Raw genomic sequence first — 131082 nt, 5'->3', positions numbered from 1 at the left:
CTAACGAAATTTATGAAGTGTTCATAACATTCATTCAGAATCAAGTAGCGCAGGCGAGTGGAGGTTAATCATCAAGTGTTAGGGTTCATTATTTTTAGTCAAAAACGTTTAATAAATTAAAATCAAATTTCTATACTGGGGCGCCTCTTCTCTCGAAAAGAAGTATACTTATGGCCTTTGTTAGTCTTGTATGTTTTTTTTTTAATTCTAGTTCATTTATATGTTTCGGAGTTTAGGGTGACGTCCATTTTCACTTAACCAGTACACATTTTTGTTAAAAGGCCAGCTGAAGCCCGCCTCCGGGTGCGGGATTTTCTCGCTGTGTTGAAGCCCCATTGGTGGCCTTGGACTGTTTTCTGCTCTTTGGTCGGGTTGTTGTCTCTTTAACACATTGCCCATTTCCATTCTCAATTTAAAATTATAGAATTCGGAAAAAGAGGAAAATCATTATGAGTACATTTCGAAAATGGCATGATATGTTAGCATAGAAAGCAAGTGTGTTAAGAGGTTTAATGAAAATAAATAAGATGTATCCGTCAAATGTAGCATAGACATATATATAGTACTTTATCTTACCTCCTATACATTTCTAGGAATATGATTGGTTAAAAGCAACCGCGTGGAGACCGTGTATATTCCATATTGGGTTAGTAGTCGGGGCTTGTTCAATACACGGTTAGTAGTGGTGCATGTTACGTCCCTTTATAAAAACAACACGGTGTGGGGGAAAATCTTATAGGTTTCAACAGACGAAGAAATTGATGATGAATGATTGAAATAAATTCATAAAACACATTTAAAGCTAACAAACTAGAAAAAAAAAGGAATCGTAATTTCCTGTCGATATTCGCATCTTCATTATATGTCCAATATGTCCTTATTATCTACAAAGTTTCATGAAATTCTGCTGAGTGGTTTCAGAGAAGTTGAGATGACAAACTGTTGCAGTAGTATATTTTATAGGCCAAATTTCGAAGTGTTAGATGCATGATTTTTTTAATTAGTTGTTATTGGCTTTGTACTAGCTGTCAGTAACTGCGAGTACTCTCAGATCTGTACTTAGTGTCTTTTTGTTGTTTGGATATACATGTACCCGTCTACGTCCACTCTGTGTTTTTGTTAGATATATTTCTATTTGTATCCATCTGATGAGTTAAGCCTTTTTCAACTGATTTTTAACCGGATTTTCGAAAGAAAAATCGGTTATTGATTTGGGGATGTACGGCGGGTGGGCGGGCAGGCGGCTGCTGAACAGTGTCCGTTCATTAACATGAAAACGCTTTGATGAAATTGTTTTTCAAATTTAGATATGTTGTTTCCTGTGACTAAATGGAGGTCAAGTTCAATTTTCACGATTTTAGTGTTGTTGAGTTATAGCCCTTTCCCAAGAATTCATTTTTTGATGAAATTCTTATTAATTAATCCATTCTGTTCAAAGGAAATAACTCATTTTTTAAAAGATTTTTAAAAGACATTGTATGAATGATAAAAGACATTTTGGATTTTTTTTTTCTTTTCTTTGGTAAATTGTTTAAAGAATTTTGTGGTAGGCTTGTTTGTTATTCTGTATAAACTAATTTTTTGAAAGCTATATATATAATTTTTTTTGATGAAGTGAACTCCTTTAATTAGATAATAATCTATTTTCATTAGAGGATATATTTCATTACATTACATTGTGTAGATAAAGTTGTTGACATTGATAGATAAGTTGCAGATCTATATTAGTTTGTGACAAATGAAAGAAAAAATATTTGGAACTATTAATCATATTTGATTATAATTTGAAAATAGATATACATTGTGTAACATCATATCTAATTTAAGAAAATAGTACTACTATAGGGGGTTCTTGGACCCCCAAAAAAAATTTAAGACCCCCAAGTTATATCATCTTACATAATCTCAAATGACATAATATGACATAATATGACATAAAATGATATAATATAGGGGTCATAAAGAGAAGATGGGGGTCATAAATAAATTATATGAATTAAAACCTCATAATATGTAAAACTTAATGTCATAAGATGGGGGTCATAACAAACTTAATTGAATATGACCCCCAAATTATATTATTATATCTTTATAACACCTGAATTACATAAGATGGTGGTCATACATAAATTAAATATATATCTATTAAATACCTTTAAGAAACCACACACCATGAACTGAAAAAACTTATAATTATCAATCAACATTATAAACATTTATCATACAAAGTTTCCATACATTATCTGATGGGCTTTGAAAGAAAAATGTGAACCTATAGATGTGGGTGTTTTTTGTTACAATATCTAAACTGACAATTGTATAAAATATCACCAACTAGCATAACAGAATGATTAACCTCTCAACAAAACAAATGAAAAATACAATAGTATCAACAACAACAAAAAATAACAAGGATATGTAATGAAATTAATATATACTTTATTCTCATTAAACACATGTTATTAATTTTAAAAAAGATCCAATTAAAATATCCTAGTTTATTCTGTATAATATTATAGTACACATGATATAAAGATGAGACAAATCACCATTCAAGTCACAAAATAAAATTTATACACTTTAAAGTTTAGATAGTTCCTTTATGATCCTAATCCATTTCTTACCCTACGGTAACACAGACGTTCAGTATAAGCGAGAATTTTTACAACTTTATTAAGCAAAACACTAAACTATATGGTATTTGTTAAACATTTAAGAACCATTCCTTTCCTTATACCATGACCAAAATTATATATATTTATTCAAGTTTCATATGTTTTTTATGTACATTTTGATTTACCCAAAAAGTTATTTAAGTGTGTTATTTCATTAATCAATTAAAGTTCCCTATGAAACTGAAATTGGCACCTCCATTTTTTAATCCTTAAACCCCTGAGTGACATGACCATCCAATAACCCCAAATGATTTTTACTTGTCAAAGTTTAAATCTTCTATCATAAAAGGTTTCATCATTATTACACAATTAATGTATTCTAAATTACTAGACCTTAGAAATCTATTCATTTCTATTACCAAAACAAAAAGTTGACCAATCCCTAGATTACTGGAGCATAACCATCAATATCTATTGACAAAATTTTATTTTAAAAGACTATGTACCTAAATATGATATTGTTAATGTTAACTGTTTTAAACTTATTAAAAGAATAAAAACATGTTTAGTACTCTCCGTACATAGTTGGACTGTTACTTTACCCCTTTTCAATGCAATTTGATAAAACCGATGTTAAACTTCCAGTTTTTATAACAATAGGTTAAACTAATACATTTTATTCATAATAGTATCATACAGAAATCCAAACATAATTTTATACATTGATGATATAATATGACAATAATTTTAGTAGTTTTTTAGTTAGATTTTTTTTTTAGTTTAGATATTGTTGAGTTTTAGAAATGTTATGTTTATAAGCATATTGTTTTGATGTAATGCATGGATTTTTTCTGTCATCTTTTATACTGATTTGAGATATGGTTAAAGTTAAATAAAATCACTTTGTACCAACATATATCATAAAAATGATAACTGTTTTTCCATTTCCTTAATGTTAAACTATCTCATTGTAAAACAATTTATAATATCAATGTTAAACTTTCCCCTTTTATTACAAATTATCATTTTAATCTTAAATTTCTTCCTTACAGAAATGTAACCAAAAACTTATCCTTTGCCTATATACTAGGACAAATTCTTTGAATTTATGACTAGTTTTAGAGTAGACTTTTTTTCTAACTTTGTTATAGATAGTATAATTATATTGTTTTGATTTAAAGCAAGGATTTTTTATTTTAAGGTCATCTCTTATACTGACTTGAGTTATTATTAAAGTTAACATATCTCACATTATCACAACATATATCATAAAAATGTTCACTGTTTTCAATTTCTTTAATGTTATACTATCTCATTGTAAATCAATTTATAATACCAATGTTAAAAGGGCATTTGCTGTCAAATCCGTGTTCACCGAATTGACTCAAATTCTCATATTTGATTTATAACATACTAAAACTTTATCCAAATTACAATAAGTCTGAAATAAACAATTAACAATGCATGGACTCGATAAAATGTATCAGCATTTCATATCGATTTATGTTTATTTTTAAAGTTTAGATATTGTTGAGTTTTAGATATGTTATGTTTATAGGCATATTGTTTTGATATAATGCATGGATTTTTTTTTGTCATCTTTTATACTGATTTGAGATATGGTTAAAGTTAAATAAAATCACTTTGTACCAACATATATCATAAAAATGATAACTGTTTTTCCATTTCCTTAATGTTAAACTATCTCATTGTAAAGCAATTTATAATATCAATATTAAACTTTCCCCTTTTATAGCAATTTATCATTTTAATGTTAAATTTCTTTCTTACAGAAATGTAATCAAAAGCTTATCCTTTGCCTATATTTTAGGACAAATTCTTTGAATTTTTTACTAATTTGAGAGTAGACTTTTTTCTTTCTTTGTTATAAATAGTATAATTATATTGTTTTGATTTAAAGCAAAGATTTTTTATTTTAAGGTCATCTTTTATACTGACTTGAGTTATTATTAAAGTTAAAATATCTCACATTATCACAACATATATCATAAAAATGTTCACTGTTTTCAATTTCTTTAATGTTATACTATCTCATTGTAAATCAATTTATAATACCAATGTTAAAAGGGCATTTGCTGTCAAATCCATGTTCACCGAATTGACTCAAATTCTCATATTTGATTTATAAAATACTAAAACCTTATCCAAATTACAATAAGTCTGAAATAAACAATTAGCAATGCATGGACTCGATAAAATGTATCAGCATTTCATATCGATTTATGTTTTTTTAAGTATAAATATTGTTGAGGTTAAGAAATGTTATGTCAATAAGCATATTGTTTTGATGTAATGCATGGATTTTTTATGTCATCTTTTATACAGATTTGAGATATGGTTAAAGTTAAATAACATCACTTTGTACCAAAATATATCATAAAGATGAAAACTGTTTTTCCATTTCCTTAATTTTAAACTATCTCATTGTAAATCAATTTACAATACCATTGTTAAATCCCCCCTTTTATAACAATTTATCATTTTAATGTTAAATACGTCCTAACAGAAATGTAACCAAAAGCTTAATCTTTGCCTATACACTAAGACAAATTCTTTGGGTTTTTGACTAGTTTTAGAGTATATTTTTCTCTAACTTTGTTATAAATAGTATAATTATATTGTTTTGATTTAAAGCAAAGATGTGTTATTTTTAGGTCATCTTTTATACTAACTTGAGTTATTATTCAAGTTAAAATATCTCACTTTTTAATAACATATATCATAAAAATGTTCACTGTTTTCAATTTCTTTAATGTTATTATCTCATTGTAAAGCATTTTGTAATACCAATGTTAAAAGGACATTTGCTGTCAAATCCATGTCCACCGAATTGACTCAAATTCTCATATTTGATAAATAACATACTAAAGCTTATATCCAAATTACAATAAGTCTGAAATAAACAATGAACAATGTATGCACTCGATAAAATGTATCAGCATTTCGTGTGTATTTTAGTCTAGACGCCAACTAATTAACCATCGAGATGACCTCAGAAGGCTGTCGATGGTCATATAATCCGAAATAAGCATAAACATGAATATAAATAGATAGCAACCTCGTGCATTTGGACTTTTCTAGGTCTGTTTGATTTCATGTTTTAGGTTAAACAAAATAAGTAATCGTCGTTTTTACCTGTAAAAGAATGATTTTTTTTATTGATTGAATCATTCAACGAAATGGTTCACTTTAGTTTCACTTTTAATGTTGACATTCTTTTCCTTTTAATGGCTGAACACGACTAATATACGCGTACCCAATCTCTAGTTAATGAGTTATATTGAAGTTTACATGAATATGGATTCAATGAGATCGAATTATTCACTTCTTGCTTATTTTGACAAAATTGAACTAAACTGGCTGCTAAAAGCCAAATGTTATTTCACTATTTCACTTTCACTAAGGATAAGGAAAAAAATATACTTTAATTGTTTTTATATCCCATAGCTAATGCTCCTTTAAACTATCTCCTTTTATAATGATTTGTCATATTAATGTTAAATTTCCTCCTTACAAAAATGTAAAACTGATACGATAGGACAAATTAGTTATTTTACTAATTTAAGAGTAGATTTTTCCATACTTTGTTAAAGACATGAGTTTAGATATAACTAAGTTTAAAAGTGGGGCAAAAGATACCAGAGGGACATTCAAACTCATTTATCGAAAATAAACAGACAAAGCCATGGCTAAAAAAGAAAAAGACCAACAGATAAACAATAGTACACAAAACACAACATAGAAAACTACAGACTGAGCAACATGAACCTCACCAAAAACTGAGGGTGATCTCAGAAATCTTATGAAATATTATATTTACGTTTGTATTGATTTCCTAATACATAAACACCATGCTTAATGTTAAATAAGAGAATAACTACATTTGCCAATGAATTGTCTTCCTAGTCATTGTTAACCCTAATGATTTGGTGCTTTTTATATATTGAAATATATATGTATATATATTTAGTCATGTTATGTTTGTAAATTTGGAAACAACTCTGTAAACATGGAAAATACTGAAGATTTTTGATGATAGGTAAACAGTGTAACTCTATAAGTTTTGGTTTTCTAGGAACAAATATAACAAGACTTGAATTTTGTTATATGGTTTATTGAATGTAAACATGATAGAAAATTTTTTTATAAATTTTTACTGTTGTTTTTATTTATCAAAGAAAACACTCATTTTCTATATAAAAAATGTAATTGTTTAATAAAAGATAAACATGTGTAAGGTTTCTTACAACTACTCTTTTTGTATTATTTAGATTTTTTTTTTTTATGATAAATGTACATTTTTATTAAAAGCTACAGTTGCAGTACCCACAATTTCAGATACAGTGCCCAAAACTACTGCTACAGTGTCTAAAATAACTGCAAGGCCTCTGCCAACAATTACAGCTACAGTGCTAACTATAGAAACCAGTTCAACCATTAAAGTTATAACGGACATTTCATCCATATTATTATCTACCAAATATCCAAAAAAAAAAGAGAAGAATTTCAGAACTAACTATGTTAATACTACTAGTTCATTTTCATTTATTCAAAATGAAAGTACTGAATCTATGATAAATGGTACCATCACATTTTTCTGAATACTATTACTTATGATAAAAAACTAACATATATCATACTCACTGTTTTTATTTGTGTTATAATATTATTATTTCATATTTTTAAAATATATTTTGTAATAAAACAAAAGTTTTAAAAATTACAAATGAATGAAAATTCATATGAAAAAATAACATATATAAGAAAACCACTACAAATTTATAGATTGTTTTCATTTATGGTATAAAGGATTGTGGATATGGGCAAACATTGTCACCTTTTTGTCATAACTGCTTTTGTTAGATTCCATTACCTACTGCAAAGAAACCATCAATACCTACCAATTCATACTATTTTAGAAAGTCCAGAATTATATTCTCTTAATGATATACACACAACACACTCCTCATTAACCTTATTATCATCGCAACCATCCTATTCAAGAAATCCAGATACTCCAGATTCATCTGAACTACCAAATATCCAAAATCCATCTTATCATCATCATCATCCCTTTGACCATCTGCACTGTATTTTGAAAGGTGGTCTTATTCAATTCATACAGGACCAGGAGTGCAAACCCGGTTGAAAAGCCATCTTCTCCTGTCGCAAATAGAACACGAAAGAAAAAAAAAGAAAAATATCATTTTGAAGAGATGATTGATTAAGAATTGTGTTTCATACAAATTTCATTGAGTTTCAATAAATATAACAAAAAGGTTCAGAACTAGATGCACGTGTCAAACTCATTTATATATACATGTACTTGTTTTGCTGTTTGACCAATTTTCTGTAACAAAACACATATGAAAAATAGGTAGTATAAAGCTATTAAAAATCATAATAATTGCTTTAAAACTAACAATAAACATTTATGAAAAATACAAAAAAACCCACCATTTTACATGTTATGTAACTCGTAGTGTTTCAGTCATAAAAGTAAAATGTTCAATACAGCATTACAATAAAATGATTGTGAAAATTTTCATTTAATACTTTGCAAACTAATTTTTAATTCGTTTAGATTTAGACATATGTAGTTTGTTTTGTTTTTTTACATTTTTTTATGTAGATTGACTTATGTCTTAATTTCTTAATACTTATGTGTATGTGTGTGTGTGTGTTGTTTTAATTTTTTATATACTGTTATTGGAAAATTCAGAAACAAACAAAAAAGCCAATGACTTTTTAGTAGCTAAGATTTAGACAGATATATTTTCTATTTTTTATTTTGCATTCCTTATGTGGATTAACATATGGTTTGATTTCGTAATACTCATCTGTATGTATGTGTGTTTTGTTACCTTTTTTTTTGTTTCTTAAAACTAACAATAAACATTTATAAAAAGTAAAAAAAAACCACCAACCATCTTACATGTTGTGTAATAGAAGATTTTAAATCACAAAAGTAAAATGTTCGATACAGCATTACAAGGTTTGAGTCAATATTGATGTCATCCTCGATTTGGTTGCCTTTCCAAATGATATTTGATGAAAGTGTTTATTATGGAGTGGGGTATCAGTATCTTATAAACACCCTCTGTAGTTTAGTAGTTTAGATATAATTTAGTGTAGTTATTTTGTTATGCTTCAAGTTAAATTTCTGAATATTATTTTTTTATTTGTTTTGAAATTGGTAATACTACAAATATGTATGCTAATAAAATGATTGTCAACATTTTCATTTAATACATGCAAACTAATTTTTCAGTAGTTTAGATTTAGACAGATGTTTTTTTTTTTTTATTTTTTTTTTTTATAAAGATTGACTTATGTCTTAATTTCTTAATACTTATGTGTATGTATGTGTTGTTTTAATTTTTTTTTATACTGTTATTGGTAAATGCAGAAACAAAAAAAAGAGCTAATGATGTTTTAGTAGTTAAGATTTAGACAGATCTATTTTCTTTTGTATCAATCCTTATGTAGATTAACATATGGTTTGATTTTTAATACTCATGTGTATGTGTGTTTGTTTTTTTCCCCTTTGTTTTGTCTGAAAACTAACAATAAACATATATAAAAAATACAAAAAAACACCTAACATTTTACATGTTATGTCACAAGAATTTTTCAATAATAAAAGTAAAATGTTCAATACAGCATTATAAGGTTTGAGTCAGTATTGATGTCCCCCTGTATAGTTCCTCGATTTGGTTGCCTTTCCAAAGAATATTCGATGAAAGTGTTTATCATGGAGTGGGGTATCAGTGTCTTAAAAACACCCTCTAGTGTTTAGTAGTTTAGATATAATTTAGTATAGATTTTTTGTTATGCTTAATGTCGATATTCTGAATATTAATTTGTTGTTTGTTTTGATATTGAAAATACTACAAATATATGTGCCAATACAATGATTGTGATATATTAGAAGTTTTTATTTTCATTTAATACATGCAAACTAATTTTTTAGCAGTTTAGATTTAGACAGATGTATATTTTTGTTTCATTTTTTATGTAGATTGACTTATGGTTTAATTTCTTAATACTTATATGTATGTGTGTGTATGTATTGTTTTATTTATTTTTTATACTGTTATTGTTAAATCCAGAAACAAAATAAGTGCCAATGATTTTTTAGTAGTTGAGATTTAGACAGATGTATTCGTTTTTTAATTCTTATATAGATTAACTTATGGTTTGATTTCTTAATTCTCATGCGTATGTGTGTGTGTGTTTTTTTTTTTTTCTCCTTGTACGGTTATTGTTAAACTTTTGTGGAACAAAATGAGTGCCAATGATATATATCTATGTATGCAATACTGGTAATTTCATACTTGTTTTATACATGTTATTATTGATAAGAAAATCTTGATAATGTCTCATTTAATTGAGAAAATGTCTTAAAAATATGTCATATATGCATTTAATGTTTGCAAATTAATATCACACAATTCACATATCATTTTTAATCTTGAAGTATTAAGGTATTGTTATATAATTTGTTATTATTGTTAAATACCCTTTCTATGTGTATTATGAACTGCTATAGCAAATAGTAACAATGTTAACTCAGAAGGATCACATATATGTATCAAAAAAGAAAGAAAGAAAAACATGATTAGGAAGAACCAAATACTTTATTTTATAATTAATAGTTCTAAAAAAAAACAAAGAAAAAAAGCATCGTTTTTGTGTGTGTGTGTGTGCACATATTCAATGTTTTAAAGTTTTATAAAGCAGAGTTATTGTTTATATATTTTTAATATTAAAGTTATCAAAAAAGAACTACTTCGTTTTATACTAATTTGATACATATTGCTTTTATTAAAAAAAATCTCTATTTGATATGTTTAAAAAAAAAAAAAAACAAAAAAACAAAGACTTGCGTACCAATGTTGAAAGTCTCTAAAGAACTATCTCATATTCAATTTTAATAAAAAAAAAAAAAAAAAAAAATACAAGCTAATATGTTTAAAAAATAAATTTATAAATCTATTTTTTTTTTTTTTTTCACATATGAAAATAAGCAGATTTATTCTTACATATATGTTTTTGTTCTTTTTTTGTTTTTTGTTTGTTTTTTTTGCTGTTTAAAAAAATACTGTAAATACGTTTTTATGATTGATGCATATTTGAATAAATGTTGAGTAAAACATATTTGATTATTTATGTTATTTCATTGAACAATCCAAATTGCAAATTGAGGTCCTATTTCTATGTGCTCTGTCAATAGAATTGGAAGGAGGTTGAGCTTTCTTTTCTTATATATTCATTGATACCTTGATTTAATTTGTTGTTTGGGTTACTTAAGTTTATTGAGATTTACGCCAGAGTCATATCACAGGAACTATTGAACAGGTACATAAATGTATTTAGGGTAATAAAACAGGCAAACGAAAATTAATGTATAAGGAAATTTTGAGTTCTAATAAACCCAATGTTCATGTATTCTTTAAACTACTGGACTACATATCTTGGAGGTACTACAGATTTCATCTGCGATTGGGAAAATTGAAAAATCACCTTAAGAGAAAGCTTTGCAAATTGTGTCATCATTTGACAGAGGAAAATATACACAATCCGCTTAATGCAATGCACGGCACCAGGGGAGACCATCAGATACTATGTTTTTACAAGGTTGTTAAAATAAAATTCGATGGTCTCCCCTGTTGACGTGCATTCATGGCAATTCTTTTTTATGTATCCCTGAATTTAACATTAAATATGGTCTCTCTTGTAAGGCTTCTCTTGCACGACATGAAGACCATACCATGATTTTACAAGGTGGGTTAAAAAAAAATTAATAAAAAAAAAAGAAATTTATATGGTCTCTCTTGCAAGGCTTCTCTTGCACGACATGAAGACTATACCATGATTTTACAAGGTGGGTGAAAAAAAAATTAATAAAAAAAAAATTTTAAATTGATAAAAAAAGAAAAAAATTACCAATTTTTTTTCAAATTTTAAATTTTTTTAAATTTAAAATTTTTTTTTTTATCAATTTAAATTTTTTTTTTATTAATTTTTTTTTCACCCACCTTGTAAAATCATGGTATAGTCTTCATGTCGTGCAAGAGAAGCCTTGCAAGAGAGACCATATAAATTTCTTTTTTTTTTTATTAATTTTTTTTTTACCCACCTTGTAAAATCATGGTATGGTCTTCATGTCGTGCAAGAGAAGCCTTACAAGAGAGACCATATTTAATGTTAAATTCAGGGATACATAAAAAAGAATTGCCATGAATGCACGTCAACAGGGGAGACCATCGAATTTTATTTTAACAACCTTGTAAAAACATAGTATCTGATGGTCTCCCCTGGTGCCGTGCATTGCATTAAGCGGATTGTGTATATTTTCCTCTGTCAAATGATGACACAATTTGCAAAGCTTTCTCTTAAGGTGATTTTTCAATTTTCCCAATCGCAGATGAAATCTGTAGTACCTCCAAGATATGTAGTCCAGTAGTTTAAAGAATACATGAACATTGGGTTTATTAGAACTCAAAATTTCCTTATACATTAATTTTCGTTTGCCTGTTTTATTACCCTAAATACATTTATGTACCTGTTCAATAGTTCCTGTGATATGACTCTGGCGTAAATCTCAATAAACTTAAGTAACCCAAACAACAAATTAAATCAAGGTATCAATGAATATATAAGAAAAGAAAGCTCAACCTCCTTCCAATTCTATTGACAGAGCACATAGAAATAGGACCTCAATTTGCAATTTGGATTGTTCAATGAAATAACATAAATAATCAAATATGTTTTACTCAACATTTATTCAAATATGCATCAATCATAAAAACGTATTTACAGTATTTTTTTAAACAGCAAAAAAAACAAACAAAAAACAAAAAAAGAACAAAAACATATATGTAAGAATAAATCTGCTTATTTTCATATGTGAAAAAAAAAAAAAAAATAGATTTATAAATTTATTTTTTAAACATATTAGCTTGTATTTTTTTTTTTTTTTTTTTTTATTAAAATTGAATATGAGATAGTTCTTTAGAGACTTTCAACATTGGTACGCAAGTCTTTGTTTTTTTGTTTTTTTTTTTTTTTAAACATATCAAATAGAGATTTTTTTTAATAAAAGCAATATGTATCAAATTAGTATAAAACGAAGTAGTTCTTTTTTGATAACTTTAATATTAAAAATATATAAACAATAACTCTGCTTTATAAAACTTTAAAACATTGAATATGTGCACACACACACACACAAAAACGATGCTTTTTTTCTTTGTTTTTTTTTAGAACTATTAATTATAAAATAAAGTATTTGGTTCTTCCTAATCATGTTTTTCTTTCTTTCTTTTTTGATACATATATGTGATCCTTCTGAGTTAACATTGTTACTATTTGCTATAGCAGTTCATAATACACATAGAAAGGGTATTTAACAATAATAACAAATTATATAACAATACCTTAATACTTCAAGATTAAAAATGATATGTGAATTGTGTGATATTAATTTGCAAACATTAAATGCATATATGACATATTTTTAAGACATTTTCTCAATTAAATGAGACATTATCAAGATTTTCTTATCAATAATAACATGTATAAAACAAGTATGAAATTACCAGTATTGCATACATAGATATATATCATTGGCACTCATTTTGTTCCACAAAAGTTTAACAATAACCGTACAAGGAGAAAAAAAAAAAAACACACACACACATACGCATGAGAATTAAGAAATCAAACCATAAGTTAATCTATATAAGAATTAAAAAACGAATACATCTGTCTAAATCTCAACTACTAAAAAATCATTGGCACTTATTTTGTTTCTGGATTTAACAATAACAGTATAAAAAATAAATAAAACAATACATACACACACATACATATAAGTATTAAGAAATTAAACCATAAGTCAATCTACATAAAAAATGAAACAAAAATATACATCTGTCTAAATCTAAACTGCTAAAAAATTAGTTTGCATGTATTAAATGAAAATAAAAACTTCTAATATATCACAATCATTGTATTGGCACATATATTTGTAGTATTTTCAATATCAAAACAAACAACAAATTAATATTCAGAATATCGACATTAAGCATAACAAAAAATCTATACTAAATTATATCTAAACTACTAAACACTAGAGGGTGTTTTTAAGACACTGATACCCCACTCCATGATAAACACTTTCATCGAATATTCTTTGGAAAGGCAACCAAATCGAGGAACTATACAGGGGGACATCAATACTGACTCAAACCTTATAATGCTGTATTGAACATTTTACTTTTATTATTGAAAAATTCTTGTGACATAACATGTAAAATGTTAGGTGTTTTTTTGTATTTTTTATATATGTTTATTGTTAGTTTTCAGACAAAACAAAGGGGAAAAAAACAAACACACATACACATGAGTATTAAAAATCAAACCATATGTTAATCTACATAAGGATTGATACAAAAGAAAATAGATCTGTCTAAATCTTAACTACTAAAACATCATTAGCTCTTTTTTTTGTTTCTGCATTTACCAATAACAGTATAAAAAAAAATTAAAACAACACATACATACACATAAGTATTAAGAAATTAAGACATAAGTCAATCTTTATAAAAAAAAAAAATAAAAAAAAAAAAACATCTGTCTAAATCTAAACTACTGAAAAATTAGTTTGCATGTATTAAATGAAAATGTTGACAATCATTTTATTAGCATACATATTTGTAGTATTACCAATTTCAAAACAAATAAAAAAATAATATTCAGAAATTTAACTTGAAGCATAACAAAATAACTACACTAAATTATATCTAAACTACTAAACTACAGAGGGTGTTTATAAGATACTGATACCCCACTCCATAATAAACACTTTCATCAAATATCATTTGGAAAGGCAACCAAATCGAGGATGACATCAATATTGACTCAAACCTTGTAATGCTGTATCGAACATTTTACTTTTGTGATTTAAAATCTTCTATTACACAACATGTAAGATGGTTGGTGGTTTTTTTTTACTTTTTATAAATGTTTATTGTTAGTTTTAAGAAACAAAAAAAAAGGTAACAAAACACACATACATACAGATGAGTATTACGAAATCAAACCATATGTTAATCCACATAAGGAATGCAAAATAAAAAATAGAAAATATATCTGTCTAAATCTTAGCTACTAAAAAGTCATTGGCTTTTTTGTTTGTTTCTGAATTTTCCAATAACAGTATATAAAAAATTAAAACAACACACACACACACATACACATAAGTATTAAGAAATTAAGACATAAGTCAATCTACATAAAAAAATGTAAAAAAACAAAACAAACTACATATGTCTAAATCTAAACGAATTAAAAATTAGTTTGCAAAGTATTAAATGAAAATTTTCACAATCATTTTATTGTAATGCTGTATTGAACATTTTACTTTTATGACTGAAACACTACGAGTTACATAACATGTAAAATGGTGGGTTTTTTTGTATTTTTCATAAATGTTTATTGTTAGTTTTAAAGCAATTATTATGATTTTTAATAGCTTTATACTACCTATTTTTCATATGTGTTTTGTTACAGAAAATTGGTCAAACAGCAAAACAAGTACATGTATATATAAATGAGTTTGACACGTGCATCTAGTTCTGAACCTTTTTGTTATATTTATTGAAACTCAATGAAATTTGTATGAAACACAATTCTTAATCAATCATCTCTTCAAAATGATATTTTTCTTTTTTTTTCTTTCGTGTTCTATTTGCGACAGGAGAAGATGGCTTTTCAACCGGGTTTGCACTCCTGGTCCTGTATGAATTGAATAAGACCACCTTTCAAAATACAGTGCAGATGGTCAAAGGGATGATGATGATGATAAGATGGATTTTGGATATTTGGTAGTTCAGATGAATCTGGAGTATCTGGATTTCTTGAATAGGATGGTTGCGATGATAATAAGGTTAATGAGGAGTGTGTTGTGTGTATATCATTAAGAGAATATAATTCTGGACTTTCTAAAATAGTATGAATTGGTAGGTATTGATGGTTTCTTTGCAGTAGGTAATGGAATCTAACAAAAGCAGTTATGACAAAAAGGTGACAATGTTTGCCCATATCCACAATCCTTTATACCATAAATGAAAACAATCTATAAATTTGTAGTGGTTTTCTTATATATGTTATTTTTTCATATGAATTTTCATTCATTTGTAATTTTTAAAACTTTTGTTTTATTACAAAATATATTTTAAAAATATGAAATAATAATATTATAACACAAATAAAAACAGTGAGTATGATATATGTTAGTTTTTTATCATAAGTAATAGTATTCAGAAAAATGTGATGGTACCATTTATCATAGATTCAGTACTTTCATTTTGAATAAATGAAAATGAACTAGTAGTATTAACATAGTTAGTTCTGAAATTCTTCTCTTTTTTTTTTGGATATTTGGTAGATAATAATATGGATGAAATGTCCGTTATAACTTTAATGGTTGAACTGGTTTCTATAGTTAGCACTGTAGCTGTAATTGTTGGCAGAGGCCTTGCAGTTATTTTAGACACTGTAGCAGTAGTTTTGGGCACTGTATCTGAAATTGTGGGTACTGCAACTGTAGCTTTTAATAAAAATGTACATTTATCATAAAAAAAAATAATCTAAATAATACAAAAAGAGTAGTTGTAAGAAACCTTACACATGTTTATCTTTTATTAAACAATTACATTTTTTATATAGAAAATGAGTGTTTTCTTTGATAAATAAAAACAACAGTAAAAATTTATAAAAAAATTTTCTATCATGTTTACATTCAATAAACCATATAACAAAATTCAAGTCTTGTTATATTTGTTCCTAGAAAACCAAAACTTATAGAGTTACACTGTTTACCTATCATCAAAAATCTTCAGTATTTTCCATGTTTACAGAGTTGTTTCCAAATTTACAAACATAACATGACTAAATATATATACATGTATATTTCAATATATAAAAAGCACCAAATCATTAGGGTTAACAATGACTAGGAAGACAATTCATTGGCAAATGTAGTTATTCTCTTATTTAACATTAAGCATGGTGTTTATGTATTAGGAAATCAATACAAACGTAAATATAATATTTCATAAGATTTCTGAGATCACCCTCAGTTTTTGGTGAGGTTCATGTTGCTCAGTCTGTAGTTTTCTATGTTGTGTTTTGTGTACTATTGTTTATCTGTTGGTCTTTTTCTTTTTTAGCCATGGCTTTGTCTGTTTATTTTCGATAAATGAGTTTGAATGTCCCTCTGGTATCTTTTGCCCCACTTTTAAACTTAGTTATATCTAAACTCATGTCTTTAACAAAGTATGGAAAAATCTACTCTTAAATTAGTAAAATAACTAATTTGTCCTATCGTATCAGTTTTACATTTTTGTAAGGAGGAAATTTAACATTAATATGACAAATCATTATAAAAGGAGATAGTTTAAAGGAGCATTAGCTATGGGATATAAAAACAATTAAAGTATATTTTTTTCCTTATCCTTAGTGAAAGTGAAATAGTGAAATAACATTTGGCTTTTAGCAGCCAGTTTAGTTCAATTTTGTCAAAATAAGCAAGAAGTGAATAATTCGATCTCATTGAATCCATATTCATGTAAACTTCAATATAACTCATTAACTAGAGATTGGGTACGCGTATATTAGTCGTGTTCAGCCATTAAAAGGAAAAGAATGTCAACATTAAAAGTGAAACTAAAGTGAACCATTTCGTTGAATGATTCAATCAATAAAAAAAATCATTCTTTTACAGGTAAAAACGACGATTACTTATTTTGTTTAACCTAAAACATGAAATCAAACAGACCTAGAAAAGTCCAAATGCACGAGGTTGCTATCTATTTATATTCATGTTTATGCTTATTTCGGATTATATGACCATCGACAGCCTTCTGAGGTCATCTCGATGGTTAATTAGTTGGCGTCTAGACTAAAATACACACGAAATGCTGATACATTTTATCGAGTGCATACATTGTTCATTGTTTATTTCAGACTTATTGTAATTTGGATATAAGCTTTAGTATGTTATTTATCAAATATGAGAATTTGAGTCAATTCGGTGGACATGGATTTGACAGCAAATGTCCTTTTAACATTGGTATTACAAAATGCTTTACAATGAGATAATAACATTAAAGAAATTGAAAACAGTGAACATTTTTATGATATATGTTATTAAAAAGTGAGATATTTTAACTTGAATAATAACTCAAGTTAGTATAAAAGATGACCTAAAAATAACACATCTTTGCTTTAAATCAAAACAATATAATTATACTATTTATAACAAAGTTAGAGAAAAATATACTCTAAAACTAGTCAAAAACCCAAAGAATTTGTCTTAGTATATAGGCAAAGATTAAGCTTTTGGTTACATTTCTGTTAGGACGTATTTAACATTAAAATGATAAATTGTTATAAAAGGGGGGATTTAACAATGGTATTGTAAATTGATTTACAATGAGATAGTTTAAAATTAAGGAAATGGAAAAACAGTTTTCATCTTTATGATATATTTTGGTACAAAGTGATGTTATTTAACTTTAACCATATCTCAAATCTGTATAAAAGATGACATAAAAAATCCATGCATTACATCAAAACAATATGCTTATTGACATAACATTTCTTAACCTCAACAATATTTATACTTAAAAAAACATAAATCGATATGAAATGCTGATACATTTTATCGAGTCCATGCATTGCTAATTGTTTATTTCAGACTTATTGTAATTTGGATAAGGTTTTAGTATTTTATAAATCAAATATGAGAATTTGAGTCAATTCGGTGAACATGGATTTGACAGCAAATGCCCTTTTAACATTGGTATTATAAATTGATTTACAATGAGATAGTATAACATTAAAGAAATTGAAAACAGTGAACATTTTTATGATATATGTTGTGATAATGTGAGATATTTTAACTTTAATAATAACTCAAGTCAGTATAAAAGATGACCTTAAAATAAAAAATCTTTGCTTTAAATCAAAACAATATAATTATACTATTTATAACAAAGAAAGAAAAAAGTCTACTCTCAAATTAGTAAAAAATTCAAAGAATTTGTCCTAAAATATAGGCAAAGGATAAGCTTTTGATTACATTTCTGTAAGAAAGAAATTTAACATTAAAATGATAAATTGCTATAAAAGGGGAAAGTTTAATATTGATATTATAAATTGCTTTACAATGAGATAGTTTAACATTAAGGAAATGGAAAAACAGTTATCATTTTTATGATATATGTTGGTACAAAGTGATTTTATTTAACTTTAACCATATCTCAAATCAGTATAAAAGATGACAAAAAAAAATCCATGCATTATATCAAAACAATATGCCTATAAACATAACATATCTAAAACTCAACAATATCTAAACTTTAAAAATAAACATAAATCGATATGAAATGCTGATACATTTTATCGAGTCCATGCATTGTTAATTGTTTATTTCAGACTTATTGTAATTTGGATAAAGTTTTAGTATGTTATAAATCAAATATGAGAATTTGAGTCAATTCGGTGAACACGGATTTGACAGCAAATGCCCTTTTAACATTGGTATTATAAATTGATTTACAATGAGATAGTATAACATTAAAGAAATTGAAAACAGTGAACATTTTTATGATATATGTTGTGATAATGTGAGATATGTTAACTTTAATAATAACTCAAGTCAGTATAAGAGATGACCTTAAAATAAAAAATCCTTGCTTTAAATCAAAACAATATAATTATACTATCTATAACAAAGTTAGAAAAAAAGTCTACTCTAAAACTAGTCATAAATTCAAAGAATTTGTCCTAGTATATAGGCAAAGGATAAGTTTTTGGTTACATTTCTGTAAGGAAGAAATTTAAGATTAAAATGATAATTTGTAATAAAAGGGGAAAGTTTAACATTGATATTATAAATTGTTTTACAATGAGATAGTTTAACATTAAGGAAATGGAAAAACAGTTATCATTTTTATGATATATGTTGGTACAAAGTGATTTTATTTAACTTTAACCATATCTCAAATCAGTATAAAAGATGACAGAAAAAATCCATGCATTACATCAAAACAATATGCTTATAAACATAACATTTCTAAATCTCAACAATATCTAAACTAAAAAAAAAATCTAACTAAAAAACTACTAAAATTATTGTCATATTATATCATCAATGTATAAAATTATGTTTGGATTTCTGTATGATACTATTATGAATAAAATGTATTAGTTTAACCTATTGTTATAAAAACTGGAAGTTTAACATCGGTTTTATCAAATTGCATTGAAAAGGGGTAAAGTAACAGTCCAACTATGTACGGAGAGTACTAAACATGTTTTTATTCTTTTAATAAGTTTAAAACAGTTAACATTAACAATATCATATTTAGGTACATAGTCTTTTAAAATAAAATTTTGTCAATAGATATTGATGGTTATGCTCCAGTAATCTAGGGATTGGTCAACTTTTTGTTTTGGTAATAGAAATGAATAGATTTCTAAGGTCTAGTAATTTAGAATACATTAATTGTGTAATAATGATGAAACCTTTTATGATAGAAGATTTAAACTTTGACAAGTAAAAATCATTTGGGGTTATTGGATGGTCATGTCACTCAGGGGTTTAAGGATTAAAAAATGGAGGTGCCAATTTCAGTTTCATAGGGAACTTTAATTGATTAATGAAATAACACACTTAAATAACTTTTTGGGTAAATCAAAATGTACATAAAAAACATATGAAACTTGAATAAATATATATAATTTTGGTCATGGTATAAGGAAAGGAATGGTTCTTAAATGTTTAACAAATACCATATAGTTTAGTGTTTTGCTTAATAAAGTTGTAAAAATTCTCGCTTATACTGAACGTCTGTGTTACCGTAGGGTAAGAAATGGATTAGGATCATAAAGGAACTATCTAAACTTTAAAGTGTATAAATTTTATTTTGTGACTTGAATGGTGATTTGTCTCATCTTTATATCATGTGTACTATAATATTATACAGAATAAACTAGGATATTTTAATTGGATCTTTTTTAAAATTAATAACATGTGTTTAATGAGAATAAAGTATATATTAATTTCATTACATATCCTTGTTATTTTTTGTTGTTGTTGATACTATTGTATTTTTCATTTGTTTTGTTGAGAGGTTAATCATTCTGTTATGCTAGTTGGTGATATTTTATACAATTGTCAGTTTAGATATTGTAACAAAAAACACCCACATCTATAGGTTCACATTTTTCTTTCAAAGCCCATCAGATAATGTATGGAAACTTTGTATGATAAATGTTTATAATGTTGATTGATAATTATAAGTTTTTTCAGTTCATGGTGTGTGGTTTCTTAAAGGTATTTAATAGATATATATTTAATTTATGTATGACCACCATCTTATGTAATTCAGGTGTTATAAAGATATAATAATATAATTTGGGGGTCATATTCAATTAAGTTTGTTATGACCCCCATCTTATGACATTAAGTTTTACATATTATGAGGTTTTAATTCATATAATTTATTTATGACCCCCATCTTCTCTTTATGACCCCTATATTATATCATTTTATGTCATATTATGTCATATTATGTCATTTGAGATTATGTAAGATGATATAACTTGGGGGTCTTAAATTTTTTTTGGGGGTCCAAGAACCCCCTATAGTAGTAATAGTAGTTAAATCATATCTAATTTTAGAGAACTATGTGTTTAGATAAGATAAGATAAGATATTTTATTTCCAATTTTGGGGCCCAAAGGGCAAAAACATTACAACATCAATAATTTTTCATAATACAATACAAACAATGAGATAAAAAAAAAAAAAAGAAGTTAAACGAGAACTATTTAAGTTCTTAAACAATACGTAGATAAAGAATCTATAGTATGTTTTTTTTTTAATACTAATGCATTTTATTGCAAGTGTGGTTGATATAGATAACAAACAAGCAGCCCAAAAAGAAAAAAAGAAAAATAGATATCCATATATGTATAGTACACAAAAAGTTGGATCAATTAAACATATAATAATTAGCCAAAAAGAAAGTAGAAATTAAGCATGTCCATGACTCATCCTGTGTCAGCAGCAAATAGGAAAGCATTATGGTTTCCTAAAGGCAGCTGACACCAGGGGGCGATACCTTATGGGCCATAGGCATGTAAAATGTGTTTAAATGTCTCTTTCCTACCTGTATCAAAAGCAAACAAGGAAGCATCATAGGTAACTTGAATGCAGTTGATACCAGGGGACGATGCCTCAAGGATATAAGAGAACATTTGAATAAATAATATATCTTAACAATTATTATTTTTTTTAATCGGCTAGTATGTTTGTGATATTCAGATGAATATAATTTTCTATGTCCAATCAAATGTATATTCACACATAGATTTCCTTTAACTAATCTTCACTAAGGAAGATGTTTGTATATAAAATTACATATTATTTTAAGTAACTCAACATTTTCTACACTAAATAACCAGATAATTTTGCTTTGACTGCTCATATGATTAAAATAAGAATTATATTTTGCAATACTAGCTAACATACAATTTCTACCATGATCCTCAAATTTGAAAATGAGCCTCATCTTCGACAGTATTGGAAGAACATTTATTACATATTCTGTTAATTCGGGGAATACCCTGATATCTACCTAATTCTATTTGTAATCTATGAGAAGATACACGTAATTTAGTAAAACTTCTTCTAAGTTCAAAATTCTTGATCAATGTTAGATATTTTTCAAAACCAAAATTTGTTTTATATAAAAGGTAGGTTTTCAGTTTACTGTCTGAAAATTTATCTATTTGTTTTTTCCAACAGCTAATAAACAATATTGATAGCTTGGTTTGTATATATTTCTTAAATTTGTATAAGGATTCACAAAATGGAGCATTTATGGCATTTGTATAGTCAATACCAAGTATTTTAAAAATAACATTTATTGAACCATACCATGATGTTATATTCTTGTGATGTAGTGTCTTTGATTGTGTATATGCCTCTTTTAATAGAGGAAAATTATTACCTAAATTTTCTAATCTATACCAGTACAATAACATTCCTTTTATAATATTAAAATATATTGGAAATCTTCCAAGTTCAGATAACACTGCAGCATTTGTTGTTTTCTTGTGTACCCCAAGTATAAATTTACAAAATTTTATATGAAGTTTCTCACAGGGTAAACCTGAATATAATTTTTCAAAAGATATATCTTCCTTCTTACATTTAGAGGAAAGAGAATTAAACATCCCCCATATTTCGCTACCATATAATAAAATAGGTTTTACAGTGTGGTCAAAAACATGAATACTTGTTTTTACATCAGGATTAAGTGATAAAAGATCTTTCCTTAATTTGAATAAGCTTTCAGGGATTTTTTGTATAGTTCATTTTGAGCATAACTGAATGATCCAGATGAGCTTAAATATAAACCTAGGTATTTGTATTTTGAAACACATTCCAGATTTATATTCTGAAATGTGAATATCTGTTTTACATGTCTGCCTGCCTTGTTGAAAATCAACACCTTTGTCTTATTAGTATTCACATTGAGACACCAATCTTTGCAAAATTTATCAAGCATTCCCAGCTTTTCTCGTAGTCCTTCAGCTGATGTAGATAATAAAACAATATCATCCGCATACATTAAACAATGTAGATCTTTGTCATTGACATTAACTGGGTCTCTACTATCTGACAAATATCTGGGCAAATCATTTATGAATATCTTGAATAAATCAGGACTGAGGTTGTCACCTTGTTTGACTCCAATATCTAATGGGAAAAAATCACTTACTTGATTTTGAATTCTGACACATGATTTGCTAATTTCATACATACTTTTAATAATGTTATAAAAATAAGACCCAACCCCAATATCTAGTAATTTAATCTTGATCCCTGTATGTATAACAGTATCAAAAGCCTTCTGAAAATCAACAAAACAGACAAACAGTCTACCTTCTTTTGAATTACAGTATTTGTTAATAAGACAGTTTAAAATAAACATATGATCTGCAGTTCTGGCTTTCCTTATGAATCCAATTTGACTATCATGTATAATATTATGTTCCTGAAGAAATTTGTCCAGTCTTAGACTGAATATTCTATTAAAAAGCTTTCCAATTGCACTTGTTATTGTTATTCCTCTATAATTGTTAGGGTCACTTGTATCGTTGCTTTTAAAAATTGGTGTAATATAACCTTCAGCCCAAGATGTTGGGTATATACCTGAAGACAGACAAGTATTAAACATCTGTTGAAAGCTTTTTAAAAGGAAAGTCTGTCCATTCTTTATCATATTATTACTAATGTTATCCAAGCCTGATGATTTATTGCATTTTAAGTGTGAAATGGCTTTGGATATTTCAGACTCAGTGATAACGGAGTCCAACTCGTTGAAACATTTTGAGTTTTCTAACTGTTTCAATTTTTCACATAGCTCTGTATATCTACTTTGAAATTCACCTTTCAGTTGTGACAACTTTTGGAAATGTGATATCAAAGTTGATGGTTGTACTCCACATTTTTTTTGTTTTTCATTTTTTTCCTGTAGTTCATTAATTAAGTTCCAATACAGTTTTGGATTCTCTTCGTGCAAGGAGTCCAGCTGACTAATCAATGATTGTTTGTATTGTTTGTATTAATATTTCCTTAGTTTGGAGTATTCACGATTCAGTTTATAAAAGTGATTTTTGATAATTGGATCATATGGAAATCTTGAATAAATTTTTCCATAATTAAGCAAGTTAGTTCGAGCTTGTTGTAAACTTGCGTCAAACCACTTTTTGTTTTTTTGTTTGTTTGTGTGTTTTTTTAAAGGTCGTTTAAGTGATAGATTTGCTGCTGATAAAAAGATGTTTGAAAGTTTTGATGATGCTTCATCTACTGATGTCTGAGTAAATTGAATTGTGCTGTTGTTGAATTCTAGTATGTAGTTTTGTAGTTTATCTGAAGAAAGTGTTTCTTGAAATTTTATTGCTGAACAGTCAGTCCAGATATAATAAGGTGTCATATTTTTCAACTGGATTGGAATATCATTTTCTCCAGGAACACAATATTTTGCAGATAATTCCCACTCAAGTTTACAATGACAATCAGATAATGTGGGAATAAATCTGGATACTTTAAAATACAGTACATTTTCAAGAATTTCTTCCGACACAGCAACATAATCAACCACACTTGCACCACTGGGGGTATAGCAAGTAAAATTACCAAATGTATCACCAAAAACTCTGCCATTTAAAATTCTTATTTGTTTACTAATGCAAAAATCCAAAACTTCTTTGCCTCTTTGATCAATTTTTTGGTCTCGACTTTTTCTTGTCATAATGTTTTTGTCAGTAGGATATGTATAAAAAATTGGAGTAAATTTTGAATCATCGTTTACTATAAAGTCATTTTCAGAGCCTATTCTGGCATTAAAATCTCCACATAACAAAATTTCACCCATTTTCTTATACTGAAAGATATCTTTTTCTATGCATTCAAAAACATCAGAAGAGAGTTCTTGGGTATATTTAGACGTAACAGGGGGGTTGTACAGTACACAAATAAATAGGTCACTTTTAAATCCAAAAAAGGATTTTTCTAATTTAATCCATTGATAATCTGGATTACTGTTAATCAATATTTTGACATGAGGTTTAACGTGACTTTTCTGTAGAATTGCTATACCCCCAAAATGACGGTTATTATTTGATAATTTTCTACATATTGGATGATAATGAAATTTACCAATATTGTGTATTTGGGAATTATATCCCACATGAGTTTCGACTAAAAAAACAATGTCGTAATTCTCTATATGTTTCAGAAAAAGGGGATCCTCTGCTTTATTCATGCCCTTTGAAAATAAGCCACCTATATTCCAATAACCAAATTTTACAGATGATTGGTTTGATTTTGGCATTTTGGTGGATACAATTAAAACATTGTTTATAATTTATTCAGTTTGAGTTATTTCCGTTTGAACAGAAAATTATATGGATAAAATTAAACTGTGTTTCATTTCAACATAAATTAAATATATATAGGGTTCTTTCAAATGCTGAATCTAAACCTGTATTTAAATATTAGATTTTTGGGCCAAGTTTTCAAGTTGGTCCAAATCAGGGTCCAAATTTAAACTTTGTTTGATTCAACAAAAAATTAATTTATCGGGTTCTTCGAAATGCTGAATCTAACCATGTATTTAGAGATTTTGGATTGTGGTCTCCTTTATCAAATTGGTCCACATTGAGGTCCAAAGGGTCCTAGATTAAACTTTTGTTTGATTTCATCAAAAATTGAATTCTTGAGGTTCTTTGATATGCTGATTCTAACAATGTACTTAGATTTTGGATATTGGACCATAATAGGTAAATGTCCGATTTCAAATTATTCAGTTCTTTGACCACATTCATTTTGTGTCACAAACCTATGCTGTGTTAAATATTCAATCACAATCCAAATTCAGAGCTGTTTTAAGCTTAAATGTAGTGTCCATACTTGCTCAACTGTTCAGGGTTCGACCTCTGCAGGAAATCCGGTTTGCTGTCACACTGACAGCCTCTTGTTATAGTTTGTTCTTATGTTGTACTGTTACTTCACTGTCCCAGGTTAGGGGAGGGCGTGCCTGTCAGTCTCAAGTCAGGAGCCTGTAATTCAGTGGTTGTCGTTTGTTGCTGTGTTACATCTCGATGCCCGCTAACATCTCGAGCGTATTCGAAAAAGGAGACAAACACGCACCAGAAAATTACAGATCGGTATCACTAACATCTGTTCCGTGTAAAATACTAGAACACATCATCTGTAAGCACATGCTAAACCACCTAGACAAACACAGGGTAATAACATCACTAAACAATGGATTCAGATCCGGGTACTCGTGTGAAATACAGCTACTATAGTCACACTGCACAACTTCATGAAATCACACGATGCTGGTAACCAATTTGATGTTGCTTTCCTGAACATTTCGAAAGCATTTGACACCGTGCCACTCAACAAATTATTACACAAACTAGATGAATATGGTGTGAGAGGGCCACTGAATAAATGGCTTGAAATGTTTCTCACTCAGAGAAAGATGAAAGTTGTCATTGATGGAGAGGAATCTGAAGAAGCTACAGTGGACTCAGGAGTTCCACAAGGAACCTTACTCGGACCACTTCTCTTCCTCTGTCATATCAATTTAACGACCTACCATATATGCATTAAAACGATCAACCGTTAGGCTTTTTGCTGATGATTGTCTGCTATACAGAAACATAAAAACAAGATCTGGTTAGCCTAGAAAAATGGGCCAAAGACTGGGGTATGCGCTTTAACGCAAAGAAATGTTACATTCTGAGCATTAAGAACAAAAGCCAGAAATTCTACACCCTCGATGGACACATACTCCAACAAGATCAACACAATCCATACCTGGGGCAACAGATATCAGAAGACCTAAAATGGACCACCCACATTTCAAATGTAGCCAAGAAAGCAAATTCAACACTTGGCTTTCTAAGACGCGACCTACAATTCTGCCCAAAAGACTGCAAGAAAACAGCCTACATCTCATTAGTAAGATCTACAATGGAATATGTGGCAATTGTATGGGACCCATATACAACAAACAACATCAACCAACTAGAAAGGATCCAGCGTAGAGCAGCGCGTTTCAAACATCACAGGGGATTACAAATCTAAAGAAGAAGGATCGGTCACCAAAACGCTTACCGTACTGGAACTAGCAAACCTGCAGTCCAGAAGAACAAGCCAAAGACTGGTATTTCTGAACAAAGTGGTTGAGGGTTTGGTCCAAGTGTAAATGCTCTATTGTTCCGACGTTGGAAAGTTCCGGGCGGAAAGAACTAACTAGCCGAAAAGTTCCGGAGGAACGTATTAACTAGTTACTTTGTTCCTAATCTGGTTTAAAAGTTCCACCGGAACAAAGTGACTAGTTGAAAAGTTCCAACGGAACATATCAACTAGTTAGAAAGTTCCTTTTTGCCAAATTAGTCAAAACCGGAACTAACAAACTAGCCCAAAAGTTCCAACGGAACTTATCAACCAGTCACAAAGTTCCATTTGGAGAATTGATGCAAAGTAAATGCGCAACATATTATTTTTGAACCTTTTCATAGGGGAACAAAGATACTAGCCACAAAAGTCAAACGGAACTTATCAACTAGTCACAAAGTTCCTCTTTGATGAAAACGTTGTTGATGATGATGATGATGATGACGACGACGACGACGATAACGACGATGAGGATGATGAGGATGATGATAATGACGATAAGGATGATGTTGAGGATGATGATGATCATGTGGATGCACATGACGAAGATGAGGAAGAGAGTGTATTCAAAACTCAGGACACGTTTCAATTCCAAGAAGATGATGAAAGTCAAACAGATATAGAATTGAACGAAGTTGCGCAACCTGGTCCATCTAGACCAAAAAGAAAAAAGAAATGTTAGAAAGAACAGCATGTATGAATATTTCTAAAAATGATTTGACTTGTTTACTAGTGTTGAATCTGATATTAAATATGATATTTCCATTGCATTTATTCAATATCTTTAATACAATGAGTTATTAAAGCAAAGTGGACACACGTTCACTTTTCAGTAACACATTTTAGTTTTCATTTGATATACATAACTATGAAGTACATATTGTCCAACTAATTGTTTGTTACGGTGGAACTTTCCAACTAGTTGGTTTATACCGAGTGTAGTGAAAAGTTATTATGATATGCTGGAAAAAAATGACTAGCTGATTTGTTCCGGAACGATGTAACTAGTTGTTCTGTTCCGCCAGAACTATTCAACTAGCTACATTGTTCCGGAACTTTTCAACTAGCTACTTTTTTCCGGAACTTTTCAACTGCACTCGGAATAAAACAACTAGTTGGAAAGTTCCATCGGAACGAAATAACTAGTTGAAAAGTTCCGCCGGAACAAAGTAACTGCCGGAACATAGTGGCTGTTACACAAGCTATCAAACCTGACGATTTTTTGGTAAAAAGCAAAACCAAAAGGATTGTCAAGCCGAAACGCTTTGTAGACTTTGAAAGCACTAATATAGTAAACAACTCGGCCAAGAACAACTCAAAGGAAATTGATACAATAAATTGCAAAACCGAGCAATTTAAGAACTTATTCTTCGTTAAGACTGTGATTCATTGGAACCAACTGGAAGAAGATATAGTGTGCGCCAAGTCAGTCGAGAGCTTCAAAACAGCTCCCCAACACCGTCAATAGGTGCTCTCTCTCCCGTTGAGGTAAAGCCAGAGTTTTTACCTTCGACGTAACGATACAGATACAGATACAGATACATATTTTTTTTGTTCATTATTTTGTGCATAAATTAGGCCGTTAGTTTTCTCGTTTGAATTGTTTTACATTTGTCATTTCGGGGCCTTTTATAGCTGACTATGCGGTATGGGCTTTGCTCATTGTTGAAGGCCTTACGGTGACCTACAGTTGTTAATTTCTGTGTCATTCTGGTCTCACAATCATACAACATCTTCTTTTTTTATCAGTAATAACTCCTTGAAAAAAAAATGAATTATAATTTCCTGTCGAAATCATGGCACATCTACATAGCATGTCCTTAATCATTATCTACAAAGTTTCATGAACTTCTGTTGTGTGGTTTCAGAGGAGTTGCGATGACAAGAACAGGACTGACGGAATGACAGACGGACGGACGGGTCAAAAACATTATACCCTACACAACTTTCTTGCATGGGTATTATAATGGACAAAATGTTTTTATCTTCATTTCCCATTAACCAAATGAAAAGATATCTATTATCAAGTTTTGAAATATTTTTATTTTTACTAAATAATTTGCTTAAAAAGGGATTTCTAACATTAACCAAATCTTTACATGTTAAAAGAAAATGCATCTTAATTTCTATTTCCTCATTACAGACTGCGAGCTTGTATATTCTATTTTCAAGTTTAATATTAAAGTAACGATCTTTTTCTATTTCAAGTTTGTTACCACAAATTCTAAATTTTGTTAAAACACATCTTTTAAGATATGGTAATTTCAATAAGTATGGCACAAAAATAAAGTTTGGTTTGAATAATCGATAAGTACTAAGTTTATTTCTATGTCTTATTTTGTATTTTATCATTAAATAACTCTTTCTTCCATATGTTACAATATTGTGGATATACTTTATTTTCACCATATTTCAGTTAATGTTTGTTTTAGATGAGAGTACTTGATACTCTTGTAAATCCTCGTGTAAATCAAACAATTTCAGGATGGAATATAACTATTCCAAGAATCCTTCTCACCCAAAGTTTTGATAATGTGGGGTAATGTTATATCAGGGACTTTCTATTAAATTATGCGCAATCAATTATTTAATAAATAATATATATAGATATATATATATATATCAATAAGTCTTTTTATATTTTTTGATCGAAATATTTATTCAACATTTCTTCCATAACCTACAACTCATATCATGATATATTAATGAGAGAGAGCGAGAGAGAGGTTTTCTATTCATGCATTTAATAGTGGGTAATGCTGTTTTATAAATGGTCCCAAACATTCTGAACATTTTTTAAAAATGTGATTCGGGTAGCCAGAGACATATATACACATGTGTATATATGTCTCTGGGGTAGCCAAGATGGGTGATGTATTTAGGTTCACCATTTGGGTAGACAACTCTTACGACACATGTGTGGAAAGGTCAAGGTTACTCTTGGACGGACCAAATTTTGACTTTAGTAACCTTCAGCTGTTCAATCAAAACAGCAAAATGTCATCAAAAGAAACAATTCCTACTGGAGTGAAGTTTATATTTGGAGGTGGAGGAGGGTAAGTTTTTATCTTGAAGGTAATTATACAAACGATACATTATATTTCAGATCTGATCACGTTTCAAGTGCCGGATCACCGATACGACTCGTTACTGACAGGATATCCTTTGGATGCCCTATGTGGAAGAACCCCAAATGCCCTCCTCTCCCCTCCCTCAATCCCCTTTTCCCATGTAGAATCTCTAAAATTAGTTTTCATTTAACTTTTTTTAAATTGTTTTTTTTTTACTTGGAAAGAAACGTTGAAGAATAACAGATTTTGTTCACTATTAGATGGTTCATTTGACATCCATTCTAGTTGAGGACCAGTTACTGTTACCATGAATTTCAGTGACGGATCCAGGGGGTCCAGACGTTTGAACCCCCATGTCATGAAGTCATGTTTGCGAAAGTTCTTAATGTGTGTTTTTGATTTGTCAAATTATCAAATCACCTTTTTCGATAGTTCTCATCGCATGTTGATTGGTCCAAATAATGAGTCACATCTGTGTTTTTTTTCTCAATTTTATAGGACCAGTAAATTTCTGGAAGAACAAGTTAATTTAGAAAGGAGTTGACCCACTTGGCCAGTTAAAATAAAAACTTATTTCTATCCCTGAACAGTATAAAACAGATTTATTTATTTAAGAATCAATTTCTATGATCCCCTTAAATGCAATGTTACTTGTTGAATTCAGGTGACACTAATTCTATAAGTTCAGATTGAGTGAATGTCTGAGGAATCAGAATTGATGGACGGAACGACGATAAAGTTGGTTCATTTGGCAAACATCCTTCCCTTTTTGCCTCAAACTACCAAAATATGACAGTGAGTGATTTTCAAATCAATAGGAAATTTCAAAAATTTAGAAACTAGATTCATACATGTTAGTGACGGTAACTGGTCCTCTTACCCATAAATTTTCAGGCAAAAATCAGCTCACTAGTAACACACTGTTTATAAGAGGAATTAAAGTTCAAGTATATGGTTCTTCCCTGTGTACAATGTACATGTAGTTTTAGTAACCATTTTCATGTTAAAAGAATAGTTCCAAAAAGGATTTCCTGTTAAAAAGTTATTTGAGAAAAACCATGAATTTCATATGCTAACTGGTACTGTACCAGTACAGCATCCTAACAAAAAAAATTATGAAACCAAAACACATGTCAACTCCAACATGTCCAATGCAAAAAAAACAGAATAGACCATTTATACCATTAAGGATCCTTAATGTTAACTGTCAGTCCATAAGGAATATACAAGACCAAATCAATTACCTCATACGGTCATAGATAGTACTAAACCAGATAGAATGATTATGACAAAAACTTGGTTAGAATCATCAATTACAAACAGCCAAATATTCCCACTAGATAAAAACATCGACCACAAGGATAGGAGAACAATAAAACTGATGGTGGAGTCCTCATAGCCTTAAACATCCAGTTTCTAAGCCCTGAATTACCAGAACTGGACACAAACTGCAAAATAATTTGGGCACAAATCCTTCAAAAAGGATCTCTACATATTCTTATACTATAATCCTAAAACATCTGACAAAGATATAGCCTACATGTATCTGAATTTGAAACATCTGACAATAGAGCTTCACTGAATAATGCATGCTAACTTATTCATGTTATAAGGGGCGACTTCAACCTACCAGGATGGAACTGATCAAACAAAACAGTCAAGGAACACAACATGCTGAATAACTCACAAACATTCTTGATGACAATTGATTAAAACAATTCGTCTAAGAGCCAACCAGAAATAAAAGAACAATAGACCTACTATCACCAACTGTCAGAGTATTATTATACATGTACATTCATACAGTTTTATGGCATTACTTACATATATATAAAAACAATATTTTCCAGGATGGCAGCCACATTGTTTGTACAACCATTAGATTTAGTGAAAAACAGAATGCAGTTAAGTGGTAAGTTTCAAACACAAATACTTCAAGTGTTCATTAATGTGAAAATAAGCAGCCTATATTTAGTATATACCAATGCAACTACATCTTGTACATTGTACTCCATTTTATCAGACAGAAATAAAATTGACCATGGAAACAAAAAGAAGTGTAAAATTTTAAGAACTGACTCCCCATGTTCATGCCATTTCTTAAATGATTAATTATTAGGACTCTTTCAAACTCAACGTGTTTAAATATATAGGATTTGATCAGAATAAAAAGGTTTCATAAAGTTTGTCGACTTTCATAAAAATGTAGGGCATTTTACTCTTTTTTTTAACTAAATCATAAGCAGAGTTCACGAAAAGTGGTGGTCCGAATGATTTGACCACCAAAATTTTGCAACATTGTGCAAAGGACCGACACAATTTTGGTATTTTGCAATAGAAATAATTGTGAGGACCAGCAGATTTTCTTCAAGGACTACCAGGAGAAAATAGGTTTCACAAACTCTGCATAAGTCCTGGCCTTGAATGGACATAATCAGAAAAATTTTCAAACCCTAAAATGTTTTTCACCAGTATGACTGAATATTAATTAATATTGTTATTATCATGATTAAAAAGTGTTCAAATTTATTAATTTATTGATTTTTTAATGTTTATTTGTATAATGTGTCTGTTTATTTATAAGGAAGCTAGGCATCAAATTCATGATCCTCACTCCTCAATCATCATTCTCTAAACAGATGAGCGTCTAAGCTGCCTCAAGAGTCTATAAGCATGATAAGCTGAGCTGATTCTAGAAGTCATGGTTTTTTAAAAAAAATGAAATCAGTAATCTGTACCTGAATTTCCTCCAGCTATTCCGTTTTGACCAGAGGACTTAAATGATATGTAAAGGTTTTGAAAAGGTTGATGTTGACTCCTCTAAGTTCTGTGGACTCCACATGACTTAAATTAAGAGGAGGAGTCTCAGAGAGTATGTTCAAACTTCAATACATATATGGAACAAAAAAAACCCTGAAATGTTGCATATAAAATTTAATTGTATTGTTCATTTTGTATAATAAGAAGGCATATTGTTTTTGCCATCCATTTGAGAATAATTTTTTTTACCACTGCATTGAGTGGGATATAATATTGACTCAAATTGAGATGATGAAATTATGAAAAAAATAAATGGGTGGTCTTGAATATTTATATCACTTGTCCATGTTGGCACACCTCACTCCTTTTCAATTTGAAAATTTTACTGTTTGAGATATTGAGTCAAGACATATCTTATCCCATTCTCGGTGGTGGTAGAATTTCTGTACGAGTCCACTTTATTTTTAAAGCTTGTTTAACGGTTAGAAAAATCACATACTATGATAGTTAAAGACTTACATTTATGATTTGCAGGTGAAATGGGTAAAACTAAACAATACAAAAACACTGGAGATGCACTTATAACTATATTGAGACAGGAAGGTGTGAGAGGAATATATACAGGGTAATTAACAGTCAATTTATTTTTTTTTCTTTATGATAAAATTATTAGCAGACCAAGGAATTGAAAATACATGTAATTATGTTTTGGTAGGATTTCTTGAAAGGAAGGAGGAGAATTATCGCCCTTTAACTACGGTCTAGTGGTGAATAGCTCTGACGAAAAAATCATAAAAAGTATCTAGTTATAGAAGAGTAAGTTATCAGAACAATGTCTAACAACCAAAACATGATACCAGAACAGCAAAATGAAAACAACAAGCAAGATTCAGATGGTAAACAATCAGAAATTGACAAGTCTCAGTCCGTTGGTAGTGACAATACTTCGGCGCCATCTTTTTCCAATGTTGTCAAACATCATAGTGTAAATTATCAGGCCTACAGCGATCCTGAACCAAAGCTAAAAGGAGTAAAACCTATCTTTATAAAAGAATCAGACTTCTTTGGCAACAAAACTCCGCCTAAAGAACTTTGGATAACACACGTAGAAATATACAAAGCACTTGAACATAAGATAAAACCACAGTTTGTAAGAGGCATTCAAAGAATAAAACAAATGTGGAGAATCTACCTAGACAGTGAGGTAGACAGAATGCTGTTGCTTACAGAAGGCATCACATTAAGAAACAAGTCGGTACCTCTGCATTCCCAGAACCCATATTACCAAAAAGATGATTACATAACAACAACAGTACGGGTAAAAAACATCCCACTATCAGCAGATGATGGTCAAATTGACAGAGAATTAAGAAAAAGAAACATAGAGGTTTTCACTATAAACAGAGAAAGACTCAGGGTTGATAACTTGGTAACCAACTGCTGGACAGGAGACAGAATAGTCATATGCAAAAAATTTGACAAACCACTCCCAAGGTTTCTTACAATAGGTCAATACACAGCAAGAATATATCACTTTGGTCAAATGAAAGATAGACATGTTCTTGTGCAACAAATGTCAAATGAAAGGTCATAATATAAAAAACTGTCCAAATAAATGGAAATGCAGACTATGCAATGAATATGGTCATAAGATGTTTGACTGCCCAACCTTTTTGGCAAAGAAGATGGGAAAAAATTCTGAAACAGAAAGAGATGAGCAACAAGAAACAACAACAGCTAATGCTGATGAAAATACAAATACCGAAGAAAGCCAACAAATTCAAGCTCTTACAGAAAATAAAAAAAGAGATGATACTGATGAACAACCTGAACTAACAGATGGAGATGACGAAGACAATCTGACACATTCAATGTCATTGAACAAAGAAATAACAGCAGCAGATGCAAAAAAAGAAAAAAAGAAGGCAAAAAAGTCTGCAAAAAAAGAAGGAAACAAAACTTCAAGTGATTCTTCTAAACAACAGACATCAAAACAGACAGAAACAAAAAGAGATTCTTCATCTGCACAATCTGACATTTCAAAATTTTTAACCCCAAACAGTAAAACGAATGCTGCCAAAGAAAGAACCCCACCTACTCCCAATCAACCAGATGGGAAAAGACAATCAGTCCATCTATAAATTATAGAAACATTTTATGTATAACAAAAAAAACAAAAAAAACAAAAAAAAAATATGTATGTTTATATGTCTTGTCTCTCTTTGTATTTATGTCTGTGTGTATTTAGTATTTATAGAAAGATAATTGAATGGAATAAAGATTCCAAAACAAATGTAACAAGAGTAAATATAAAAAAAAAAAAAAAAAAAGAAACGTGAAATTTTGCACATATTGCATTATACCATATATTTTCATGTATATGATACTATTAACAGAAGTATATTTGATAATACCAAAAACAAAAATTGTCAGAGATAAAAACACTTATATTAGAAAATTTAACCAGTCTTTTTTCTATTTAAAACCCTTTAGGTTTACAACTTTAATCTATAGTAGATGTACTCAACAAGATCAAAACAAAAGTAAAGATTTACTCACCTTAATAACTATTCTTAGTACATCTTCACAGCATAAATCCGATAAAGTAACTGAAAATAGAGAAAAGGAAAATATTATGCAAAAAGCAAATAAACAAGCTAAAAATGTTATGAAAAACAAAATATCAAAAACAAAGATCCGTTTCATCAGATTTCGAAATATTTGAAAATATAACCACATTACTAGCTGAGAAAATTAGAGACAGTATATTAGTTTTCCTCAGTCAAAACCATACATTTGTTTTAATTTGCACAAAGCAAAGAAATGTGTCAATTTGTAATTTTATTAATAGTTCTATGTATATGTTGTGTGATTTGTATTTCAGGTATGCAGTAATTGCTATGAACATATATTATATGTTTCAAAATTATCATCTCAATATTGGACAAATTCATTCGTGAAACAGACTATAACAATATTGTTGCAATCCAATTACACAAAAGAAAATTGATAAACGTAATCATTTTCACAGGTAACTCCCACGCTATAAAACGACGATTAAATGTAGGTGAAATAAAATGTACTTTAAAAACGCGACCCAACATAAAGTACACTTACTAATTAAAATAAACATAAAAATCAACTTTAAGTTACTTATTTTTTTTAATTGAAACATGTTAAATAACCTGCACATTTGTACAGCTAATGTTAAAGGACTTCGAGATAAACAAAAGAGATCGAGATTTTACCAATGGATAAAAAATCAGAAATGTAAAATATCTTTTATTCAAGAAACTCACTTCAATACATCTCTAGAAAACGTTCTAACTATCGAATCAGATCATTCTCTTTATTATAGCCATGGGACGACATCAAGCAAAGGGGTAGCTATATTGATTAATAAAAAAGTAGACTATAAATTAATAGATGAGCATAAAGATTTAGAAGGTCGAATAATCATGATAAATATCGAATTTGAAAATATAATTTATTCTCTTATAAACATATATGCCCCAAATATAGAATCTGAACGAAATAGCTTTTACAAAAAATTAAATGACTTTATAAACAAAAACGCAATAGGTACAATAATTTTAGGAGGAGACATGAATGATGCCCTTAAAAATGTAGATAGGAAAAGTTCAAATACTCGTAAAAAAGTTAGTAAACCAGTCAATAGCCTAAAAAATTTAATAAAATCAAATGACTTAATAGATATATGGAGACACGTTAACCCCCAAAAGATCCAATATACATGGAGACGTAAAAATCCAGTCCAGTCTAGTCGAATTGACATGTTCCTAGTCAAAAAAGATTTCATGTTAAACGTTAAGTCGTGTGATATTAGGCCTATTCTTATTAAAAGCACTGACCACCAAGCAGTTTCCATACAATTACAATCTGTCTCAACTGAAACTAGAGGCCCGGGTTACTGGAAAATTAATAACGGTATCCTCGACGAGCAAGATTATGAATGCAATATAAGTAAAATAATACAAAAACATAGTAATAAGATAGAAAAAAATGAAATAGATCCAAGACTTCTGTGGGACTCCTTCAAATTGGAAATAAAGGAATATAGTATTAAGTATAGTAAATTTAAAGCAAAAAATAGGAAAAATGTAACACGTAATTTAGAATCACAACTAAAAATATTATATGAGAAATCAAATAATGAGGAAAATGATTTTATAAAAGAAAAAATATCCACATTAGAAAAAGAGCTAGAAAACCAATATGAATACAAAGCTAAAGGAGCTCAAATAAGATCAAAACAAGAGTGGGCAGAAAAAGGAGAAAAAAATAACGCGTATTTCCTAGGTCTTGAAAAATCTAAACAAACGAAAAAGACAATACTTAAACTGAGAAACAATAATGGGGAAATAGTAACAGATCAAGATAAAATATTAAAGCTTGAAAGGGATTTTTATGCTAATTTATACGACACTAAACAAAAACCGGATATAGATGTTCAAAAATACATTACTGAAACAAAACGCAATTATAAATTATCAGAAGAAGAAAGTAAATCTTGTGACGGATACGTAACGCTAGAAGAATTAACTATTGCAGTCAATAATCTAAAATTAAATAAAAGTCCAGGAATGGACGGGATAAGCATTAACTTTTATAAAAAATTTTGGGGACTTCTTGGACCTCTACTTGTAAAAATTTTTAACTTTAGCTTTGAAAATATACAACTGCCATTTACGCAAAGACAAAGTTTACTGAATCTAATTTATAAAAAAAATGATCCGTTGGAACTCACAAACTACAGACCAATATCATTATTAAATAGTGATTATAAAATACTCTCCTACACTTTAGCTTTAAGAATAAAAAAAATCCTAAATCTAATCATTAATGCTGATCAAACAGGATACATCAAGAACAGATTCATAGGTTTTAATCTACGCCAAATACAAGATGTAATAGATTACGCAGATAAGTTCAATATAGAAGGTGCTATTTTATTCATAGATTTTTCGAAAGCTTTCGACACATTAGAATGGAATTTTATGTATCATACTTTAGAATATTTTGGTTTTAATAAACCCTTCATAAATTGGATAAGAACCTTGTATACAAATATAAATAGCTCTATATTCAATAACGGGTGGATATCTGCCCCTTTTGGACCCCTTAGAGGTATCCGGCAGGGATGCCCGTGCTCTTCTCTACTTTTTGTAATGTCAGTAGAAATAATGGCCAACCAACTAAGGCAAAACAAAAATATAAGAGGCATAGAATTAAAAATTGATAGTAAAACACATAGCTTGAAAATCACGCAAGTTGCTGATGACACAACTCTATTCCTCAAATCGAAAGAAGAAATCCGAACAGCATTAAATGTAATCGAAATTTTTGGAACTTTTTCCGGACTACAACTAAATAAAAATAAAACAGAAGGAATCTGGATTGGTAAACTAAAACATTGTAGAGATAAAGTAGATGAAATTAGATTCACGGATAAACCCGTAAAAGTGTTAGGAATATATTTCGGCATTAATAAAAAAGATTGTGAAAAATTGAATTGGGATACTAGATATGAAAAGAGTCGAAATCTAATTACATCGTGGAAAAAAAGAAACTTAACAATTTTAGGTAAAATTCTAATAGTTAAAACCCTCATTATACCACAATTTACTTTTTTAGCGAACGTTACAGTTTTAAGTAACTCAAATATACTTGAACTAGAAAGAGAAATCTTTAGTTTTATATGGGATGGTAAAAAAGATAAAATCAAAAGATATACATTGGTAGCAGATTACAACCAGGGAGGGCTAAATATGATCGACATAAAAAGCTACTTCTCCTCTCTTAAGATAAGATGGGTCTCTAGGTTGCTACAGGCAAAACAAGAAAATTGGACATTGATCCCAAAGCTATTTTTAAACAAATTAGGGGAAAATTACCTTATTTTTAGAATGAACTTAAATAACCAAACCTTAAAAAAACTAGATATAACTAAGGATATTCCAGATTTTTACTTAGATATAATAAAAAGTTGGATTTTAATTCATGAAACGAAAAACACAGAACTGAAAAACTTTGTCGAGATAAGAAAGCAAGTTATCTGGGGTAATAAATTTATCAAATTTCAAAACAAGCCGCTTATTATGCATAATTGGATACACAGTGATTTCATTTATCTTAATGATATTATTGACGACAATGGAAAAATTGCCCACGAAAAAATATTTAAAAAACTGCAAAACACTAAAAATTGGATTTCAGAAATTTCGATAGTCAAAAAAGCAATACCAACCTCATGGCTAAAAGTTTTAGCCAAGAAAGAATCCATCAAATCAAATGTAAATTTTAACAGATTATTTATCAATATAAACAAAGAAAACATTGAATATGAAAATTTAAGCAACAAAAAGGTATATCAATACCTCGTTCGACAAAAAATTTCCCCAAACATCGGCATAAATAAATGGAAAAAAGAACTAGAAATCAATTACAATTTTACCAAATATACGTTTAAATTTATACACCAAAATTTAAAACTGAATAAACTAAAAATGTTTAGATGGAAATTGATAAGCTGCATTCTCCCAAATGGAGAAAATCTCTACAAATGGAAAATCGAATCTAGCCCTATTGTCAACTTTGTCAACTTAAAGACACGTATCATCACTTTTTTATTGAATGTAAATTTCTAAAAGAATTTTGGGAAATTATAAATAAAATTTTATCTCAAATGAACTTTAATAAAAAAATCAACTTAAAAGATATAGTAATAGGCTACAAAATAACAGATAGCGAGTATATCGGATTCAATATAATTCTGACAATTATAGGATTTGCAATCTACAAATCGTACTATGTATCAAACCAAAGAAATAAATCTACTAATGTATTCATTCTCTTTAAATCTGAATTTGACGAATACTTTAGATCATACAATCTAGACAAAGAATACAATGCAGTCCGGGTGTTTCAAAATTTAATCTAAAGAACAGAAATTTGTTTTTTTCAACAAAAAAAACAAAACATTTTTATGATATTCTTAAGCAGACAGATATCTTAACTATATAAATAAATAAATTACTCACCTAATGAGTTTGAAATCCAAGGATAAAGATATAAAATCGGCAAATTCCACAATAAACATCCATTAAAAAGCATGCTCTCACCTTTAAACAAGGTAAAACATCCGATCAAGAAAATCGATATTCCACACATTTAAACCATGCAATTGATAAACGAGATGACAGTAGATAATTTATTTCGGATTAGTGTATCATATTATTATTGAACATTGTATTTAATTGTAAAAAAACAGTAGATAATTAATTTCGGATTAGTATGTCATATTATTATTGAACATTGTATTTAATTGTACTATTACTAATATAAAATATAAGAAAATACTACTTATCTATAAGAAACCCTGTTCTTATAGATATTAACAATATCGGGGTACCTTACTGTTAAAGCTGTAGCGGTAAGGTCATTGTTAACAGCTTTAGTGCAATAAAACTTTATTCAAGTGTTAAAAAAAAAAAAAAAAAAAAAAGGATTTCTTGAAAGGAGAATAGAATTGTTGGTGATGGTATGGATTGGTATTTATCCGATGAAAAACATGGTCATCAGACTCAATTTTTATACTGATTGGTCAATTTTGATATCTTTTTGAAAGAAGGCCAAATATGTAAAAATTTTGGGATTTAAAGAAAAGGAGCAATCTGAAGCTATGATTGTCCGATGTAATCTTGTTTTGAAAGAGGGGGCAAATTAATGCCAGACAAACAATTCAGGTTTCTTGGAGCCTCTAGTTATAAGGAACAAATGTAGCCTCTGGTTATAAGGAACAAATGTAAGGTTTTATTTAACGGATGCCATAATGAGTTGGTTGACCGTAATTGAATATCCATTTCACAGATGACAACAGATATGTTCCAATTGTCATAACTACAATCCTGTCCCCATTTCCCCGAAGGTGACCTACCGAATAAGACTTATCACCGGGTTTCGACTAGCATGAGAAACACGGTGGGTGCCACATGTGGAGCAGGATCTGCTTACCCTTTCGGAGCACCTGAGATCACCCCCAGTTTTTGGTGGGGTTCATATTGCTCAGTCTTTGGTTTTCTATGATGTGTGTTTTGTACTGTTGATTGTCTGTTTGTCTTTTTCTTTTTTAGCCATGGCGTTGTCAGTTTATTTTCAACTTTATGAGTTTGAATGTCCCTTTGGTATCCTTCGCCTCTCTTTTGATTTAAAATATGTGTTTTTAGTCCCCTACCGACGAAGTCGAAGAAGACTTTAGGTTTGCACTCTGTCTGTCTGTCTGTCTGGCTGTCTGTCAGTCTGGCAAATCAGTTTTCCACACTTTTTTTCTTCGTGCTTGAGGATATTGATTTGATATTTGGTGTATTGTTTAATCATGACAAGTTACAGATCAAGTTTGAATTTTGTTTTGGTCTGACGATTTTGATTAGAGTTATGGTGCTTGAACTTAGAAAATTCACTCAAATAATCAGTTTTCCACACTTTTTTTATCATGCTTGAAGATATTGATTTAATGATTGGTATATAGTTTTATCATGACAAGTTACAGATCAATTTCGAATTTTGTTCCGGTCTAACCCGAATAATCCAGTCGTTATATTACGATCACTACGATCACTCCATTCCTCGAGAAAAGTAGTGGATAGAGGGCGCTGAATTATTCGAGTTAGTTCCGGTCTAATGATTTTGTGCAGAGTTATGGTCCTTGGACTTAGAAAATTCACTCAAATAATCAGTTTTCCTCATTTTTTTTTGTCATGCTTGAAGATATTGATTTGATGATTGGTATATAGTTTTATCATGACAAGTTACAGATCAAGTTCGAATTGTGTTCCATCCTGATGATTTTGTGCAGAGCTATGGTCCTTGGACTTAGAAAAAGTTCACTCAAATGATCAAGTTAGCATTTTGTTCCAGTACAATAAATGTTTAACTGGTAGGGGACTACAGTATGTATTGCCAGGCAATACTCACAACATGCTTGTTGTTTTTCATTTGGTAAATTTTAAAAGATTCAATTTATGATTTAAATAAATTACAGTGATAATTTTGATAATTTTCATCACTATAAGCATGGTAAGTGGATTATGTTTAATCTTAATTTACATATTCTGAAAAGAAGAAATAGAGGTAGATTGAATCCCTGAAATATGTGTCATTCAGTAATAAAAATGTTTCAGAAATTTTATGTCAATCACAGCTTTTTGGAAAAAAAATGTTCATAATAAAATAAGCATACTGTGTACTCTGAATTAATGTTTTGATTTAAAGATATGTGTTTTGTAATTAAATTTCAAGTTTTAGCCCAAAAAAATGAGATTTAATCATTTTTGTATCATACTTAGCAAAAGTTGCCAAATATGGCTACATGTATATTTTAGAGTTTTTTTTGGTCTTAACTTTTAAAACCGGTAAAGGTATCTACATGTTCCCTTTTCTTTGTTTTAATGAGCTCTATAAGATGAATGCATTTATTTTGTGTTAGAGGTTTGTTGAAAAAATCATGTGTCATACCTACTAGGACTACAGCTTATCATTATTTGAATGTTTCAGTCTTTCAGCTGGACTGTTAAGACAGGCAACATACACAACTACACGACTGGGTGTCTACATGAATATATTTGATTATGTATCAAAGTCAAGGTAAGTCCCCATTATAATTTGAATTAACATTTATGCTATGTATGAGAGAATATGAATGCTATTTATGAAAAATGATGGTTAAAGAGAATTGATGGAGAATCAGCAAAAGATAACCATAGCAGACATCTAAATGTTGAGCATCTTAAATGGTTGAATGTCCAAAACAGATAAACAAACTATATGAGAATACCTACAAAGAAGGGAGATAATCTTATACCTGTCTATAATGGAAGAGACTTAATGTTAACCTCAAGGTGTCTTTTGGTCATTTTTCCTACCAAAGGTCAGTGATTCTCTCCATGCACTCCAACTTTCTCCACCAATAAAAACTGACCGCCATGAAATAGCATAATAGTGCTGAAAGTGGCGTTTAACAAAAATCAATCAATCATCTTTTGGTTATTGTGGTTCTGGATGGCTCTCTCATTACATCAAACCCTCATCTCCTTTTACTAGCTCACATAGCCCCATGGCAATGTAAGCTATTGCCATCACTTGGCGTCCATTTTAAACTTTTAAAAAATCTTCTTCTCTGAATCTACCAATTTCAACCAAACCCTTAGGTTATCTAGTTCAAATTTTTTTTTTTCATGGTCTCATTCGGCCTAGCCACAATCAGATGTACATTTTGTGTTTCACATGAAGTCAAAAATGAAGATCACATCAGGCAAAAACCCTTTTGATATTTTGGTACAGAAATGGTTTAGATTATGAAAAATGGCCGTCATAAGGCTAACACTTGAAGCATTTATATAATAACATGCAGTTTTGGGAAGAAATATTTTATATTTTTATTAAATAAATGGTGTTTTAAAACTGTCTAATTTTCTTTAATGGTTACCTTCATTCAAGACATGGTCACCAGTTTCATATTTTTGGCCAATGACAAAGACAACAAAATATGTTTAGAATTATTGAATATCAAACATTTTAACTGAAAAGAAAATGACAAGAACATGTTTAACTCACAATTATTTCAAACAACAGTAGCTTTCTTTGTTCATTACTCTGATCTGATCAAACTATTTCTAAAATAATCTATTAATAACAAAACTTCAAAAAAAAACCTTTCTTTTGGTGTATAGAACATTAAAATAACTTGATGCATATTCTTACAATAAACAATCAAAGTTAGCAATACAATTTATATGTTTTGTCTACGGACAAGACATTTTATTGATATTTAATTAAATGCATCATTAAAACTTAATTTTGACATAGTTGAATATGTTCTCTTGACAAAATAACATACATTTTATTATGTTTATCTATCAAATGATGCTGAACCTCGAGGAAATTGGAAACAAATACATTGTGATAATGTCTATGGACAAGACATTTTATTGATATTTAATTAAATGCATTAAAAAGATAATTGTTAAAATTAAGATTAAGTTACCCATTTAAGTTTAAGCTGTGTTTTTTAATTTTTGGAAAATATAAAAATGTACCCATGATTCTTTACATATCTCAAAATTTTATTGATTAAGCAAAAATGAAGACACATACTTTCAACTGAAATCCATAAGTCTGACTGTTTAACAATTAAACTTTTATAAAAACTAAATTTTGACAAAGTTGAATGTGTTCTCTTGAAAAAAATAACATACATATTATCTATCAAATGAGGATGAACTCAAGGAAATTGGAAACAAATAGATTGTGGTAATGTCTACGGACAAGACAATTTCAGTTGAATAAACAATCTGTTAGATATAATTGTGATTATATTTATGTTGAAAATACTGAGTTTTAATGTGTTCAAAGAACTTTCATCACCTATAAATTAGATTTAAGTTCCAAAGTAGACAAATAATTGAATTTAATACTTGTTATGTACAAGTGTCTTGTCCGTAGACACTTCCTCATCTGCTGATAATCCTAAAATGCAAAAGATAAAGTCAGAGAGAGAGAAATACTATTTCTTCATTTGATTAAGTTTATCTTTTAAGTTATGAAGCAACTGGAATAAAAATATTGAAGTAAAATAAGGTATGCTTTTGATGACTGACAATTTGCCACTTTTTAAAATCCACTCCTGTAAAGTAATTTTACAAAAAATGAGAACAGTTAAATAACCATTAATTAATCAAAAATAATATATTTTTAAGTTTAAACAACACATAAGAACAATTTAGATCCATAAAGCCAAGCAATATTGATATAAAGTCATGTCTACGGACAAGACATTCTGACATTTTTTTCAAATTCTTCCTCTACTAAAAGATGGTAGAAATTAATGTTTGTAGTGTTTTCATATCTACAAAAGGGTAGGAACTTAGCAATGCAACATTTATGTTATTACACTTCCAGTTTACTAGGAGATGCATGTCTACGGACAAGACATTTTTTCACTTTATTTGGATATCCATTTTAGATGGCATATATCTCCAGCTAGGGTACTGCAATATAGATATATGAGGTAGTTGTTGATAATTCATATACAAGAAGAGAAAACAAAACACATAATAGCATAAATTTCATTTATTTTTCTCTTTTATTACTGCACTATACAAGATAAAAACAAAAATACAAAATTGCATAACGAACACATAGTATTCCACTTTTTATCATAACTTTGTAGCCACTGAAGATTTTTCCTTGCAACAACCAGCAAAAGAAAGATGAATAAATTGTCTATAACAGTGAACCAATAATGTAGTTCAAATTAGGTTCACTTATTAACTATCAATTGATAAAAACAGTGTATTTTTAAATGAAACAACATAATGTGAAATTTTGCCCATTTTAGCGTGTATTTTAGTGGGTTTTTTTCAAAATGGTCACACATATACATGATATTTGATATGCATTGTGAAGCCCTATATTCTTTCCTTCAGTTCAAAGATGTAATACTTAAATTAAGTTCATCTTCTTGTCTATAGAAGCCTATAACATAGACCTAATATGAAATGTACATCTGATTGTGGTTAGGCCGATTGCTAAAAATGGAACATAAGGGTAAAATGCATTTATTGTCATATCTTGAAAACCATTATAGATAGAGAAAAAGCTGACAGTGGCAAAAATGCTGAGAATGTCAAGACCCTATCTACTTTCTATTTTCACCTAAATGATCCGATGACTTTTAAAAGTAATTGCCCTTAGCAATTTTCTTGTTTTTGACCCATATTTTAAAAACTATAATAGATATGTAAAAGCTGTAAACAGCAAAAATGATTAGCAATACCAGATCTACAAAATTCCAGTATGACCGAAATCATTGGATTTAGATTACCACGAAAAATATCAAAGTATATTATATTGGTAGAAACTGTAAAATTGATCAGTAATACAAGATCTACACAAATGCCACTAAATAAGATCTACACAAATGCCACTAAATAAGATCTACAAATAAAGCAACTATATCTGATTGCAATAAAAGTTAAAATAAATATCAAAATGGCACATTTTTAACAGATGAGCAATTCAGGCTCTTAGAAGCCTCTTGTTGATATCTACAGAAAATTTGAAATGAAAATGGGTGATAGAAATATAAGTGTTTGATATGACCATCAATTTTCTTCCCTGTGATGTTGACATTTGGAAGATATTAAATGATAAAACACATTACAAATTATGACAAATATAAAAATCAGTTCATAGTTAATTCACAAATACAAAAGTGTAAAGAAAAAAAAACATGTCAAGAATTTTGTGCAGTATGATTTGCTATTGTTTTTTAACCATATTTTGAACAAATATGGAAAAAATAAGATGGATTTCACTGGTTTATTTCACCATTACTAGAGAAATTTTTTAATTTTTAAACGTACACATGCATACAGATGATTGTTTTAAATCATCAAAATGCAACATGTCTGTAAGAAGTGGTTGATTGTATTTTTCAGAGAGGGCAAGCCTCCAAATGCATTTCAAAAGCTGTTTATGGGATGTACTGCTGGTGGTATTGGAGCCTTTGTAGGAACACCAGCTGAAGTTTGTCTCATTCGGATGACAGCTGATGGAAGGTAAGGAAGAGGAAGTTAAAATTCACATGAAATATGTTGTGGATTCATTTATTTTTGTGAGTACCCATTTTTAAGGATTGAGGAAAAATTGTATTTTAGTGAATATTTGATTTCATGGTTTTGCCAGAGTCTGCATTCAAGTCTATGGAAAATTTGTATTTAATTAAACATTTAAATTTGTGGTTCACTTTTAAATATGTTCTTGTTTACTTCAAATAAGGAAAAAACCTGTTAATTAGTGCTTAGTTAAAACTATAAATGACTGAATAGGGTGATCTTTCATTGTCAATAAATTTGAAATTGTAATGAAATACGGTATAACAAAGTTATATCAATAGCAAATTCAGGGAAGTAACTAATGGTTTTGTAAGAATTTAGACGATGACAAATTACTTCTTCCATTCTCATTTCCTTTAAATTTAATATTAAAAATAGAGGCTTTGGTGTAAATCATAATCAATCATTAAACAAAATCAAAATGTGTTGCATGTCACATTAGATATTTCTAAGAAAGGAAAGGATTAAAAGTGATACATATAAACTAGATCTGCATAAGTTATATTGCAACCTAAAGCTTAAAGAATCCTGAGTATACTCAGCAACATATAAAACCGTATATATATTTTTAAAATTTATAGTTGAGCACTTTTACAAAAACTATTCCACAGGTTACCTATTGACCAAAGAAGAGGTTATACTGGAGTATTTAATGCCTTATCTAGGATTATTTCAGAAGAGGGAGTTTTAACTATGTGGAGGGTAAGATTAAACAGTACAAAACAAGGTTTTCATTTTAGCCACCCCTTTTGCCAAAACAATATTTTTTTTGCCAACTAACATAAACATATATTTGTTTAAAATTTTCCTTCTTAATTTCTAACCAAAAAATAATCAGTTTACAGCTATCTTATTTACTATGATTCTACATATCTATTTTATAATCTACATTGTAATAAATGAACACTCAATTAGTACACAAAATCTAATACAAATGTATCAAAGTCCGGTCACTCTGACCTTGAATTTGACCTTTGACACTATGATAGTAAAACATTGTCTGATTTGTGATTGATGCATAACTTTTGTTCTGTAGCAATTAGATTGACAAAACTTTGTATGCAAAAGCATCGTACTGACCTTGACCTTTAATTTCTGAATTTACAGTATACAAACCTCAGACTGTTCCAAGGTCAGTATAATTCTTTCAGATTGACCTATCAGTAACCATGTGTTAACACCATGAACACAGAGGCAATGATTATATAAAATGAATGGCTGAAAACCAAAAATCTCAAAATGTATGCCTCAATACTGAATTTTCACAGCAGCAACTAAAATGCAAGTATGAGGGGTATTAGTCCTGCTATGCAGACAGCTTTAGTTGACAGTTGAATAATCCAGTTTTGCCTTGAAATCTCAATGAACATGAATTATATTTGAGAGAGAAATCAATGTAAGGTCATTTGCAAATTTATCCCTTTAAAACAAAACTACTGAAAAAATAATTTTCAACCTCAATGCATCATAAATCAGCAGGATAAAGTATGATTTGTTTTTGATTTAAAGATTTCAATCAGTCTAAACCATGTCATGTACGGTATGTTATTTTTACAGGGATGGCAGCCCACTGTTGCAAGAGCTATGGTAGTTAATGCAGCACAATTAGCATCATATTCTCAGGCTAAAGAAGAATTAAAGAAGACAGGTACAATAGATTAAAAGAAATTAATTCTGTTGAAATTGAGTATTTTCACCTAAAACTGTACTGTGTTTATATGTACCTATTTAGACCACATTGTATCAAGGTCAATAGGTCTGGTTTTGACTCTCAATTTGTTTATTTACTGGATTTTTTTGGCACAGGATATTGTAAAATTAGAAATTGCACAAATAACTATGGCACCTTTGGAAACAGTAAAAACCATTTGAGTTTCAGTCTTCTAAGTGATGACACATTCCTGACTTTGTTAAGTGCAGATATAAATAAGACTATCAAAGGAAGGTTTAAGTCTAGCCTTGACAAAGTTGAAAAAAAAGACTTAGGCATGAAGTTTTGGCAGCAGCAGCAACAATGTGTTAGAATGTGATTAGGTCAGTTTAAGATGAACCACTAATAGTAAATCAATGATATTTTGTATGCAGTTTATTAGCATTGGCACATTTCATTTGCGTGGTGATTATATGGCCCCACCCCCTCCCCATGGTTAATAGACTGAAACTTTTGCATAGTTTAAAGGGAACCATATATGATAAGTCAATGGTATCTGGTTTGCAGTTGTATAAGCATTGCATTTCTCATTTCCATGAATGTTATTGGCCATGCATATTCAATTATGGTTCAATAATTTAATTTTGGATGTAACACGTCTTCTGATGGCTGACATTGTTTTGTTTATCAGCTCATAGACATAATTTTGTCACGTGACCATGCCACCATCAATGTTTTTTCATGGTTTACTCCGGGCAAAAATGGAATTTAGAATTAAATTATAAGAAATGACTGTAATATTTTTTTCTGTCTTTTCGAAATAACATAAAAAATGTGGTGCACACTTTAAAATAACCCGCTATGCGGGTTATTCAGTGTGCACCACATTTTTTATGTTATTTCTTCATAGACAGAAAAAATATTACAGTCATTCCTTAATTAACTTTGTATGTTTTGTATAATTCACATGTTTTAAGGTATTGACATTTTAACTTCACCATTTGCATTATACTACTAAAATTACATAAAGGCGAGACTTATCTCTTTGTCAACAGTATTTTTTTTAAATTAAGAAGCGCTTATTTGTTGATGCTTAACTTACCTTATTTAAAAATCCTATACTGAATAGAGTTGATCATAGAATCATTTTATGATTATGATAGATGTAAGAAATACCAAGTATTTTTCTGTTATTTCTTTGCTATATTAAACAGTGCTTATATATTTTCAGGATATTTTGGGGAGGGTATTTTCTTACATTTTGTCTCCAGTATGTTTAGTGGTTTAGTTACAACTATTGCATCAATGCCAACAGATATTGCCAAGACAAGGTAAAGTATAACTTTATTATTTTGCACCTTAATAAGGGTCTGGATGGTGTTTACAGAAAAGAGAATAATGAAGAAAAAAAGAAAATAAAGGGCAAAAAATATAGAGAAAAGAAAAACAGACAAAACAAATAAAGAATAGAGAATAATGGGTGCTAAAATATAAAGAATAAAAAAATTCAGCCCCTTCTATGAAAGAGCATTTTTTTAAATTGCGTTTGATGATCTTTACTTCAACTTCAATCTGTTCAATATGTACACTGATTTAATCATAAAAATTTGATTTCTGACAAAATTTTTAGCAATTGTTCCTATTGAAATTTGCATTTATTTTGGTGTTTGTTTAGTTGTACAATACATATAAGAAGGCCTTAATTTAAACATTATCATTATATAGTTTATTTGTCAAACACAGAAAAACAAATTTCAATAGGAACAATGTTAATAATTTTGCCAGAAATCAACTTTTAATGTTTGAATCTGTGTTTACATTGAACATATTGAAAGTATATCATTGATATTGAATAAATACAACATCACATGCAGTTTTGTGAGTTAATTACATGTATTTTCATCTACTTAGAAGATAATTTTTGCTTCAGGTAAATTAATGAGTAATGGATTTCTCCTATAAGAAATTTTAAGGTCACAGTGAATAAACTACAAAGAGAACAACAGCTATTGTATTTATTCAAAGGAACAATTCAACTGACAAAAGGTTAAATACCATGACCAAGAGTAGATGACTCTGTGGAAGAGTTTCATTTGGTTTGCAATAAATCTACTGTGCTCTGTCAAGTCATCCAATTATTTCTTCCTTATTATACTTTGATTTCACAGCAGGTTGATAAAGGTATTAGATATTATTCTTTGTATTTAATTTTCTATAATATTGATATTAATCATTTATTTACTTGTTTTTTTTTACTTCAGAGTACAGAACATGAAGATTATTGATGGAAAACCAGAGTATAAGAATGCTTTGGTATGTCATATATTTTTCTAATGGAATAAAACATCTTTATATTTTTATGAAGAAAAAGAAAAACTTTAAACTTAACTTTTAAGACGCAATTAAAGTTTAGATTGGTTTATATAGGTCATGTAGGTGTAGGATTGAAAAAAAGTTTTAAACATCCAATTTTTGAGTGAATTTACAGTTAAGTTGAGAAGTACACAAACTAAACATAAGACTTATTTAATAGTTCAAGACTCTTTTGTTGTTTTTGTCTTTGCAATACCTTGTAAGAATTTATGACAGTTCTAATCATTATTCTCTTTAAGTATAGATAATAAGATTCTTGTTATTTCAAAAACTGTAAATTCAGAAATCTTTGTGATGTTTTTATTATTGTGAAACTTTGCGACGGGATAGGTTTGGTAAAAATAAAACACAACATTTTAAATATTTATAGCATTACTTGTAAGCAGTATTTTCAGGAATCACTGTGAATAATAAATCTCCCATGTTTATCCTTTGTTGAACAATCACACCAATAAATGCATGCAAAAATACATTTCAGAAATTACAATATTTTAATCATACAGTTTTACAATAAATTCATTCAGATGAAAAATCCTGCCAGTGGCGTAGCCAGGGCTGAATGGATGTGGATGCCAAACTGTCGCCAAGCATAGCGAGGCGAAAATGTTTTTTGTTTTTTTTCTACTATTTTATGCAGAAAAATATATTTTTTCCACATTTTCCCTGAATGCATGTGTACTACCCCCAGAATCCGACACTAGTTAGATTTTTGTTTCAATTCCATAAATAAGTGCCTTGAAAATATTGAATATGGTTCCAATGATAATTTATTTACAAAACTGACAATTCAGATTATTTACAACAAAAAGTTCAGCTTTCTTCCGTTAACAGATGCAAATTTTGTAATAACAGTCCATCTTTTTCGTGACGAGTAGCATATCTAAAAGATTAACCCATCAGTAACCAGATTAACAAACAGTTTGTCTTTGGCACCTTTATCTGCTAAGACAGTACAACTTCCGAAATAGAGTGTGTCAGTAAACATCGAAAGTCTTAGCCATGGATTCTCTTTAAACCAAAATGCATTCAGTTTTCTCTCCCGACCATAAATAACCCTACAATTTAACCAAAACTTTAAATCATGGATTGTGCCATTATATATTCCATATTTTTAAATACAAACAAAAAGAAGACTGGAAATTGAAAGCAAAGCTCAATATATGATACTCACATTCCCCCTAAGCCCAGACCCCTAAGTAAGCATGGGGTCACTTATATATATTTGGCATACCTGAGACTGTGTAGCTTTGAATTTCAATATAACCAACAATTCATATATTTCCAATAGAATTTTATTGTTTTTTTGAAACTACCATCATTCAATTAATAAATATATAATGTAAAAGCCCCCCTTTTATATTTGACAGCTCAAAAACGGACCCATTACAGTGGCACTTCTGTTTATGGAACTTTGGAATATAAGAACCAGTGACCCCCTTTTCCCGGAATTTGAGCCTCCCCATGGGGTTTTTGATTTATGATTACTTAGCCTTTTTAGTGGTGATATTGCCAAAACATGTGAAAATAAATTAATATTTGTACCTAGATGGAAACGGGTATTTATAAGCCCAGGAATGATCGCACTCTGTCACAAATTGAGTTTTGATCAATTCGTCTTTCATGTCACAGGAAGCGATGTCAGGATATGGTGGTTTATATGGTGGTAACGTTGTTGCTTCGTCAGATGTTGAAGCCATTGCTCCGCTTGGCTCAATTTCAGACCAAACTTGTCTGTGGGTCTGCGTATCATCATCCTCTGTGCTTGCAGTAGCCAATGAAGTAGACTTTTTACGAAAAAGTCGAGAACACTTTTCTGCTTTTCCATTTTGTTTACATAAACTAAATGAAGAACACATGCTTCAGAAATGATATGGCGTTGTTCTCATATCCTTACCCCTGTAACATTCGGAGACCTACACATTTATCTGCTGCAAACATATGCGATTATATGCAATTATATATTTTTTTTATTTTTTTATTTTTTTTGTCAAAATGATGTGGATGCTTGAGCATCTGAGTAAACATGCAAGCTAAGCCACTGCCTGCAACATCTTTTTCTTGCCAAAAATTCTACTTTTTCAAATGCTTGTATCTAACAAAAAGGCACATGAGCCTATATCTATATTTCTCCACAATTTTGATGTATTAAACACTATCATTGGAAAAAGACATAATTTATCCTTTCAAATGTACTTATTGACAACTGCCACTATTTTGCTAGTTCCCGAATAAAATTGTATATTTTGTTTTTGCAGGATGTGATATTCAAAACTGTCAGTAAGGAGGGATTCTTCAGTCTATGGAAAGGATTTACACCTTATTACTTTAGATTAGGACCTCATACAGTTCTTACATTTATATTTATAGAACAACTTAACAAATTTTATTACAAATATGTACTAGGTGTTGAAGGCCATGGGGGTTTATAATAAACCAAAATTTAGGTTTTTCAGTGTTTTATAAATTCTACATTAATTGGAATGGAGGATTGATCATTTTATTATGTAGTGTAAAACTTGCTTTTATAATTTGTATTCATGAATGAAATCTAACACGCATCATGAGGAAATATTCGCCTTGTTTTTTGTTGTTGTACAACATAAACCATATATTTATCAACCAATTGTCTTGCAATAGAGTTCTCCCAAATATTTCAAATCAGCCCCATGAAAGAGGGTCTGGATGGGGGTCCTTCAATTCAGTATTCTTTATTTTTTTAAGCATTTTTTCTCTATTCTTTATATTTTAGAACCCCATTATTCTCTTTTCTTTATTTTTTTCATCCATTTTTCTCTATTCTTTACTTTTTTGGTCTATTTTTCTCTATTCTTTATTTTTTTCGTCCATTTTCTGCAGTTTTGGTCCATTATTGTCTATTCTGTTAACTGCTCCAGACCTTCATGAAATTTGAATTAGCACTGTGTCCCTCAAGTTATAGCACCACATTTATAAAACATTCTGTTATAAAATCTATTCAAATAGCACCCATGATATACGTTTTTGGGGAGAACATTGTTTGCAAGTGAACTATTATATTTCAGTTTTATCAAGGGCTGTTTTAAAACATGTCAACTGTGACTCATGTTAATCCAGGGTAAAATCAATTGCATCAAGCTTTTTCACCTGTCACACCTGCATGGTTTATCATGTTTGTGGAGTAAAAACAATATGAATCTCAAATTTATTTGTCAAATGCTATATATCATTAAACAATGCCATTACATTTCAAGCTTAGCTTTCGTACTATGTATACAATTCGTTTATTTATGTATTCTGGTTTAATTCAGAAAAATGTAAGTTTTTGACTTTGTATCCATTTATGTATGTCAATTGATATTCTGGACAAAAATTAGACGGGTTTTATAAGAATACCATGGAAACAACTTACTCAATAGCAGTGAATTCAGAGTAAATCATCATTAATTTTACAAGACAGAAATTATCACCTAACCTGCATCTTTAATTTGGTGATAATTTGTACAATTGGCAAAGTGCCATTTCATTTTATGAAAACCAAAATTAGGAACATTTTCACATTTCTATGCCCCACCTAGGGGCATTATGTTTTTCGATCTGTGCGTCCGTTTTTCAGGTTAAAGTTTTTGGTCAAGGTAGTTTTTGATGTATTTGAAGTCCAATCAACTTGAAATTAGTACACATGTTCCCTATGATATGATCTTTCTAATTTTAAATTTCACGGTCCATTGAACATAGAAAATGATAGTGCGAGTACTATGGACACATCCGTGTACTATGGACACATTCTTGAGATATTACTGACTGACATGCAGTAACCTGAAATATATACCTGTGTACATCTGAAAGTATTGGTATCAATTATTAGATTTAATAATAGCAGTTCAACATTTTAATTGTCAACTTATGTCAAACTTCTATGGTATATCTTATCAGCTCAGGTAGTTAACATGTTTACTTAACAGGGGCATTCAACTTAAGGGGCATTTCTGAAAAAAATCCTAGCTGACATTTTAATAAATAGAACTTTAATTTAATCAGGTTGAAAATACATACATATATTTGAATTGTAAAGAGATAATGTATATTAATGTTTACCTTGCAATGAGACAATTTAGCAGGAATACATTTTAATTTTCGATTTTTCTTTTCAGCTGCTTATGATATAATAGCATAAATTGCATTTATTATATACTTTTATATACACTTTACACTTATGTTATGAATTGCTGAATTATTCTCAAGTTAAAAGTGTGGTTAAACAAGGTTTTGTACTTTAGTAATTTTAGTTATGACATTATTTTTTATAGCTATATATAAACTTAAAGTTAATTATTCCGTGTATGATAAAAGTTGGGAAGTGTATATAGTATCAAACAGATGTTTTTAGACAAGTGCTTTAACAAACATAAAAACATTCTACTTATTTTTATATAACTTTTTTTGTTCTTATAAAAGGAAGTCAACTCAATTGTAAATAATGTTTCTTCACCCTGTAAATGAATTATATGTATATCTGATAAGTCTAATACATACATAAGAATAAGTAAAGGCACTTGTGAAGAAACTGTTAATTAGTGGAAAATCAATACTAAAGGGAATTTGAGAATAGAAATAAAACTAATAAGCTTTAGGGATCCAGTATGACATGAGAAAAAATATGAGAATCATAGAGGAAAAAATAAGGTTCTTATGTAGAAACTTTTTTGTCTACTAATAACATGTTTTTTTTTATTACCAAAAAACATCCTCAATTGTAAAAAAAATAAAACCATTGATCAGCGATTTTATTGTTTAAATGAACTTGAAACATGGATAGTGTACCACAACAGCCAAATGTAACCAATTCACCACAACTTCCACCATGCCCTACATGTGCGACTACAATACATCTTACAATATTCCCGACGCAATTGGAAGTAGTACCTCTATCCAAGTGAAGCCTTTTGGAATGGTACGGAATGTCTTGTGAGGTGTCCATTTTGGAAAAGATACTGACAATTCATTATTAACTTTTACTTTCACTTTCATTTTAACGTCGTCAAACCTATTATTGTGACTTAACGTTTTGTTAACCTTTGTAACCTCATATGCACCGCATTTTGTGTACTTCAGTATTTGTTTCCTATCATTAAATTGTTCTGAAGACGCCACCATAAGTGGCGAAACATGTAGACCAGAATAAAGAATTTCCTTGCAGTAATCAAGGATGTTGTTGTCTTTGTGTTTCATTGATCAATGAGTTTAAAAATGATTTTTAATCAATGAATTTGTTTACATGCAAAATCTGAACTAGAAACTATTTTAAGATATCCTGTATTTTTGTGAAAAACAGTTCTTATTTTTTAGAAAATCCATTTTTGTTATTTGTTGTACTTGTATTATGCTGACATGTTTCTTCAGATTGTTTTTTTTTCATAGAATGTTTTGTTATTCATATTATGTATTCATTTGGGTTGATGAACAGAAAGCAAACAAAACATCTCCCTGTATTCATAAAAAAAAAAAAAAAAAGGATAAATTATACATTATTTGCAAACATTTTATTAAATTGTCATTTTGTCTCATTAACCGATAACTTAATTGGAAAAAAAAATTGTTTCTGACAGTGCTAAAGAAAAAATGTTCCTAGTACTTACAAAAGGTGTACAACTGATTCTAGTTATGTCAAACAAAAATAGTGGAAATTATAAATAACCTATAACAAAGTACAACACCACTTTACAACATGAGTAGGTGTGGTAAGGACCCTATTTATTATGCCCCCAATATTACATCCATTATTTCAAGAGGAAAAAAATTGAGGCAAGAATCTTAGAAAGTGATATAAAACAAATTTTGTCAAACTTTTCTTCAAAATGGGTACATTTTACATCCCAAATAAGCCACAAATGAAAGATGATCAGCCAATTTTGACCAAATATTTTAAAATATTGCTTTTTGCCAAGAGGAAAGGAAAAATTGATTAAAATCATATTATAAGTTCTTTCCTTTATAGCCATGTTAGAGATTTACAATGTTTAAAAATCAACCAAATTAAGGCAGCAGCAATACCAACATCAACATTATCTAAAAAGATTTACAAATTTCATACATGGAAAATTCAATATGCATGTATGGAGAGAGTCCACTGTACCAAAATACAATATAAAAAATTATAAGCAGTATTTTTGTAATTTTAATTTGGAACTTTTAATATTGTGTTGTTGAAATAAGTCAATGAGTGCATTTTTACCATTGTTAAGTATGTTTATTTTCTTCACCTTTATCATGTGCTTAATTTGATTGAAACTCAAACTAATGTTACATTAAAATAAAACGACTTATTTGAAATCCCTGTTTTGTTGTTATCAGACTTCCTACATCCTGTGGATATTAGATGCTAATAGTTTTGCATCCAGGCAGTAGAAAAAATATACAGTATATAGACTATATACTAGAGATGTTGAGATTAAAAAAAAATGGAATCTTTTTATGATGCACTGAGGATTATTTTTGGATATTGCTGAATAAGAGATTTATGTCACCATGGTCACTTCCTTGCATTAAAAAGCTATTTATCTATACGACTTTCTTTACTTCTGGGCCAAGTTATTCAAAAGTGAGGTTAAGCTTACGCTGTTGTTAAAGTGTCGTTAGTGATTTGTTAATTTTAACAAATTTGTTAACTGTTGTTGAAAAAAAATTAATGGCATAAGCAATGTTAAAGAGTTAACTTTGACAACATCTCAGAGGTCTATTAAATGTTGAAGTTGTTGTAAATATGGCGGCCTTCATGGAAGTACATTTTCCACCTCAAAGAAGAGAAAGAAATGTTCACCTCAAAGATGACTTAACCTTCAAATTAACAAATGAGGAATTGAGATAGCGCTACAGATTTGGGAGAAATGACGTTATGTTTTTGCCAAACTTAATCAGTAATGATGTAAGAAGACAAACAAACAGAAATCATGCTCAGACTGTACCCATGCAGATAATGGTGACCCTATAAGTTTTAGCTACGGGAAGTTTTACAGATTGACAACTTGGAGCAAATTAAAATGTTGGGTTATATGGACAACTATCATCACAACAAACAATATATTTGATTCTCTGATGTAAGGTACATAAATATGCCATTCTAAAAAATAATTTTACCCATTAAAGAATTGTTATGAAAAAAAATAATAACCTACTGTCTTCTGTCAGTGAGGAGAGCCAAAGCATTAAACAAAAGTGCACACGCTTAAATGTCTCGCCTGCTTTACTGTTCTTGATTGGATTTTATGTTGAAAATTTAGTACAAGTCTAAACTAAACTTACCATTATAAAAAATCCATTTAAATGAGGTCAAGGTCAGATGAACCCTGTAAGATGGACAAGTACACCTTACAGTCATTCCATACAACAAAGATAGTTAACCTATTATTTATAAAAAAAAAGACCTAACCACGAACACTTAACAAAGATGACACCCTTCGGACAGTCATGTATACTTACAAACATTCCATACACCTAATATAGCTGACCTATTGCAAAATGGTATCTGAGAAACACAATAAACCCTAAAACTAACATTAACCATTGAACCACTAAAATGAGGTCAAGGTTAGATGATATCTGCCAGGCAGACATGTACAACCACTCAATGCACCAAAAAAAGGTCACCTAATGCTTATAGTATTTGAGGACCAGACCTAATCATATTTAACATTGATCAATGATCCATGAAATGAGGTCGAGGTCAGATGAACCCTGTCTGATGGATATGTTTAACTTACAAGGATCCCATATACTAAACATAACTATTTTACTCATAATATGTTGAGCATTCACAAGACTATAAACTATACAGATTTTTTAAGCAGTCACTGAACCATGAAAAGGACAATGTACATATGACAGAGGGAAAAATGAGGCATCTGTATTTAAGGTATGAAGTCTTCTACCTTCTCAATTATAAAGCTTTACACAAATAATTTACTCTGCCTCTGGATTAGCATCCCTATGTCTCACATCCTGAGACTGCTTGCAGGCTAGACAAAAATGTGAACATTAATGTTTTTCATTACATAAATGTGGTAACAATACATTTATTGCTATCAATTGGAATCTGTTGTTGTCAATCTGAACCAAACTATGACACAATCATCCATAGGGCTAATTTAAAAATTGTGTCATTTATGCTTGCTTTCCAAAAAACATTACCACCATAGCTAAAAATATAAAAATGGTAAAATTGTTACAAATGAATGACATGAAAAAAGGGCCCAGAATGTCAAGGTTTATATCAACCAAAATTGTCAAACAACACAATAATAGTTATTGCCTATAAATGATTTTTGACCAATTTTGCATGTTTGCTTTTACCCTGAAAACTAAAAAAGACAGAAAGTTTTTTTTACAGCAATAATGAGCAGCAAGAATACAAATAATTCAATATGATTGGAATCCTTAATAAACTCCTTACAACATAAATTATGATTTTGATGAATTTAACAAAATTTATCAGAAAAACAAGATTTACAATAAGTTAGGGAGAGGGTTTGGCACCAGCAAACATGTTCAACCTCGCCACATTCTGCATGTGCCTGTCCCAAGTCAGGAGCCTATAATTCAGCGGTTGTCGTTTGTTGCTGTATATCATATTTGTTTTTCGTTTATTGTTTTGTACATAAATCATGCCATTAGTTTTCTCGTTTGAATTGTTTAACATTTGTGAATTATCAATGGACTCCTTATAGGAATTATTACCCTTCAGTGATGAATTTTGTCTTGCCTTGATTTAGTAGCAGATGCACGACTTCTGCATGTTGCTTCTGGTGTTAGTTGTGTCAACATTTGTTCAAGTTTGTGAGTACATCACTTTATGAGAAACAACTAATGGTAAGGCAATGATATTTGGTAGGCAATTATATTAGTATTTGCACATCTCATTTGCATGGATATCAATTGGCCCCAACACCTCAGTCATGGTCTAAACTTTAACTTTCACACTGTTTCAATTTGAAACAGTGTGAAAGTTAAAGTTTGTGAATAGATCAGTTTAAAGGGAACCACTTTTTAAAAGTCAATGTTATTTGGCATACAGTTGCATATCTCATTTCCATGGAGATTATTAGGTCCAGCACCCATAGCCATGGTGTATTGAGTTTGAATGTTTTGCATAGTTTACATTTTAAAGTGTTGCAATTTTAATTTCAAAATTTGCATTATACTATCAAAATTACATACAGGCAAGACATATCTCTGTGTCATCTATTTATTTTATTACTGCACTTATTCACAAGGCTTTGCCTTTTCATAATACTAAAGAGTCAAAAGAATTTTGAAATTGAATTTATTAAGTTGTTGAACTGCTATCAAATTTGACAATTGCTAGAGAAGGGCTGTTAGTATTATTCCCATACAATTTCAATCGCAGACTTTTTGTTTCATCAAAAGTTTGGAAAAATACTCCCATGAATAATCAGGCACACTAATAAGAAAAAGAGTTTGTATTAGGTGTTAAAACCTTTATCACATTGATGTTTAATTTTAATTTGATAGAAAAGTATACAATAGTTATTAATTATTTTCAGTTCTGAGAAGTAATAAGATAAATATTTTTTTTAGATATTCTGTGAAAATATTATACATGTATACATGATTTCTCTAATTGGATGCTAATTTATACTCAAACAGACCTGTTGATTATTTTCTATAATATATAAATCAAAATGTTGATTGTTTAATCTCAGTTCTTCATTGGCCAAAATTCAATAATGACATCAAATTTTCTTGCTTTCCTCTGAATTTGCTATTGTAATGTCATGAAAAAGGCAACTGTGTCTGAAGACTTTACAAAGAACATCAATGAAAAAGAAAGATAAAGCTTGCTTACTTATTGTCTAAGAGAAAGATTCCACCACATAATATTGTGCAATACAATTTCTCCACTATCAACAGTTAAATTTTAGACATTTGGAATGATAGGCATGCTTATATTTCTAATTTGAAAACTTTACTCTCTTGAATGAAGAAATATTGCATCACACTCCATGCAGTTGTAGAATCTATATTGTATCCATGGGAGATAACTCTGGACATGCTTTACATCAGTTTTTGATATGGACTTTGTTACATTATTATCTCCCTTTCAATCATTAAATAAGTAATTATGGTAGGAAAAAAATCAAATACAGGGACATAGTTGTCTCATTGGCACTCATACCACATCTTCTTATATCTATACACAATAATTTTTTTTGCTATTATATAAAGCTATAATTAAATGCTAATGAAAAATTGATTAACAGTTATTTAATTATGAAATATATTAAAGTCAAACTTTTCTTACAAGTGTGTCTGATAATAAATTTTAGATTTTTTTCCAAATATCTTATGTATCACAGAATCATCCTTGGAATTGGATTGTAGGAATATCTTTAGATTATAGACTGTGCCAACCTTATTCTAAAAGTGTAACCTTATAATAGCCTGAATTAACTGCTTAAAGATATGCAAAATACAATATTTTTTATCAAATTTTTATTTTTAAACAACAAAACATGATATTTTATAAATGTCCGGCAATACTTGAAAATAACAATGCAACAAAAAATGTTATGGCACAGTTGACGCATGAACTATTTATTTTTTTCAGAGATTCTACATAAAAAAATATTTACTTAGACTTGATTGTAAGTGTTACTGTCCACCTATTGCAGTTTCTTCAAAATCTGACCAAATTGCAAATTTTCCATCAAATCAAAACTGTCAGACTGAAAAATTTGGATAGCAACACTTACAGTCAAGTCACTGTAACAGATTTAAAATTTTTCAATCAAATATGACAATGGAAAAAAATATTTTTAATTGTGCTATAATCATCTGATCAATTAAAAATTAAATAGTCCATACTTCGAACAAAAACTAAATCTTCCTTCAGAAAATCATCTTTATAATCAAATTCTTCACAAAGATTCTAAAAACAGAGTTTATCAAAGAAAGCATAAACTAAAAACAATTTTTACACTATAGTCAACAAAGGTTTATAATTCGTCAGATTAACACATGATTTAGTTTAATATATGTCTTTATGATTCAACCACAATATGTGAGCTATAGTGATCTTTTTCACACATTTGAATTTTTATATCAGTCTTTTCTGTCACTATGGGAACATCAACAAACAAGCACCAAACTCTGCCATTCTAAATTATCCAATCACATCTTGACAAGCATTGGACTGACCAATGAATTGGCCTTCTCAGCTCCTTGCAATTTTTCAACAATTTTCAAAGCAAATTCGAAAGTTGTTCCTGGTCCTCTGCTGGTGATCACCTTACCATCGTTAACAACACGGTCTTCTGAATACTTGTACCCACCTATTAATGATAAAAAAGAACTGTATATTTTTTTTATATATGTTAACAAATATATGAACACTGTACAATTAAGCGTTTTTAAAAACTCAGGCTACATCCCAAAGCCTGATTAATGGGATGGTAATACAAATTCAGAGGAGATAATTCTTAATTTAGAAGATAAATGATTAATTTCCTGTTGCTTGTAGTTTTGTAACTAAAGAATCTAATCATGAAAATATAAAATAAATGGAGAATGTGTATGTTGAAATAACCAAATAATCCTGCTTTTCTGTAAATATACTGAAAAGCATCTAAATAATTTATAAAACAAACAATATACTCAATTAGTCAAACCACTTTATACTTAATAAATCAGAATTTATTTTCCTCAGAAAAGAGACATGGGAGGATTGAAACAACTGTGATAAGTTTTTACAGGTAGGTAGATAGATAGATTTCAGAAATAAATAAAATGTCGTCCATGAATGCCACAGCTATACATACAATTCTGTTGAAACCCCTAAACTCATCATAAAAATACAGGCACAGATTTCTCGTCATTATACTTATTGATTGATTGATCTTGGTATAAAATTCAGTGGCAAATATATGTGCAACTTAAACAATAGATCAAATAAGTCAAAGAATTTCAACAGGGATACAGGACTAGAAATTCAAACTGTCATTGGTAATACATGTAAGAGAGAGAAATTAAAGAACCTTAGTGAGCACGCTCACATACCCCACGTCCCCACATTGTCACTGGAGAAATAAAATAACTGTAAGAAAAAAAAATTGTATAAAAAAAAAAAATTGAATCATAATTTCCTGTCGATATGCACATCTACATAGTATGTCCTTATTATCTACAAAGTTTCATGAAATTCTGTTGTGTGGTTTCAGAGGAGTTGCGATGACAAACTGTTGCAGAGGTATATTGAAGCAAATAAGTTCAAATGGGCATAACTCCTAGAAAAATCAAAGCGCGAAAGCGCTGTAAAGGCAGTTAATTACAGGTTGTGTGTATTTTTAGTCCAGTTATATCATTATCTTGCATAGTACATTGTACTTATCAGAGGTGGCTTTCAGTATTTAAGATTTAGAGTTCTCTAATGATATTGAACAAGTTTTATGAATGTCATATTCTGAGCACTATATGAAGGCGATTGTTCTCACTTGTTTATGAACTAGTGCATTATGTCCAGTTTGTACCTTTTTTATCTATGTTTATAGTCAAATACTGTTTAAAATAGTTTGGCATTTTCTTTTTAGTAATAAATAAATGTTATCAACTGTATTTTATTCAACTTTGCAAATGTAGTTTGTTACTGGTAGGTACAATGTATGGATGATAGTTGTTTCATTGGCAATCATAACACATCTCCTTATTTATATAATGATCTATATTCAACGACCTCAGGCACAAAAAAAATGTATGTAACTAAACTATGATGGGAAACCTTTGACTTCTTTCTTTTATATAAACTTTTGATTTGGTACCATAGAACTATGTAAAATAAATGTACATTGCAACATGTCAACTCTTTCAATGACAATACTTTTTTTAGAAACTATAACTCCAAGCAAAATTATATTTCCAAGTATAAAGTAATTTATGAATGAAACAAGAGTGCACACGCTGAAATGTCTCGCCTTCTTTACTAATCATTGATATTATGTTGATAGTCCTAAATATAAAGCTTTATTACAACAGTCACATAAACTTAACATTAACTAAGTAAACTAAACATTGACCAATGAACCAAGAAAATGAGGTCAAGGTTAGATGAACCATGCTAGGCAGGCATGTACAGCTAACAATTCTTCCATACAACAAATATAGTTGACCTATTGCTTATAGTTTAAGAAAAACAGACCAAAACACAAAAACTTAAAACTGAGCAATGAACCTTGAAAATGAGGTAAAGGTAAAAAAAAACCTGCGTGACTGACAAATAGATCCTAAAATATTTCCATACACCAAATATAGTTGAACTATTGCATATAGTATTAGAAAAAAGACCAAAACTCAAAAACTTAACTTTGACCACTGAACCATGAAAATAAGGTCAAGGTCAGATGACACCTGCCAGCTAGACATGTACACCTTACAATCATTCCATACACCAAATATAGTAGACCTATTGCATACAGTATAAGAAAAACAGACCAAAACACAAAAACTTAACTATAACCACTGAACCATGAAAATGAGGTCAAGGTCAGATGACACCTGCCAGTTGGACATGTACACCTTACAGTCCTTCCATACACTGAATATACTAGACCTATTGCTTATAGTATCTGAGATATGGACTTGACCACCAATACTTAACCTTATTCACTGATCCATGAAATGAGGTCGAGGTCAAGTGAAAACTGTCTGACGGGCATGAGGACCTTGCAAGGTACGCACATACCAAATATAGTTATCCTATTACTTATAATAAGAGAGAATTTAACATTACAAAAAATCTGAACTTTTTTTTCAAGTAGTCACTGAACCATGAAAATGAGGTCAAGTACATTGGACATGTGACTGACGGAAACTTCGTAACATGAGGCATCCATATACAAAGTATGAAGCATCCAGACCTTCCACCTTCTAAAATATAAAGCTTTTAAGAAGTAAGCTAACGCCGCCGCCGGATCACTATCCCTATGTTGAGCTTTCTGCAACAAAAGTCGCAGGCTCGACAAAAAGGAGTTCTTAATTAAGAAATAAACTGATTCGCTGAGCGCAGCTGGATACACCCGCAGAGGTCCAACCCTGAACAGTTGGGGCAAAAATGGACACAATATTCAAGCTTGATACAGGTCTGAATTTGGATTGTAATTAAATATTTGACATATTATAGTTTCTGAATAAATGTAGTCAAAGAACTTGAAATCAGTTATATGAATTGAATTTATATTCAATTAAAGATTTCTTGCTGTTGTGCAATACACTGTGCTGTTGCGCAATACCTAATAAACATGATAAATCTGTTGCCAGACTATAAACAAATAAAGTTCAATTTCTTCTCAATGTCATATTTGAAATTTATGAAAATCAATAGGAAGATTACATCAATAGCTATAAATAATTCACCAAAGTTTCATGCGAACTGCTTAAAGCATTTTTGAGTTGTTGTCCAAAAACTGGAAAATCCCCCCTTTTTTAATGAATAAAACCCCATAACTCAGAAATGTAAAATCTAAAATTTATAAAATTCTAAAGGGAGCTTACGGATTGATAATTTAGTCTTAGATGCAAGATTTTTTTTATCAGTTGTTTGTGGCTTTGAACTAGCTGTCAGTAAATGCGAGTACTCTTAGATCTGTACTTAGTGTCTTTTTGTTGTTTGGATGTACAACTACCCGGCCACGTACACTTGTATTTGTATTTATCCATCTGATGAGTTAAGCCTCTTTCAACTGATTTTTATAGTTCGTTCTTATATTGTACTGTTACACCACTGTCCCAGGTTAAGGGGTGGGTTGGGATCCCGCTAACATGTTTAACCAACCCCCCCCACCCCCCCCCCCCCCCCCCCCCCCCCCCCCGCTACATTCTGTATATACATGTATGTGCCTGTCCCAAGTCAGGAGCCTGTAATTCAGTGGTTGTGGTTTGTTTATGTGTTGCATATTTGTTATTCGTTCATTTTTTGTACATAAATTAGGCCGTTAGTTTTCTTGTTTGAATTGTTTTACATTGTCATTTCGGGGCCTTTTATAGCTCACTGTGCGGTATGTGCTTTGCTCATTGTTGAAGGCCGTACTGTGACCTATAGCTGTTAATTTCTGTGTCATTTGGTCTCTTGTGGAGAGTTGTCTCATTGGCAATCATACCACATCTTCTTTTTTATATTTACATCAACAGATATAAACAATTCACCAAAGTCAAGGTGAGACAACAAAACTTAGTTGTAAGATCTCTGAAATTTTTTACACAGTAAAAGTTTTTCTCATTGTTGGAGATTGTACGGTGACAGTAACACCTGTAACTGCTTAACCCATTTCTTATGCACTTTGGTTCGATAAACTCACTGAATATCATACCACATCTCCTTATTTTTATATGCATTACAATTTACATGTGCATGTTATTGTAAATATATATATATCAGAACAAACTTCATTGCATCACTTTTATTTATGCATCCTTTGGCCATGTCATGTTGGCACAATACAAGTTCTAAAATTACACAACATAAAACAACTAAATGTTATTTCAGATGAAAGTTTTGTTTCAGTTCCATTCATAGGATTTATTAGAATTTTGTGTTTTGCCAAGTCCAATAATTAACTCTATGTGCATGTGTTAATTGGAGACTTTTCTATCCCGTATACGAGTTTTGGAACTAATTCTGTTTCTTTTTTTGAAAAAAGTGAGCAAACAAATCTTGCACATTTAAACCTTTGTCTGCCATCACACTGTCACCTGGATCACATAATTGAACTATTCTACATCTTTCAACTATTTCACAGTCACTGGTACAACCAACATATGCATTAGAGACATAGATGACTAAACCACCAGGTGTCGAACATACATGTACAAGTATTTTCAGTGTTTCTGTTTTTATATGATGAAAAGGTTGCCTGAGCTCTAGGAGCTTTAGGTTTTATCACGGGATATTCTGTGCTGTCAATAATAATCCAAGTTGTAGGAAACTTTAATTTGAAGTTGGATGGCGAAAAATACCTGACTAAACCACTAAATGGCCAAGTGTTAGCCTCACGCCACTGTTTAAAAATAAAAACAATCCATGTTTACACAACATTCTTAACACTAGTTTTAATCTAGAATCTGGACAGTTCAAAGTTGGTTGTATAATGCCTCAATTTCATCAAAGTCATAAAAAAAATGATTTTCAAATGACACCCTATCAATTTGAAAATATATGTATCTCAAACAATGTGCTGCTGGACCAAGTGTGGTCAAAACAAATAAAAATTTAGTATACAACTCTAAACCGGTATAAAAATGCATGGCTGTGTCACGTGTCTTCATTTCAAAATTCTCTGCTGAAAATATAGGCATTGATGGTGTTTGCGTAATTCCATCTGTGAAGCTCAACATTAGCTCAGCAGTTGGTGGTGGACAGTCATAAATCCTGTCTGCAGTATGAATGACTTCTTCAGGAAAACCAACTTTACAATCAAAACTTTCCTCTAGATTTCTATTACAATATTCATCAAGTTTAGTTCTTTTGTTTTCACAGGAAACTGCCCTGATTTTTCTTTTTGCGGACGATTCAGTCTCTTGCTTGGTCCAGGAAAATAGGCTGGGAATGGCAGTAGAATTAAGTCTCTGTATGGTGGGTTTGCACCCTGAAAAAGGTTATAAAACATTAGTTTTTTGATAATTAAATGAACTTCCATTAGCAATGCATACTTTGTACTACCTGGCAAAATATTAACTAGATTTATTCATTACAATCTGGATAAAACTATGTTAGCCTGATTCAATGTACATCAAAATGTATGTTATGTAAATCCAAAGGACAAACAATGAGAGACTTATGCAACAAACGTACATTGTGTGTACCTAAATAACTATAATATAGATTAGAGCATGTCATTGTTTTGTTCCTGTTAACATTGTCATTGATATTTTTCAAGAAAGTCTATGAGGCATAGCTTATGCATTCCTGTCATTACTACATTAGCATAATTACTGCTAAAATAATTCTCAGTATGATATACCTCTTGTAAGAAATCATTATAATTGTAGCAAGCACCAAAAAATCTCAAACAGATCACATTGAATCGTAATCCAAAAAATTATGACGTCTTGAATTAACCACCCCCTTTTATTCTAAAACGATAATTGTGGTTGTAAACAGAATTTGGTTTCTTCGCATGGTGATTACATATATAACTATATATTTTAAAAAGAAAATAGAGTTTTACCATGAATAGTTTCCTGCACGTACTCTTTTTCAGTAAAATGTGCCTTGCAAAGAACAGCTGATTGAGATGGACTCCACGATTTCATCGTGTTCTCGTCCAATCTGCGTATGGGCCATGGCGTTGATCCAACTTTTCCTTCTTTTTAAGTCATTTTGGAAATGCATGTCCTCCTCTTAAATGACATCCAGGTACACAACAACAAGTACTTGGCATCGTTATTTAAAATTGCAACTGTATAGTTGCACAGTGCAGAAACCGGAAGTTTAAGAACAGCATCGGCTACCACGGCGCCACCTATTCAAGAACGATAATTTGCTACTTTATATAACTGCGAAATAACAATCAATAACGTTAGATGGGTTCACGTGCATAAACAGAAATGCGCTTTAAATTGTATAATATAATTCATGTTCAGTCGACCTTTAATTATTATATCAACGACTGAAATGATTTATAAACATCTAGATTGCAGATAACACTCGAAATTAACCCGACCTCTTTCCACACAGAATTCAAATAATTCTAGTTTGTCAATCAGTTGACTGCTTATAATGCAAAATACAAATATATCAAAAGTGTTTAAAACTAACAAAACACAATGATCGTTTCTCTATTTCCCAATGTAAATGAAATGAAACAAAAAACATTTTATATCACAATAAGAAGAGGAGAGAATCAACATTTTCCGGATCTACTTGGAGCCTAATGACCCCCCACGTAGATAAGTTGGATATCGCGGAACCAGAAAGGCATTAAAGTACTGCCTTTAAAAATTGAATCATAATTTTCTGTCAATATGCACATCTACCTAGTATGTCCTTATTATCTACAAAGTTTCATGAAATTCTGTTGTGTGGTTTCAGAGGAGTTGCGATGACAAACTGTTGCAGAGGTATATTGAAGCAAATAAGTTCAAAGGGGCGTAACTCCTAGAAAAAAAATTGAATTGTAATTTCCTGTCAATATGCACATCTACGTAGTATGTCCTTATCAACTGAAAAGGTTTCATGAAATTCTGTTGTGTGGTTTGAGAGGAGTTGCGATGACAAAAGGTTGCAGTAGTATATTGGGCAAATAAGTTCAAAGGGACGTAACTCCTGGAAAAAAAAATTGAATCGTAATTTCCTGTCGATATGCACATCTACGTAGTATGTCCTTATTATCTGAAACGGTTTCATGAAATTCTGTTGAATGGTTTGAGAGGAGTTGCGATGACAAAAGGTTGCAGTAGTATATTGGGCAAATAAGTTCAAAGGGGCGTAACTCCTGGAAAAAAAATTGAATCTTAATTTCCTGCCGATATGCACATCTACCTAGTATATCCTTATTATCTACAAAGTTTCATGAAATTTTGTTGTGTGGTTTCAGAGGAGTTGAGATGACAAACTGCTGCAGTAGTACATTAAAGTAAATAAGTTCAAAGAGGCTTAACTCCTGGAAAAAAAAATTGAATCGTAATTTCCTGTTGATATGCACATCTACGTAGTATGTCCTTATTATCTGAAACGGTTTCATGAAATTCTGTTGAATGGTTTGAGAGGAGTTGCGATGACAAAAGGTTGCAGTAGTATATTGGGCAAATAAGTTCAAAGGGGCGTAACTCCTGGAAAAAAAATTGAATCTTAATTTCCTGCCGATATGCACATCTACCTAGTATATCCTTATTATCTACAAAGTTTCATGAAATTTGGTTGTGTGGTTTCAGAGGAGTTGAGATGACAAACTGCTGCAGTAGTACATTAAAGTAAATAAGTTCAAAGGGGCGTAACTCCTAGAAAAAAATTGAATCGTAATTTCCTGTCGATATGCAAAACTACATTGTATGTCCTTATTATCTAAAAAGGTTTCGTGAAATTCTGTTGTGTGGTTTGAGAGGAGTTGCGATGACAAGAAACAGGACTGACGGACTGACGGACTGACAGACGGACGGACGGGTCAAAAACATTATACCCTCTGCAACTCGTTGCGTGGGGTATAATTACGGTTTGGAGCAAAAATTCAGCCTTGCAACAGGACATGTACACTTTACAATCATACCTTACACCACAGTTGGTAGACCTACTGCATATAGTATCTGAGAAACCGACCTAATCACGTAATTTTAACCTTGATCACTGAATAATACTGATCCATGAAATGAGGTAGGGGTCATGGTAAACCCTGTCTGACGGACATGAAGACCTTGCAAAGAACCCATATACCAAATATAGTTATTCTTTTACTCACAATAAATGAAAAATTCACATGACAAAAATAAATATTTTTTTTTTAAGCAGTCGCTGAACCATGAACATGAGGTCAAGTACAATGGCTATATGACAGACAAAAACTTCATAAAATATGGAATCTTTATAAAAGGATGAAGAATCTAAGTCTTCTACCCTCTGAAATATAAAGCTTTATACAAGTAGATGATGCATCCGCCGCAAGCTTATTGTAATCCCTTATCTCTCATTTTGCAACTTTCTTCGCAGGTGAGACAAAATTGAACTGTATATTATATAAAATAAATAAATTTTACCGTCCACCATTTTATCCTTCATACTTGGATAAGATGTAACTGTTATTCCACCACATATCTTGTGAGCTTTCAGAGCTGTTGGACCTGTAAATACAACAAACAGTCAATAATGGAATACTGAATTATTAAATAAATGGACAATGTGTCCAAGGGACACAGATGATGCCCTCACTTGCATATAACCTTATAAAGGGAAATAACTAGAGAACTGTAAAAGTGAAACCACCCAAAATCGAACTTGATTTGAGTTTTGTGGTAATAAGCATTGTGTATTAGTTTCCAAACATTTGATTGAGGCAAACTGAGTTTAAAGAATGGAAACGAAAAATTCAGCAATTTTTTCATATATAAAGCATAACTCTCAAACGGTATAAGTGATGCAACCCAAATTCAAACATGACCTTCGCATAAAAAAACTAGTTGAACCCAATCACAAGATTTGAGTCTTCTTTGAAAGAGCTTGAGGTTTTGTATAGACATCTGTCTATTGATAATGATCATTTGTTGACATCCGGATGGGTTTTATTTTTTTGTGTTGTTGGGTTGCTGTCTAATTGACATTTACAGCACATCTCTTTTTATTCATCAGATCCCTAAAATATTAAAATCACAATTTTCATAAAATAATTTAAAATATTTCATATCCCTGAAAAATTTGAGAAGCATCCTTATTTCTTAGAAATAAATATCTATATCCAAAGACTAAATAGTATACATGTCCTCAATCCAAACAAGAAAACAGGATTATCTAGATCTAGAATATTTTATTTTTAACTGTAACAAGAGTGTACACGCTGAAATGTCTCGCCTACTATACTGACCATTGATTTTTAAGTTGATAGTCCTACATATAAAGTTTTACTACAAGTATCACATTAACATTTATGATCCAAGAAAATGAGGTCAAGGTCAGATAAACCAAGCCGGAAATACATGTCTACCTTTAATACAATCCCTCCATACACAGAATATAGATGACCTATTGCTTATAGTATAAAAGAAACAGACCAAACCATGGAACTTCTATATTGACCAATGAACCTTGAAAATGAAGTTGAGGTCATTTGAACCCTGCCAGACAGACATGTACACATTAAAATCATTCCAAATATAGTTGACCTATTGCTTAAGGTATCTAAGAAAAAAATTTAACCAGGAAAACTGAATATTGACCAATGAACCATGAAAATGAGGTGAAGGTCAGATGATAACTACCAGACAGACATATACACCTTACAATCATTCCATACACCAAATATAGTTGACCTATTGCATTAAAGTGTAAGAAAACAGTCCAAAACACAAAAACTTAACATAAGCAATGAACCATGAAAATGAGGTCAAGGTCAAATAAAACCTGCCAGACGGACATGTACATCATTAAATATTTCCATACACCAAATATAGTTGACCTACTGCATACAGTATAAGGAAAACAGACCAAACACAAAAACTTAACATTTAGCAATGAACCTTGAAAATGAGGTCAAGGTCAAATAAAATATGCCAGACTGACATGTACATCGTAAAATATTTCCATACACCAAATAAAGTTGACCTACTGCATACAGTATTAGAAAAACAGACCAAAACACAAAAACTTAAAATTTAGCAATGAACCGTGAAAATGAGGTCAAGGTCAAATAAAACTTGCCAGACTGACATGAACATTGTAAAATATTTCCATACACCAAATACAGTTGACCTATTGCATACAGTATTAGAAAAACAGACCAAAACACAAAAACTAAACTATGACCACTGAACCATGAAAATGAGGTCAAGGTCAGATGGCACCTGCCAGTTGGACATGTACACCTTACTATCATTACATACACCAAATATAGTAGACCTATTGCTTATAGTATCTCAGATATGGACTTGACCACGAAAACTTAACCTTGTTCACTGATCCATGAAATGAGGTTGAGGTCAAGTGAAAACTGTCTGACGGGCATGAGGACCTTGCAAGGTATGCACATACCAAATATAGTTATCCTATTACTTATAATAAGAGAGAATTTAACATTCCAAAAAATCTGAACTTTTTTTTCAAGTAGTCACTGAACCATGCAAATGAGGTCAAGGACATTGGACATGTGACTGACGGAAACTTCGTAACATGAGGCATCTATATACAAAGTATGAAGCATCCAGGTCTCCCACCTTCTAAAATATAAAGCTTTTAAGAAGTTAGCTAACGCCGCCGCCGCCGCTGCCGAATCACTATCCCTATGTCGAGCTTTCTGCGACAAAAGTCGCAGGCTCGACAAAAATGTTGGAAATATCAACAACAGAATGCAGTTTATAGTAAGTTTGTTTAAATAATGTTTTGTCTTTTGTTATAGATGGTTTTAAACAACTGCTTAAATGATAAATTGCATTAATCTGTATTTTGTATAAATTATTTCTATGTCTTTGTTTTTGAAAAAATAATTAGCATTAAATTTTCAACACTGTGGAAGGTAATTTTGTATTCCCTCTTTCCTACTGTTATTTGTACAATTTTTTGGTCAATCAGAAAAGATTGATTGAAAAAATATAATTTGTTGGCATAAAATTTTTTATTTTATCATTAAAGACAATCATGCACTTCTCCTTTCCCCAAACCCTGGATCCACACCTCAAAAATGTATTTTACAATCTGTCCTAAACAGATAGAGGTATATATTGTGATCATAACAGCCAATTAAACAATGAACCATAGAACTAATTATAAATGAAAACTGAAGCTGAAAATTGAATTTAAAATGGATTTTATTTTTACGCTATGTATGTACATGTATGAAATTTTTTACAAAATGGGTTTTGTAACATGTCAGGAAATGACTAAAAACGATTTCATTACCAGCATAAGAAAGCATAAAGAACCTCTGAAATTTCTTACAATTTTAACTAAGAATCTTTAATAAAGTTGGAATACTGTAACACTATACCTGCACAAATAGCAGCTACATATCGTCCACCCTTTTCTTGGTCTTGTAACAGATTCCCAACTGCTGCAGACTACAAATAAAAAAGCAGGATTTAAAAACTATAAAATACCAATTAAAATAAGTAGTTGTAATGCATCGCTGTAAATATTTCACAACATAGTACATATGCTGCCCAAAAGGCCCTCGTGGGTAGATAGACAGGCTGGTATATCAATCATAGGTATGAAGAGGTAAAATTTTATATAACCAACAAGCTACAGGTAATACTAGCCTGCTTTACTAATAATGATTGAATACATCAAGATCTTATTACAGATATCACATAAACTTAACATTATAAATGATCTGTGAAAATGGGGTCAAGGTCGGATGAACTCTGTCACTTCAGAATCATTTCATACACCAAATAAAATTGACATATCACTTTAATATAGTATCTGATTGTTCGTTCTTGTTTTTGGATGGTGATGTTCCTTTGGCCCCTTCTAAAGGTGTGTTTATTTCACAACTTGTTCTTGTTCGCTATGCCTTTATCTGTAGTTGCATTTTAGATTTCAATCAATAAACTTAATTTATGTATAACTGGTAAATCATTAAGTCAGGTATTTCGTTACCACAAATTAATTAAAACTTTCACCAAGTTCTTTCATAGATACAAAGATTTGGTTAGGAAGTTTGGCTGAACCTGTAGACTTCCTATTAAAAACGAGATATCACAACCAAATTTTTAAAGTGATGTTATTTATAGTGCCCATAAATTTAGATACAATCCAATGTAATTAATTAATCCTTAAAAATAAACTTATTTTCCTGTTTGAATGGTTTTACACTAATCATTTTTGGGGCCCTATAGCTTGCTGTTTTGTGTGAGCCAAGGCTCTGTGTTGAAGGCTGTACTTTGACCTATAATGGTTTACTTTTACAAATTGTGACTTGGATGGAGAGTTGTCTCATTGGCACTCATACCACATCTTCTTATATTTATTCTTAAAGGTTATCAATTCAACACAGTAGTAAAATCTTTCAGTATTGTTTTAACGGTCCTAACATTAATTTTGTTTAAAAAAAAAATTAAAACATAAATAAATATATATTGCTTTATATGTACATTTATGAGAACTCATGATCCTACATCCTGTGGATATAGTTTACATATTTTGGCATTGCACAAGGTCATGCGTTTCTCAGACTGTTTATGACATCTTTACACATAATTTGTTGGATGTGTTTTGATTAATACTTTAGTCAGGGAGAGGATGATTTATTTATTAGTTGTAATTGGCTTTCAACAAGCTTTCAGTAACTTCCAGTACTCTTATATTGGTGCTTTGTGTCTATTGTTTTTATGTTAGTTGTGTTTGTGCTTGTACTTATCTTTTGAGTTAAGCCAATTGCAACTGAATTCTACAGTTTGTTCTTTTTATGTTGTGCTGTTACACCACTGTTCCAGGTTGACCTAACTATTAGGTGAGGGGGAATGCTCACAAACTTGTTCAACCCTGTGCCTGTCTCAAGTCAGGAGCCTGTAGTTCAGTGGTTGTCATTGGTTCATGTCTGTCATATTTGTTTTTCGTAAATTGTTTTGTTATAAATTAGGCTGTTTGTTTTCTCGTTTAAATTGTTTCACATTTTTCATGTATGGCCTTTTATAGCTGACTGTACGGTTTAGGTTTTTCTCATTGTTGAAGGTGGTATGGGTGACTATAATCGCTTATATCCACTTCATTTGACCTCTGGTGGATAGTTGTCTCACAGGCATAATGAAAAAATGGCATAAAAACATGTTTTTTTTTGCCAATATTTACAACAAATAAAATAAGATAAGAATAGCAATTTTAATCAAAAGATTTTAACAATGTGATTACACCCATATAACCCCTATGAGGGGCCCCATCTATGGCAAATGTTACTATGGAAATACCTGACAGAGATTATTTGCTCCTCCTGCTCCACCTGGACAAACCACCACATCATAAGGACCAGATTTCAAAGCTTCATCAAGACTCTTATCAGGAACAATTTTCACCTGTCTACTGCAGACAACTGGATCACTACCATCAATCCCTGCAAGTGTCACATCTATCTATAATAAGAGACAGACATATTAAATTTGGCGGGGAAATATTTTTAAGCTTAATTCATGGAAAAGAAATAGAGATGTAAAGACTGTTTTTGGTCAAAGTTTTAATCTACCATTAGGGAGCAACCATTTAACCTCAAAGGGGGGGGGGGGGGGGGTTATGGTTTTTTGTCTGAGTCAGAAAAAAAATAATTGATTTATCAGATTGTATTTGTGTCTTTTTCATGATAGAAACAATTCTTTTTCTGTGTTATACCAGCAAACAGGAAGAGGACTTGATAAGTTAGAATCCCACTTATCATGTTGGGTTACCCATTAAGATGTCAGTGATATGTCTATGTCCAAGTTATAAAGCATGGTATGCAATTATTCAATGAAGAGCTGAGCAGAGTTATAATGGCAGGGAACACAGTTAGGTTAATTATACTGCATATCAAGGAGGTTTTTCCTTTTACAAGTCTTCCTGTACTCTTCAACACAATCATGACAATGCTGTTTGAAATCTTCAATGAAATACAGCATGGGATATGAAGAGTAGGATTGGATGATATCATATCAGTAGGTTATAACTGAGCTTGCTTAGTTTAATATGGTATAAATTGTTGATAATTTTGTGATTTTGTTATCTATTATACCATTTTTTTTTAGAGTTAAGTGATTTTCCTGTACTTATTTTTATTTGTATGTTCTTTTTATGTGAGACTGTGAGTTCTCTGATCCAGATTAATAAGGGAGAGGGTTCAGTTCTCAAATAACTAGTTTAACCCCTCCACATATGCATGTCCCTGTCATCTATGTACATATAAGATACTGGACTCAACTTTGTTAATAATTTTAACCGTAACTCATCTGATTTTATTGTAATTTCTGTATATAGCCTTAGGGGACTAGATTTGTAATGTCACTACATGTATGCAAAGTCCCGCAGAGTTTGAAATGTTCAATTTAAGAGCCCAACTCTTATATGGAAGAGGTCAAAATCCTATAAATCCTGGTCATTGCCCCATGAGGGACTTTAATTGGAATATTAAACAGATAAACACATATTGTACTGTATTGCATAGACACTAGATGGTGAAGAGCTTGAGATATTCTATAGACACCTGTCTATTGTTAAAGTCTGTATGTTGACTTCAGTAAGTCTCTTTGCGATTTTATGTCATAGTGTTGCTGTCTGGTTGCACATACACCTTATCACTTAAAGACAGCCAATAATTTTTTAGCATCACAATTGAAAATATTTGACATCACAGACCAAAGCCATTATTATGCAAACGTCATTAGGTCACTCAATTGATGCAAAAAAGAGGTTGCCAGGTGTAAAATCTAGAACTTCCATATTGATGTTTAAAGTGACGGTACCCAATTTATGTAACAAAAAATTTGTTCCGGCGTGACATTTGTTCATAGGAAATATGTTCCACTGAAATTTATATCACAGAAAATATGTTCCAGCACTGTAAAATTTGTTCTGGAACTAATTTTTGGGCCAAATGTGAAATAAGTTCCGGAACAAAAATCATAGCTCCATGAATTTTATTTCAATTAATATTAAAAAGTTTTAAATAAGTTCCTGTGACATTAGTTTTAAACGAACATGTAAATATTTCATAGAAACTAATGAATAAGTTCCGCTCAATCATTATTGCACACCGAAACATTTTCTTGTTACACTTAAATTATAATGCAAGCTAAATGCTGTACTGAATGTACTTGCATGGGATACATTTGTAATTGAAGGCATGACTGTAACTATAGGTTGAAGATAAGAAATAAAAGTGATGGTAATGTATCATAATTTGTATTTAAGTTTTATGCGGTATTCCTCCTTGGTTCCCGTTAACTGTCATGGCCCCGTGTTCTAGTCATACATGTACTTAGGACATGGCAAAGTTTCAAAAGAGTATGTCTTTTTTTTCTACATGTCTTTTGATATTTATAAATGATCAAGTCACTTTGTCCTTTTCAAATTAGTACATACGTTCCTCTTAAACTATACTTTTTTTCTGAATGATTTTTCTTATTCGAATCTTTTCTGGTTCAAAAGTGTCATTTAGATATTTTTTACAGAGTATATAATTAAACATTTGCTATACTCCATAGGATCCAAACTGGATGATTTACACTTTTTATATATTATATTATTAATATGATACTTATTTTTAAAATGCACTTGAATGATAACTTTAAACTCACTGATGACAAATGCTCAGTATATAAGATAACTTGTTTACCCAGTGGAACATATTTCTCAGACAAGGAACTTATTTCACCAGATGAGGAACAAATCTCACAAACTCAGAACTTATTTCACCAGGTAAGGAACAAATCTCATAAACCCAGAACTTATTTCACTAGGTAAGGAACAAATTTCACCAACCCAGTACTTATTTCACCAGGTAAAGTGTGGAACTTTTTTTTATAGAGATGGAACAAATTATATAGAAATTACCATTGAAAAAAGTTCTCCCAGAACATATTTCCTGTGATATAAGTTCCACTGGAACTTTTTTCACAGGAACAAATTTTGGCTCACACATACACCTATTTTAATAGATTTTTTCACTATAAACATTTATTTAAGAAACAGACAAAACTTTCCAATCTGAATTTATTTTGTAGATATATCCCTTTTTACTAAATAGTTCCACAGATTTTATTTGGAATCCATCCTGAATCATAGAAAAAAGGGTTTGAAAGGACCTCCAAAAGATTCTGTAAAGAACGGTATCTAAATTGCACTCATGCAATAGTCCAAGATTGTTATGCATTTTGTATGAAATGGATGCCTGTGACATTTTTTTTTTTAAAAGTCGACTTTTTATAGACATTGTGTGTACACTTGAGTCTATTTTACTTTTTTTGCAGGAGACTTTACCCGTAAACATAAATCATGTGTAATATGACCGTTTTGTGTATCTTTACTACTATTTACTATATATATAGCTATGTTGAAATGTAAATGCTCTTTTGTTCCGACGTTGGAAAGTTCCGGGCGGAAAGAACTAACTAGCTGAAAAGTTCCGGAGGAACTTATTAACTAGTTACTTTGTTCTTTCTCTGGTTTAAAAGTTCCACCGGAACAAAGTGACTAGTTGAAAAGTTCCAACGGAACATATCATAGACTAATTGTTTAATGCCTAAAGAAACCTATAAGATATCCGCCGTTTATTGTGCAAAATGGGTACTCGGTGCAATTTTTTTTTGGATACTGTTAGTATTACGTTAGAGGTACATACTCCTCCCCGTCTTAAAACATCGACTGTAATGACGGTTTCCATTTCTTCTGCACCTTCGGCGAGTAGAACGAGTGCACTTGGCATTTTTGTGTTTGCTAAAAGCTGTCACTGTGCAATTCAATATCTTAAAGTGAGCAATTTAAAAAAAAATAGGTATAAAAGAAAATTTTGGAAAAATATAAAATTCAGGAGCACAATGCAACTTGATTCAACCTCGTACTAATGCTTAGTTTAAACGTACGCAAGATAATGACTTCTTATTCCATAATCTCTACTGGAGATATTAAATGAAGATTAATAAAGTATACCTTTAACATGCATATCTAAAATAAAACTAAAAAGAACAATTAAAAATATAACGTTTGATTTTTGGAAAAAATTATTTGGAGATAAAAACAATTCTGTTTAATTTTGTATCCAGGTTCGAGGTTTCGGATGTTTGGTTGTTATGCACTAATGGGCATGCGCAACATCACTCGCGCCGACAAAAAACTTGTTTATTCTGCATGTAAAATAGAAAAACAATTGATTCTGACTTAATTTACTAATTCCACGTGGATAGTTTAATCTTATATTGACATAGTCTGCAAATAACTCTTCAAAACTGATTACTGAAGCAACATTTTCAGGCAACACGTGGGTAAACGGGCACCTGTTCGTAAATATTTGGTAACCGGAGCAGCAACCAAATGTAAACAACTTTCTAGAGTGTCAAGATGAAAGCATTTTTAAAGGGAAATGATGGTTCTGCATTTACCTTAGCCCCCAAAGTGACAACTGTTGGACGTGAAGGTTGTGATATCAACTTACAGGTATAGATTTATTGAATATTTTTATTAAAAAAAGTGTATGTACCCCGAAAAGCCAAAGTCTTGGGCCCTTTTCTCTGAAAAAAATCAACTATATATGGCTTAATATCATACAAGGTACTCAACTCACATGTTTGAGAAGTGACACTTGGTCTTAAAGTTTCGTTAAATTTCGATTCTGTGGTTGTTTATCCCACTGAAACATGTTATGTCCTAAATATACATTTTAAAGGAAGCAAGACAACTTGCCCCACTGCAAAAACGCCCCAGACACAACCTACTTTCCACCAACTTGCCCCACTCATATTTACCATCTCAAACCACCATTGAAAAGGAGTTACATGTAATTCCAGCTTAATTTAGGCCTGCCAACTCGTTCTACTTATGAAAAAGAGTAGAATCCTGATGAATTGAGGCCTACCAATTCGCCCCACTTCTGAAATGGAGTTTAATCTACACAATCGTCCATCTACAAAAGACTCATCAGAGATCTAATCAATAAAGTTAAAACGGTCAAATAAAGAAGGAAATTGAAGAGCATTGTGGGATTAAACTTCTTTTAAATAGTGGGCTGGTCAGCCTGAAATCATTGGGATTAAACTACATTTCATAAGTTGGGCAATTTAGTAGGGCTAAATTCAGCGGGATTTAAATCTTTTCCATGTGTTGAACGAGTTGGAATAGCCCCAAATTCAGCGGAATTTAATTCTTTTTTATAAGTGGGGTGAGTTGGCAAACCTTTATTCATCAGGATTAAACAACTTTTCAAAGTAGGGTGAGTTGGTAGGCATAAAATCATTGTGATTAAACTACATTTCATAAGTAGGGCTATTTGGTAGACCCAAATTCAGCGGGATACAACTCTTTTTCATAAGCGGGGAAGTTTGCAGGCTTAAATTCTGTAGGATAAAAAATGCACAAGACTCATTTATAGATATAGGAGAAAGCAACAAAATTACAACAAGTAAAAAATAAAATACTGAATTCAAAAAGGGGAAGTAAAAAAAAAATGACATAACCAAAGGTGACTATTAACCAACTGAACTACTAGAGAACAACTGTCATATAATCTGCTTGGTACAGGCAACAGATGCTAGATACATTTGTAATTTGAAATAAAGCAACTTTAAGAAGAATGTATATATACAAATATATAAGTTTGGCTCTTATGATAAATTTCTTGATCCTTCACTAATGCCTAGTGTTGTCATGTACAGAATATTTACCTGTGTATACTAACTTTTGTTTTCAAATGCTTTTTCATAATAAATTTCACTAATATTACAGACACAAGGTGTTGACCTTCAACATAGTGTTATTGAGTACAGTGAACAAGAAGATGGTTATGTGCTGCAAGATTTGAACACATCCCAAGGAACATATGTAAATGAATGCAGAGTTCAGAATGCTACTGTCAGATTGGCGCCTGGAGACCTAATAAAGTTTGGATATAATGGTGTACCATTCATATTAGAAATTGAAAATCCACCACCAGTAAGTGAACATTTCTGTTGTAATGATACAATTATATATGTCAACATTTTGCTCTTGCAATGATGCAGTTAGGATTAAGAATTATGGTAGTTGATCTGAGTATATGATTTCACAAAAAAAGAACAGCAATATATATTTTTGAAAGTTTAAAAAAAAATTTATATATAAAAAAAGAACTTAGAAATTCAGTAAAATATATATTTGTGGCATAATTGATTTTTAACAGATGTTCAATAACAAATATTTCAAATTAAATTTCATACATATACATTCTATGTATAACAAAAATTAAAATTAGAAGTTACCTTTTAAAACCAGTTGCCCAAAATCAGAAAGAAAAAGAGTAGTGGTAAATTTGTAGTTTATCCTCCCTTGATAAAACATTTATTTATTAACCATGTCAAAAAGATACACAGGCTCATGTTTCATTATCATAGCTGAATAATCACATGTCACTTCATTTGTTATTGTTATAATTCTCATTTAAGGAGCGACAGTTTTCACAAAGTCAGTTAAGATCATCCACTCAGGTAGAGTAACATTGTTTAAAATATTTCACTTTCAATAGACCTGAATGTTCTTTTCTCATGGTGATGGTTGTTTTTCCTTTCTGTCTTGTCTACAGTACATTAAGGCTTGCAGGCACTTTAAAACGGGTTTGATACCAAACATGTAAACAGTGACACAATGCAAAATTTACACCATACTCTTATTTGCTTGCTTTATCTTGTTTAGGCAAACATGTACAAAATGTTTATAGTGTATCTACATGTATATATATTCATATTCATTTTAAAAAAATCCTTTATTTTTGTTTTATGGTATAAGCTGGCTTTCACTAGTGCATCAAAGTTACACAAAAAATAAGGCTTAAACTTAATTAAAAGTCTTAAAATTAAATTAAATTGCAATTTTTATAATGAACATGTTGAAATGAAATTTACATACAGACTAATGGCAGTCACAGAACAAATAGTGCATCTTTGATTTTTGTAATAAAGAAACGTTTTAGAGAAACTTATATTTTTGTCAATTTTATATCATTGGTTTGTATATATTTCAATCTCATTTTACATCATTAGTGTCAGACATAGTTTTAGACAAACCTGTATTTTGAGTAGCTTCAGAATATGTATCTTGATTGTACTTTTTTGGAAAACAATAACAGATTAAATTCTATGGTTTCCACCTTCTTATTCAAACAATGCACTCTCAGTGAAAAGATTGATCAAATAGAGTCACTGTATTCCCTTGTTGTTTTGGTGTCCGTGTTTTTTGTGTTTTAATGAATTTACAAAACATATTTTCTTTTTTGGAATTTATATCAAATCATTTGTAATGTCAATTTATCAATTAACAAACACTTTCACTTTACATGTTAATTCATACCTAGGTGTGTATGTTTGGAATATCAAGTTAAAAATGAACATTATTGAAATACATCATGTAACTTTCACTCTACCATCCTCTCCACTCCCAAATGTGTTTACTTAAAAGCTTGTTTTCAAGTCTTCCATGTTGAATGTATTGAATACGTTGATATCATTCATAATAGATGACATAATCCCATTTGTATTTCATTGTTGCAGGAGGTTGCTAATTGAAAATATGTTGAACTAAATCAACGAAAAACTGTGTCAAAAAATAAGCAATGTCTTATTTTGTTTCTCCTGTTATGAAATTTAGAACAACATGTAAATTCCAACATTTAATAATAATGGTATAAGTATTACAGAATACAAAAACATAAGCAAGTCAAATGAATTGAGAGTTCAAATTCTCCTTAGATATCTTGAATATTACAGCAGATAACACACTTTAGTCAGCTCTTCCTATTCCTTTGTTTACTGTTTTCTCTCTTTTCTGTAGACAACTTCTTTCTATCAGTTAGCTAGATTACAACAGGTATGTCCACACAGTAATGCTTGGTATGACAGTAACAAAGGTATAACTACAGACATTAGGCCTTTTCAAATTAGGCCTCAGCAGCAAATATTTAGAAACTTGTGAAATTATGAGTGATAAAAATAGAGGTGAAATCTTGTAGTTTTTTATTGTCTGACTATGAAAGTTAAATATTCATCCACTAGCGCATGTCAGCTCTATGCTTTGGTCCATCTCTCTGATTATAAATGTGATGTTACACAAATAATCAATTTCCTAATCTGGGTTTTTTGTGGATTTCATTCTTATATAACAGGGAAATTCCATACATTCAATACATTTAGCTCTTTTACTATGTTTTTGACATTTTATACATTTGATTAACACACTAGATCTCTGCAAAGTGCATCCTTGAATTGACATAGTCGGGTCATTGCGCTGCTTGAAATTGTACAAGTATGTCTATTCTCTTAAGAACTTTATTCAACCTTACCTATAGAGTTATGTTAATTTTATCAATTATTAATACATTTAGCCACAGTTTAAAATAATCTTAATTAAGGTAATTAAAGTTCATCTCATTGCTCAGCATTCTGAAATAGTTTTTTTGCTCATCAAAAAGTGTGTATAATAATGTCATCTTAAACCAAATACTTTGACAGAATGATAACAATTAGATTTAAGCATATATTTATTAGGGAATAAAAAAATAAAAATTCTTGGTTTTGACTAACTATTGAACTATTTGAAAATACTTGTCTACCTGTAATGCTATGAGACTTACAGTTTAATAAGAAATGAAAATTATAGGGTATCATAACCATGATAGCATGAAACATGTTCTATTGGTGAGTTTTTTATCATAAATTAGTTAAGTTATAATATATGTGCATTACTTGGACTGCTGTTTTAGAATTTAACGATAGAATTACAAAAAAATGTAACTGTCTAAAATTAAGGATTAGTACAGAAAAAATTTCTGTAGATTTTAGCCTTGTTAATGTCTTACCAAGCCTGCAACCATAGATGTATCTATGCTGCAACTAAGCTGTCATTTACATGTTATAATGTAGTATGTCATGTAGGTCAGTTATTGCATGAACAGAGACACAATTATCATATTTTTAAACCTGTTAAAAATAGTTTATGTTTTTTTTTTGTACATACGTGTACTGTTAAACATTTGTTAAAGTAGAAAAATTCATGTAGAATGCATTTGAATTAATGTCGTGGAGGGGATTATTCCACAAAAAAAAGCATAAGATGATATATTCACACCACACTACTCTATAAATAATCTCCATAAATATATCACTGCATTGCTGTTAGGGATTTAAGCTCACAAAATTTGGACTTCAGAAATACATTGTACATATGATATTGTATGTTCATAACTTCATACACTAGTTCTTTGTGGATTTTGCATGTTAGAAATATTGAGGAACTTTGGGTCGTATCTCTCTCTTATATTTTTTCTAAGTATTTACCCAGTATAAAGTGTTTTCCTGGTTTTTTTCTCACATTAAAGACCTCAGGTCTGTGCATTGTTTTCATGAACATTTACAAATGTGGATTACAATCAAAAGTGAAACGTTTTGAGGTTTTTGTTTTCTGTTCCTGTGGGAAATTTCATATATTGAATGTTACCAGGATATTTTCTAGGTACTGCCTATGTACATAGCGTTTCTCAAAAAGCAATTTGAAATTTTTATGCCCCACCTATGGGAATTATGTTTTTCGGTCTGTGCGTCCATTCGTTTGTCCGTCTGTCCCGCTTCAGGTTAAATATTTTGGTTTAATAATGTTTTTGGTCAAGGTAGTTTTTTGATGAAGTTGAAGTCCAATCAACTTGAAACTTAGTACATATGTTCCCTATGATATTATCTTTCTACCTTCAATGCCAAATTAGAGTTTTGACCCCAATTTCACGGTCCGCTGAACATAGAAAATGATAGTGCAAGTGGGGCATCCGTGTACTTTGGACACATTCTTGTTATGTCTTAATTGCAAATTGCTCTGTATATACTTCAATCGTACAAAGGTTATGATGTTTTTGTCCATCCTGCTCAATGTCCGTGTGTCTGCCACATTTCCTCACAATGCATTATAAAGTAAGAACAAAGTATTTACCAACTCTGACATAAAAGTCTTGGTAGGTTGATATCTCTTGCCAATTTGACTCATAATATTTAAGTTAGCATTGTAATATAAAATTAAAATATGGTTTAGCTTGTTACTCTAGCTTGTACATAGCATGGGTCATATACATATCGCATGGCCACAAATGTTTCTCCTGAAAATGGCTGAAACTTCACAATTACTTGCCATGATAGTGACAATACAAATCCAAACAAGAGACTGGTTAACCTGTATATCTGTTAATCAATTTGTCCGAAAAAAAAAGGTTTTCTGTTTCAAATATTAATTTAAATTGAACTCAAAAAAGTAATGGCATGTAAGAAAATGTATAGAATATTGTCAATTAACAACTTAAAAGATAGACTTGTTTCCTTGTCTTGGGTTCAAAGGAACATGATTTAATTACAAACTATTTTTCTGTCAATAGGATAAGAGCCGTTATTATAAAGTTATTGTGCATTTAAAATGCATTTAGCAAATACAAAATCTCTTATAGTTAACCTCAGACTGAAATAATGCATAATAGAAAAATCGTTGTCAATCTTACATTTATTATAAGTATTATATTTGCAGAGGATATTGTTATGAAAACTGTAACATACTTGCACAATTAGTTTCACTTTATACCATGATACAATGCCTTGTTTAAAAAAAAATTGTTATGCATACCAAATTTTTTACACCTATGTTGTGTCAGTGTTTTATTTTTTTTTCTTAAAATCATTTATGTGGTCTACTTCAAGACTTTGTTCCTGCTGACAAAAGTTCATCTCAAACTTAGCTGCTGTTCCTACAAACAGAACCTTCAAATATTAAAGGGAAACAAATTGTGCAAGTCCCAATAGGTCACAGTTTTCAAAACAATATCCTCTGCTAAGATAGTGCTTATGATGTAAGATTGACAAGAATTCTTTAAAAGCATTATATTGCATTGATTTAATTCCCATTTGTCAACCATGATTGCAGTCATATTCCTGTAACAATCATTATAAGTTACATAAATATTTAAAAATGAATGAGTCCTTCTATTGTAAAATCTGTTTAAAATCATATCTGTTGACCCCAACGTTCATATAAAGTAGCCATTGGCTATAAAGTTACATCCATATGTAAACTCAATGGAAAAAGGCGGTCAAACATTTTATAATTTAGTAATAAAATTTACAGATTGTTCTTATGTTGTGCTGTTACACCACTGTCCCATGTTAGGGGGAGGGTTAAGCACCCTCTATAATGATTAATTCATGTAGCCAAATTCTGCATGTACCTGTTTTATTAGTCAGGAGACTGTAACTAAGTAGATGCTGTTGGTTACCGTCTGTCATATTTGTTTTTATTTAATATTGATTTGTATATAAATCAAGATGTTGGTTTTCTCATTTGAATTGTTTAATATTTTGTCATGACAGGGCCTGGATAGTTGTCTCATAGGCAATCATACCACATCTCCTTATCTCTTATTAAGAATGAGATGGTGCTCTTCCCTTTCCACACTTGAAATTGATTTTGATGTGAATAAGAAATAAAATAGCACTGCTTCTATGAAGCATAATTTAATATGGTAGAGAACTAGACAATTTGAACTGTTTTAGGGTAGGATTGAAATTTTATATTGATAGATTGATATCAAACTTGGAGAGGAACTTCAGAGGAATCTCAACCTTAATAACATTCAAAAATTTAATAAATTATTATATATAGCAAAAGGTTAGCTTTAACTTTGCCTTTAAAACTTTCATTTTGATCAGTGATACAAGTTTTAATTTTTTGTTTGTGTGAAAAGTGCAGACTCTAGTTGAATTCTTATTTTAAAAGATTCAAATAAATCATTTATAACTTGGGTTGTCTCCCTTTTTATTTAAAGTACTTGTGATTGTTATTGGTCCGAGTACACAGTTATTTCGTAGTGCATTTCTTTTAGACAATAAATGAAAATTAAAAAAATCCCACCTGCGCTTTCTCAATAATATTTTTACAGTGTGTTGTACTACTTTTGGGACAAATTATATCAAAATTATAGAAAACTTCATCGGCTCTAACTCAAAATATGGACAATTCTATGTTAAGGGGGTCTTGAAATCTTTTGACAGCTTCCGAAGTGCTAATTTTTAACCTTTTTCAGCTGGACCAAATCACTTTTTTACTTTACAATTCATGACCCAAATTTTTTTACAGTGTAATTTCATCCCCCTACTTGCTATTTGAGGCATAAAACATGAAGGAATACATTTGGAAGGGGTACTAAAAAAATTGGCAAGCAACACACTGTCCACACTAGGGACTTTATTCGTGGACAACGAAAATCAAAGGACGATAACTGTGTACTCGGACCTAATAGGATAGAAAAATTTGACCAATCTTAATAAAACTTGGTATGACTGAAGCTTAATAAATTATGAGACTGCTGACAAAGTTTCATGGCAATAGGATATATATTATAGACAATATGATAAATTCTATATTCAACTTCACATGTTAAATTTTGACGTTTAAATTGAAAAATTTCAACTATCAACATTTGGGGCTTTAAAAATCAAAATATTGCAAAAAATTACATTTTAAAGGCCTTAATATATGACATATTATGTATTTAAAGCAATAGAATACTCATTTGATTTATCAGACTTATCACAATTATTTAAAAGTCAAATTTATATGAGCCTGTGCCAAAAAATGGAGGTTTTCCAATGAAGGGGGGCCTTACATGAAGATGTATTATTTTCCAGCAATTTTAAATTTGTGGAGTTTTTTGGTTATAAATAATCCTTAAATATGTATTAAATGTACTTTAAATGGAAAGAAAAATTACAAATAGCATACCATATTAGTATAAAAGGGTCTTAAGCCAAGTAAGACTGAAAATAATTTAGGGTCAATTTAGGCCGTAGCACATATTTACATTTAAAAATGCATACTGAAGCTATAGGAAATAAAAATTTGTGTCTTTTTTATAATTTCTATACTCAGGTTACATGATACAATAAATCTGAGCATAAAAGGACTCTTGCATTCAACTTTTTTTGCAGACAGTATGGTCTGATACAAAGATTTTTCACTTTTTAGTGAAAAACTTGCATGCAATTTTAGCCTCAGCAGGCTTATATTTGAATCACTTGCTATTTAACATAAGAAAAGAAAGATACTTTGTGAAATGAAACAGGTACAAAAGACATTGTGAAGTGCTTTTAATACAAATTTAGTGAAATCTTTATTATGGACTTCAACTTTTATGTACCTAGGTCCTCACATTTAACTTGATCCAAACAGGCCGTTACACGAGGGTCATTTATACAACACATTTTGCACATATTGTCTGAGATAATCTTATTTTCTGTAGATTCAGAGTTCACAAATGAGTAATACAACTGGGTTAAAGCATAGAAACACAAATATTGACACAGGAAAACCTGTCACATAGAAAGTCAGAATGCCACTTATGCATCAAAATTGAAAAAGCTTTGAAATGCTTATTTTGACCATATAATGCCAAAATGGGTAATTTTTGCAGAATTTCTATCAAATAAAAGTTTAAATCCTTTAGTTTCATGCTATCTGACAAATTGACACCATTAAATCATTCAGGGAAGTTGCCAAAGTACAGATTCTATATTTACTGATTTCGCCTCTTAGGTCCGAGTACACAGTTATTTCGTAGTGCATTTCTTTTAGACAATAAATGAAAATTAAAAAAATCCCACCTGCGCTTTCTCAATAATATTTTTACAGTGTGTTGTACTACTTTTGGGACAAATTATATCAAAATTATAGAAAACTTCATCGGCTCTAACTCAAAATATGGACAATTCTATGTTAAGGGGGTCTTGAAATCTTTTGACAGCTTCCGAAGTGCTAATTTTTAACCTTTTTCAGCTGGACCAAATCACTACTTTACTTTACAATTCATGACCCAAATTTTTTTACAGTGTAATTTCATCCCCCTACTTGCTATTTGAGGCATAAAACATGAAGGAATACATTTGGAAGGGGTACTAAAAAAATTGGCAAGCAACACACTGTCCACACTAGGGACTTTATTCGTGGACAACGAAAATCAAAGGACGATAACTGTGTACTCGGACCTAATATTGTGTGATGAACTGATTAAACAGAAAATTACAAACCCTGCAGTAGTTGTTAGGTGGTTATATTTACTTGTTCAAACTACCGGCACAACATTGAAGATATATTGTAAATAAATAAAGAATGAAACTTTTGAAGTATGGTGTATTGAACATATGCGTTACCATTTATTTCTTTTCATCATTTAAATCTTTAAAAAAGCATTGAAATATATTACATGGTTATAAATTTTCATTCAACCAATTGACTTATATAAAGACATCTTTGAAAAAAAGATTTAGAATTCTGGTATTCACATTAGAAAATCTATGAATAAGTGATGAGTAAAAAAATGACAAATTTTTAGCTAATACGGAGACCTGGTATAAATGCAAATGAGACAACTATCCACAAGTGTTCAAATCAAGTGGATATAAGCAATTATAGGCCACTGTATGGCCTTCAACAATGAGAAAAACCCATACTGTATAGTTGTCTATAATTGGCCCCAACTCGAAAATTGTGAAACAATTCAAACAAGAAAACTAATGGCTTAATTTATACAAAACAATATTCTAGTCTTCAATGTATGTCAGTGAAAATATTCTATCCAAGAAAATCTGGTTTCTTATACATTTTGGAAAGATATGAATGAAATAATTTTAAGTTCTTTTATTTTTTCAATATATTTGTTCATGTTTACATGGTTTTTGTCGAGCCTGCGACTTTTGTCGCAGAAAGCTCGACATAGGGATAGTGATCCGGCGGCGGCGTTAGCTAACTTCTTAAAAGCTTTATATTTTAGAAAGTGGAAGACCTGGTTGCTTCATACTTTGTATATGGATGCCTCATGTTACGAAGTTTCCGTCAGTCACATGTCCAATGTCCTTGACCTCATTTTCATGGTTCAGTGACTACTTGAAAAAAAGTTAACATTTTTTGTAATGTTAAATTCTCTCTTATTATAAGTAGTAGGATAACTATATTTGGTATGTGCGTACCTTGCAAGGTCCTCATGCCTGTCAGACAGTTTTCACTTCACCTCGACCTCATATCATGGATCAGTGAACAAGGTTAAGTTTTGTTGGTCAAGTCCATATCTCAGATACTATAAGCAATAGGTCTAGTATATTTGGTGTATGGAAGGACTGTAAGGTGTACATGTCCAACTGGCAGGTGTCATCTGACCTTGACCTCATTTTCATGGTTCAGTGGTTATAGTTAAGTTTTTGTGTTTTTGTCTGTTTTTCTTATACTGTATGCAATAGGTCTACTATATTTGGTGTATGGAATGATTGTAAGGTGTACATGTCTAGCTGCGAGGTGTCATCTGACCTTGACCTCGTTTTCATGGTTCAGTGGTCAAAGTTAAGTTTTTGAGTTATGGTCTTTTTTTCTAATACTATATGCCATAGGTCAACTATATTTGGTGTATGGAAATATTTTATGATCTATATGTCAGTTACACAGGTTTTATATGACCTTGACCTCATTTTCACGGTTCATTGCTCAGTGTTAAGTTTTTGTGTTTTGGTCTGTTTTTCTTAAACTATAAGCAATAGGTCAACTATATTTGTTATATGGAAGAATTGTTAACTGTACATGTCTGCCTGGCATGGTTCATCTGACCTTGACCTCATTTTCATGGTTCATTGGTCAATGTTTAGTTTTCTTGGTTAATGTTACGCATTATGTGACAGTTGTAATAAAGCTTTATATTTAGGACTATCAACATAATATCAATGGTTAGTAAAGACGGCGAGACATTTCAGTGTGTGCACTCTTGTAGTACAAATTCTATCAAAATATATTGACCTTATTATGAAGAAAGACACCACTACAGAATTTTGTGTATTACATAATTACCATGCTGATATTTCAAGATACTCTAAATGCATCCTAAAATTCTATACATTATTTAATTACAACAACATAAATTAAGACATTTAGTGATTTATAAAATTAGTTTCAAATTAGGTAAGAGAAGAATGTCTGTTTATTAATAATTTACCATTGCCAACCATTGTGATTATTTGATTGCCAGACTACAGATTTAATGAGCCTCTTTTTGTCAGAGGAAAGTTGCGGAAAGTGAGACATAGGGATTGCTTTTCCGGCTCCGGCTTCAACAATTGTTAAGTTTTCTGCTGATGTTACTTTGATAGGAACTACTTGTGATAGATCATTGATAATTACTATCAGTACATATCAGTTTGATGACGATTTTGAGGCCCTGCCCTCAAGGACATGGTCCATTGACTTTGAATAAATAAGCAATTTTCAATGTTAAGTTTTCTGCTTAAGTTAGTTTGATAGGATTTACTTGTGATAGATCAATGATATTTTGTATGAAGTTGCATTACTATCAGTACATATCAGTTTGATGACTATTTTTAGGCCCTACTCCTAGGAGTCTGGACATGGTCCAGTGACTTTGAATTAATTAACAATTTTCAATGTTAAGTATTTTGCTTTAGTTAGTTTGATAGGATCTACTTGTGATAGATAAATGATATTTTGTATGAAGTTGTATTACTATCAGTTCATATCAGTTTGATGACTATTTCGAGGCCCTGTCCCTCTTTGTTATGGCCCAGTGACTTTGAATTAATTAGAAATTTTCAATGTATGTTTTTCTGCTTTAGTTATATTGATAGGAACTATTTACAATAAACAACAATATTTTCTATAAAGTTACATCACTGTCTGTACATCTCAGTTTGTTGACCATTTTCAGGTTCTGCCCACTAGATCATGGTCCAGTGACTGAATTGATAAGCAATGTTGCTGTCCATTAGATTGCCTTTTTCTGAATTTTATGCTGATAGGCGAGACATATATCTGTGTTAACAGTTTATTTATTTTAACCATTACTGTATGAACTGTGGGAATATTTCCATATGTTTTATTTTTAAATTTTGATATACATGTTATATAGATTACCATGTCAAAACTTGACAAATTGTAAAAGATAATGAAAATCTGTGTTTATAGAGAGTTAACAAAACTTCTTTTATCCAACACCTAACAATGAACTTAATCTTCAATTCATCTAAGATCAACATTTATGGTTAACTGGCATGTGAGGAAACTTTAAACAATAATTGAGAGCTATTTATCCATTTATTTAATGGCAGAGATAGGCAGATTTTGACTGAAGATACTGTGAATAATTGATGAAATCATCCATGATCTGACTTAGCTGACTGCCATAAAGATGCTTAAATAGTCTGAATTAATGGCGTAATAAGCTTAACTCTCAATTAGATATGCCTTTCCTTTTAAAGCTTAATATAGACATGCATTAATATTTATCTTGGTTACTATTAAGGTCGGTTAAATACTGGATCTCTGAAGTAAATTGGGTTAAAATTGACTTCTGCTAGACATTAATTTTGAAATGCAATCTTTTTCTGACAATTATCACATAAATTATTGTCTGCAGTTTAAGTACAAGTACATTGCTGGTTTAATCAATGTTTCTAATTTGAAGATAAGACTAAGAGTAATTTTGCCTTTAAAAATAATTTTTCTAAAAAATGAAAATATATTATATCATGCGTCATAATTACATTTTTTTTACTTACTAAAAATTCACTTCAGCATGTCATTGCTAAAAAACATGTTTGAATATAATATCTTCATAATTATGTTTAGTTGTCCAATTTACCCATACCTGTACTTCAGGTGTTAAAACTTAACTTTTTCAAGCTTTAACCATTGTCCTTAAAAATTTAACAGTTTACACTGTAATTGAACTATTTTCTTTACCATTACATTTATATCCTTTTCTTTTTAGAACCGATTTTAATTGGGACTTTTTATGTATTTTAGGTTTACATTTATCGGTTTACATATATACTTACCTTGTTAAAACTTTAAATCCCTTGTCAAAAGATTCCATAATTCGTACCCCATTGATCGGTAGAATGATTGATCCGCGATGTGCGATCATCTATATATTGATTCACAGGTTGTTAATTATAGCAAATTTTGATGATATCTTCAAACGACGAGTCTTAGACTTGTTGTCACATATCTACGAGGGGAGGATTTTGATTGACTAACACATATGTTCTGAGACATATATGAAGGACTTAAAATATTTTGAGCATGTTTAATTATAACATTTTTGTTATATTGTGATACTGTGTGTAAATATTGTCTGTCAATAATTAGAAAATTTGGTCAATTATACTTGTCACTGATAAGCCAAGTCATTGTTACTCTGGTGTTTAGTTTACTTTAAACAATTGACTTTTGTGATAGAAAAAAATTCTTGGCAACCAACTTTGAACAAATACGAAAAAGTAAAACAAAGATGCACATTGTTTTTAGTGCATTTGCTTTCTGTTTTGGTACTGTTTGGATATGATAAAAAGAATTCATGCTGTATTATGGAGTAAAATAAAAGAACACATTCTTGTGATAGATGGAAAATAAATTTTAAAGTAAAGTAATTCGAAGTGAAGGATTATAAATTGAGTTGGATTAAAATTCTGTGATAAAATGACTTATTATAATAGTAAGGTAATGTTGACTTTAGACTATTTAGACTTAGACTTAATGCAGAAAATTTTCCTTCTGTATATTCAGGTTGTTGAAACATTCCTAACTGAATTAAAATAATAACCAGTTACATATAGAAATATCAAAGAAAAGTGCCCTGGTCAATCTAGTTCCCCTTTATGAACTTGACATTAATCCAAGATTGCTTATAAATATAAAAAGAAGATGTGGTATGTATGCATAGAGTTGTCTCATTGGCACTCATACCACATCTTCCTATATCTATATAGATTTAGTTCTTTGTCAATTTTGGACTCTAATTACTAGAAAATATGCATATACCTGACTAATTGAGTAATTTCTAACTTTGCTCAAATTCTATTGAATGAATGGTCAATTGTATTGTTTCTGGTTGATATGAATGACAAGATATGTTTTTTTATGACTAGAGTTATGATAAATGGTGTCATGAAAAGTTATTTGCTTTGCAGCTTTTTGAAGCATTACAAAAATCAGAAATCTCTATTGAAAATAACTTTACACTTGTTCCAATTTTCTTTTAAATTTCAGTTCAAATTGTATTTTCTACTGATTTTTTTTATTAAGAAATAATAAAAGTTTGCAGTGTGAAGACTCATGTCCACAAGAAAGATAAACAGTATGAAAAAAAAATTAAATAGTTCACTTAAAGTTATAAATGACTATAAATACAAAGATAAAGATTTTTCCGTGATAAAACGTGAGAAGGTCATTAGAAGATTTTACAGTTGTGCATAGCAATGCATGTATTTTGTATTCACAATGACTATTAGATAATATGCCCCCTAGTTATATTGGAATGAGAAATATCTTTCAATCTATTTTATACTTTAGAATGATAAGCTGAAGGCATTTAAAACAATGTTGATAATCTATTAAATTTGGAATAAGAAAGAACAACAATATAGACATTTGTACATAGAAACTGTCGAGTCAACACGACAAAGCAATTCTGTTTAAACTTTAAAAGGTTTTTGTACAAGTTTCATACACCTACTACTGTCAAAATCAATAGTCACTATGTTGGAACAATGTTTATACATTTGATTAGAGAGTTTAAATGGATTTTCTTCTTTTCATTTTATTAATTTAATTAATTGTTTTATAACATCTTAATTGCAGTCAATTGTCAAAGTAAGGTTCACGCTGAGTTACGTAATTACTTAATTGTATTAGAATTGCTTTCAATCGAGTTATTGGTAAAATCAGTTCTGTTTGTTGTTAGGAAAGTGTTTACCTCAGTAAATATGATTACTATCGAATCTGTCAGGCCTGAAAAATATATAGCTTTCTAATTTTGATTCCATTGGATTTAACTTGTAAAAATTCTGTGAAATTGTTGCATAGTTACAAAATTTGCTTTGATGAAAAAGTCAGGTTTATTGGATAATCTGCACAGACTCGATGCAAGTATAGAAGATCCTGTCTGCTTAATAGATGGTTGTTTTTTCTCGTGCGTTCATTCTTACTCAAAAGACCACCATTTGTATTTATGATGAGTTTATTGACAATTAATAAAATGCAGTTTCAACATATTGACTATCCCATCATATATTAAGGTTTACTTGGTTGCCTTGAATGATTTGTACCAGTTTACTGATACAGTAGAACTGCTTAAAAAGAAACCTATTTCTAATGGATTTCCTCTTTGTTATTCTTTTGTCAAAGTGTATAAACTATTGGATGCCAGTTGACATCATTTTTAAGTCTAAGGAAATCAACAGTGAATGAAAATTCTTTATTGAATTCAGATGTGACCTTTGCATATGTTACAATCCAATATAGTTTGGTAACTAGGAAGTTCTTTGAAACATGTTAGGGGCAGATTTAAGGGGATCATTGGCACCTAATCCCCCTTAATTAAGCAAATTTATGGAAACAATATGTCCTGATCAACTGGGTACTTTAATCAGTCCCCAAACCCCTCTTTGATTACCTACACCCTTAACCTTTAATACTGGTTATGTACCTGTATGAATTGATGAGATTAAACTTAAAACACATATACATGGTCTTCTTTTAATGTAATTCAGAATTTGTATTCTGTATATTACTATATATAGTTATATTAGTTAATTGGTGAAATAAAACTATGTTTACTTATACCCCACTCCAAATGTGATGGACACACATTTACAATGTTAAAAAGTTTGAAGAAGGAAATTGAATTATGGAAAGCATATTGAATAAGTTATAACATGCATTTTTCCCCTGATATTGAGGAATAAATTCACCTGTCAAACATGATTTTAAAATACACGGACGAAGGTAAATAGAAAATAACCTTGTATAAACATGGCATCAATCTAAATTCCTCTTAATGCTGTAGGTTCCTCTTTATACATGCAGCATGGTTATGCAAATATTTGGTCTCTTTTCATTACTTGAGTTATGAGTCTTTCCTTTATTAAGATTTAAATTTTACATATTGAATTTATTATGAGTGCACAATACTGCAAACGTTGTTTTGTCAAAAGATTCTCTTTTCCAAAGAAGGTTGCCAATCTGATTAAATTTTGTTTTGATTTTTAATTCTATGTTTCCCTGTTTGTAAGCCTTGAAATTAAATGTGATTGAAACAAGCTGAATTGGCTAAAATTGAAATATTCGGAATAGGTGGATGGTTGCATATCTCATGCTACTGTTATATTTCATACTTTATGACTGGGCAGAGTAGTGCTTTTTTAGATTTCTTTAACTTCTTTTCTTTGGACAAAGACCACTGTCTCCAAGTGTTTTACTTAAATAAATTTGCTTTTCTTAGGTAAAAATATATTTTATGATATCATTAGTGTTACCAATGGTGCAATCTATTATTGTTTCATATCTCATTACGAGACAAGTCACAAGGAAAACAATCAGATCAAACACAGATGCAGGCAATACCAAGATATATTTTCTTTTTTTTATTTTTAGATAAGTTACCCACCTGTTCAGCAAAGACCAGCATGGACACAACCCTTGACTCTCCTCTCAGATGCTGTAGGTTACACTGGAGTAGAAGTACCTCAGTCCAACCCCCTTCCATATCTTCAAACTGGAGTTTCAACATTTACTATTCCATCAACAGTTTGGACACCTGTCAATCAGGGCCCTGCACCACGACCACCTACTCTCAGGAGTCGCCCTCTCAGTGCTGGAGCAACAAGAAGGGGAACAACTAATGCATTTGAAAAGTTTCAGACAATTGGTGGAACACCAGTGGCATCTCCTGTTGTACAACGACGTAAGTAAAATATTGTGCCTGACAATATATTGAATATGAATAGAAGGATTTAGGTTCACATCAATGAGACATCAATCCTAGGACACAAAAACAAAACCACATCTAAAAATTTAATAGAACTATAGAGTTCATATGGTTCCAATAATATTTTGTTGTTGTTGTTTCTTGAAGGTGCACTGTACTTTCTAAGAAAATGGATATTACTATCTTAATATTGACAGAATAGGTCAAATCAAGATAATTCATACAGTATGCATGCAGGACAATCAATCATAGATTTAATGTTATTTGATGGAATTATTAGAAATATTTAGTAGAATTTACACAAATTCGATTAACATTTGCCTGAAAAAAACATAAGACAGATGGGGACAATCTAAAAAGTTCCCTTATTGTTTTTCCAAGAGTAACCTGTTTCATAGACATTATTCACTGACTGTAAAACATGGTAACTGTTTGTAGCGCATACTATATAATGTTGTAATATTCATTACAATGGAACACATATTTCTTTTCTTTTTCTTTGTTGAAGCATTTTGCTTTTTTGTTAGGATGAAATAACATTCCCTCTAATAGTAAACTTCACTATTATGTGAAAGAAATGGTAATTATCTTTTATGTCACTATATATTCTTATTCTTCACTGCCTAGATAAAATCAGTAAGTTACGTAATTGACTATTCATAATATGTTTGGATCTGTAAACATGTCCTTTTAAATTATTTGTTGTCTCAGTAATATTTTAAATATGAATACATTTTTAGCTCACCTGGCCCGAAGGGCCAAGTGAGCTTTTCTCATCACTTGGCGTCCGGCGTCGGCGTTAACTTTTTACATTTTGAACTTCTTCTAGAGAACCACTGAATGGAGTGAAACCAAACATGGCATGAATGTTCCTTATGAGGTGCTGACCAAGTGTTGTTACTGTGTAGCGGATCCATCATCAAAGATGGCCGCCAGCGGGGGACTTAGTTTAACATAGGACCCTATGGGAAATACATACAAATGTCTTCTTTTAGAGAACCACTGAATGGAATAAAACCAAACATGGCATGAATGTTTCTTATGAGGTGCTGACCAAGTGTTGTTACTTTAAAGCCGATCCATAATCCAAGATGGCTGCCAGTGGGGGACTTAGTTTAACATAGGACCCTATGGGAAATACATACAAATGTCTACTTTTAGACAACCACTGAATGGAATAAAACCAAACATGGCATGAATGTTTCTTATGAGGTGCTGACCGAGTGTTGTTACTTTGAAGCCGATCCATAATCCAAGATGGCCGCCTGCAGGGGACTTAGTTTAACATGGGACCCTATGAAGATACATACAAATGTCTTCTTTTAGAGAACCACTGAATGGAATGAAACCAAACATGGCATGAATGTTCCTTATGAGGTGCTGACCAAGTGCTGTTACTTTGAAGCTGATCCATCATCCAAGATGGCAGCCAGCGGGGGACTTAGTTTACCATGGGGCCCTATGGGAAATACATACAAATGTCTTCTTTTAGAGAACCACTGAATGCAATGAAACCAAACATGGCATGAATGTTCCTTATGAGGTGCTGACCAAGTGTTGTTACTATGAAGCCGATCCATAATCTAAGATGGCCGCCAGTGGAGGACTTAGTTTAACATAGGACCCTATGAGAAATACGTACAAATGTTTTCTTTTAGAGAACCATTGAATGGAATGAAACCAAACATGGCATGCATGTTCCTTTTGAGGTGCTGACCAAGTGTTGTTACTTTGAAGCTGATCCTTCATCCATGATGGCTGCCAGATGGGGACAATGTTTAACAAAGGACCCTATGGACAATACATACAAATGTCTTCTTTTAGAGAACCACATACTGAATGGATTGAAACCAAACATGGCATGAATGTTCCTTATGAGGTGCTAACCAAGTGTTGTTACTTTGAAGCTGATCCTTCATCCATGATGGCCGCCAATGGGGGGACTTCCTTTTGACCTTCTGCTGTTGTCTGTTCTATGGTCGGGTTGTTGTCTCTTTGACACATTCCCCATTTCCATTCTCAATTTTAAATGCTTCTTCTAGAGGTGCACTGAATGGAATGAAACCAAAACATGGCATAAATGTTTCTTATGAGGTGCTGATTACGTGTTGCTACTTTGTTGCCGATTTACTGTTCAAGATGGCCACCAGGATTTTTTATTAAATTACAGGACCAATATTAAACCAAATTTTGCCTCACTCATTATTAGGGTATCTGTTATGATTTTAATCTGTTTTTACATGATTTCCAAAACCAAAGTAGAATCAGGTGAGCGACACAGGCTCTTGAGAGCCTCTAGTTTTAAAAGGAAATGAGGGATAAAGAAAAATGATATGGCAACTCAACAATGCAATCAACCTGTAAATTAAAAAAGCAAAAAAAAAAAAATGAATTGGAATTAAAAATAAATAGAAATTCTTCAACCCCCACCACCCACCCCTTTTTACTTAATATTTTTTAACACTATTTCATTATATATATTGTCAACATATATAATGTACAATCCAAGCAAATATATGTCAAAATGAAAATCTATAACACTGTATGTACCAATAAGTTGGTATTTTTTTGGGCCATAATAACCAGTAGAGATGGAAAAAATCAACTTATGAATATGGGAAAGAGGTTGTGTGATGTTATAAAACCAGTCTGCAGATATAATATAGAAACTGACCTAAATAGGGTTAAATGATATTTTTTTTCCTTAATTTTGATCCATAAATGACCATATAATTTGAATTTAAAATAAGATTTTAGGCCAATATTTATCTAGAATAAGAAAGACCAAATTACTTTTAGAAAAATGAATCTGCAAAATTTTAATTATAAATTACATGTAAAATTTTTTTTTATTGGAAATGAAATTATTGTTTACCTTTTACATTTTCAGCAACATCAAGTTGTGGTTGGGTTGGTAATGCAAGACAGCAAACAACTTCAACAGAAACTTTACGTCTTCAAGAAAAGGTAAAATGATTAGAAAAATTCCCTCATTAATTATAATGTGAACATTTAGAATTCTTATTTTTGTTTTACTTTGCTACTTTGTCAAATTGGTTTGAGATTATTTCAGTTCGTGAGGAACTGTTGCGAAGTCAATTAAGTTAACTAATACTTGTCAATTAGAATTTATTGCTTAATTTACAAGTATTCAAAGAGCGATTAAAAGTTCAAATAAATGTTTTTCACTGAGACACTGGCCGAGATCTGACGAATTCTGGTGTGATCGAATTGTGTCTTGAAGTCCAAAATGAGAGATCTTATATAGTCTAGTGGTCCATACAAACGGTCCATAGCTGTAGGCCGGTTACGTAGTAGTCTGGTTGTGGAGTAATACTAGTCTGTGGTTAATTGTCAAACTATGCAATTAACCCCTGACGGATACATGTTATTTCACAGTAGACATGGTCATTTAGTGGCTGCAGGGTATATGTCAATAATATTCGTACAGATTGTTATTAAGTGTCTAAAGGTTACATGTAATCGTCTCGGTTTTGCTGTATGTAGTTACTTCCTGATGATTATCGTATGGAACACAATTGTGTTACATAATGCCTTCCCTCCAAAATAGAACGAAAGTTCAATAAAATACGGTATTTTTCTTCCTGTAGGTTATTCTAATAGTTTATTGTAAGGTTTCCGGTAACCATCACCACATATCTAAAGTTTATAAAGTTCTACGAGTCCAATATCATGATATAATAAGTTCATCACATTCATCAAGTCTAATAGCTGGATATATTTACACATAGTTCATTCGAATCATAAGTTCCATATTTCGGTATACATAGTTCATGTTTTATTTCCATCACCATCATAGTAAGTTGTTCCTCAATACTGGGTAGGAACGCAAATGTTTATACAATTCTATTTACACAGTTCATAGGGTCACTTTTAAAATTATTTACACGGTTCGTCTTCTGCTAGTGGATTCGGTCGTCTACGTTGTATGGTTTACAATCCAGTCCTTTTACGAAGTAGTCGACGTATCTAGCTCTGGGTACATCTTTCTCAAGAGACTGGTCGCATCGGTCTTCGGTCTTGCATCGTCTTTGAGTAATGGTGCAGAGGGAATCTTCTCTCTGGAATCAGGTACTTCTGTCCCAACCATTTGCGTTGTCACCATTTGGTACCCATCGTTCGTGGCATTAGAACCCGAACTCACACCTTTCTTTTTGGCTAACCAAGATTTGTTTCTAAAAAACTTACAGTACAAAAATATAGCTATTCCAATGAATATCGCACCCAAACCCAGGGATAAACCTACTCCCCAATTTGGAAATTCAAAATCGTTTTCAATTCCCCTTAAATTTCTAAGTTTTTCAATCAAAGCGTTCATAGGAATTTGTTTAATCGCCTTTAGTTCTCTTGGTAGTTCAAGCTTTGTAAAATTTGGCAAAGCAGCATGAAAGGGTTCCCATAAACTTGTATTCAGTACTTGAAAGGTATTTAAGAATCTTTCGAACGTTTTTTCTGTTAAAAATGTACTTTCCATTTGATAAGTAGGTAATAAGGTCAAATGATCACTCGTAGCGGTACAAGTTCGCTTTAAATTAATTATAGTGGTAGGAGGATTAATTATCTGATCCGTCAACATGTTTGTATTGTCATCACATCTAATAGTGATTCTAAATTCATTAATGGTTGTAACTGCCCACATACTATCGGTCAAATAAGTTGCCATAGGCAAAATTGTGTTTGGTCGTACTTTCACTGTACATCTTGTTTTCCAATTTTCTTTATTGGCAAATAAGGCTATGATACATAATTTACTTAAATTAACTGGATAAACTGGACTTTTAATTTCACAAAAATTAACTAAAGGATTGGAACACTTGTCAATTTCATTGGTATTTAGCAGCATATATTTAGTTTTTTCTTGGTTTGCAGCAATAACTTCTGCTTCTAATTCATACTGAGCAACCATGTTGCTCGAGTCAGATTGTTTATCAGTTATCGTAGTAGGAACAGGCAAGTTGTGAATCTTATAAATTTCATAAGTGTCTCTTATATCTAGTAATGGTAACGTAATGATAATGATTATTTTGTTTTCGTCCAAAACTGTACTACAGGTCAAAAATTTATAAAAATTCCAAATATCTTTAACTTCGTCACCAGGTATCTTTAATGTCGCCGGTAGTCGTCGTTTTATGTCAGTCAATAATACTCGTAAATTACCGGGTGATATAAGACTGGGTGACATGTGTCCTAAGGACAACATGTTTAGTTGTAATTGCAAATGGTTTAAATAATCCCCGGCTATATTCATAAGGTCCTTTATTTCACCTATTATCATGTCCATATGCAAATAAGCTTGTAAATAACTTCCCATAACTTCAATTTGTTTTTCTAAATCCGTAGCAAAAGTTTGAAGTCTATTTCCAAGATCTTGAACACTTTCAATCAACTCATTAACCTTGTGTCTATTTTCAGAAACATGTGTTTGTGTAGTGTTTAAGATAGTTAACCCATCTTGAACAATATGACGAATTGCATCTTGATTTTGTGCCAAAGTTTTGATATTTCTTCGAATTTTTGACAGGTCGCTGTCTGATACAGTACCAAATAAAAAACTTAATGCTTTGCCTATAATAGGAAATAAGCTACGTTTAGTTTTAAACTTTGCCGTTTCGTCGTAATATAAAGATTGGTAATCATTGAATTGTGATTGTAAATAATCTTTAGTCCGATTTAATCCTTCAACCTCCCTTTGTAGACTTAAGATAGTAGCCAAAATGTGTTTTTTTTCTGGGGTGTAAAACATAGAAATTGTGTGAACTTTTTGTGTAGCGAGAAAAGCCTTGCCCAAGTCTTGTTCTATTTTATTAAGAAATAATTCAAAAGGATCCAAGTCTACGACAAAAGTAATGAGCCAATTTGACCTTGTGGTTGATATTTCCTTAATTTTTTGAAACATGACATTTTCCTTGACAATGAATTGGCTGGTTAAGCCAAAAAGAACAAGTGAGAACCACCACCACTTCATCACTGGTTCTCCCTAAAAATAATGATACATATATAAATTATCATAATATATTTTATTTATCTGGCCTTTATCAATTTTGGAATTCATATGATAGTCCTGAATAAAATGTTTGGTTGTTTTCCTTCACAGTCTCAAATTTAATTATCAGATCGAAAATGCGTATCCGGTGCATTTTCCTTGCCTTGTTTAGAATCTCTTCTTGGTGGTAAACCCCAAAGCGATTGGATCGTTTTAACCATCCAATGGCTTTGAAGTTCTCCACCGTCCACTTCCTAAGATGCTCCTGATAGGATAAGTTATGTATTTCGGCAAATTGTTTCCGGCGTCCAATTATTTCTGCGAATTTTGTGGGTAAACCACAATAATTGTCAATTATAATTGGATCCGACAGGTTAATAAGCTTCTGTATAGCGTGGAATTCCTTAAATAGAGGTTCCCTTCTCTTTCTATCTAGTATTTCCCGGAAATAATTGATCTTAAATTGTACATATATGTCCCACCATAAATTATCAGGTAATAGTTTCCACAAATAGAGGGATTCTAGCTGGGCAAAGCTTTCTTCATTGTCTGCCATTCTGTAAAATGAGAATAAATACTAGTTTTATTACATAGCTTATACGTTTTAGAAATTTTTAAATGATTTGCATCCTTCTTACGACCTATAAAACCAATTGATACCTACATAATACCTATTAAAGCCCTTACTAAATTTTGTACATGTTCCTTGGTTACCAATTTTGTTTCGTTAGCCCCATTATCAGTTGGTTTCCGATTATTTTTTATTTTAACCCGGTTTACAGACATGTTATCTTCCATGTCGGAAATTTCAGATTCAACAGGCGAAGAGTGACTGCTGGACATTTTATCATCAATGTCAGAAACTTCAGAATTAGTAGACGAATTTTCTACTTCTTCTTTTATGATTTGATCATCACTTTCTATTTCACTATTATTGACATTATTTTGTTCTGAGAAAATTTTCTTCCCCCTTAATTTTTTAGATAACTCCATTAATGGTATATCATCTTCTTCATCAGAATTTTCCCTTTCTTTTTTATATCTTTTTGCAATTTGATTTAACGGAGTGTCTGAATCTATGCTTTCATCATCAGAGGAGTCTTCTGATTGTGACTCAATGGGAACTACATATGCAGCTTTACGTAATGTCCTACCTTGATTGTTGTTAGGAATTTCCCAATCTAACTTAGCCAAACGAATTTGTTCAGCATGAGCCTTTGTGGTTGTCCCATCTAACTGATTTTTTAAAATAAAACTAACAGGTGAAGTTTGTTCTATAATCCTATAGTACGGAGTCCATTTTTTTGAAAGTTTGCTTGCCCTTCTATGATTTTTATAAAAAACTGGGTTTCCTACCTCAAACCTTATATCTTTGCTATGTTTGTTTGCGTACTTAGCTTGTTTCTGCTTAGATTTTTTCATGGTTTTATGAACCAACATAAATGATTTATGTTGTTGTTGCAAGGCAATTTTATGATATTCTTCCCCATTGTATTTTCTCCTAGGCTGTAAAATGTTATCTAAAGGTAAAACTGGATCCCTGTTATATAATGCATAAAAAGGTGAAAGTTGGGTGGACTCATTGATATTGAATCTAATTGCTGCTAAAGCTTGGTTCAAGTATAAATCCCAAGTTGTGGAATGATCTTCTATTAATTTTGACAAAACATCATGTAATGTTCTATGAAATCTTTCTATTTTAGCATTACCCTGAGGGTGATAGAATGAAGTTTTAATATGCTTTATATTAAGTTCCTTACAAACTTCCTCCATAGCCTTAGAACAGTTTTCCCCTCCATTATCACTTGTTAGAATTTGAATCCCAGAATGCCTTGAAGTAATTTCTTCAATCAAAAGATGTGCAACATTGTCAGTGCTTTTTGTTGCGACACTAAAAGCTTCTGGCCACCCTGAGTATAAATCGATAAATCCTATAATGTACCTGTTACCTGACATGGTAGTTGGATACGGTCCACTCAAATCTACCCCTACATGACAAAAAGGATAAGGCGGAATTTTTGTTTCCTGAATTGGCGCTCTAACCTTTTGTAAATTGCGTGATTGACAAGGTACACAAGTAGTGACATAATTATACAATTCCTTAAACATGTTTGGCCAAAAATATTTTTGACGAATGGAATCAAATGTTTTGTCAATGCCCATGTGCCCATTCTTATCATGATATTGTTCTACAACTGCTTGTTTTATATGAGAAGGTATGTACAACCTTATAATAGGATCATTATCTACATTTGAAATGTAATAAAGTATGTCATCTATTATGATGTACTTGTTTTGCACTGCCTCGGGTACCTTATCGCTTACAAGTTGTTCCTTTAACTCACGTAATGTTTTGTCTTTCATTTGTTCGATTGACATATCAAATTCTTCAAACTGAAAATTTTCTTTTTCTGGAATATCTTCAACTAATTTATCATTATTTGCATAATCAGAAAAATGAAATCTATTTGAATTAATCACATTAATTTCGTAAGTATTGTCACTAATATCCGGATACGGATCTGGATTTTCGTTTCGTTTTTCATCTGAAGGTAATCTAGACATAAAATCTGCACACACGTTTTGGGGCCCTGGAATATACTGAATAGTACAGTTATAACCCGTTATGTTCAATGCCCACAGTTGAATTTTCTTATTTTGCATTGGTGATTCCAGAATGTATTTCAAAGGTTTGTGATCTGTTTTTATCACAAATTCAGCATTATACAAATAATGATTCAATTTTTGTAAGGCATAATGAATCGCAAAGGCTTCTTTTTCAATGGTTGACCAACGTGTTTGCGTATCACTCAATTTATGAGATAGGAAGTAAATTGGTCTTTCAACTTCATTTTCACCCTCTATTGGGCTGGCTTGTAATTGCGTTAAACAAGCGCCTACACAATTATCACTAGCGTCCGTGTAAAGCACATATGGTTTATTCAAATCTGGATATGCCAATAAGGGAACTTTCACTAATTCACCCCTTAATTTTTCAAAAGCAAATTGACAAGTGTTGGTCCAATCAAAAACCTTGTTTTTCCTAGTTAAGGCAACTATAGGCTCCGCAATTTTTGAAAATGAAGGTACAAATCTGCGATAATAACTCAAACAACCTATTAATCCTCTAACTTCCCTGACATTCGAGGGAGCTTTCATGCCTTGAATGGCCTTAACCTTTTCAGGATCCGGTTTTAGTCCATCTTTACTTATTATAAAGCCTAAGTAATTAGTTTCATCTTGCAAAAAATTACATTTTTTCAATTTTAATTTTAGTTTGTGTTGTCTTAATCTATCAAAAACTTGTTGTATGTGGCCTAAATGTTCTTCCACTGTTTCGGAAAATATCAAAATGTCATCTATGTAAGCAGTTGAAAAATGTTCTAACCCTTGTAGTACCTCTGTAACTAATTCACTAAATAAACTGGGCCCTGAGGCGAGACCAAATGGCAATACATTGAACTCAAATAATCCCTTGTGACATACAAAAGCAGTCTTTTCCTTATCCGACTCTTTGACCTTTACCTGATAATATCCTGACTTTAAATCAAGTGATGTCATTACTTTGGCTTTACCTACTGAAGCAAGCAAGTCATCAATCAGGGGCAACGGAAAGGAATAAATTTTACTGGCTGCGTTCAGGCTGCGATAGTCCACGCACATCCTTGATGTTTTATCCTTTTTAGAAACGATAATAATAGGCGCAGCCCAAGCCGACCTAGATTTCCTAATAATATTAGCCTCTAATAATTCCTCAATAGCCTTATCTATTATTTTTCTCTGATTGAGAGGGGCCCTATAGGGTTTTAATCTGATAGGTGGATGATCCCCGGTATCAATAGTCATTTGCACTGTATCAGTGCACCCCAAATCTTTGTCTGAAGTTGCAAAAATATCTTCATTATCCCTTAACATTCTAAGTATATCCTTTTTAAATGTTCACAACTGTCTTTAAAGTTGAATTGTTCGAATGTTCATATCGTCACACGGACACGTGATCGTATAGTGGTATAACTGTTCGGTCCTGACTGAGTAATTCGGATGGTTAGTTAATTAATTCCAGCCTACCCACAAGGGGGGGAGACCTTGGCGGAATCTCCTGTCGGAATCTATCTGTACGAATCTATATCCGTTCGAGTCCAAAGCTGGATCTTATATAGTTCAGTGGGCCATTAATCATCTTTAAACTATGGCCCATAACTGTTGGCAGGTTGCGTAGTAGTCTGGATGTTGAATAATACTAGTCTGAGGTTAATTGTCAAACTATGCAATTAACCCCTGACGGATACATGTTATTTCACAGTAGACATGGTCATTTATTGGCTGCAGGGTATATGTCTATAATATTCGTACAGATTGTTATTAAGTGTCTAAAGGTTACATGTAATCGTTTCGGATTTGCTGTATTTAGTTACTTCCTGATGATTAACGTATGGAACACAATTGTGTTACAGAACCACTAGTGATAGGTATATGATATTTGGTATGCAGTTGTATTTTCATGGAGATTTACTGCCCCCCACCCCCTTTTTTTCATAGTCAGCGTCTTATTGACTTAGCTTAGTTCACATCTATTAGTTTGTGATTAGGTCAGTTTATGAGATTAACTAGTGGTATGTCAATGGTATTTGGTATGCAGTTGTATTAGAATTGCTATTTCTCATTTCCATGGAGTTTATATGACCCTGCACCATCAGTCATGGGTCATTGACTTTGAATATTTTGCACAGTTTACATATTTAAATATTGCCATTTTAATTTCAACATTTGCAATTTACTAGCAAAATTTCAAAAGGTAGACATATCTCTGTCAACAGTTTATGAATATAAACTGAAGGTTCATCCTTTAAATGTTCTTCAAATATTACAGAAAAAAAAGATCAAAGGAAGAAGGCAAATAAGTTGATCTTCGTCATACAGATACATTTTTTAGTAATCTTCATACAGCATAAATTCCATTATGCATGTATACAAAAGAAAGCAGCAATTTATATTGGAATCACCTTGTTTTCAGTAGGTACTGGCATATTCCACATTCTTTTTGGTTCTGATCTAAGTTTATTATTGGGTATTCGATGTAGCAGGAAATGGACCTTCTTAAAAACTGGGGAAACAGGATAATAAATTCATGAAATATTCTCACATTTTTCAAGTTTGAACATATAATTGCAGGAACAAAGGATAATGCAGCTTCAAGAAGAAGTATCCCGTCTACGTGCTATGGATATGGAAGCTTATAAAAAAGACCAACAAATTCAATTATTACAGTCTCAGCTCTCAGAGGCTCAACAGAGGATATATCAACAGCCTTTGATAATGGGAAGTGACCCTGACTTCACACAGAGAATAGTTCATTTAGAAAATGAAGTCACTGCCAAAAAGGAGGAAATTGCAGCTTTAAGGGAACAGGTATTGAAATTATCTTTGACAAATTTTTGTTGATTTGTTTTTTTTTTAGTAATTTTCATGTACATGTATTTGTAATGATTGTAAAAGTGAGCTGTCCAAATTATTAGGAAAAAAATGAAGAACAAAAAACATTGACGCAAATAATTTGTAGCAAAAAAAAAATGTTTAAGACAGGCATTTGAAAATGCAAAGTGTTCTTATTAAATCATCATTCCATTGATCAGTATTTGTTCACTTTAATGCATTTGAGAATTAAATTTACCATATTGTCAAACTTAAGCTAGCCTTGTTCTGTTTAATTTTATAGGAACTTGAGGAGGTAATTCTAAGTTAATCACAATTTATTCACTAAAATGTCCATCCATTAATTTGATAGATAGTAATAATTGATAGGTTAATACTGGTTTAGCTAGTTAGGAGAAATTAAATTCATGGTTAAATTAGGTTTGGGCTAAAATTAGATTCAGAAATATGATATACCAAATGGATATTATCTTTGTATTTTTGCTAGCCTTACATTATTTAGGATTTTTTACCATATAGTCTGCTTCAGGCTAAAATAAAATGTTTACTATCTGAAATTGCTGTTTAGCACCATAATTAAAATGTTAAAATTCAAAAATTTTGGATTCAACAGGAAATATAGAAGTTCAAACTATTTTTTGGAGGGAAAGTGTTTAGCAACTTTAATTATTCTTTTTTTTATGTACCAGGAAGTGTGTGTTTTGCCAAAAATAAAATAAAAAACTTCTTAGCTTCAAATCCAGAATTCTTTCTTTAGATAATTTTTTAAAATATATAATTGTTTGTGTCTACACTTAACACTAGTGTGAATGTCTGCTAATTATAACTGTTGTACATGATTTGACCCATGATGTAGGCTTACTAATGTACCTGACATTTTAATGGAGAAAAACAGCTATCTTTGTAGCTTTAAGCCTTTTGATGTGTGACAAAATATTGCAGTTATCTCCCTTAGTGAGAAAGATAGTTTTCAATTAACACATGAATTTATACATCTTTGATTTTAGTTGGAAGGGTATAAAACAATTATAAAGAGGTTTTGATAATTGAAATAATTTGTTAAAACAATGCAGAGAATTGAAAACTACTTTTTATAAGTCATGGGTCAAATATAAATGTTGTGAATGTTTGTTTTTGTTCATGCTAGATGTAACTTGTTGAGACAAATAAAGTTATGTTTCATTTGGAACAGGTCTTCAAAAATTGGAAAAAATATTTACCTACAAATTTGGCAGTATTAAAGGCAATATAGGAAAACACAAATTTATAAACCATAAGGATTGAATGCCATGCCAATTATACAATCACTAGCTAAAGATCATTGTAAAAGAATGATGATCTAAAGCATTTTGTCTTCAAAATTGAGTGACCTTCCATAAAATATGACTGTCTATAACTTACATCACCACTCCATTTCCTTCGAGCCATTCAAAAGGAATTATTTAGTCAAGTTTAGGTAAATAAAGTAAATTAAAAATGGAATAGGGTGACTAACAGTTAGCTACAAGTTCCTGACTTAGCACAGACACATTTGTTTAAATTTGGTACAGATTTTGCAATGTATGGTTTAAGGGTAGAGGTTTTGTGGGTGCCATTTCTGCTTTGCTTTTGCAAATTTATGTTGATGAAGTTGAAGACTATTTTGATTTCAAAGGAATATTTAAACATAAAATATAATATCTTACAAAGAAATTTGAATAAATATAACAGATTGTATTTGTTTGTTTGCCAGCAATTTTTTTTGTCCCATTTTAAATGTTTAAATGAAAAATTTGTGAAGTTTAGTTTATATAACAACATTGTCTTGTAAATGTTTGTGCTCATCATACATTGAAATAATTTATTTTTAAAAAGTATGTAATTATATCTAAAAATATTTCCTTCTGTGATAAAACCTTCTCTTTTGTTTCCTCTTCAAGATCCTGTAAAGTTGTGCCATAAAATTTTCACTTAAACTTTACAGCTTGTATTATTGCAATCCACTGAGACAAAAGTCCTCCTTCCTGAAGAAATAGCAGAGAAAAATAAAGAATTAAACAATGTTAGAAATGAGTTGGAACGTGTAAAAAAAGACAAGGGCATTACAACTGGACTTGTCACCCAGATGCAGCGTGATATGTCCAGCAAAGTAAGTCAGACATGACTTCTTGAGTCGGTTGATACACAAATGCATGCTTTGCTTTTTCTCTGTAATTCTTGAAGGTTGCAGTTTGGGTGGAAGATTTTGCACCAGCACTTAAATGCACCTCACACATTTGTTTCATCTAATTTTTCTCTTAATATTAATAAAAGTTGTTATTATCTATGAATTACAATCCATGCTTTATTTTCATTCTTTTTTTTCTGTGTGTATAACCATAGACGATATATATGCTTTTTTTCTGTGTGTTTAACCATTGATGATATATATGCTAGATATTTTTTTATAAAACAACATGAGCTGTGAATTCATAATATCAACTGAGTACTAATATAAAGAGATTTAGGAGAACTTGTTATTCCTAGAACTATTTCAGTTTTGTTGCTTTTACATTATGTTAGTCTTACTTAAAATCTTTTTAATAATTTCATCTTTTTTTTAACATCATATCAATAAAAATTGGTATACTTTTAGTAATAACGAATTTACAGCATTATATATTCCTTAACATATACCATGTTCACTATTGTGTGTTATTTTTTGCTGGGTGCAAGGCTAATTTTTACTAGCTTATTAAAATTGGCTGAAGTAGAGATACAGAATAATTCAGAATCAGATATTTGTATTGAGCTATATTTACCATACTTTTGATTGTATTTAACTTGTGAATTTGAGCTTGTAGAATGCATATTTCCATATTGCTGGTTTGTAAGAAAATTTTATGTAAGGTTCATGTTCAGCCCCTTTTTTAATCAGATGTTTTTATTTTTAATAAAAATTCCCATTTTTCTGACTGCCATTTTATTAATGAATTCCCTCTTTCTCCATCTTCATTTGTAATGTATGAAAACCTTATGTACTTTATTCTTATTTAGTTTAACAGAAAAAAATCACCATTAAAGTTAGAAAATTGAGAAAAAAAGGTTATCAAATTGCAGAATAAAATAATTGGGAAAAAAACAAAAAAAGTTACAGATAATTTTTAAATATTCACATGCTAAAAATTATTGCAATAACTGGCTGGTTTTTGTGTGTGTATGTGCAAATCTTTATTCATTATTACTTGTACAATATGAATGTCAAGCAACAGTAAAAAAATGATATAATAATAATTGTTTTCAGGACTCAACAATAAGTAAATTTACAAGAGAAATAGAAACATTAAAGAAAGAGTTAAGAGAACGAGACACACAGATAACTACAATTACAGCAAAGGTAAAATTTAGTTTTTTTTTACACCATAAAAACATTCAAATGTTAAGTAGTCTTTTTGCTTTTGGTCAAATAACTAGTACCTAGTGGGTACCATTTTTGCAGATTGAGGAAAAATTGTATTTTTTTGGATATTTATTCTGCTTTCACTAAGGTAGCCAATTAGTAGATGTAGCCAAATATATAATTCATATCCTTTAAAGTCTATATTTATTCATTTATTTATATTAGTTAAACAAGCCAAAGGATACACCACGTACAACAGAAGATAAAGATGCCAGAGAAAAAGAACTCATAAGTCTAAGACAGGTAAGTGATAACTCAATGCTAGAAAATTTTAGTGTGATCCTGTATTTGTTATTACCACACCGGTATTATATATTGTATTCTTGTAATGTATTGTTTGTATAACTGAATTATGATTGTATCTTTGTCATTGTCCCCTGAGGGACCTTAATTGGAATAAACACATATTGTATTGTATTGTATTTTATTGTATTAGAAAGAGTGTGAATCTTTTTCAGGATTTATAATAAGTTACATTTGAAAAATACTACACTTTATTTTTTAACTTTTTATAGATCTTGTGTAGATATGAAGTTTTCTTTTTTTCTCTTTTAATCTATAAATTGTATCATTTCATTATATGTGTTTCAACTGAAAGCTTTAGACAATGGATATACTGTTACAAATTAAAACAAGTTTACATATTTGGCATAGTTGGACATTTTAAAGCAAACTTGTGGAGGGTAATCAAGCAGTTAATCAATGAAATTCAGTCAGGAAAATTTAAAAATTATTCTTTTATATTTAATGACATAAATTTATCTTTCAGAAATTCAAGTCAGCAGAAAACAAAACACAAGAGCAACAAGATCTGATTGTCAGTCTGAAGCAAGAACTTGAAAAAATGAAACTTAAAGTGTATGAAGAACAAAGTGTTCAGAAGAAACTTGAGATTGATGTAGAAAAAGTCAAAGCAGAATTGATTGATGTTCAGAGAGCTGAAAGGATGGTCAGGGTAGATATGGAACAAGCTTCTAAAAAAGTAGGTACCAATTAATCTTGAAATATTGATATTCATCTTTTGCTATTGAGTTTATTAATGTATTTGCCTGTTTTAGAAAAGTGGAATTTTCAACTTGGTGCTTACTTTTCTTTTTAACATATGAAAATTTAATCAGTAGTAAAGCATTGCCATATGCTACATTCATAACATGTATTAGACCGTTGGTTTTCCTGTTTGAATTGCTTTACACTGGTCTTTTTGGGGCCCTTTATAGCTTGCTGTTTTGTGTGAGCCAAGGCTCCGTGTTGAAGGCCGTACTTTGACATATAATTGTTTACTTTTTACACATTGTGACTTGGATGGATAGTTGTCTCATTGGCACTCATACCACATCTTCTTATTTATATTTTCACATATATAAAAATAGAAAAGACTTTAAAAAGGTATGGCTGTATGATCCGCATATAATATTATTGTATTACATGAAGATTGCAAACAATCATGAATTTCTACACCTATGCAAGAGAAAACTTGTGGAAAGTAGAGGAAATTTTTTTCTATTAAGTTTCAAATGAATGAATTATAAATGACAATCATCAAAGTTGCAAAGTAAAGTTTGACTGAGAAACAGAAAAACCAGTGCACATTATGGAAAAGAAGGAACACAGTGTATTGATTCATGGCACAAATTCTTTAAAACAAAACCCAAAGCAAAGAATAGCCTATTTATTGCTGTTCTTCATCCTGAAGCCATACCGAGATCTGTAACATGAAGTGTATGCTTGCATCTCACTGCAAGTTAAAGACTTCCCCTAGAACTGGATTTAGCTGAATTATTTGCTAGTTGTTGATAAAATTACATGTAAGTAAAATTGAGAATGGAAACGGGGAATTTGTCAAAGAGACAACAACCTGACCAAAGAGTAGAAAACAGCACATTTTACTGATATCCTTGAATGTAATCAAAACTATATGCACAAATATATTATAGTGCTCATTTGGAAATAGTACAAAATTTCCTGAATAATTATAATTTCCTTTTTGACCATAATTCATAAAGCATTAATATTGAATCCTTTCCTAAATTTATGTATATTTCAGGCTGAAAGATTTCACAGTAGGATTGTACAGACAGCATTTTCTACTCCTGGAATTAAAGCACCAGAAGCAGAAATTAGTGATGATGAACTTGTTGAAACTTTGAAAAAATTAATTGATGAACGAACAGATTTCTATAAGAAAATTAAGGACTTAGAAGCAGACTTGAAATTAGCGGAAACCTCTACTAGTAAATTAAAGAAAACAAATGGAAAACTACGCAGTCAAGTGGAAGAAGTTGTTGTAAGTTTTCTTTAGTAGTTATCATAATGTTTATATTTTGACAAATCTGAGTGATTTGGGGCTACCCAAGCCAAAACATGGACTTTGCCATTTCTCTGCCTATTACTGCCATTCTCTGCATAAATCATTTGGAGATGTCAGGCGACACCATTCTTCCTTGGAAGACTCAAACATATTTGTTATATAATGAATTATACAATCAATACTTTGAGCATTCCATAATTTATACCCTTCCTCAGACTTTTCTGTGTTTTGTTAAAACCAATTTTGATAGAATTTCTATAGAATTTGAATTTCGGTTAGTGAAAATAATGCTCAAAATAAGTTTGTACATATGTACAAATTAATTTGATTCTGGATTTTTATGCCCCACCTATGATAGTAGTAGTGGCATTATGTTTTCTGGTCTGTGTGTCCGTATGTCCCGCTTCAGGTTAAAGTTAGTTTTTGATGAAGTTGAAGTCTAATCAACTTGAAACTTAGTACACATGTTCCCTATGATATGATCTTTCTACTTTTAATGCCAAATTAAGAGCTTTGACCCCAATTTCACGGTCCACTGAACATAGAAAATGATAGTGCGAGTGGGGCATCCGTGTACTATGGTCACATTCTTGTTTTTAATTTTTGAATAAAATAAACCAAAAACTAAATAAATCTTTAAAGACAATTTTTTGTTACAAACAAATTTTTCAGGTGTAAGTTATTTTTCCCGTTGGAAAAAGCTATTTTTCTAGCTTTTGTGTTTAAATTTAAAGCTGACTTGTGTGGAAATTTAAAAAAAAATCTATTGTTATACAATTAATAAAACGAAAACAAATACTAAACAAAATCTAACCTCATGTCATCTGTTGATGAAAGCATGTGTTAAATGGTTAATTTATTTGTTGTTTTTCTTTTTGCAGTCACATTTGAAAGAGAATGGATTTTCCTGCAGTTCAGTCAAACAGGAAATTAGTTTATTGCAGTCATCATCTACAGATGAATCCAATGTTTGGGTTAGAGATGCTCTTGTTAGTATTCTATCTGGTGCTAGTTCATGGGAGCAGCATATTGACAATGCACTGGAGAAATGTGGTGTTAATGTACGCTTGTCTAGTGATGGTGAGTTCATGCAGGTTATTTAATATATTGAATGCACAATTTAAGTATAGTCAACTTAAGCTACCAACCCTGCTGCAAAGTCAATTTAATATTGGTTTATGCAATTAAAAATTTGAAGAAAAAATTGCTGGTGGACTATGTCAGTTTTTCAGATAGTTTATTAAAAGGTTTTTTGATGTAATTTACGTTTGGTAAATTTTCTTTGTTCCAATGACAATATTGATAATATGTATTGGGCAAGTGCACATTCTTAAAAGATAGTGGAAATTTATTTTTGAAAATAGTGTAACACATTGTAGAAATCAGTTAAAACTTGCATGGTATATTTTGTGCAATGAGGAATTATGAATCCAGCTCCTGTGTTTGGTGATCTAAAGCAGAAGTTTATGGATATTAATATGTTATGAAAGCATGTCTGACTTTATGAATCAATGCATGTGTTTGTTTTTGTATTGGGGATATGTACCAATCCAATAATTGGTAAACTATTTATGAAAGGCAACCATTTAGGAATTTTTTCAAGTGAAGAAACAAAAGCATTATTTCTTCAGACCCATAACAGAGTGAATTTTTTTACCTATGTTTTTAAGCAGTTTCAATGCATTTCATTCTTTTATATCTATTTACAATGTTTAGATTTGTATTAAAACTTTGAATACTGTAGATAACATTTTTATTACTTATCATTTTCAGGTCCTGATAAACACATTCTTTCATTATTTTCTAAATGGGAAGCATCAATAAGTGAAAAGGAAAGACTTGTATCACAAATATCTACATTAGAACAACAATACAAAGCAGACTTAGAACGACAAGTCAGTATCACAAAATCAGATTCAGACAACAGGGTTACAGATGCTGTGGAAAAAGCCAGACTAGAAGGTAAAATCATGAACTTTGTAATATCATATGTGCAAATTTATATAAACTTAACCCTTTTTTCAGTCTATTGTTAGTTTTAAGAATGTTGACAGTTTCAAAAGTATGATAATTTTAAGGTATTGGCCAGATTGCCGTGTAAGGTCTATTTTCTTCTGAAAAACATTGGCCACATCCTTTGACCAAAACTAATCTGTTATGAACAAGTTTGTATGGGTCAGATACACATTATAGCAAAAAATCATTGTGGTCCATTCTGAAATGATTCTTTATTGCTTTTTTTTACTAAAAAAAAATAAACAAGTTTATAGGTCTTACAGGAAATACTTGCTTCTTGCTTTAAAGTTTTCAATTTGATAAAAAAAAAAAAGATAGTTTATGAATATGACATGAAATTCAAAAATAGAAAAAGTCAAACAAAAAAAATCAAAAGTGGGATTAACAGAAATATTGGAAATATCATGAATGAATTTACCTTGAGCAGCTGAAGAAAGATTGAACAGAGCACTGGAAGAAATTAAAGCAGTAGAGGAGGAAAAGAGAAGAATAGCTGTGGAATCAGAACAGACAAAGTTAGAAGAACTACAGGAAGTGATCGACAAACTTAGAATGGTATGTATATAATACATGTATGCATATAGTATGCTTAACAATGTACTTAACAGTGAACAACAATGAAACATTTATCCTGCAATCAGCTAATTATTGTACAAATAGCATGCACACAAATATATTTTTTTTGTAATAAATTGCAGGATAAAAACAATATATGTACATATGTGTATATCAGAAATATAAAATTTATTTGTTCTCATTATGAAACAGGAGAAAAGTTAGGCAAGCCTCGCTTTTTGTCCTGTTTGTAAAGCTCTAACAAATAAATTTTATATTTTCTGACAATGTACATATATTGTATATGTATGTGTATTTCTATTATTATTTGATTGCTATTTTACTTCATAAATGCATTGGAACTTGCACATTGTTTTGTGTATTACAGGACTTTAGTTCTACTATAATGCATAAATGTTGAAGTGTGTCAGTCTTAGATGAAAATACTTATCAAATATAGATTGATATTAATGTGTAATGTATCTCAAATTATATTTTTTAATTAATTTTTAACCCATACTATGTTCTTGTAAGAACATTGTGGAAAGCTGTCTTTATTTAAAAAAAGTACAAAAAGAAAGTATAAAACATACACAAATTATAACATAATGATTAAATAGAAAAAAAAGGAAGTAAGATGTCACATATTAGATTAGCTCTTATCAGATTTTTAAATTGAACTCTACACAAGACCACTCCTTTTATAGAAGTATTTACAGGTTCATTTTGGTATCAATGTTGAATTATTTTCGAAACAAATGATAAGATTTAATATCTGCATATGATATAGCTATAATAACATGTTATCTTAAATTTTCAGGATCTCATGGAGAAGGAATCTGGGAGCAAGGAACAACTAGAGGAAGCTTTATCACAAGTGTCAGAACTAGAAACATTGAAATTGACAATTGTAGAATTAGAACAACGCAATGTCGTATTAGAAGCAACAATTTCTGAATCTTCTTCAAAATATGTGTCAGATTCAGGAGAACGGGAAAAGAAATATGAACAAGATTTATTGTCTTTCAAAGAACAAACTAAACAACATTCTGTTACTATTTGTGCAATGGAAGAAAGATTGAAAAAGTTAATGAAGAAAAACAAAGAATATCAAGATGAAATTTCTTCACATAAAAAGACAATACAAGGTGAGGTTATAGTTGATGATAAAGCAAAATGAAAGCCACAACATAGATTTTCGGCCAGGTTTTGTCCAAAACCAGCTTATAGTATGGTGATGGTGGGAGGGTGCGCGTGAAAAAATGGGTACCTAATATGTGTAATCAACTCTTGCTACAGTTTTCCACCCAGATCCCTGAAACTTCACAGGAAGCTTGCACATATGTTGAAGTTTTGCATCTGCTTTTATGGAATTGTTTGAAGTTTTAATTTATTTCGTATTTCAAATATTTAAATGTTCAGTATAAAGCATTCTCCATTGTTTAAGAAACATTCTATGGAACTCGACCATTTAGGTCTTTGATCTATTTTTCAACTTGGAATGATGGGAAATTTTCATTGTCATATTATTTGTTTTAAATCAAAATATCAAGCAACCTATGACACAGAATCAAAGCATAGGGTTGGTAATCCAATGGCAGTGACAGCATGAGCTTTATATATAAAGCTTCATATTTCAGAAGGTTGAAGCTGGATAATCCATATTGGTATACATGATTATACCTTGATTGGTCTGAAGCTATGTCTGGCATATGTCTGTTCTAGTACTCATTTTCATGGTTCATAAAGTTTTCATAATGTGGTCCGTTTATGATACAATAAGCAATAGGTCAACTTTACTTGGTTTATAGAATGATTGCTATGTGTACATGTCCATCTGACCTTGATCCCTTAAAGATTTTCAATACAAAATTCAATCAATAAAGAACAGTGAAGTAGGTGACACATTTCATATTAGGTTTTAAGCTTGTTTAAGAAATGGATAATAAATTGTCAATTGCTTAACATTGTTCAAGGTTTGTGAATATTTATCATTAACCATAACCATATCGAATTTAATTTTTAGAAGTTATTTCTATGATATAGCGATATATGCAATGAATATAGGGTTCAACAGTTTGATGAATTTATTGTATTATGGTTGTTTCAATATATTTATCAGGAAGGACAAATTTTGGTTAATGCACTTTAATGTACTGAAACTATTTAATAATTACAAAAATAAATTGATTTACAGATATGAAGATACAGATGAATGATCTCAGGAATAGAGCCACTGCCAATGTTAGACCTGACATCCCTCCAAAGCCAAAGGTCATAGTCCAGAAACCTACACAAGATATCATAGCCATGGAACAACTCATTGTTATGTTAAGGTAAGACCCCATGATTTTTTATTAAGAGACTTGGAATCTTACGTTTAGAATGAAATTAGTAAATAGGTGAATACATATTGGTTATGGAAAGCAGGTACTAAGGTAAAAAAAAACATGAGTAGGTCTTGAATACATAATGCAGTTTCAAAAAAAAAGGACATAAGGTCTTTCATTCGTCACAAAAGCTGCTGAGTTTTAAAAAAAGCATATCTTTTGCTGCATGCATTTTTATTGTAATAATTGGATTATATATATACTTACATGTGAACAGATTTTGTAATTTGTAAGAAGCAAACATGAAAAACATGATTTACAAAATGGTATTTTGGTTTGAAAAAGCATACTCCAATGAGATTTTACAAAGTGAAGATCTTGACATATAAAAAGATCATTAATTGAATCAGAGACAATATTATAGTTGATTTTTAATTGATTTCAGGAAAGAGAGCGGTGATTTGAAATTAAAACTACAAGATCAGGATGATTTGATTCTTGGATTACGACGAGATTTAGCAGGAGCTCATGCTAGATTATCAGATGTTACAGGTAAATATCTAGTCAGATCACCTGTACCAATGTTATCCAAAGGAAAGTGCTATTCTGGTGTTTGAAAACTGCCATTCTTGATTGAAAATCAGCTTTCTTCTAAATTTTTGATTTATTCTTGTAAAACTACAAATGTATATCTCACAGAATACTGCACCTTTTTTTAATTTTCCTACTTTAAATCAACTCTTTTTATGTAATACACAAGCATTTTCATCTTTATTCTATGTTCAGAAATAGGGATGGAAAATTTTTGAGCATAAATAGATATGTTATCTATATTATTCAGGAGTTTGATATTTCTTTTGAATGTAATATTTCAGCAGAATTTATACTAAACTCTTCATTTATTGTGCAAAACGTTTCATCTTTCAAAGCATATATGCAACTTGGAAGGTAACACTTCTAGAAAGGAAGCCCTTTGCAGAAACAGTTTTTCTTTGCCTGTTTATAGCAAAATTTTCTCTGTCTTGTAGGAGAATTAAGTGAAAGCCAGAAACAGGAAATTGAGAGAAACAAGGATCTGTTGTTACAGAGAGAAAGAGAACTTATGGACATAAGACAACAGTTGGCTAAATTGTCTAAAATTATAGATAAACAGAAAGAAGAGATGAAATCAGTGGAATGTGATCTCAGGTATGTCAACAAAACAAACATGTAAACAAACAATAGAAATTATATTTGATTAAATATATATTAAAACTTTTGAAGCAATGCTTGTCATTTTGGAATGTATAATGCATTTGTCATGGCTGAAAATTTAAAAAATTTTTGTTTAAAAGTAAAATGAAAAGTATAAACTGTATTTGTCAACGTCTGTTTCAGCTTTAAGCATCTTTATCCATAAGGTATAATTGTTTTGACTATCAATAAATAATATGCCTTACATTATAAAGACAAATGAATCTGCTCTTTTGATTGTTTAGCCATATCTAGCTTTTTGTTAAAGTTTCCGATATAAGAAAATTCAAGTGCTACAGAAAAAATATTTTGACAGTGTGCACAAGTTTTTCAAAAATTTGGTCAACTTGGCCTCAATTTAAACCATAAGTAAGTGTGAATGTCCTGATATAACCAATCACAAATGATAGAGGTTCAGGATGCAAACATCATGGATAGTGATGACGGTCCATGCAGACATCAAATCACTATGACCTTTATTTTACACATTAATAACTTTAAGATGAAGTTTTGTGTTTTGGTCTAAATTTGAACATTAACAAGTCATAGAAGTATGATAGTTTGTCAGTGAACACTTATTAGATGCTGGTAAAGTTATACATAATTACTGGATCACCATGACATTTGGTATGCAAGGTGATTCCAGGAGCAGGATCCAAATTATTTTGTCGTGTTTGTAACAACGTATTAGATTTTAGCGAGAGAAATTTATGTATTACTGAAAAATTATGACACCAGGGTTTTCGATACCATAAACTAGTCAAAACATTTACTAAATTTTATCATCGGTATAAGGACATCATTCGTAAATATAACTCAACATGCAGATATCTTATACGTTCGGGTATTTCACATCCAATCTTTTATGGTAATATTCTTTACAAAGCACAAAAATGTCAGTATTCACCTCAAAAGCTAACAAAACCTTGAAACAGACTTATTAAGAAGGGATATAGTTACGATACTGTTGTCAGGTCATTAAAGATTGCATATTTTGGCTTTAATATTAATTCACTTATAGGGTCTTTGCATCGGAATTAAACACATTTATTCTAAAACCAGTTGTTGGCATGACACGGGTTATGTTCTTCTCATATATTTTATGACAGTATAATACTAAACCCCTAACAGGAGGGATTGTGCCTGATATTCATATGATGAAGACATAATCTTTTAATCAGTTTAATTGAGGTCTGGAGCTGGCATGTCAGTAATTGCTAGTAGTCTGTTGTTATTTATGTATTATTGTCATTTTGTTTATTTTCTTTTGTTTCCTATTCTGACATTGGACTTGGACTTCTCTTATACTGAGTTTTACTGTACGTACTGTTGTGCGTTTGTTTTTTTCTACATTGACTAGAGGTATAGGGGGAGGGTTGAGATCTCAAAAAACAAGTTTAACCCCACCGCATTTTTGCGCCTGTCCCAAGTCAGGAGCCTCTGGCCTTTGTTAGTCTTGTATCATTTTTAATTTTAGTTTCCTGTGTATAATTTGGAGTTTAGTATGATGTCCAATATCACTGAACTAGTATACATATTTGTTTAGGGGCCAGCTGAAGGACGCCTTCGGGTGCGAGAGTTTCTCGCTGCATTGAAGACCCATTGGTGACCTTCGGCTGTTGTCTGCTCTATGGTCGGGTTGTTGTCTCTTTGACACATTCCCCATTTCCATTCTCAATTTTAACTAATCCAGTGAGGAATTAGTTATTGTTTTGATCAGCTCCATTGCTTTCTATATTTTGTTTTGGGAAGGAATAGTACTTGTGATAGAAAAACTTCTTCATATTTTTTCTTTCATGATGTAAATAATATTTTCATATATTTTCTTTAGCAAAGAGAAATCTATATCAGTGAAATACAAGTCACATATCGAGGAAAAATCTAGAAGAATAGTAGAGTTGGAGGGTAAACTATTGGAAAACAACGAAGAACAAAAGAAGCAATTAGATCTTCTTGATCAAGAGGTTTAAAAATTAGTTATATTAGGCTTCTTTTATTTATGAGAATAATTTTTTTTATAGCAAATGAACTGTAAAAATAAATTAATCAAAAACTTCTTTAAAATGATGTTAGAATGTTAGAATTGTTATAATTTTGTAGATAATTTATTGTTAAAAATAAAGAAGAAATTCTGGTCAAATTTAGTTAACAATTATGTGAACTTAAGTAACTATCATTTCTCCATACAGTACTGGTTATTTTATATAAAAAGATAAAAACACATTTACAAAAAAACTAATTCAAATTAGCTGCCATTTTTTTTATATACACTTCTATTTAACCTTCAAGTTTGTATTAATTGAAATAGATGTTTAAATTTAAATCCATTTAATTTTATTTGTTGCAGGGAAGAATTACCTCAGAAATGACAGCTCTCGGTGCTCAGTGTCGTGGAGAAAGACATGAACAGGTTATTACACGACAGAGGGAGGCACTTTCTGAACTGAGGTCAAGGGTCAAGGTCTTAGAACAGGCCAATCCTCCATGTAAGTTTTTTTAGCATACTTAAAGTCAATGCCAGTTAAAGCAAATAATTTGTCATAAAAGGACAGGATGTGGACCCACAACTTATAACAGAATATTTGAATGTATATGGGATGGGAGTTGAATATCATTGCTAAATGGCATTTTTGAATTAATTTATTGACCATTTTGGGTGGATTAAAGAATTGCACTTGAGTCGTGGGAAAAAAGAATACTAAGGATTGTTCAAGAGATAAAAGTTCTTAAATGACATTTTAATAAGTTTTTATGAGTGGTAAACTAACACTAACATTTTCATGCAAAACAAAGAAGAACGATAGAAGTTCATTTTGGTTTATTTACATGTACACAGCCAGATTTTGTAAGGCACAATCAAGATCCTAGTTTGTTTTCTTTCAACACATATACTAATGCCCTTTTCATTGGTTTTACAGTGCCAACAAAGGATCAGGCTTTACAACAAGTATTAGTCCTGAAGAAAGAATTAGCAGAAATGAGAGCCAACCAGGCTTTGTCTGAAGACAGCCACATACTGAATGTATCATCACTAGACCGAGAGGTCAACAGGGCTAGAGGGCTTCTGACAAATGTTAATGCTGAAGCTGACATGGAACGAAGTGCTCATAGAGAAACAATGGATGCCCTAGAGGCTAGTGAAAATACTGTAAGTTATTTAAATAAGCGTTTGAAGTAACAATTTTTATATAAATTTTCATGAAATTTCCAGAGCATTTGAAATAAAGTTTTTCTAAAAATAATTAGATAATGTTAAAGGTCAAATTGAGGTATTGACCCAGTGGTGGTAATCAATATAAGTTATCTACGTTCATATCCGTAGATATGGATATTTTAACACCCTGAAGTATCCAAGTACACCCTGAGGCGCAGCCGAAGGGTGTACAGGGTACTGAAGGGTGTTAAAATATCCATATCTACGGATATGAACGTAGATAACGAATGTATCCCCGGTCTTAGTCTAAATCTGGCGATTTTTAGAGAAATTCGACCACAAAGTTAAACGTGAAAGCAACGTTTTTTTCATTTTTTAAATATCTTTTATTGAAATTTGGGAATTTGACATATTTTTAACGGGGTGTAGGGTACTACCTTTGGTAGAACCCTACAGGTAGACAAATATAAGACGTTTTTAAACTAGAGACAGAGAAACTGAAATGGGTCGAATTTGGCGCGCAATGTTGTGAGAGTTACATCATAAACGGTGTGACGTCAACGTGGGTCATTTGCATAGCTAGGTCAGTAGTACCATTCATTGACAATGTGGCTGCATAGTGACGATTTACTAAAATGTGTGCAAATAATCGATATAATAAGATAAAATCGTTAGTGGATTGAATATTTAATTATACAGACATCATGGAAAATCTACAGAATTCGATATTTCATAAGGAACAACCATGGAACTAAGGAAAACGTGCGTGAAATTCCCCGATGTAATGGGTAGCAACGTCCGGGGATATGGGTAAGCAACACCCAGGGGCTATGGGTTTTGTAACGACGTGCGTTAACCAATCAGAATCCTAGAAATATACTAAGCCGGGGATAAAGTAAATTATACAGAAAGTTCGACATTTAATTCACATGTCTAATTTAACCTTCATCAGGAATTTTCAGCACCAAAACTTTTGGTCATACATTCTAGTGTTACCTTTATGCATTCATATTGATATTTCTCTTGTCAGATTTAGATTGAATTTTTTTTAAATTTCAGAAAAACAAGTGAACGAAGATAAATGATTTATTTCATTTCATATGTTAATCCTCATTTGTTTAAAGAGAGCGTTAAGTAACCAGATTGGGAATTTTATTTTCTCGATAATTTATATTATATATAAATTCAGTATGATAATGAAGTTATCCTTTGTTTCAGTATTTGACACTTCTCAGAGCTATTGCTAGCTGTCTTGATGTTGATTCTGTACAAGGATTACGTCCCATTGGTCACATTCCAAAGGATGAGCGTCAGCGACTGATGGACGAAAGAGAAAGAGCTTGTGAAGCCTTGACTGTCAAAATCAAATTAATTAGAGAAAGAATTGACCGAAAAGATGAACTGTTACAGGGTTATGAGAGAGATCTAGCAAGAATGAGGTATACTTGATTTAGAAACAATGTTAAATGGTCAAAAAGAAAGGTGATCTAAATATGTATGATATATTTGTGACCACTTTTAGGTCTTGTCAGCCACCCTCTTCTGTTTGCTTATACTTTGAATGGACAAAAAACATTTCCTAACAGATAAGTCTAGTTATACTAAAGAATGTCTTCATATTTGGTCAGCTGCTTGAGTTTGTGAGTGTTTTTAAAATATGTCAGAAACTTACTTTTTGCAAGGGCGTGCATTCATATTTATTTATATTTGATTAGAGGAAAACTAAACCTTTTTGAATTGTCAACCATTAGCATTAAAAGATTTGAAGTGTTTATTTGACTAACAAGTTTGCCTTTCATTTGATGTATTCTCTATTTTGATATTCACAAGAAAAAATCTGTCACTAAAACTACTCCATAAAATGCAACTAGATTTGAAGCATGCACTGCTTTTAAAAATGTCATTGAAATTCAATTATGTGTTTAAAGATCAACAAAACCAATTGCATTCATGATTATTTGACCTAACAAATTTCTTTCCTGATTTGTAATATTTGGCCCTATGAAATTATAAGCTAGATGGAGATTATTAATCAATTATAACTCTTTCACTCTTATTTAGGGAACTATGAACAAGGAGTAAGAAGTACAACAACACACACTAATCTGTAATCAAAAGTTTTATATGTGCTGTAAGATAAAAAATGGAATTTTTGTATCAGTTATAAATTTGAATTATGTAAGATGTTTTTACTTCATTGTTTCAGACAAGCAACAGAACTAGCAGAAAAGAAAACTACACAAGTTGATAGTCTAGCAGTAAGTATTGTTACTCAGATGATTTCAATTTAATTGATCAAATGTTTGTATGAGTAGGGCCCTTCTAGTGGCGGGTCGCCCTATAGTGATCAATCTGTCCATCCGTAACAAATTGTGTCTGCTCTATATCTAGAGAACCATTATAATTTCATACTTTATACTTGACATGTATATTAACCAAAACCAGAGGGTGTGTCATAATGTTTGTACAACTTCCTAGGTCAAAGTTCAAGGTCAAAACTTAATAAAGTGCTTCATATCAACTCATCTATACAAAATTTTATACCACATGTTATTTACAGCGAGGCCCACAGAGATGGCTCCCATCTCAATGATGTCTAGTTATAAATTGATAACTTCAATTTAACAGATAGTGCAATATTCTTTTAGCACACTTAAGCAGGAGATATTGAAAGTGAAATTTCTGATTTTTTAAAGCTTATATGTAAAACTTTTACTCTGTAAAGCACTTTATATCAAAAAATAAATAAGAAATGTGCATTTATCTTAAATTTCTTGTGGAAAAGATGTAATAGTTAAACGTGGAATGTACACTTATATCTCTATGTAGATTTCTAATAATTTTATTGATTCTTTTTAGACTGATATAAAGAATAGAACAGAAGAAACACACTACTTACGAGAGTCTTTGAACAAAACAAGAGATAGACTTGACCAGGAACGCAGACTTAATTCGGCTATTAAACAAAGGAAGGTATGTCAGTATGAATTGTAGTGAAATTTTTATGGCAACTACTAAATTATGACGATTTTTATTTACCTATAAATACAGTCAGCATTTTATAGACGTTTACATAGTTTACAATGTTGAAAAAAATAGAAATTCTTGTTAGGATATTCTAATTCAACTAAACAAAATCCAATATTTTGACTTTTTTTACTAGAATAGCATTTAAAATCTGAATATTCTACAACATAAGCTGGTTAAAGAGAGGCAAAAGATACTAGAGGGACATTCAAAATCATAAGTCGAAAACAAACTGACAATGCCATGGCAAAATATGAAAAACATCCAAAAGACACACAACAGTCTACAAAATACAACATTGAAGCCTTGCAGTTGTAAGTTTAAAACAACCAACCTTTAATTCATAAACAGGAAAATAGATGTGGAGACCTAATGCTATGTTTTCTATTGCTCTGTTGACCTGCTGTTTCAATATATACCTCATTATATAAATACATGTTAATAATGATATTCCTTACACAGTGTTATTACATTTCAGACATTCCACCTTGAGAATGAGAAAGCACATATACGACCACCATCACATAGATGCCCTCCAGAGGATATTTTTGGAAAGGTAATTTTCACACAATTAAGTGTATTGAAAAGATCAGTATCTGTCCATGATATCATTTACAAAGACACAAAATTGATTGTTTTGCTCTGAAAATTTCTTTTGTACTTTTGCAATCCTTTGTTACTAATACATATTTTTATGCCCCACCTACGATAGTAGTAGGGGCACTATGTTTTCTGGTCTGTGCTTCCATTCGTTCGTCCGTCCGTTTGTCCGTCTGTTCCGCTTTAGGTTCAAGTTTTTGGTCAATGTAGTTTTTGATGAAGTTGAAGTCCAATCAAATCTAAACTTAGTACACATGTTCCATATGATATGATCTTTCTAATTTTAATGTCAAATTAGAGTTTTGACCCCAATTTCACGGTCCACTGAACAAAGAAAATGATAGTGCGAGTGGGGCATCTGGGCATCCGTGTACTATTGACACATTCTTGTTATACATATATTAAGAGTGTGATAAAGGATTAATTACCTATAATAATACAAGTCACAAATTGCACTATTTCTTCTCGATTTTCTGTGTCAAAATTATAAAGTGAAAGTAATTTTGTTATGAATATTGTTAATGAAAACTGATGAGAATTTTATGTCGAAAGTTTTTCTCATATTGATTTGTAATTTTCAGAATGCTGCTAAAAAGAGAGCAGAAAAAGAAGCAGCAAAGAGAAGAAAATATGAAATAAAAACCTTAAAACAGGAATTAACAGACAAAGAGAGATCCCTTTTTGAAAGTGAAAATAGATTGTATACAATTGAAAATAGTATGGTATGTATAGAATGTCATTCTGGAGACCATGGTATAACAATGAAAATGATAAGTCAAACTGAATAACATTGTTTGAGCAATAAGATATTGCATACTAAATTAGGATGTTTCAATGTAGTGGAATGTTTTCTTCAGACCTGTGTTTCACAAAAAAATCTTACTTCTAAAATCAATTGTAAGTTTACTGAATTCTTCAAGATTTTTAGTAGTAAGATTTTTTGTGAAATGTAGGCCAGTGAAGAACACAATATGTGAACATAAAAGAAATGGTCTACATTGTGATATTTGTAAAGTATTGTGAATCCAAAATTTCAATGGTCAATTTATTATTGCAAATCTTCAACAAAGGTCAGAGTGGTCAACTTTGCCTCAGAACCGTTCAACCAATCTAATTTTGATATGTTGTTTTTTATAAAGTCTAATCTGAGGTCAAGATTGATATTGGTGATTTTCGATTTTGCTGCATGAGTGATTGCCTTGATTGATTGAAAAATGTTAATTCATTTTCATCTCTCCTGCGCTGAAAGTTGTTTTCCAGCAGTGGCATCTGTGTCAACAACTGTTAAGATTTCTGCATAAGTCAGTTTGATAGATCAATAGATCAATAATATATTTTCTATAAAGTTGCATTACTATCAGTACATATCAGTAAAGTGACTATTTCGAGGCCTTGCCCCTAGTCCTCATGGTCCTCCCCTCTAGTTCATGATCCAGTGACTTTTAATTGATTAGCAATGTTGCTGTCCATCAGATTGTCTTTTTCTGAATTTTTTGCAGACAGGCGAGACATATCTCTGTGTCAACAGTTTATTTTTTTTATGCAATAGCTTGAAAACCATTCAACCGACTCTTTTTCAAGTTAGATTTTTTGTTTCTGGAGTTATGGTGCTTGGTTGCTTTAACAAAAATTTGTAATTGAAAATTAAACTTTTTGTAATTGTTGGAAACTTATTTAGTCTGTTTTTGGTATGTTTTTTTCACATCTTTATAACATTGAATTAATTTCTGAAATAACAGTATATCAAGGATAACAATTTGATTTGTTTCAGGGCTTTGAGAGGAGAATAGAAGCAGAAGTGGAGTCCTAGTTTTAACCCCAGAGCTTAAATAGATTATGTTATAAACCCTAGATTAGACACTACTCTGATGATGTCTCTGGGAAACTGGTGCTTCATTACTATCATAGAGTGATTGGATAGACAGCTTGTATACAAACATACTATTTCATAAAGAGCTAACAATTAATTAACATATGTTATATTTTCATGTACATCAAATTGAACAAGCAATAATATATTCATTTAGCATCAGTCAGTAAAAGCGTGTTTAGCAGGGATGATGTTGACACTCGTTAATTAATTAGTTTTTGCAAGCGCTGTTGTTTAATGGAAATTTGGTGTTTAATAAGGGATATTTTTAGAGAATCGAAAAGAAGTCCAGATTTACATTATGAATTCCTGTTAAGATTGATGCAACTGATGTAAAATTTAAAAAAAAGTATTTTGTTGAATGTAGTTATATTGTTGTCTTAAATGATACAAGAAGTGAATTAAATTTCTGATATATTTTCAGTTTATTTGACCTTTTTATTTAGCAGAGAGAGCTCTAATGATAGCCAGGAATATCAGATTTCAGGAACAGCTCAATATTTTACATCTTTTATATCTAGTGAATTTTCTAAATCTTTATTTCAATAAAAGGTCTTTTTCATAATAACGTTGACCATAGGTAGTTAGAATTTAGCAGTATTAGTATAGTTCAATGAAGTTTATTTGATACTGGTGTTTATATTTTTATATTGCTTATTTTATGTGAATGTAGCTACCTTTTACCAATTTGATTAAAGTTCTGTTACTTAAACCTTACATCCAATAATATGAAATATAACAACCTGTTCAATGATAAATATAGATTATGAATAAGATGAGATGAACATTTATGATAATGGGATTTTGCTCCTTTAAGATTTAAATATATTGGGGATTTAAAAGAAGTTCGATTAAATTTATTTTAAAATTAAAAAAGATCAATTTGGTCAGAAATACATTTTTAAATAAGACTCAAAGCTTCCAGACAACTAAAATTTGTGTTATGATCATGTAAAAAATCAAAATATTTTGAGAAATTGTCTATTATTTATGCATTTTATTGTAATTTATTTTTATATTGTAGACATTGTTGTATACATTGTAAACTGTGATACCGATTTGGACATTATTGTCTATGTTTATTTATATGTTATATCGTTTTTTTCGATGTTTTTAGAAATTCTGAGAAATATTACATTTTACTGTTTCCGTCCTAACTGTAGAAATTTGAATATAGTGTAGCTTTCTTATAATGTAAGCAGGCACAGATGACATAATAAACTAGCCAGCTTGGCTCAAATGTCTCATTGTGTTTTTAATCTAGAATTTATGTTCCACTTGTCTTACACACAATCCTGTCCTATTTTCCTCATTAATAAATGAAATTATTCAGAAACATAGGTTCCAACTCACTCAGGCAAAGTTGACCTTCGATGAATTTGGCTTTTCTTTTTAAGTTTCTTCAGTCATATAGCTCCTATCATTTCTACGTATGTATACATCTCTGGCTTTCAAATGTTTAGGTTTTAGTGTTCCTGATGAAGGCTAACACAGAAAAGCACTTCAGACACACAAAATTTAAAAAAGTTATTTTCATTAAATGACATCATGAAATGGGACCATAGGGTTTTTACATCCCATGAGCAACATTTGGAACAGGAACTGCTTACCTTTCCAGAGCATCAGTCATCATCCTAAGATTTTGGTTGTGTTTAAGGTGCTCAATCTTTACTTTTTATGCCCCATTTATAGGCATTATGTTTTTCGGTCTGTGCGTCCATTCGTCCGTCTGTCCTGCTTCAGGTTAAAGTTTTTGGTCAAGGTAGTTTTTGATGAAGTCCAATCAAATTTCACGGTCCACTGAACATAGAAAATGATTGTGGGAGTGGGGCATCCGTGCACTATGGACACATTCTTTTTTTATGTAGTGTTTTGTTGACTTTCATATGTTGGTTGATCTTTTTTCTTTTGGCCATGGTGTTGTCTTTCATCAATATGGT

General features: G+C 30.7%; 4 protein-coding genes across 6 annotated transcripts; 3 read left to right on the top strand and 1 right to left on the bottom strand.

The window, feature by feature from the left end:
• Nucleotides 1-26616: 26616 nt before the first annotated feature.
• On the top strand, nucleotides 26617-28161 carry LOC127720813 (trigger factor-like). Its single transcript, XM_052227564.1, has 2 exons — nucleotides 26617-26872; nucleotides 27872-28161. Exons 1-2 carry the CDS (start codon nucleotides 26617-26619, stop codon nucleotides 28159-28161), a joined length of 546 nt encoding a protein of 181 aa, XP_052083524.1.
• Nucleotides 28162-30329: 2168 nt separating this feature from the next.
• On the top strand, nucleotides 30330-54611 carry LOC127719700 (mitochondrial 2-oxoglutarate/malate carrier protein-like). The gene is made up of 10 exons (XM_052225937.1): nucleotides 30330-30535; nucleotides 32401-32462; nucleotides 33845-33935; nucleotides 42884-42973; nucleotides 46828-46947; nucleotides 47616-47706; nucleotides 48562-48652; nucleotides 49887-49986; nucleotides 50917-50968; nucleotides 53284-54611. The coding sequence occupies exons 1-10, from the start codon at nucleotides 30345-30347 to the stop codon at nucleotides 53455-53457; spliced, it is 1062 nt and encodes a 353-aa protein (XP_052081897.1). The 5' UTR covers nucleotides 30330-30344; the 3' UTR covers nucleotides 53458-54611.
• A 5620-nt stretch (nucleotides 54612-60231) lies between these two features.
• Nucleotides 60232-79246, bottom strand: LOC127719703 (Parkinson disease protein 7 homolog). The gene is made up of 5 exons (XM_052225940.1): nucleotides 79012-79246; nucleotides 75614-75775; nucleotides 73693-73762; nucleotides 70757-70840; nucleotides 60232-62352 (listed from the first exon to the last, which is right to left on the bottom strand). The coding sequence occupies exons 1-5, from the start codon at nucleotides 79093-79095 to the stop codon at nucleotides 62192-62194; spliced, it is 561 nt and encodes a 186-aa protein (XP_052081900.1). The 5' UTR covers nucleotides 79096-79246; the 3' UTR covers nucleotides 60232-62191.
• A 222-nt stretch (nucleotides 79247-79468) lies between these two features.
• On the top strand, nucleotides 79469-130386 carry LOC127719696 (forkhead-associated domain-containing protein 1-like). Of its 3 annotated transcripts, XM_052225929.1 has the most exons (27): nucleotides 79469-79823; nucleotides 81108-81314; nucleotides 81803-81844; nucleotides 96861-97170; nucleotides 100085-100161; nucleotides 108371-108607; nucleotides 110595-110759; nucleotides 111894-111986; nucleotides 112215-112292; nucleotides 112819-113031; nucleotides 114094-114333; nucleotides 115239-115437; nucleotides 116131-116319; nucleotides 116801-116928; nucleotides 117749-118076; nucleotides 119126-119264; nucleotides 119704-119810; nucleotides 120287-120446; nucleotides 122323-122455; nucleotides 122839-122977; nucleotides 123410-123639; nucleotides 124864-125084; nucleotides 125852-125903; nucleotides 126505-126618; nucleotides 127151-127228; nucleotides 127854-127994; nucleotides 129044-130386. In XM_052225929.1, exons 1-27 carry the CDS (start codon nucleotides 79728-79730, stop codon nucleotides 129080-129082), a joined length of 4155 nt encoding a protein of 1384 aa, XP_052081889.1. In that variant the 5' UTR covers nucleotides 79469-79727; the 3' UTR covers nucleotides 129083-130386. The 3 variants fall into 3 exon arrangements, with proteins under 3 accessions (XP_052081889.1, XP_052081890.1, XP_052081891.1); XM_052225930.1 differs by lacking the exon at nucleotides 81803-81844; XM_052225931.1 differs by lacking the exons at nucleotides 79469-79823; nucleotides 81108-81314; nucleotides 81803-81844 and adding an exon at nucleotides 93694-93926.
• The last annotated feature ends 696 nt before the right edge of the window (nucleotides 130387-131082 follow it).

Source organism: Mytilus californianus, unplaced genomic scaffold, assembly GCF_021869535.1.
Source record: "Mytilus californianus isolate M0D057914Y unplaced genomic scaffold, xbMytCali1.0.p SCAF_11, whole genome shotgun sequence".
Lineage (NCBI taxonomy): Eukaryota > Metazoa > Mollusca > Bivalvia > Mytilida > Mytilidae > Mytilus > Mytilus californianus.
This window is presented reverse-complemented; position numbering and strand designations above follow the sequence as displayed.

What these genes read in the sequence shown, in the direction of transcription:
- LOC127719703 (XM_052225940.1), bottom strand. Translation starts at nt 79,095, where the DNA reads ATGCCAAGTGCACTCGTTCTACTCGCCGAAGGTGCAGAAGAAATGGAA. An exon ending in ATGTTTTAAGACGGGGAGGA is followed by an intron (nt 75,776 to 79,011) that starts GTATGTACCTCT and finishes CTCTTATTATAG; the next exon opens with ATAGATGTGACACTTGCAGG. An exon ending in GAGCAAATAATCTCTGTCAG is followed by an intron (nt 73,763 to 75,613) that starts GTATTTCCATAG and finishes TTTTATTTGTAG; the next exon opens with TCTGCAGCAGTTGGGAATCT.
- LOC127719700 (XM_052225937.1), top strand. Translation starts at nt 30,345, where the DNA reads ATGGGTGATGTATTTAGGTTCACCATTTGGGTAGACAACTCTTACGAC. An exon ending in GTGAGAGGAATATATACAGG is followed by an intron (nt 33,936 to 42,883) that starts GTAATTAACAGT and finishes TGAATGTTTCAG; the next exon opens with TCTTTCAGCTGGACTGTTAA. An exon ending in CAGAGTATAAGAATGCTTTG is followed by an intron (nt 50,969 to 53,283) that starts GTATGTCATATA and finishes TTGTTTTTGCAG; the next exon opens with GATGTGATATTCAAAACTGT.
- LOC127719696 (XM_052225929.1), top strand. Translation starts at nt 79,728, where the DNA reads ATGAAAGCATTTTTAAAGGGAAATGATGGTTCTGCATTTACCTTAGCC. An exon ending in TAGAGGCTAGTGAAAATACT is followed by an intron (nt 123,640 to 124,863) that starts GTAAGTTATTTA and finishes CCTTTGTTTCAG; the next exon opens with TATTTGACACTTCTCAGAGC. An exon ending in CACAAGTTGATAGTCTAGCA is followed by an intron (nt 125,904 to 126,504) that starts GTAAGTATTGTT and finishes GATTCTTTTTAG; the next exon opens with ACTGATATAAAGAATAGAAC.
- LOC127720813 (XM_052227564.1), top strand. Translation starts at nt 26,617, where the DNA reads ATGAAATCACACGATGCTGGTAACCAATTTGATGTTGCTTTCCTGAAC. An exon ending in CGGACCACTTCTCTTCCTCT is followed by an intron (nt 26,873 to 27,871) that starts GTCATATCAATT and finishes CTTATCAACTAG; the next exon opens with TCACAAAGTTCCTCTTTGAT.